The 128,234-nt window shown below is 47.8% G+C and overlaps 1 protein-coding gene across 2 annotated transcripts; it reads left to right on the top strand.

Annotated features, from left to right (window-relative positions):
* Nucleotides 1-26,000: 26,000 nt before the first annotated feature.
* Nucleotides 26,001-101,951, top strand: LOC140909402 (uncharacterized). 2 transcript variants are annotated; one of them, XM_073338592.1, is made up of 5 exons: nucleotides 26,001-26,643; nucleotides 48,188-48,266; nucleotides 52,085-52,575; nucleotides 81,088-81,138; nucleotides 99,507-101,951. In XM_073338592.1, exons 1-5 carry the CDS (start codon nucleotides 26,539-26,541, stop codon nucleotides 99,633-99,635), a joined length of 855 nt encoding a protein of 284 aa, XP_073194693.1. In that variant the 5' UTR covers nucleotides 26,001-26,538; the 3' UTR covers nucleotides 99,636-101,951. The 2 variants fall into 2 exon arrangements, with proteins under 2 accessions (XP_073194693.1, XP_073194692.1); XM_073338591.1 differs by having other exon boundaries at nucleotides 81,085-81,138.
* The last annotated feature ends 26,283 nt before the right edge of the window (nucleotides 101,952-128,234 follow it).

Below are 128,234 nucleotides of genomic sequence, written 5' to 3'. Positions count from 1 at the left end.
ATGGAATAATCCCTCAGAACCGGGAGCCCACAGACACAAGGAAAGGACTGATAGCACTGAATGCTGAGGTCATCTAAGGCCAGGTCTACACGAGAAACATTTGCTGGTATAATAATGTTGGCTAGGTGGGTGATTCTTTACCACATTTTTATACTGGCAAAAAGCCATAGTATAGACACAGTTTTATAGGCAGGAAATTCCTTTTATCAGTATAGCTTATTTTGTTTAGGGAATTGGTATAAACTATGCCAGCAAAAGAATTCTATACAAGAAAGGGTTTGCCTGTATAGTTATATTGGTTAACCCTGCTTGTGGAAACTCAGCTAATACTGCCAAAGTGTTTCTAGTGTAGATTGGGTCTAAGTATCCACAGAACCGATGATGCACAGGCCAACAGTGGTGCAGAACCTCCCTAGATAGCGCCATTGAAGTCAATTAAGCTACAACAATTTACACAATCCAGATGTGGATCTGCTCTAATCCTTCTTTGATGCAGCTGTGAGTTTCAAAGATACTACAGGTCCCAGCAGACATTGCTCCAGTTTGATCTGAGTGGCCTGTGCTTAGCTCAAGACAAAGCATTGCATGCGTTGGCCGCTCCCTGTCAAAAAGCAGGGTGACCTGAAGGTTATATAAATTAGATGTGAGGCTCAGGGCTCCTGGCAAGTTACTACTGCATCTCTGGGTTGGGAGAGTGAGGTGCTCGTGTCAGGCAGTGCTGCACACAATATCCAGACAGCACCAGATGGCTTGTTAAATATTACAGGTATGCCTAGGAAGATGTAACCTAGAAGTGATGCTAGTCGTGCAAGGAGTCGAGGGACAGCCAGAGAAGGGTTAACAAACAGCAAGCTAGGAGCTGAGCTTTTCATTATGCACATGCCTGGGGTAAGCCCGATGACTCTTTATAATACATTCATCCAACCACTTCTTTCACTTAGGTTTTCCCCCCTTTGGTTTCTGATTAATACTGAGAGGTGACAATCGACATGCTACTTTACAACTGCCAGCCGAGCTCTGAGCTGTGACCAGTAAAAGTGAGAATGGCGGAAGGGTTAGAATTACATGTATTGCATCTCATCTAGTTCAAATGCACTAGAGCTGCTTGAGGAATGGGAATTAAATGTTTGCAAAAAAAAAAGAAAGAAGCTTCTATTTATGGCTGACTCTTTCTGCCCCCCGGGGCGAATTTCCTGCCCTTCCCTAATATGGATCCCTGATGTAGAGTCAATGGAGTCACACCAGAATGAAATTTGTTCCGGACCTGTTTGTAAATAGCCATCCATATTTCTATGACTAGTCGCCATAGGAGACCAGAGATGATTTGTGATTTCTGCGATCTCATCCCAGCGAGTGAGTGGAGTGAGTGCTAGGGATGCAGCCCATGACTCATAGACTTGAGTCACAGCAATGGGACACTTCAGCATAGAGCAGCACTTCAGTAGTGACAGAGAAATCGGGATGATGAGAAAGCAGCTGTTACTCATTCTCAGCTGGACACCGTAAGCATGTTTGTACCAGTCAATATGGCTCCAGCTCCTTTTCTGTCTCCTCTTGCAGACCTGCAATTTCCTGGCTAGTGTGGTCACGTAACAGTTGCCTTGGGGTGAGTGATGATCAAGTTCAAGTCTAGTCTCTGGCTCCCAGACAGCCCTGTTTGTCTCTGAATATAGCGGTAATAGCAATTTCCATTTTAATAGCCTCTCTCACCCCAGGATCTCCGGCCACTTTATAAACATTAATGGGTTTATTCTCCCATGAGATAGAAAAGTATTATTATCTCTGTTCTATAGATGGGGAAACTGAGGCACAGAAAGGCTAAATGTCTTGCCCAGGTTCACAAAGGAGGTCCACAGTACAGCCAGGAATAGAACCCAGGAGTCCTGTCTTTTGCTCTAGCTGCTAGACTACACTCTCCATTCCACCTATTTTTCTTGATGGTGGCAGTTTTGGTCAGAGCCAGTTACTCAAAAAGCCACCAGATTTGTTATATTTCGGCCTTTTAATTGTTACCACGAAACCTCTTTCTTTCATGAATTCTTTACGTAACCATCCACTCTGATGCTTGAAAAGCTTCCGGAAGGCAAAGATTTTTTAAGGGGAGGGGAATTAAAAAAAAAGCCCATTTCCAGATGGTTGAGAGGATGCACAGCGCTTTGCTATTGGCAAAAACAACCTCTTTCATTTGCAGGCTGTGAAAGTCACAGAATCGCAGCTGGAAATTAAAAAAATAGAGGGAGTGAAGTAAAAATAAGAATTTGCAATGAAAATTAACCCCATTAATACTTGTAAACCCAAGTGCTTCATGCTTATTTTTAGAGTGGGGAAAAGTGCATCTGTTCAAACTGATCTTTGTAGAACAGGTTAAAATATGTAGCTCCTGATTTCCTTTTTAGCTTGTTTGCTTTCCATTCCTTACTCTAGATTTACAGGAAATTCAATCCCTGGCAAGTATAAGCCCCGGACAGGAAACATACTGAGGAATTTCTTCCATGAAGGTACTATATTTGACTGGAAGGATAACATCAGGACGGATCTATTTACTATGATTGGATTTAATTACCAGAAAGTTACATGTTTCTCCATGTTGACTGAGTTTTCTGGGAACTTTTACTGTTCACAACTTCCTGCATGCCCTGGCTAAACAAATCATTCCGCTCCACCTGTCTCTTTCTGTGGGAATGTGTGTATCACCTCTGAGTCCAGTTCTCCTCTCAGTGACACCAGCATTAACTCCATTGGCTTCGACAATTCTCACGGTGTACATGAGAGGAGAATCAGGCCCATTCTATTAATATAACAATTTTCGTCCCACAACTTTTGACCCAATATTGCCCTATTGGCACACTCCAAAACTGACTTTGGGTTTAAAGACATACCAAGGACGCGTGGCACAGGGGGTCCCAACCACCGGTGCTCACTGCAGATTGGGGCTTTACAAACTATTGTGAAGAGATTGCTTCACCTGCCACTGAAATGGAGCCACTGAAGAGATGGAACTCAGCAGCTGTTTGTCATCTTACAGAAATACCAGCCAACAGCTTAGGGCAGGAAGTGAGAAGAATACTGGGTAACCTACACCTATTCCGCATCACTCTCTGTCGTAGGGCAGTGTTAAAAGTTCGGGATGAGCTTCCTCAGCTAAGGGGCATGTGCGACCCACGCCCACTCAGAGTGGCGCTCTAGCTCCCTTTAGCGGTGGCTCATGAGCCTGCTACAGGCTGGGGTAAAAGAGCCAGTTTTTTTTTTAGCTCACCCAGTAGTGGCTCATGTCTTTAGCGCCAGAGACCAATCTCCTCTGCCAAGCATCCACCCAGGGGTGCGGTATTAAAAAATGTATCCACTGAAACTGCCAGGAGAATTTGTAATGAAGCAAAATGTAATCCCCTCAGCTGGAATGTAGCCAGGAGACCAGAGCTAATGTTCCTAACCTTATGAATATTGCTGTGGGATTTGTCATAGTCACTGGTGGCCAGGGCCTTGGTTTTACCACACAGCTGAGAGAGGGTGCCTCAAGCAATGCATCCTCCCACACCATTCAAAGGTGCGGAGGCCAGTGAGACCTGCTGAAACACCAATTTGCTACAGCACTTTGGGTTTTCTTGGCGGGGTTCCCATCTGTCTTTGGAGGTACTGGCCAGAGCTGCCTTGGCTTAGTGTGTGAGATCAGCAGAGATCACAGCACATGACCATGTGGATGGGCCACAGTTTAGAAAGAGCTAAGACTCCCTAGGGAAGTGCCAGGGACTAAATATACTGTAGGGAACAGCCCTGCACTGGCAGGGAAATGGACTCCCTGACCTGTCTCACATATCAATGATTCATTACGAAATACAAAGAGCGGGCTTGCAGGTATGCTCTGGAGAGCAGGAGCTTTGTGTGGGGAAGAAAGAAAACGCGGCCCAAGGACTGAGGAACTCTGCTCCAGCTGGCCAAGCCATGGCAACCTAACTGCGTGCATGCTGCTGAAGCATAGATTTTTCTGGGGCAGGAAGTACAAGTGCGTGTCCTCCCACTTAATGCTATGGGGGGGAGAAAAGGCTCACAGACTCCCCTGCAGTGTGAACAAAAATACAGCCTTGGCCTTTAGTGGCCTTTGTTACATAAACACAAGAAGTGCAGACATATTAATCAGCCTGCCATTGAGGGCGGAACTGAACAGCAACCTCAAACGCCACCCACTCCCCATTCTCTCTCCCACTTGATGTTGCTATTTTAAGCAACACATTATTTCCTGCTGTGATTTTATTTTTTTACCCAGCTTCTAATTCTGGCTCTGAGGTAAGCCATGACATACGTATTCCTCCTCTCCACCTCCCTGGCCCCCCTCCCCTCTCCTGCACCCACTTCCTCTCTAGCATTGCCTCTTAGAAATTCTCTCCCCAGCCTTCTTGCAACTGGGGCTCAGAGGTTAGTTAGCCAAGGGACCGATCCTCTTCCTGCTGAAGTCAATGGCAAAGCTCCCTTTTTGAGTCCAGTGGGAGCAGCATTGGGCCTGCCGTTTGCAGGGCTGAATGCTCTGACAGGATTTTTTCCGCTCGAGGTGGATGTCAGCGCTGCAGAGAGCGAACCTGACAAGGAATGCGAAGGCTGCAGTTGGGAAACAGCTTCCTCCGGGAGATGTAAAAACAATCAACAGTGGGCCAAGCTCACCCCCAGTGTAACTCATCTGAAGCTAAGGATGTTACACCAGCGTTTGGGCGTCTCATGGTAGAGAAGAGACGCGACTCAGTTGCGATGAGTCGAAAAGGGGAGTCTCTGCTGAGCCTGCTGGATTGCACATTTGCCCTGCGGTTCTCTAGCTCCCAGGCCAACGAGCGCAGCCTGTGCTGCCTTGTTTTACTGCACTCTCCTCCCCGGGCTGGTGCAGGGCTCCCACCCTGCAGCACCACACCCTAGGCTGTACCCTGGCCAGTTCAGCCCCGCGGAAGCCTGTCCCAGGGTCAGGCTGTGAAGCCTGCTGTCCCAGGGAGGGCCCATCCTTGCAGGAAAAGATTGCTATTTCCCACACATGCTCCAGTGCCCACGCTGCTGGGTACTGACGAGAGCACTGTACAAGTCAGTTTGAGCCCCAGCAGGAAACGGGAGGCCTCCTCCCACATCACAGCTGAGACACATTGCAGGTTTGTCCCTTGGCCTGGTCAACAGCCACTATTCCCCTCCCTGCCTGCCAGTCCACCCACTCCAGAAACACCCTCTGCCTCAACTTCCCCCCTAGCAGATAGAGCCCTGCCCGCCCCAGCTAGCATGGCGGAACAGTCTGGGGCTGCTGACTGACTGCTGGGCCTTGCATTTAGAGCACCTAATAGAATAGCTTTGGACTGGCCTAAGCTCATCTGTTTTTTCACACACACAGCCTTACGCCTTCCCCTTCCTGTGGGTTGCTTTTGGAGCTGCTTCACTTGGCCTGGGTCTGCCTGGGACTAGCACTAGCTCTGTGATAGTCTCAGGGAAATCCCAGGCTGGACGGATACATGTTCCCCACCCTCCCTGTCATCAGATAAGGATCCCACTTGTGCCCTTGCTGCGGTTCCCTGGAGAGAGAGCGAGGTGGAGCCCTAACCCTTTGCCAAACAGGCGTGTGTTCATTATAGCTGCTGGAAGCCTTTGCTGTAATCACGCTAAGATCTTTATTCTTATTTTCCCAGCCTGGCTTCCACGTGGGAGGGCTGAGACTCCCTGGCTGCTGCACGCTCACCTTGCATGGGTGCTCAGTTTATTATTGGTGTCATGTTAGCCGCTTGAGACTCTAGCCCCATGGTGCTAGGTACTGCATGAACACACCCCAGGCGTGGCCCCTGGCCAAAGAACTTGCAATCTAATTCCAAAGGGCTCGTCATCTTCATGTCACGAAGGAGGGGGGGTGGGGGGTAGGGAGTCAGTCAGACTTGCCAAGCAGAGTAATTCTCTCAGAAGAAAAGTGATTTTTAACCCAGAATACAATGTCCATATGTGGAGCTATGCCGGAATAGCGATTGTAGAATAGCTTAGTCCACAGTAGCTGTGCTGATCAGTTTCTCCGTGTAGACAAGGCTTCTGAAAAGATTAGAAATGGGTGGCTGCTAGATCTTAATCCCAGAACTTCCCCCCTCTCCAGGCTGTGGTTTCAGATTCAGAATAGTTCAACAGTGGCTGCAAGTCATCTCTATCCTATCTGGGCTCCCTTCCCAATGGGCCAGTGTCCCCATCACCAAAGCCCTTGCTGTCCCAGCTCACCACCTTGTTGGCAGTCTCAGCCAAGAAGGCAAGAACAGAATGGGCCACAGGACCATGTCTAAGAAGTAGAGAGTAGCTCACTCTCCATGGTCTATGTTGACTTTAGCCTCTGTGCTAGGAGTGTCAACAAAGGGGGCCAACACTGACACCAACCATGGTGGTCACTTTTGTGATGTGGGCCCCGGGAAGAAGACTGAGACCCACCCAATGCCATACGAATCACATGACTGACAGACAGTGATGAGTTTGGGTTACTATTGTGTGGGCCATATTTGAAACAGTGTCCAAGGAAGGTCATAAATGACCCACATTAGTATCTGGCCAGGACCATGGGACTAATATAGATGCTCTTGAAAAAAATGCCAAGGAACTTTAATAACCACAGCTGGTCAGGTGATGATACATCTCTGCTGAAAAAGGGCAGTTCCAGCAACACAGCTGACCCCTAGCTGGTGTGTGGGGGAAAGCAGACGGCATTGCCTACTGAGTTATCAAGACAGCTTCATGCAGCCCCCAGGCTATCCCTTGCCTGGACGGTCTCCCTTCCAAGTATACCCCAAATGTTCTTAGTTTGGCCAATCTGTCACAATGGCTAGAGACCAAAGGGAGCTTGGGCAGGAGGGTTGATTCTGTGTGGCGTTCCACTGGGAAAAAGGCAATGAACAGCCTTCTGAAACCATTGCTATTTCCCCTGGCAGCTCGGAAGTGGCTCAGCTGGGACACAAGAGGTGGATCAGGATGACAATTCATGCACACTCCAATTATACAAACTCTTCCTGGGGCCATTCAGCTGGGCTCATGCCTTTTCCCTATTCCACACAGGGTTATAAAGCCTGCGTTTGAAACACCAGTCTGCGTCTCGCTGCGCGCCAGGCCCCGGGCAGGGGCCAAGGAGGGATGCAAGAGACGGCAGATGGGTTTAAGAGGCTGCGGCATCTGCTCGCCGCCTTGGAGCAGACACGCCTTGCAGTTAATAACCATTACAGTGGGAGTCACCTCTGGTCCAGGCAGGTTTGAGCATCCTTTCCTGGCTCCCACGGGGGGGGTGGGTGGGTGGGTGTGTGAGCTCAGCTTTTAATGAAACAGCCTGTTCGCATGCCAAGGTAAATCCCAGAACTCTGAAGCCAGCTCTGCTGGGATCCAGGGAGAGCTCCCTTCTGCTGCCTTCAGTGTAAACATGAGGTCACCCCTGTGTAATGATAAATAAAACAATGGATGAGTGTTCACATCAGGCCTGGTGCTGGTTAAATATTTACTTTATCCCACCCCTCCTTCACCCAGATCCCCTAGGGCAGCATGGTCTTAAACCCTGCCTTGGGCTCTGTTGTCTCCTAGCAATACCCCAGGAGACCCAGACTGCAGCCCAGATGGGGAAATGGAATGCTGTTAGGAAAGGCACCTGGTTCTTAAAAACAAGCAGGCAGGAAAATGGTGGTGGGGCGGGCAAGTGCCTAGGGTGCATGTGGACAGATCCCCCCTCACTGCAATGCATTGTATAATCACCTGCCTTGTCCTTTTGCTGTTCTTTATAATAGGGAAAAGGCTCCAGCTTTGAGGGATATTTGGAGCTGGGTTTTGGGGCCAGGCCCACCGGTCATTTACAACAGATTAGCCTCCATTGTGCATCTCATTGTACAATGCTGTACCCTGGCATGTGGGGGTGGGGAGGAGTGGCCTTCCTGACCCCCCAGCAGTTGATCCCATTATGCCCTGAAGCATAAGGGTTGAAAACTTTAATGACTTCTAGTCCCACCAAGTGTAGCTGCTAGAAAAACTGTGTGGGCCTTATTCTCCACTGCCTTGCATGTTAGGTCACCATTCACCTTTGTGCACAGGGGTGTAAAAGAGTCATTTGGACGTAGTAGCATTTCACACTCACTCAGTGCTCACTTTGCATGTATGTAAATGACAACATAAGGTACATGGCAATGGAGAATCAGACTCTAGCCTGCCTGGAGAAGGAGAGGTAAAGTTGGCTTTAAGGGAAGAAGCCAACAGCTACTGCTGGATTTACTGCTGCTGGGGAATGAATCTCTAGGAGCTGCTTTTTTCTCAGAGTGCCTCAGGGGGGTGGTTACTAAATTTGGTTACCGGGCTTAAATAATGCAGCATGGCAGAGCCCATTGGGGTTGAACATTGTCATATCCAGACAATCTTCTTCTAGGAGGCTGAGATTACTTGTTCTCTCCCTGCACAGGAGTTTGAAGCTGATGTGAAACATCATCTTTAATAATAATAACTGGCAGAGAAGGGCCAAGGCTGCAAAGTGCTATCTATTTCTAATGTGCTCCCTCAATCTATTGAATTTCTAATGTGCCAGTCACCATGGCATCCAAGCACTTTCTGATCTGGGTCCATGCGCCTTCAGTGTTCAAGGATGTTTGAATCCTAGCTCTTCATGTAGGCGCATCTCTCATTAACAGGGATGGGAACAGAGCTGTCTGGTGTGGAAGAATATCCCCGATCATCTCCTGGGCATTTGGCATCACCTGACTGCAGTGACTCTCTGTGCTCTGCCGACTCCTCTACCTGGGGCGTTCCCCCATCTCAAATGCCCCATAGATCTTCTCTCTCCACCATATGGGGGCAGGAGAGAGAACAATCTCTCCCCCCTCTTGGGCCTGGATGGGCTGAAGAGAAAAACCTAGTTGTGGAGCTGGGGGAAGAAGCAAGCATCACAGCCCAGCAGAATATGGGTTTGGATACACCTGGTGGTCAGGATCTACCAAGTGAGGGAAGGAAAAGAGAATGGTCCACCCAGCTGTGCCCTAGGGTGTCAGTGTGAGTGATGGCCTTCTGCCCCGTCTGCTCCCTCGACCACATGGGGAAACTGGGAAGTAGACAAAGGCTTGCAGCGCTGTGAGTCAGTCCAGACATGGCAGCAAAGGGACTCACTGCAACAAAGAAACATACAAGCCTGTCTGGAATGAAATGAGATAAGACCTTCTCTGCATTGGCCAGGGAAACTGAGTTAGCACCTTCTGAGCAGGAACCTGACTGATTTAGACCAGACCCTAATGTTGTAATTTCCACCCTTTAATCAGACTTTATTTATTAGGAGGGTGTCTCTGGACCCCAGCACCCATTATTCCTGATATAAAGTGACACTTGACAGCAGATTGTATGGACAGAGACTTCCTGGTTATTCAGTGGTTTCTCATCAGGGAGCCCTCCAAATTCAGTACCTGAACACTGCGGTTCAGCACTTGCAAGTCACCAGTACCTTGCCTCCTCCCCCATTAATCAGCCTCCTCCATCATTCCCCGCAACTGCTGAAGTATTTTTAGCGACGTTGAATAAGTACATGTTAAATCTCTCCCCGCTAGCGACATGTCAGAAACGACCGAGGCATCAGCTGCAAGGCCTGCAGCAAAACTGGCTTCTTCTAGGGCGTTTGCACACGACTGGAGGGAGCTGTTACCATGAAAGGAGGCTGGGGACAGTGGGATCCATAGTCTCCACACAGACACTTCCATTCTTTCCCTCACAGCCCTGTACATTCTCCACCCAAATTCCCAACAGTCTGCCCCTATGCCTCCCAATCTACGTCCACTATTGTCTTCCTCTAAAGCACTCCACCATCTCCCCTGAGACCTCCATTCACTTCCTACAAGCCATGGGCTTTCTCTCTACAGACAGCCCCATTCTATTACCCCAAATCACCCACCTTCTCCCCCAGACATCCCATTTCCTCCTTCCAAAATTATCCCATTTTCTCCACCAATGAGCACTATTCTCTCCCTCTACCCCACCCCACTTTCTCCCCAGGACACGTTCCATTCCCTCCTCAACTCCCTTTCTCCTTTCAACCCCTCTCCCAAACTACTCCACCTCTCTGTCTTCCTCCTTTCTCTCCAACCACCCCATCTCCTTGGGTTGTGAGTGGACACCTCTAATATTTCTAGTGGTTCTGTCCTGCCGTTTGCATCTCCTTCACACCACATGGGGTGGGATCATTCCTTCCTTTGAAGTTGCCTCTTAATGTACCTGGCATTGATCTGCATTGCAGCTGGAGGTCTGCACTCTGTTGGGCTTAGCAGGAGGAAGTCCGCACCGAAACTCTGCTACAAAGGGGCCTGGATAATGGATGATGTGAAGCTTGAAGTGGAACAATATGGAACATTGCAGCTGTCAGGCAATGCCAAAATATTTATAGTTGTGAGCTACAGCACGACTGATTGTGGAAGATAGTAAAAATATACCACTAAGGGAGAGGGTGAATACAAAATTAACACCCCTCTGGAGATTTCATAAAACACCCAGGCGATTTACATTCCTTAAACCTCTTCTTTGAGAAACCCCAGCAAGATAATGTGTAGCTTTAATTATATAGGTGGCTTCTCCATCCTCAGTCACCTCTTTAGAAATGTTGGATGAGTCATCAGGTCTGAAATACCCAATGGCACATAGGTCAGCTCTGCTGGCTAATACGACGATCACAATTCTGCACTTCAAGGAAAGAGGAAAGTGAGGTGACTAAAGGGTTATTGTTTTGTATTATTTGTATTGCAGGAGCCCCTAGGAGCCCCAGCCACAGACCAGGACCCCATTGTGCTAGGGAATGTACATGCACAGAACCCAAAGAGTTACCACTAGGTAATCTGGTTCATTCCAGGTTAGGTCAACAGTGATGGGCAGTAGTTGCTGTGTGAAAACTTGCTCTGGACTAGGTGGATACTGGCTATTCCTATGTCAAATTCAAATCACTTTCCAAATGTTAATTACCTAACTCCCCTGTCCCCCGCCCTCATTGTTTGATTGGTATTAGCTCTATTTTACCAAAGGAAAAACTGAGGCACATGAAGGAGTGGTGCCTTAGCCAAGATCACACTCAGGTGGGACTAGACCGCATGAATCCTATTCTAACTGCTGGACCACACTGCCTCTGCCATGGCATTGAAACTGAAGCGCACAGACAAGCTTCCCAGGTTTGGAGGCAAAGGAGTTGCTCTCAGGTTGCTGCTGTTGGATTGCTTTTTTGTAACACTGTGCAAAGGAGCCACATTCTCAGAGTTCAGCAGTGGACCTGGCTGCAGATAAGGATTTCAGTCTCTGGTGGCACAGAAAGGCCACAGAAACAGAGCCTGAGGCTGTAGGAAGAGACCAGAGGCAGTGGGCAATGTGAACTGGCGTGGGCTGTGTCTTTCTGTCCCATGTAGGAGTGGGAGCATGGAAACAAGGGATCCAGAGAAGTAGAACTGTCACTTGATAAGTGAGTATTTACGTTAGGGCCTAACGTAAACAGAGGCTATTTATTTGGCATATTTCTTACCATCACAGTAGTAGATTTTGTTTATGCCCTGTACTTAGGTGGTGCATTTTATTTGACAATTTCCAAGTACTTTACCACCATTAATTAATTATTGTCACATTGTTACAGATGGGGAAGCTGAGGCCCTGAGAAGTGAATTGATTTTCTCAAGACCATACAAGATGTCAGTGGTAGAGATAGCACAAGAACCCTGCCTCCTTATTTGTTATCTTCACTAAAAGATCACATTGGCCAAACTGGACAGTCTCTATGTAAAAGAATAAATGGACACAAATCAGACATCAAGAATTATAACATTCAAAAACTAGTCTGAGAACACTTCAATCTCTTTGGTCACTCGATTACAGACCTAAAAGTGGCAATTCTTCAACAAAAAAACTTCAAAAACAGACTCCAACGAGAGACTGCTGAATTGGAATTAATTTGCAAACTGGATACAATTAACTTAGGCTTGAATAAAGACTGGGAGTGGATGTGTCATTACACAAAGTAAAACTATTTCCACCACCCTCTCTCCCCCCCCCCCGTACTGTTCCTCAGACATTCTTGTCAACTGCTGGAAATGGCCCACCTTGATTATCACTACAAAAGGTTCCCCCCTCCCCCCAACCCGCTCTCATGCTGGGAATAACTCATCTTACCTGATCACTCTCCTTACAAGGTGTATGGTAACACCCATTGTTTCATGTTCTCTGTGTATATAAAATCTCCCTGCTGTATTTTCCACTACATGCACCCGATGAAGTGAGCTGTAGCTCATGAAAGCTTATGCTCAAATAAATTTTTCTTTTTGCGGATACAGACTAACACGGCTGCTACTCTGAAACCTTACAGAGAGCTTTTCATCAGAGGGATCAAATACTTGCAGAGGTGGGTATTATCCACATTTGTCACACTGAAAACAGCTAGGCAGGTTCAGGGATTTGTCTGAAGACAGTCAGTAGAAAAATCTGGATATAGGACCCAGGAATCCTGCTCCACTGTGCTACAACAGACCTGAGTTGTCGGCGGGCGGGATTGAGCTCAGAACCTCTGGAGTTTAGTGCATGAGCCTCTACCGCATGAGCGAAAAGTCAACTGGCTGTTAGCTAAGGCTATAGAGCAGACTCATTTAACTCTCTCTCTAAGTGGTCTTGGTGCCACTAGATGGGACAGAACACCACACCCAGGAGGTGTGTGGGTTACACTACCCCTAGACCACACCAGCTACATAACCCTACTGCCTCAGGTTTAATTTTTATCCTCCCTCTCCAGTGTATTTTACGATCATCTCTATGCAGGCTGCACACCTCCTCACCTGTCTCTGGGTGGACTGTGCTGACAAACTAGGTGTGTGGCAGAGGCCCATGACTGGGTTTAGGTTTGCAGCTCCTCTCCCCTTCTTGATTAATTTGTTTTTCAAAGTTAGAGGTGCTTCAGCTGTGGCTCCTTTTGTAGCAGTACCTCCGGAGTTTGGGCAGTGGGATTCAGCTCTGCTTTGGGGGCCTGCTTTAGTAATTAGTGGTGTCAAAACTAAGAATAAAGCCGTTGCCGCGTTCAGAGAGAAAAATGGGGGTGGCAAATGACAAGGTAGGGGCTAGACAAGGCCCTATTGTTGCAATGAGTTGCGAGCGTAAGTCACTTTCCAAGGGGAACTCATGTGTGGTCTGGAGATGCTAATAATATGACTGCAGTAATTCCAGTAACTTAGCAGGATCTGGTGGGTGGGGGAAGGGGAAGGAACTCTGCAAGCCATCACAATGGGAAAATCTTGGCAAGGAGTTGCGACATCATCTAGTGTCCCAACTCACCCAAGACGGGAATCCTAGAGGGGGAGGTGACAATGTCTTTTCTTGCTCTACAGCATCCTGCTTTCACAAAACCTCATCAACTATCTGAGGAGGGAAGCACAGAGGAGGGTGTGTGCAGGAAATAATAAATCCAACCACGCTACGCCATCCCCATGCCTGGAACTGCGTGTCTTACTGAGCTCTCAGATAGTGGGATACACAGGAGAGCAGACCTGACGGCAGGCTGCCTGTTGCAGGCCCCAGTTACACATAGCTAATCCCACTGAGTGACGGTAGTGGTGGGATGTCCTGAGATGCTCCATCAGGGCTAAGGAATCAAGACTGATTTTTTATTTTTTTTTAATGAAAGCAAACTTTAAACAGGCCCCCAGTTCAGTCTGGTTTACTGAAGATCTTCTATATGTCTTTTTGGAGGTGGCATTTTCTAGTGGTCAAGGGAGGCTTTGATGTTAGGAGACCCCCTTGTCTGCCACAGCCATGCTGTGTGACTTTGGGCAAGCCACTTTGCCACTCCATGCCTCAGCTTCTCCACCTGCAATATGGTGATAATATTCCTTACCTTGCATTTTGTTGAGGCTTCATTCAAAGTGCTCCGAGATCCTCAAATATAAGAGAGTATATAATTACCCAGGATTATTAGGTTCCTAGGAAGGGGCAGTTTCTTCTTGGGAACACATTTACTTCTCTAACTGCTAATAAAACAAAGTATAATCAATCAAATTTAGACAAGGTAAAACTTCATCAGCTTCAACAAGAGCTGGTGCTGAATTAATTAGGGCTGAATCTGGCCCATTGCCTTAAAAACTGCTCTAAAGTTTCCCTTTTTAGTGACTCCAGTTAAAGATATAATTATGAATAACTTTGGACTGGGTCTTATGTATAAATGTGACTGGCTCTCACGATCACGTTCTTTTGCTGACCCCTGGTGGCTAATAGTCACATTGCTGTCTGCCTGGGTGAGTTCTGCAGGGCTTGGCAGCCCCCTGCTGTTCAGTACTAGCCATAGTGACAAGCATCCACTTTGTTTTCCCTGCTTGGAGCAACAGGGACTGGAAAATTTGAGTGTCCTTTAATTCCAGCTGTTTCAATGAGTCCCACTGAATAAAAACACACATAGTAAGAGTGGGATTATTTAACGTTGTCCATTAATTGTAGTTAAAAAGGAGCCAGCAGCTCCCAGGAGTAACTTCCTGTTATTTAGAAAACATCACTCTGCTAGACTTATCATTCCTAGGTCAGAGGGTTTTCCTCAAGGAGTGCTCTTTGTTTGGCCAGGAGAGCGTGACATTTCCTCTTGGATACAGGCCTGGCCCTTGTTGCCCATGCCTTTGCTCCCTCCTAAAGAGCACTCAGAAACTTCTGCTAGTGGAAAATGCGGCTGCTCCACGGCGTTCCCCACACAGACCATGGTAGAATGTGCTGGCTTCTCATTCATTTCAATGCACTGTTCCGCAGCCTGCTTACCCAGCGGTCACCTTTCTCAGCTGTACCCAAGGGGCAGCTAGGACTCTCTCTGACAGTCCTCAAAGTTGGGGTGTCAGTGCCGACCCCTTGACGCTGTAATCGTCTTCCCCCTTAGGCTGACAGAGCCTGGCTCTGCTGAACTTCAGGCAATGCCTATATATTTGCTAAGGTTTTTACCTAAGGGGTGATTTGATGGGGGAGGGGGGGGCTGATTCTGCCTAGTATTTACATGGCCACTCTTACAGTAGGACCTAGGCATGTCTGTGAATTTATATTATGTAACCCTTCTGCCCGTCAGAGTTGGCAGCAACAAGGGCCGGGTTCAATACCTAGGGGATCCATTCCAATAACACAATGCAAACTGGCTCGAGCCCCCACCCAGTGACCTGGGACAAATATATACCACCCCCGCTGGGCGCCTCCAAGAGGCAATACTTCCCCTCTCGCAAGCACATAGTCTGAGTGTAGCAAAAGTCTTTTAATAACAGAGAGAAACAATGTGGCATTATGTTGGGGAAACACCACCAACCGGATTCATAACACAACCCATGAGCAAAAACAACCCCACCCCAGGCAAATTGGGGCATGCCCTTTTCCCTTTGGTTCTTGAGTCCAGCAACCCCAAATCACCCAAAGTCCCAAAAGTCCAATGCCCCAAAAGTCTCTGTCCCTGGTCAGGGCAGCCCCAGAGTTCGAAAGTTTATCTGTAGAGCTTTACCTCCCAACCTGGGTGGAAATGGGACAGGGGTAAGAGGCACCTTATGTGATCTGAAGCTGACCGCCCCATAGCTCCATAGTGGCGCTCCACTCCGCCAGCCGCCCCACAAACTCCTTCGCTCAGCTGCGCTCCGCTCCGCCAGCCGCCCCACGAACTCCTTCGCTCAGCTGCGCTCCGCTCCGCTCCGCCAGCCGCCCCACGAACTCCTTCACTCAGCTCCACGGCCCACAAGCAGCTCCTGCCATCCACACACTGCGCCACATCGAACTGCTCCACAATATATCTTCAGGCTCCCCCACTACTTAACACAACACTCAGTGATTTCAGCTCTTAGGTGAATTCAGCTTATAATAGGGGAGCCCCAGTGCTGGTGCACTGTCAGCCCAAAGTGAGCTCAGCAGCCTATAACTAGACTTCTAATGAAATCAAAATTAGCTCTGATATTCCACAGTGGAGAAAGTGCAATTAGCATGTAAGGCCCTCACCAAGGGGCCCATACCACCAAGTATTAATACTTGTCCCCAGCCTCTCTCCATTCACACAGTTTTGGAACCCATGACCCTTGCCTAGCGAGTGCTACTTAGTTGATGGTGAATCCCTCCATCATAACAAAAGGCCACGTGCAGTTCCAAGCACAGTTCCCATAATCAGGGTAATAACAATTTATTCTTCCTGCCCCAATAACAGAGACACTGGGGATCCCACAGCAGCCAAAGTGACCATTTGGGCAGCTATGGTCTCATTCTAGGCGTGGTGGGTGTGCCTATGCAAATGAGATCGGCCCCTGAAGTTCTTTTCCACAACTTGCCACACCTCACCACCAGATGTCAGGGTGGAGCTCATCCTGACACTGCTTACATTAAGTTTGTGTTTTTACTGGGCATCCTCTTTGGGCCCCTTGGCATCAATTTGGCTCTGCATTAATCGATCTGCCTTTAATGGCTATGCACATGTTCCTAGATGATGCAATGGATGTTTTGTATACATTTAAAATTAATAAATAAATTGCCTGTGTTTCTCTTACCCCTTTCAGAACACTGGATCCTTGACTCTTAAGGGATTTGGGCCTGGGCATGCACCTATTAAAGTTAGTGGTAAAACTCTCGTTCCCCTCCTGAAGTTAGAATTAGGGGTAGGCATGAATGATATTTAATTTACCACAGACAACCTTAACTCTGACCCATCCTCCATGTTTTCACCAACAATCCCTTTCCAACTGACCAAACCATGGTCATTTTTCCACGTTCTACTTCTTGCACTGCTAATCCTCACTGCCCACCCTGGTAATCCTGATCTACCACTCCCTTTCTCATCATCACCCACAAGCTCCCGTTCCAAACACTGCTCTGCTTTGACTAAGACTTCCTCACTTATGCATCATACACATCCCTAAGGCCAAGGACTGTACTTGGTGTATTATGGTTTGCAGATTTGAAGACAGAATGTTCTTAGAAATCTGGACTTGACAAAGATACTTGAAATGATGGGATCAGATTCTGCTCTGAGTTACATTGATGTAACCCAGTGTTACACCACTGACATCAATGCTGTTACTCCACATTTACATCAGTGTCACAGGGAGCAGAATCCGGCTACTGGAGTATGATGTTGCTCTAAGTTTATAACTATATGAAATTCAAGTGATCTCTCGATGCATACACTTTTTGGGGACTGCTCAGGTTCTGCATACCCTGGTCTTGGAGAAGGTGGAGAAAAATGGGATGAGAACACCTCTATTTTAAAGACATCATCCTGGAGGTGTGTTACAGGATGGCCTGCCACTTTAAGGGCCAGGAGGCCTGGGCCAGGCAGCCCTGTTAAATTAGCCCCACCCTGAAAAAGAGGAAGAGGGTAGGCTGGCTAGGAAAGTGGGCAGGTTGCTCTGTAGGAGGTAGACCTGACTCAGATGATTCCTGGGTAGAACTGGTGGTTAGACGGTGGAACAAGTCATTGCTGCTTGGAGCCTGCCTGTAGGGAAAGGGGCAGAAGACTCTTGTTTTGATGTTTTTCTGGGCTTGGACTAAGGGACTTTTACCCTGGTACATGCTGAATGCTTTAAAGTGGCGTGGCTGGAGGGCCAAGTCACCTCCTCAGCGGGTGTAGGCTGTAGGGTGTTTGGGGAATCTGTGGTGGGAGAGCTGCAGTACTGAGTCATGCTGTGAGGGGGTGCTGTTGGGTGGTGAGACTTGTAACAGTGTGTAACATTCCTTAAGAACAGACAGTAAAGAAAGCAGGCCCCCCGGTGAGGGCCAAGCAGCTGTCAGACACAGGCACTGTAAGCCCGTGCTTAGAGACCCAACTCCTGGAATGGTGTGGTGAGATCAGCGCCTCAGTTTTCATCTAAAACCCCTGCTTCTAGCCTTTACAGATGCAAAGAAAAGCTTGACAATGTGAACTGAGCGTGCTGGATGTCCACCTGAGTATGCAGGCAGCCTGAAACCCTAGCTCCAAGAGGTTTGAACTGCCTCACTCATCCTAACTCCCAAGGAGGGGTGGGGCCAATCATAGGGGTGGGCTACAGTATGAGGGGCAGCACCAAGGGAAGTGTTCCTTGGCCTTTCAATTGCCTGCACTTGGCCATGCTTGCAGGAAGAGAAATATGCACACTTGGAAGGAGGCAACCAGATGGGAGACTGCCTCTTGGAGAACCCTGTGTGGGGGACATGACAGAACTTGTTTGAGGCTGATGGCCTTTGACAAGAACAAAACAACACCTCTCTCTAATGCTCAGTCACTTCTTGGACCCAGAGACGTTAGCCACATGACCTGGGCTGACAGCTTGGCTCTGAATGGACTCTTGTGCCAGAGTTGACTTGGTGGTCCCCTCGGTACACAGACGGCTTTTTAAACTCTGGCTCAGACTTCTGAGCGATCCCCTAGCTAACATTCCCCACTTGTAACACAGGCTGCCGACTGCTGAGGGACACTTCTGGTGCTGTTGGCCCCTCTTTCACCGATTATCTCTCTAATTTTTTCCTCTTCTAATGAAGGCAGTCTGACATCGGTAACCACTGAGCTGGGTAGCAAACCCCACCTAGCGACAGGAGACCTTGGTTCTATTTCTGGCTCAGCCACATGAGTGTGGACAAGTCATTTCATTTAGCCGGCATCTCGGCTCCATCAGTCAAATCTGCCACTTCCCTAACTAACAGGGGTGGTGTGAGGACAACAATCCAGAAATGATTGTGAGGTGCTCAGATGCTATGTTGAAGGGGGACATAAAAATACCTAGGCAGAAGATACCATAAGAAATGTATCTGAGAGGCTTTACTGAAACTACGCAGGTCTGGAACTGTAGATTATAATCCTACTCAAATCCTTTGATAAATCATTGGTATGGCAAATTAATAACTATTCCCCGGTGGCCAGGAACTTGAGCTCAGAGTGAAAGCTGTTTATGGTGTCTCACCTATGAATTTCCTGACTTCCCAACTTTTGGTGTTTTATTTTAAACTTTGAATTTCCTGCCTTTCAAGTCTCTCTTGTGTGTGTAACTCCAATGCTCCAGATGGTTTGTGTGAGTCACTGCTGTGGATTTACAAACATTTATATCTGGGAATCCCTTGAAGATTCAGGTGCGGTGCATGAGCTCAGAGAGAATGAAACGCCTAAGGAGCCAGAAAGACGTTGTGAGTCCAGGACCCAAATATAGTATTGAAGTGCTACCTTCTATTTTTAATCCAGACATTTGTTCATCTCTGCTTAGCAGTACAGGTTTGAATTGCCACTCAGGCTGCTTTCTACATGGCACAGGTGCAGAGAGCTACTCACCTCATTGCAGGGTAAATAGCAATAAACAGGACAGGATGTTTTAGGGGAACCTGATTTTGCATTAACAAGGATGCTGCATTTTAATGAAACCATTATTGCAACCTTAACTGTGGAGTTTCTACCAAATGTCTCCAAGGGTGGGAAGCAGGGGAGCGCATCCCCAAAGGAAGCAAGAAGTGCACGGGGCGGTGGAGTGGGGTGGGAGTGGGGAGAGCATCCCCAACCAGGTTCTTTCTGATATCTATGGCAAGAGCGGCAGGGATAGTGAGAGGCCATGGCACATTGCATAGGGACAAAGTGGATGTCAGCCTTCCCGCTTTTCTGCAGCTCTGTGTGTATTTGTGGTGGGAAGGCTGCTGGAGAAGGAGATAAAGTGTGTGTGGGGGGGGGGGGGGAGGGGGAGGAGAAGCCACACCCTCCTCCAAGGGTTAAAAGGAAGCAACTTCCTGGAGTTGGGAGAGTCTTCTCCTCTAGTCTGCCTTAGTTTGTGAGGTGCAGGGTTGCCTTGATAGCAATGGGCCTGGTGCCATCTGCTAGCTGGGCTAAGCACCTGTCTGCGGCCTACTACGAGCACTACTGGTATAAGGCACTGTGAGTATAACTGTATTACAAGGCCTCCCTCTATGCCAATCCACAGAGAATGAGTCTGTTACAGTCCCCAACTAGAGGAGTGTTATGACAAGCTGTAGCAGCTGGTGCTTTTATGCTGGAGGTCCCTGGCTCGATCCCTGGTGGCCTGGTGAGACAGTGGCTGCCACACTGGCAGAAGCAGAGGAAGGGATGAGTAGCCAGCTGTAGCCTGAATTATTGTAATAAAGCGGAGGGAACACAACAGTGCTGTTAAGAGACTGGTCCCAGTCACATGGCATGGGTCAGGGTTACAATGGGTGCACTCACACTGAAGGGGTCAGTAGCCACTGAACCCAATGTTACAGTTTCTTTTCTTTTCTTTTCTTTTCTTTTCTTTTCTTTTCTTTTCTTTTCTTTTCAATGCAAATAAAATATATCAGCCCAAACCAGCCATCACAGATAAATAGACACTACTCAAACACACTCTAGAGAGACCTTTGGGATGGGGTGAGCATCTGTCAATAACTGGACATTCTCAGTCTCTAGTCCTAAGTGGCTTTCTAATCACACACCCATTCCTTGTTCTCCAAACAGGATTTTTTTGACAGTGACCTACTCAGTTGATTGGATCTTGAGCCTAAGCTGTTTGCATCCCTTATTTCTAGTAGCCCTAGTGAAGGAATCCTCAGTGACTCATGGTGTGCAAGTTTTTAGGGGAAGCCACTGGGGGCTGCAGCATGAAGAGCACAGTGCTTGCCTCTGAATTCATGCTACCAGACATAAGAGGGGATGTGGATTGCACCCAGGCAGGCCACTTGTCCAGTTTTAAGCCGGACAGCCTTGTTTTTGTGTGGTCTGTCCACTGTCTGGTACTGTGTAAAACCAGACATGGTTTTGTCCAGCATCACACCTGGAGGATGCCATTTTGAAGAGCATGTCGCTCCGTCCCCGCTGGCGTGACTTCGCATGTGCCATGCATGTGAGGTCATGCCAGCAGGGGTGGGGCCATGCAGACAGGGGCGGGCCCACAGTGTTCCCTGAAGTACCAGAATGCCCCATATTCTGGGGATGCAGGGGTGGCCACCCTAACCACAACACTCACAGCAATGCCTTGCAGTGGGGTCACTTATGTCATTATTTTTCATATTACAGTGGTGCATTGAGGCCTCAACCAAGACTGGGACCCCTACTGGGCTAGACTCTGTACAAACACATAGTAAGAGACAATCTCCACCCCAAGGAGCTTATAATCTAAAAGGAATTGAGGATGGGAGGGAAAATAGAAGTGCAGAGTGGTTAAAGAGTTGCTCATGGTAGATTAGAGGCAAAGCCAGGAATAGAGCCCAGTGCCTCTGTACGGTGGTGTGGCCAATGGTCCACACTACCTCTCTCCTTTACCACTTACAATTTCTTGAGAACATTTCTATACATATCAGGGCTTTGTAAACAATCCTCCTCCCCCATTTCTTTTTACAGACACTGAAATCTGACTGACAGTCATGTTCCCCTGGATCTACCTCATTTTGGCCCAGTATCCCTATGCAGCCTTGCTCTAGCTTCAGCTTTCACCCTGCTTTTGCTTTGCTGCCCCTGCTTATCAACTTTTGCAAAACTTTTGGGAACTTTTGCAAACCATTTGGGTCCCTGATTCCATGCTTGGGGCCAAATGCAGCCCTGGGGTCATTCCAATTCTGCAGCTTGTTTTGGTGTAATGACAGGAAATGCCCACAAGATGGCGCTTGAACCATCTGGTCTGCAGTTCATTTCCCCTGCAGCCTGGCCTGTTCAATCCACAGTCTAGGTTGGAGAGCGCGATGCAGTTTGGCTTGGTAGGTGAGGGAGGGAAGGTAGGAGAGACCATCAGTTTACAAAGTGCTGTGGGCCAAAAAAAATCCCCTAGTGATGTCCACAGCAGCTCTTCTCGTAGAAGAATCCTTCGCCTGGGCCTGCCTGCTTGGCTTGCTGCAAGGATGTGGTGCCCCGCTTGTTAGCTTCCTGCTCTTGTGTCTGGAACAAGGGAGTCAGGGGGTCAGATGGGTTGGATGAGCTGCCTCAGGTATCGTGTTGTCCCCTGGGGTGTAATGGACAGGGGAACATAGAGGGAATCCGTGCCCTAAACTAATCCTTGCTTAACCACACATGGTGTCCTATCCCCCCAGTTGCGCTGCTCTGGCATGACTCCCACAAAGCAGCATCTTTGATGAGGAGGGTGCATCACACAGAGAGTTAAGGCATGTTCTCCAGGAGCAGCCTTCCCCAAGGCAATAAGAAATGCAACAGGTGGGTCTCACTGAAGATAGCTGGCTCGGCTCGCAGCATCATCCTTGGCCTGGCTGTGCAATTGCAATGTTGTATGTTGTGTTGTATAGGGAACTAGTCACTTTCCCTTCCTTAGTCTCCGTTCCATCCAGATCCCATCCCAGGGGATGGGGTCTGGTTTTGATGGGCTGTCTCATGTCCTAGGCTGAGGCTCACTGGACATTGAAATTGTCTCTAGGTCTGAGATTGTTTATGATGCTGCACCACAGCATGGGAATATGGGGGTGAAAATGTCACAATGCAGTTAATATGGGGTACAGTGGTAAAGGTGGTAGTGTTCTGGGGTCCCTGCTCTTGCCTTAACTTCACCCCTTTCTCTTGGCATGGACACAGGGAATGTGCTATTTTCACTAACCTTTTGAGGGGTGCTGAAGCCGATCCGTGGGTTCTGTTTTACATCATCATTGTGCATTGTTCACCATTTTTGTTGTGTTTTCATTGTGCAGCCAGATGGAACTAAACCCTTTTGACTGAGTTTCAGTTTGAGATTGAGCTTTGGTGTGAACCCAATATTCAAAGCAAAACTCCAGGGGTGAGAAACCCACAAGAATCAAAACCAAAGCAAATGTTCATATGAAACCTTGGAAGTGAAACCACTGAATTCTGCATAGGTCCAGTACTATGATCCTTCATCGAACAACAAGTTAGGTGGCAATCTGGTATAGTGCTTAGCGCATGCAATTGGGAGCCAGGAGACATAGCTTCTGTTCCTGGATCTGCCACTGATTTCCTATGTGACCTTCAATAAGTCACTTAACCTCTCTGTCCCTCAGTTTTCTCCTTTGGGGTGGATAATACTACTTACCCACCACTGGAAAATATTTTGCAATCCTTGTGTGAAAGTTACTATGTTCAGATTTTGCAACCTGTACGCATGTTGAGGTGTAACATCCCACAAGCCATTGGGACTGCCGGTGGGAGCATGTGCTTGCCAGCATGAGAAAGTGGTGGGACGACTCATGCGAGTACGAGCCACTCAGTGTGAGTAAGTGTAACCCGCACACCTACTGGGTGTGCTGGTCTCTCCCATGTAGTGGCACCAAGACCACTTAGAGAGAGAGATTAATGAGTCTGCTTAACAGCCACATGGCTTTTAGCTCATGCAGTAGAGGTTCATGACTGAAGTCCCAGGTTCAATCCTGCCCGCCACCGATCGGGGTCTCTCGGTATTGCATAAGCACTGCGAGATGTGAGATGTTGAGATGTACTGAGTGAGATGTACTGCTCAATGTAAGTACGAAACGGGCTTGCTTGTTTGAGTTTGTGCTAGTCAGCGTTAGTAAGGGCTGCAGAATCAGGCCTCAATACAAAGTATAATTATTATTGGTCTGCTCATGTTTCTGGCACAATTACAACCCTTCACGGTTGTTTTCTCTTGCATGCTCTGTTAGCAGCACCAATCCAGGAAACGTGTTAGATTCCACTGGTGCTGGACCTGTCACGTCACTTTCATGGTGGCTATTCTGCACTCCGCTGGGTCTATGCGGGTTTACACAGAGGCTGCCAGCTGCAGGCCTGTCAGATGGCAGGTTCTATCACAACCTGCAGGCCCTTTGGAATGGCACTGTGTTCTAGGTAGTTATTTTATCCCCTCTTCTGCCCTGAAGCAAACAAGTGGGCTCTGGAACGCGCCTGTCCTGGTTCCTGGTAGGAAGTGTGAGCAAGCCTGGCATGGTCCCAGGGGTTGCTCAAATACAGGAAAGGAGTCAAACCCTGTAGTTTTAGCTGACTGAGGTTTACGGGTCATATTTTACAGCCCATACTCCTTATTTAGGCAAAGCTCACACGTCTCCAGTGCCTGAATATGGAGTGAATAAAGGCCTCAGGAACTGGCCCTGCGTGAACTTCTGCAGTGACACTCATTAGAACAACAACATTAGAAGGGCTCTGAATCCTCATGCGTCAGGGCATGTGCCTATTTCCAAATGGAGGTTAGGGATAATTCCTTGCCCAACAGGACATAATATCTCACAGGTTTGTGGAGGTTTTATGTTTTCGTCTGGCATTTGGTATTAACCTCTGTTGGAGGCAAGATGCTGGATTAGCTGGACCTATGGTCTGATCTGATATACCAACACCCATGTTCCGGTGTACATGAAACACATAGATAGAGATATCTAGACAGTCTCCTGATGTTTGCTGAGGCATAGTTATAGGGTCTGAGTTTGATTTCACTTTGGTGTAATTTGGGAGTACCTCTTGGAGAGACATAGGGAAAATCCACTGAAAATGAAACAATCAGGCCTGTAGTCTGATAGAGGTGGAGTATGCTCTGAGTACACGATACCAGATGCAAGTGTTGAAGTCCTCCACTCCCAGCACCTTGTAAGGAAGCAGCATTGGAAGATGAAGGGGGTGTCTTCGTGATGTAGGCTCAGGGAGTGTGGTGGCCCTTTAAGAAAAATAGCTTTGCTGACTGGAGCTGAACTCAGTCCCTTTCTTGCGAAGCTAAAACATTCTTTCACTTCTCCACAGCCAGCAGATTATCAGTTCTTGCCTTATCTTGTTACAGGCACTTTGGCTGAGAACAGAGAATTGACGTGTTAACCACACCAGTCTTCCTTGGGATTCCTACGCTAGCTGAGACCTCCTTTTCCCAGGGACAGGGGGGCTGAAAGGCTTGGTTGGCTTGAAGGGCGGGCAATGGGGCCTTTCACCTACAAACTGATGGTTCAAATTCAGTGTAAATTGGGAGTGACTGAAATAACTTTGTCATTACTGATCCCGAAGGCCACATGGTAGCCTATGTGAAACGAGCTGGTGGCCGACCATTAGTTCAGAGTGGCCAAGGACCACTGGTACTGTTGTTGGCAGGGTCGCCAGCAAGGCTGAGAAGCATATGGCTCCTGGAACCTGCACAACCCCGGGTTGCTGCAGACACATTGGCACCGTGGTGTGGGGGAAGTTGGTGCTGTCACTACCCGTACTGCACCTGCGCTGCGGAGAGAAGAGTTGTCTCCAAGGCTGTCATTGCGGTGCCTTTCCCAAAGGGGCCTGGATGGCTGAGGGGTTAGATAGGGAATGTTTCAGTGCTAGGTCATGGGTTTGAATCTGACTTGGATAGACAGATTCCAGGAGGTCAGTTCATGTGGCCCAGTCCCTCCTTCTCCTGTGTGAGCAGATTGCTAACAAGGATGCCCTATAGTGATGGATACACCTGCCCACTGGACAGAGACCACTCAGTGCCCATTAGTTAATGAGGACTTTCTGCCACTATGTGGGTGGATTCAAACCAGTGGTGAAAGACTCCATATCCCATTACTGATTCCTAAAGCCATCCTTACTCTGAACGTCTCAGTCCATGAGCAGATGATACTCTTACCTCCCAGTATTCTGGTACGTGGGCTCACCCCTGCCTGCCCTCACTGCCTTGTAGTTCCCTGCTAGAAAGGGAAAGCCAGACATTGTGTGTGCACTTAGGGGGGTTCAGGGAGCTGATGGGCTTCCTGGATTTCAGCTTCTCCCCCGTTTGTCAGTAGTTGCCATAGGACGACACAGGCAGCCATATGATCCTGTACAGCAGGATCAGATTGTGTATGAGAGAGGAGGGCAGGGGCAAGGCTAGTAGAAACCCACCTTGATTCTTTTTTGTTTTAATAAGAAACACTTCCTTCTGCTACACAGCGAGTGATCTCTCTTGAATCCCCCTTCCAAGGTTTATAGTGTGTGTGTGTGTGTGTGTGTGGGGGGAGACCTGTTATTCTGCCACTCCAGGACCCACAAAGTGGTTTGGGGGAGGGGGTGGCTCTCTGCCCCCTTCCATTTCCCTTTAAATGGAAGCCCTGCCCACTGAAATTGACACAGTCCTCCTTGACTGGCCAATGGGAGCCTTGGCTGGGTGTTCTGTTTGTTACAAGTTTCACATTGCTGGAAGACACAGAGACTGAGAGAGAGAAACAGAGAGTCAGTGTGTGTGTGAGGGAGCGTGGATGAGGGGGGGAAGAGAGCAAAGAGGGGCGCGACAGAGAAAGGCAGAGAGGGAGGATGCCTGTTTGGAGCAGCAGGCATCAGGGAGAGAGAGAGATGGCATATTAGACCATTACCATGAGCAGAGCCCAGGGCCTCTGCTAAACAGCTTTTTCATTTCTTAATAAAAACATATTCCACCAAATGTCTCCTGTCCCTTGCAGAGCCCTGCCAGCTGGTACCTTCACTCCTTCTGCAGCCTGTAGAAAGAAGGGAAGTTTCATTTTTTTTTAAGTGTTGAAAAGGGATTTTTTTTTTAAGTGAGGGCCAAAAGACAGAGCGTGGTGGAGGAGGAAGGGGAGGGGCAGTGCAGAAATCAGGGTAGCTGAAGCTTGGCCGCCTTTAGGAGGTCTGTGTACCTGGGGGGGTGCTTGAATGCAAGCTATTCTGAGTGCCTCCAAGCAAAGCTGCAGCAGCAACAGCTCAGCAGATGTAGATGTGTGCGGGTGTGCATGCTTAACCCTTTCTTCGCTCCCTGGATTTATACCATGCTGAAGATCCTAACCAAAAAGCTCAGGGACCAGAGTTTGAATGAGATCCAGCCTTTCCAGCTAAAGGTAAGAAAAGCTCCCAGCATGTCTTTTTTTTTTTTTGGCATGCTGCAGCTAATTAATAACAGGGATAATAAAGCTATTAACTTTCAGCATTCTGTGCACTGGGTCAGTTGCCTTTCACACTGCTCAGAGTGCCAGGCAGGGTTGGAATTGGCCTGTACTGCATTAACGTTATTAAGACCCATTCCTTTGAAGGCAGGCCTGCCTTTTTGCCAAGGCAGGATATAATATAGAAGGGGTGTGTGGTGGAGAAACATATATATTGGTCTTTTAGCCTAGTAATATTTTTAATAAGGTGCATGTCTGAGTGCTGAGAGAGTTGCCTAGCAGAGGTACGTGTATCTGTATCACACCTCTTTGATGTTGCAGTAGCACCTAGAGAGCTCAGCCAGGTTGGAGCCCCATTGTGGTAGGCACTGTGGAAACGTAACTAGCTCTGAGCTCCATTCGCTTCAGTATGTTTGCAATTCTCTTTCTCCTGGATCTGAAGGCCAGAATCAGACCTGGATTTTGCAGCCTGGCTCACTTCACTGACCTAAGGCTTTCTGAACCTTGCTTATATCCTTGTTTAGTTTGTACAGGAAAGCTAGGGACTGAAAACTCAGGACAATGTATATCCAACCCCCTCTGCAAAAGGCAAGGAGGAATTTATCAACCATATGCTGTGAAATAAAAATGGAGCCATGGTGAGAAGAATACAAAAAGTGCCGGGTTCTGGTTCAGGATACTGGGGGTGAATCTGGAGTAATCCTGCTGAAATCAGTGGAGTTTCACTGGATTTGCATTGGTGTAGGTGAGAGCAGAATCTGGCCGCAAATCAAAGAAAGGACCAGGGAAAAGTAGCAGCCTTTATTGCCTGGTTTGGGGGGGGAGGGCGCTATGCCCCAGTCTCCAGTGGAGTCTTTTGTATGCATTACACAGGGGAAGATTGTAGTATGCATCTGTGCTACTGCATAGTTGCTCTGGCTAGATTGGTGGCAACTTTATGAGAAATGGGGCTGATATTTCCTCCACGTTCTTGTCCCGTTCACTTCTTCCAGTTTGGATTGTGGATTCTGTTGTTTTTGAGGTGTGGGGGGGAGAGGGAGTTGTTAGGAGGCAATAGGGACATTTAGATTGTGGCGGATTGATCCCATGCTGGACACGCTTTGTGCGTGGGCAGTGTGCAGGACTATTTCTTTGGGCCTTGTGTGGCGGTAGCCACCTTTTGTTTTAATTTTCTTTCTCTCTTTCTGAAACTTGAATTCCGAAACCTGCAGGGTTTCTGGGGCTGCAGGTGAGACGTTGAGAACCAAGAGGGCCCCATAGGCTTTCAGGATGCACATATGTGTTCACAGAAACTGGTGCTATAGGGTATCAGCAGCCATTTTATTCACACAAGCGCCAAGGTTCTGCGGCGCAAACAAGCAACTTGCATTTTTGAAGGCCTATTGATACGGCCTTTAAATCTCAGTGTCTCCAAAGCCTGACACTTAGGCCTGTGCAAGTGGCATTGCAACCTGCCGGAGTTGCTAGTACAATGACTGGCACAAATGTGCGTGGGCACGAAGCCAGATTTTCCACACTCTGGACTCAACGTGCCTTAATGGCCACTGGGGACAATGTGGAGCTGAACCACTGTGGGGAGCTCTGGCTGGGATTTTACCTCAGGCCAGCATCCCTTCCCCACTGTTTCATGGAGTACACAATACTATCCTTTGTGTGTCTGGATAGATCTTCTAGCGGCTATTGACTTGGGAAAGGTACCACTGGGGACACGTGGAGTCCCTGTGGTTTGGAGAGTTGTGCCTGGTGTCTGAGGCCTGCCCCAACCCCACACCCGCTCCTGTACACATGCTGGGAGCAGCTGGTCGCAAACGGGCCCTCTGAGCTCCCCATTCTCAGAGCACACGTCAGCATCTCCTCAGCTTCCTGATGTGCACATTTTGCTGCGTGCGTGACGCATGTATTATTGGGTTACAATTACTCACCCAAGGCTGTTTCAAAAGTCTAAGGGGCCAGTCCTGCTGGCAGTGAAGTTAGTGGGAGTTTTGCCATGAATGGCAGTAATATCAGGTCCCTGGTTGTCTGACTAAGGATGAGTGAATCACTTCGGATAAAATAAGATCTGACCTCCAGCCAAAACCCAAACCAAGCAATTTCTGAGCTTTAAAAAAATATCTGGTTAGCTGATTCCACGCACATTGTCCTGCGCTTCTGCACTTCACATGCTTGCTGGAAGTTCCTAATACCATGGAACGGACTGTTCTTACATTTCTAGCACTACTGGAAGCAGGTAGTATTGAAATCTTGCAACTCACACCATTCTTCAGTGGATTTCCAGCCCAATTTTGCAGACTCGAGAAGTTTGGAACGATTTTTAGATTGGCACTCAAACTTTTGGATGTTTCTCAGAGTAGAGCCCCTGAACATTTTGTGGATCTAACTAATGGTACGGAATGTAATAAATGGGCTTAGTGTGTCTGGTCATGTTGCTTTAGTGGCTGGCTTCGTTGAGAATAAGAACCTGCTACCGTAGCAGCTGATGGAATTACTACTCTGGCGCTGCTTGTGCTGTCAGTGCTGGCGGCTCTGGGTTTTATTCCTACTAAAGATGGTGTCTTTATGCAAGTGGCCATTCCTTCCTTACACTGAGCTGTCCCATACAGCTTCACCTGTTGCCTTTGTCATGTGACCATATTTGCTAGCGAGGAGGCCCAACTTGAAACGTGAAATACAAAACCCTCAAAACCTCGATGGAGTGTTAGAAATCTAGAGGCAAAGCCAGATCTGAATTTTACAGTGTGGGACCCATCTTCTGTTACAACTGTCAGCTGTAGAACAGACTCTGTAGGGGCAGGGAGGGTGTCTAGAGGAATGAGAAAGGGAGTTTAAATTTGTGAGCAGCATTCTGTTGAAATTTTCCAAGTGAGGGAGTAAGAGAGAACCATACCTCTCCAAGAGTCCTGCTTTTTAGCTGGACCTCAACGAGGTCTCCAGAATTGAACCCCTGAAGCAGGTAGTTAGATATCCAAATGAGTGCAGTTATTTGTACCCCAACATGACACACTGGCAAATGATCCCCAGTTCTTTGCTAACAAGTGTCGTTTCAGACCTGACAAACTCAGTACATCAAGTACATTGCTTACAGGGTATTTATCCATAAAGAGTAACATGTAAGGTCTCTGTTGAAAGCTTGCAACTTAGTGATATTCATAATCATAGTGTTACATGTGTACATGTGGTATGTAAGGAATAATGTAGTTATATGGAAGTTTATGCCCTTGTAGTCTTAAGGTTAAAAGGATTACCAAGGGAACGATATTACTTGGTGTCAGCCTGTTCATGAAGGAGGAAGTTGCCGCTTCTCCCTAGTTAGCTGGTGAGGTAATTCCAGGCTCAGTTGTCTACCATTGCCCCATCCCAGAACAGTCAATGGAAAAACATCAGACAACTGCAAACAGGCAAAGCCACTTGGAGGTAAAAAAGGACCATTACAACAGAAAAGGGGATTGCTCTGCCTATGAATAGAGACAAATGAATGTTTCAGTATAACACAGAGGGAAGAGAGGCACTCTGGATCCATTCACTGAGGAGACATCTTGTTGAACAGGGGTGTTTTCGTGTACGTTTGGATCCTGGTCCCTGTGAAACCAGCCAGCTCTGCAACAGACTGAACTTTGGGGGGAAAGCCTTGTGTATTAGATAGGAAAGGTAACTATTAATATGTATAGGCCCTAGTTTGTTTTCTGATTTTGTTTTGTGTTCATTTGTTTCCATCACTCTCTCTTGTTTCTAGGGGAATTGCTATTCTTTCTTAAATAAACCTTCCTTTGTTTCGTTACAAGTGCTGTATATTATTACGAGTGGTGGTTTAAGGGAAACCTAGTAAACTGAGGCACAGAGGATCTGGGATTTCTGTGAGTAGCTGGTGTCAGGGGTTGGGAGTCACAGGGAAATGCTTCAAAGGGACATGGCGACTGGGGTGCACTTCTTGGTAATCTGCAGGGCAAAGGCAGGGCTGGCTTAGCCCAGAGGAGAGTGTTCGAATGGTTAATAAGCTGGTGGTATTAGGGAGCTAATACCCAGTGACCACGGGTAAGGGTAAGCCTCCCACTCTCTAGAAGCAGAAGATGATAAGGTGACTCACAGTCCTGGGTATGCAGAGAACCATCACACCCCAGTTTTGGGCTCACTGCATTGGAGATCATTTCTGGAAAAACTAGACCTAACCACAGAAGGCCAGTTTTCAAAAATATGCCATGAAGTTGTACCTAGGTACATGGGATAAATAAGATGCAGGTAACCGAGTGTGCAAAAATACACAGCGATAGGAGCAAAATGGCTAATTGTGTCCAAATGAGTTTGCATGTGCAGCCGTAGCACTCTTTTTATTCACACAAATCACACAGATGCATTTTTTCCATCCACAATTAACTGTTGGCACCACTGCATGCATGTAGTTGGTGCAATTTACGAGTCTAGTTTTTAAGCCTAGATTTCAAGCTCTTTGGGGCAGGGACTGTGTGTTCATTGTGTGTCTATACAATGCCTGTCAAATGAGGGCCTTGAGTGGTGCGCCTACTTGCTACTGCAATGCAAATAATCAGTGACAGGTTGAAATACCTAGCCCAAGGGGCAAAAAATTCATAGCGTTGATGCATCCATCACAGGTTCTAGCCAATCACTTTTTGTTGACACCATGACAACAGTGAATAACTTTATTGACAACACAGTAATTGTTGAATTACTGTAACATCAACACATTTATTATTTTAATCCAGAATATTATTGAAATGACTCTGTATCTGGAATACTAATTCTGTTCTGGTGTGAAGCACTGTTTTCTGGGTAGGGGAACGAGAAGGGTGTCTACTTTTTAGCCCATGAAAGGCAGGCAAATGCTGCTCTCATCTGAGTTTCATTGTAACAGAGAACAGCCTCTCATGACTGCTCAGTGCATAGAGCAATATGGTCTAGTCCAGGGGTGGGCAAACTTTTTGGCCTGAGGGCCGCATCGAATTTCTGAAATTGTATTCAAGGGCTGGTTAGGGGAGGCTGTGCCTCCCCAAACAGCCAGGTGTGGCCCAGCCCCCCGCCCACTATCTGACCCCTCCTGCTTCTAGCCCTCTGATGGCCCCTCGGCGAACTCTGCACCATCCACCCTCCCCTGCTCTCTGTCCCCTGACCACCCCCGGACCTCCTGCACCATCCAACCCCCCTCTTCTTCCTGACTGTGCCCCCCCAGGACCCCTGCCTCATCCAACCACCCCTTCTCCCTGACTGTCCCTGAACACCCCGCCCCTAACTGCCCCCCACTGCCCCATCCAACCCCTCCTCTCATTCCCGACTGTCCCCCCCGGGACCCCTGCTCCCATTCAACCCCCCTGTTCCCCACCCTCTGACCACCCTGGCCCCTATCCACATCCTCGACCCCTGATCATCCACTGAACTCCCCTGCCTTCTATCCAACCTCACCCTCACCCCCCGCACCGCTCCCTGCCCCCTTACCGTGCTGCCTGGAGCACTGGTGGCTGGCAGTGCGGCTGCACCAGGACAGGCAGCCACGCCGTGCAGCACAGAGCACCGGGTCAGGCTGGGCTCTGCAGCTGAGCTGCCCCAGGAGCTTGCAGCCCTGCCGCCCAGAGCATTGTGCCGGCGGAGCAATAAGCTGAGGCTGCGGGGGACGGAGGAACAGCAGGGGAGGGGCCGGGGGTGAGCCTCCTGGGCCAGGAGCTCAGGGGCTTGGCAGGAGGGTCCTGCGGGCCAGATGTGGCCCACAGGCCGTAGTTTGCCCACCTCTGGTCTAATCAATAGAGAAGTCTCCTCATCAGCCCCCTCACTCCTTCAATTATTTCCCCCGGTGTCTGCCTCCAGAATCATCTACGGGATTCTGCCATGACCCTCTGGGCTTTCGATGGGTCCTGACAAGAAGCCATGGACGGATTTTGAGCCCTGGATGAAAAAGGTGAACCACTGGTCGAGTGGGCTAAACATGGGACTGGCAGACAGGGACTTCTGACCCTGCTCTGACTCATTACTCTGTATTGCCATGGGCACGCCACTTAACCGCTCTAGCCATTTACCAGGTCTGAATTTGGCCCCTCTCTCTCTCTGTTTCCCCATTTGTAAGATGAGGAAAATAGTATTTACCATCTAGCTCATTACTAATGCTGAATGGGTTCCCTTACAAAGCACTGCATAAGTGCTCATGATTATTATTCGTCAGGGCAGAGTATTGGCTTTCTGATTTTTCTGCTGCTGCTGCAGTTGTGTGCTCCATCTATCCACTGGCCTCCTACCAGATTGCTCATTCAGCTGATGAAAGTCTTGCTCAATGGAATTTATTTTCATCCCTGTCTCCTTAGGAGGCTATTTCCCCCATCCCTTTCTGCTTGCTGCTCATGCCTGTTTAGTTCTTCCCATCACAAAGAATTCATTCCCTTAAGATCGTCAGGCTCCGTTTAAAAATCTGAACTGAAGACATTTTCCTTTCCTCATCACTGTTCGCGGCTTTATGCTATTTTGGTTAGTTTCAATCTTATGTAGCATTTTTGGGGAGTCGAGCAATAACTAAGGACCCAATTTAGCAAGGTACTTTTAAGCAATGTGCCTAATTTTAAGCATGTAAGTACACCTACTGATTTAAAATGAACTGTTAATGTGCTTAAAGTTAAACATATACTTAAATACCTAGTGGAACTGGGGCCTAAAATTACACCAGCAGGTTAAAATGAGATCCTTAGTTGATCCATATTACAGTATTGCCAACCCACAGCCATTCAAAATCATGACTCAGGAGGTTGCCAAAAGACATGAAATTGGCTTAAAAATCATGAGACCTTGAACAAATTTGGGGGTGCTTATGGGTTTTGAACTTTTAGGACTCACATTTGCCAGCTTTTCTCCTCAGTCACGAGGGCTAGAAACTTAAATAAACAAAAAACCTGAAAGCTGAGATTTTCATATAATCTCTTGACTTCAGAAACTGGGGATTTAAGAAAAATATCACACAGTGTGAGCCTTGTGTAACTAGAAGTGAGAAGCCAGTGAAATGACACTGATTTATATCTGATAAAGATCTAACCTGTAGTTTTAAAAAAGAAATGTCCTTAGCTGTGGGTCAAGAAGGGACCTCAGGGTTTGTCCCTATATTTACTAATCCTTGAGTTTATTGAATCTAAAAATTAAAAAAATCCTAATATACTTTACCTTCATTGTAACACTATTCATTTACTTTTTGAATTTCAGTGAAAATAGTTTGGTCCACTTGCTCTGGTTTATGGTCCATTTTGAGCTGGGTTCCCTTCCCGGATCCCAGGCAGCAGCAAACATGCACAGAAGTGTGTCTAAAATGCACCACAAGCGTTCAAGGTGCTACCCAAAGCCCTCTATCTGGGTGTGGCTTTGCACATTTGGCCCTTGTCGCTGGTCCAAGCGACCTTCCTAGTTCCTCCTTATTTTTTTCCCCCCATCCTTAAAAGTCCCAGAGCAAGTTTGGCATCTCTGTCCTTTTCAGGCTGGAGTGGGTTCGTCTGAGTGATGATTTCTCTTATCTGTGTTGGAGGTCATAGCTTGCAGTTGCGTACATGGGCATGAGGTAGAAGAGGAGACCTTTGAATGGGGAATTTCCTCTCTCGATATGGGAGTGCCAGCCTGCCAGCCAGATACAGCAATTTGGTGGGAAAGGGTCTGCAGTTGAGCTGGGGGGAAAAGAAATCCTCCTTTGCCCTTTCACCTATTACATATGAAACAACGTGTTTGTTCCAGACGTTTGTCTAAAGTCAGATTTGTTATTTGGAGGAGATAAACAAGACAGTGAGGCAACTAAGAATTAATATTGCTGTTGGCACCATGGCCAGTGGCTTTTAGGGAGCTGTGCTGCTGCCAGATGTGTGCGTGCGAGGGTGAGCCCAGCTGACAGACCGAGAGATCAACACCTTCTGTGTATATATTTTTGGGTAACAGAGGCCACTTCAGCTGGTTCGGATTGGACAGTTCTCTCTTGGGAAACCTGTCGGTGACATTCCTCCATCAGCCTGCAGGGGTCACTGTAGAGCAATGCAGCTCCCTCCCACTCTTTTTGCCTCCTCTCATCCAGAGACTGAGCAATTTTTTTTCCGGTGCCACAGCTTTCCCTGCCCTCTGCTAGCCTGAGTGAGCGAGAAGACGAGCACAGGGCTCCGGCTCAATGCACAGTGTATTGCATTGGCCACCAGGTTGGCTAGCTGGGTTGCTACTCATCTTGAATTGCATGAGTCTAACCTGCAAGGGTAAAAGCAATCCCAGTTTCTGTTTGGGGCATCACTGGATTGCCGTGTAACACAATCATGCAGAGGCTCAGGTGTGCTGGCCTGTTACCACTGGACCGGATCATGTGTGTGATGGGGAGGAAGCCCTGCCGCCTGGTTCTTGTGCTGCAAGATCAAATTCTCCAAAACGGGAGGACCTGGGGAAAATCTGCTGCCTGGTTCGAAAGGATCCAAAGCACTCAGGGTCACGCCACATTTCTGGGTGGTCCTGATTTCTGCCAGCAGCATCTCCCGTGATCTGAGATTGTGGGCACCAGAACTGCTAACAAGCTCTGAGATTTACTGAGGAGACATTTGAGCAGGTGAAGCCAAGGTCTGACCCTGAGCGGCAAGGTCCTTCGCTCTTGGCTCCCTTGGCGGTGAAACGCATGCAATGTGCATGACGTACATCCCGAGGGGATGGGGCACTTAGATCCACTGGCCCCGAAAGGGTTAAACTGGGATTTATCTGGGTTGCCTGAAACATCTGTGCTGCCCCTTACAACGCATTTCCATTGGGAGGCATGTGCATTTAAAGTCCTACGGCTTCCTCAGCTTCCTCTCTGACCTTGGATGGATCTGGGGATGGGACCGCTGTAGGCAGCACCCATCCCCCCACCCCACCCGTAGCTGCACGAGCTGCGGACACTATTGTGAATAGGTATCACTCCCTCCCAATCTTCACTTCCCTTTCCCTTCTCCCTAACTTATTCCCTCTGCTAAGTGCGTGCGGCAACTTTCTGCAAGTTCCTTCCTCCACTAACCCCCTCCCCGCCCGGCCCTGTGCCCTCCTGTGCTGCTCCCAGAAATCTTTTGACCACATCAGCAAAGCCATGAGCTTTGAGACCCAAAAGTGGAGAGAGACTTACTGTGCGGCAGTGTCATGTGTGGTTAACTGCTGACCAAGGTGAGGCTGTGGCAGGGGTGTTTGCTCCAGGCTGGATTCGGGGTGTGTGTGTCTTCTTATGGAAGAAGCTTGTTGGAGGCCAGATACTTGTCTTGGAGGGTGAGATGTGGGATGGGATGTTTGACTGAAAAAGGCAAGACTAGAATCAGGGAATCACACAATTTTCCTCCTCCTCACAATAAATTGCTAGACTCTACCGGCCCTTTAGGCTAACAACGTATGATTGGTTTGAGGAGACAACGCCCCTGCCCCTCACCGCCTGCAAATTCACTAGTTACCTCTGCGGTTGGGCGTTCCAAGGCATAGGAACCCTACAGTACTGGACCCATACCTTTCTGCTGTCTGGCAGGAAGGGCAGGCCTTGTCTTTGCCGGCAGGACCTCGGTGGTATTCAGCGGCATTCACCCTGCACAGCAGAAAATGCCCAGCAGGCCAGGAGGAATTTGAAGGCTTTATGGCTCCAGGGTGGCTGTACTTTTCACCCCGTGCTCCGTCTCGCCGTGGGCCCCCTTCTAAGTGCCCGACCCAGCGCCTGCCCATCTCTTAAGGCGGAATGCAGCTCTTGTGGACACTTCTCCTCCTCTTCGCGATCATGCTGACTGCCTCCTCCCATTCATGAGCCTGTAACATCTCAGTGGAAACTACAGCCACCGCTTACCTGTAAAAAGAATACTGGGAACATATTTAGCAAATTGTAACAGTCTCTCAATTCAGCCTCGCAGTGGGGAAGGAAGCGAGCCAGCACCAGGGGCCCAGTCTGTCTGTGGGGTTTGTAGGATGCCTATCACTGTAAAGTCTGCTGGAGACACCGCAGTATGGTTGGGCAAACCATTTTGAATGAAGTGAGAGCTGATCCGAGCCCCTTGTCTGAAATCCAAGGGGGGAGGGGGCAGGAATGAGTTCTCCCCAGCTATGTAATCAGCAACAGGGCTGGGGCTTTTGTCTCTCTCCGACAGGTTTGTCTTTGCCCACTGCAACCACTGAGACTAGCTCAGTTAAGTCTCTCTACAGGGCACGCATGATCTGGGCCTTCATTTAGTAGTAGATGAGGTGCTCTCTGGAGAGTCAGGGCTGAGCTAAGCCCGTGCAGCAAGGAGCTCTGTATTCTGAAGCACAGCGGTAACTATCCTAGGAAGCCAGCGTTTGAGAAGTGGCCTGCTTTCCTAGGTGTGTCCGGGGTGAGACCAGCTGCCTCAGACACTTAATGTCACCAGTTTGGATGGAACAAGCTGCTGCTTGAGGAAAGGCAGGAGTTTTCCAGCTTGAAGGGGGAGAGTGAATGAGCGAGATTGAGGATGATTTGCAGTTAATCCCCTGCCCTTCCAGCCACGATGATGGTTTGTTTCATAAATGTATTTACACAGCTCCAGCTTCCCCCTGAGATGATATGTGCGTCATGGGGAGTCCTGGAAACAGCAGGAGCAGATCTCTGATTCAGCACACGTGTGCGTCGTGCAGTCGCATACGTTCCCAGCCTCTCTGTCCTGAACGCAGTCATGCATGCTCAGCAATGTTGTCACACGCACGTTTGCGCGCAGAGATGAATGTTGCTAGCACCGAGAGGCGAACACAACCACTCGTTCAAACACTTGCATGGATGCACCAAAGCACATACCTTTGCTCTCACTCCCTGGTGCTCCCGTGCACAGACAACAGCCACACATCTATACTTGCACCCAGACATGCTTCCAGATATACTGGCTTGCATTGTCTCACATGTGCGCCGATGAACTGCCATTCACATGTAAGCAGAGTCAGGATGAGCTCTACCCTGACATCTGGTGGCGAGTCATGGTGGGTTGTGGAAAAGAACTTCAGGGGCTGGTCTCATTTGCATAGGCACACCCACCCCGCCTAGATTGTCACTTTGGCTGCTGTAGGAGCCCCAGTTTCTCTGTTATTGGGGCAGGAATAAACTGTTATTATCCTGATTATGTGAATCAAGGACAGTGGAACTGTACTTGGCCTTTTGTTATGATGGAGGGACTCACCATCAACTAAGCAGCACTCACTAGACAAGGGTCATGGGTTCCAAAACCCAGTGAATGGAGAGAGGTTGGGGATAGGTATTAATACTGGGTGGTATGGGCCCTATGGGGAGGGTATTACATGCTAATTGCACTTCCTCCTCTCTCTACTGTGGAATATCAGAGCTAATTTTGATTCTATGAGGAATCTAGTTATAGGCTGTTGAGCTGAATTCACTTTGGGCCAATGGTGCACCAGCACTGAGGCTCTACTATTACAAGCTGAAATCACTGAGTGTTGTGTTAAGTAGTGGGGTAGCCTGAAGATGTATTGCGGAGCAGTTTGCGTAGCAAACCCTTTTAATAACAGAGAAACAATGTGGCATTATGTTGGGGAAACACCACCAACAGGATTCATAACACAACCCATGAACAAACAACCCACCCCAAGCAAATTAGGGTGTGTCCTTTCCCTTTGGTTCTTGAGTCCAGCAACCCAAAATCACCCAAAGTCCCAAAAGTCCAACACCCCAAAAGTCTGTCCCTGGTCAGTGCAGTCCCAGAGTTCAAAAGTTTATCTGCAGAGTTTTACCTCCCAACCTGGGTGGAGATGGGAGGGGTTTAGGGGGCACCTTACGTGGTCCAAAGCCGATTGCCCCACCTCTCCATAGGACTCCGCTCCCCCAGCCGTCCCACGAATTGCTCTGCTCTGCCAGCCGCCCCATGAGCTACTCCAGACATCCCACAAACTGCTCCACTCCACCAGCCGCTCTGTTCTGCCAGCCGTCCCATGAGCCGTTCCAGCCGTTAACCGTTTTACTGGTCTTATTACCCTATCTCGTCTATTGAGAATTTCTGTTGCAGGGGTAGGCAGGACATCTTCTTGAGCAACGGTTGGAGAGGTTTCCTTTGAGGATCCCTCGGCTACTGGTATAGGTCCCTGCATTTCCAGTTCTGACCATGGAAGGTCCAACGTGACTAGGGCCCCCTCCCCCTGGATGTCTCCACTGTCCAATAATCTGTGTGCATCATCACAGGCGGGTCCCATCGGTGCCACAGGGGTGCCAGTAACAGGCCTAAATACCTCTCCTATGGGGTTTAGGGCGGAGGAGGGGGAGATCTCTCTTGGTTCAGCTGATCGAGACTGAAATCTTGTCTCCATTCCAGGATACACCATGGTTGTGTCTTCCTCCTCAGACTCACTCTCAGATGTGCTGAATAGGGGTAGGTTAGCTGCAGGGGGCCCGCTGTCCGTGTTGGATGGTGGCTTTGGTCTAGCACCTTTATCCTGCCCGGTTGCCCTGTTGTGGTCCATCTCATAAGGGGTGCCTACCAATTCCCCCACAGGGAGCAAAAGGTTTCTATGCACTGTCTTTATTTGCCCTGGACCCTCTTCAGGTTTGATCTTGTAGACCGGCAGGTCTCCCAGTTTTTCCATCACCAGGTAAGGTATTGCCTTCCATCTGTCAGCTATCTTGTGTTTGCCAGCAATACCCAAATTCCGCAGCAGGACTCTGTCCCCTGCTGGAGCTCCTGCAAACGTACCCTAGCATCATATCGATGTTTGTTGCGGTCTATGTTCTTCCGAGCCGCAGATGAAGCTAAGTGATAGGCATCCCGCAGCTTTTCCCTTAGTTGGGATACATATTGCTGATGAGTTTCATAACTATCTCCATCCTCTGATGCACCAAAGCACAAGTCTATGGGTAATCTTGGTTCTCGCCCAAACATCAAGAGATATGGGGTGATTCCTGTAGCATCGTTCTTTGTGGCGTTGTAGGCATGCACCAGAAATGCGACATGTTGGCTCCAGGTTGTTTTCTGCTCTGATTCTGATTGCAAAGTCCCCAACATATCTAACAGGGTTCTATTGAACCTCTCTGGCTGAGGAACACCTTGTGGGTGATAAGATGTTGTCCTAGACTTTTTAATTCCCGCTATCCTCAGCACCTCCTTCAGAAGGTGACTCTGAAAGTCCCGCCCCTGATCCGAGTGTATCTGGGCTGGGAATCCATAGACTGAGAAATATTTGTCCCTGAATACTCAAGCGACGGCGGTGGCCCTCTGATCACCTGTGGGATATGCCTGCGCATACCGTGTAAAATGGTCAGTCACTACTAGAATGTTCCCAACATTCCTCCTGTCTACCTCTAAAGACAAGAAATCAATGCATACCAGTTCCAAAGGTTTGTTGCTGGTGATGTTCTTGAGATATGCAGCCCTCGTGGGCAGAGTTTTCCTTTGAACACATCGAGCGCAAGTCTCACATTTCTTGTGAACATCTTCAGCCATCTGGGGCCAATAGAACCTACTACGAATAAGTTCCAGGGTCCTCTCCATCCCTAAATGCCCAAAGTCATCATGCAGGGCCCTCATGGCCAGGGCTCTGTACTCTTTTGGCAGCACTAGTTGTGCTTGTTACTTTTGTAAAAGGTCGGTGGTCATTCGGTGTAGCACTCCCTGGATCAGTTTTAGTTTGGTCCATTCTCTCAATAGTAGTTTACCCTCCGGGTTAGATGGGACAACCGCAGCTGGGCTTCGCCCCTCCCTTTTGGCCAGTAGTGTATCATGAATGTCAATATCTTGCAGCTGGGCTTCTTGCCAGTCAGCTGCATTGAGCATGGGCAAGGGAGATTGGTCCAATGCAATATAGTTCACTGAAGCAGAAGGCACGCATTCAGGGGGCAGGCCCAAAGCTTCTGCAACACATCCATGAAGGCTCTCACGGGCCTCTGGCTCTCGGCAACTCACACTGCAAATAGCTCTCACTCCATCTGTGGATATCACAGCAACTTCTGGTGCCTGCGGACGCCTGGACAATGCATCTGCATCTACATTGCTTCTCCCTGATCGGTATTGAATGCTGAACTCATAGCTAGCCAAGGCAGCCACCCATCTCTGCCCTGTAGCATCCAGCTTAGCACTTGTGGATTAGCACTTGTGGATAAGTCAGCGGATTGTTGTCTGTCCACACCTGGAACTGAGCACCATACAAGTAGTCTTGAAATTTCTCAGTGATGGCCCATTTCAAGGCCAAGAATTCCAGCTTGTGGGTGGGATAGCGAGTTTCACTATCAGACAATCCTCGACTGGCAAAGGCTACGGGTTTATGTTTGCCTTCCACTTCCTGGTACAGGACTGCTCCCAGACCCTCCAAACTGGCATTAGTATGCAGGATAAACGGTTTGCTTGGGTCAGCAAAGACTAGGACTGGAGCATGAGTTAGGCAAGTAATGATTTCTTGAAAAGCCCTTTCACATCTCTCATCCCACCGTGGCCCAAATGGTTCGAAGGGGCCATAGTGTTGCTGCACAGGAGGCTATGGGGACCTCCCCTTATTCTTGTTCTTAGATTTGTTCTTGCTGGACTGGTATCCCCTGGTAAGATCATTCAGAGGCTTTACAATCGTAGCATGGTTTTTCACAAATCTGCGGTAGTAGCCACTAAATCCAAGAAAGGTCTTGAGTTCTCTGTAGTTACTTGGACATGGCCATGTAGTGAGTGCTTCTATTTTATCGGGTTCAGTACTCGCACCTTCTTGGGACACGATGTGACCCACAGACTTTACTGAGGTTCTGCAGAAATGGCATTTGTCAGTTGAAAGCTTCAGATCATAATCCTCCAACCTATCAAGCACTTTAAGAAGTCTTTCTTCATGCTCCTCTAAGGTTCTTCCAAACACAATCAAGTCATCCAAATAAACCAACACTTGCAGTAAATTCATGTCTCCCACAACTTTCTCCATGAGACGTTGAAATGTGGCAGGTGCTCCAGAAATCCCTTGGGGCATGCGTTTGAACTGATAAAACCCTAATGGGCAGATGAAGGCTGTCTTCTCCTTATCTTCTTCTTCCAGAGGGATCTGGTATCCACTTCAAAGATCCGACACAGAGAACCACTGGCTTCCCAGCAAACAGTCTAAAGCATCTTGGACTCGAGGCATAATGTACTGATCAACCACAGTATGGCTGTTTAGGGTGCAGTAGTCAATACACATCCGGATTTTCCCATTCTTTTTACGGACCACCACAATGGGTGAGGCGTATGGGCTGCGGGACTCTGTAATGATGCCATTTGCAGCCAGCTCCTGAAGATGATGTCGCACATCTTCCATCTCAGAGAGAGCAATCTTCCTAGATCTCTCCCTGAAAGGTCAAGAGTCATGTAGTCTGATGTTGTGCTCTATACCTTTTGCACATCCCACATCCCACTCATGCAGTGAGAATACTTTGGATCTTTCACAAAGTTTCTTCCTCAGGTGATCTTTCCACTCTCCAGACACTGGTGAATCTCCAAAGTCAAACTTTGCTGGGTCTATTGCCGGAACTTGAGTTTCACACTGGGGTTTTACAATCGACTCAGGCTCAAAGAGGTCTGCTATCTTTTGTCCTTGCTTCACAACAACAGCACGACTCGTTTCATTAGCTATCAGTATAGTCACCTTGTCTTGGGCTTCAGCAGGCAGGGTTATGACTCCACTGGGGACCAGCACTCCTTCCAGGAGCTTTCCTCCCACTGGCTGCTCTATCGTTGCTAACGTCCCTTTACTGCCTTTCAGCCAGGTACTCATGACAAGCACTTCTTGCTCCGTCCTTGCAGGCACTACGAAGGGGGTTGTGCCCGCGTACTTCAGTGCCCTAATCAGTAGCTCAGATGTCTCCCTTTTAGTGCTCTCAATTTTGCTATAGGCTTCAGCACAAAGCATATGGATCATCAAGGTATTCAGGTACTGGTCCCCAGCCCGTCTTCTGCAGTAATCCGCGAGTACCTTGAAGAGGCTGAAGTTGGTCCCTATCAGCATAGACACAGACACAGGTCCCTTTAGGATCAGGGCATATTAAGGCAGCTGTGTCTACCTCTTCTCTTACCCCAGCCACCTCCTCTGGGAATTCCAGGTGCACTATGACATACCCTTGGTAGGGGTATTCATCCATGCTGAGGCCACATAGGCCAAGGCTAGTCAGTGGCTGTATAGGCAGGTGCCTAAGCATCTGTTGGTAGAATGACTGAAATATAATAGTCACTTGAGATCCAGTGTCAAGCACTGCTTTACACTCCACCCCTTCAATGCTCACCGTGACCTCTGCTTGAGGCCCTATCAGTCCTGTGGGAATCCCGCCTGGACAGTCTTTTCTGGGGGAATCTTCAAATCCTGCAGGTGGTCCCCGTCCCCAGACCCTCTGGCAGCTACCGGATCTTTCCCAACTGATCCTCAGCTTTCCATACACTAAGGAGGGATTTTCTTCATTACGGCACTTGGTAACACTGTGTCCATCCTGACCACATTGGTAGCAGAAGAATTGTCCTTTCCCCCTTCGCCTGGGTGGGACGGTGGCTCTATTTGCTTGGGGTGGGTTTTTTGCTCATGGGTTGTGTTACGAATCCTGTTGGTGGTGTTTCCCCAACATAATGCCACATTGTTTCTCTCTGTTATTAAAAGGCTTTGCTACACTCAGACTCTGTGCTTGCGAAAGGGGGAAGTATTGCCTCTTGGAGACGCCCAGCGAGGGTGGTATATATTTGTCCCAGGTTACACACATGCATGCAGACATTATATACACATTTGGCCCTCGTGCTCCACCCCATGACCTGTGGCTTGGGAACATTCAGATGTATGTGTGTGTGTGAACTGGAGACCCCCATTCCTGCTAGTTTCACACACAGGTTTAGCGTGGTTAAGTAACAACTATGGAGATGCATGATAGTTGTCTGCAGATAGTTGTAAGGTGGAAAGACCAAAAAGGGAGAGTAACTCTTAAGTGTGGTCTCTAGGGGTCTAACTATAATAAGAGTATTGGGATGTAATTGAACAAAGGAAAAGTCTGGACTGAGTATCAGGTGACATATTCTACTGGTAAGATCTGTTGGATGGTGCAATGGCTTCCCCAGGGAAGTGCTGGGGGAGAGATAGGATGACTTAGTAGGTGCCAGGGTTCCCTCCCCACTCTGAACTCTAGGGTACAGATGTGGGGACCTGCATGAAAGACCCCCTAAGCTTATTTCTACCAGCTTAGGTTAAAACTTCCCCAAGGCACAAATTCTTTGCCCTTGGAGTGTGCGCTGCCACCACCAAGTGATTTAACTAAGAATCAGGGAACGGACCACTTGGAGTTCCTACTCCCCCCCTCTAATATCCCCCCAAGCCTCTACACCCCCTTTCCTGGGGTGGCTTGAGAATAAACAGGATGAGCACAGACCAACCTTGAGGTTTTTTAGGACACTAAAAAAAATCCCAATCAGATTCTAAAAGAAACAAGGTAAAAGAAGCACCTCTGTAAAATTAGAATGGAAGATAATCTTACAGGGCAATCAGATTCAAAACCACAGAGGATTTCCCTCTGGGCCAAACTTTAAAGTTACAGAAAGAAAACCAGGAATACACTTTCCTCTCAGCACAGAGAAAATCACAAGCCAAAACAAAAATAAGCTAACACATTCCCTTGCTAGTACTTACTAATTCGAATGGAGTTGGATTACTTGCTTCCTTGATCTGTGTCCGGCAAGCACACAGAACAGACAGACCAAAACCTTAAACCCCCCAACCCCAGATTTGAAAGTATCTTGTCCACTTATTGGTCCTTTTGGTCAGGTGCCAGCCAGGTTACCTGAGCTTCTTCCTTCTTAACCCTTCACAGGTGAAAGGATTTTGTGCCTCTGGCCAGGAGGGATTTTATAGTACTGTATACAGGAAGGTTGTTACCCTTCCCTTTATATTTATGACAGTAGGTATTTTCCATCTCTAATTGCTGTGATTCTGGAATTAGACCTCACTTGGTGGTTTTGTGAATGCCATGTGAGGTAGAACGGAGCATAGCTTATTGTCGCGTGGCTAGTGCTAAAAACCTATTTGTCTCAGTATGATAAATAGTTATACGGATGCTAGAAGCCACATCTATCCATGTGGGCATTTATATCACTCTGCTCTCTGTACCAGAGTATGGGAACACTTATGGGCACTCCCGTGGTATTACTGCCACGGGCTCAGTTTTTCCATTCTAATCATCGTTAAAAGCACAGAGTACGCTCTTTGGGGTAGGGACCATCTCTTGCTGGGCATGCCTTCACTGAAGTGTTAACTCGTTATCTCCACTGGAGTTACTCAGCTTGAGCGAGAGCAGTCATAACGTGAAATGACACTCCAGCTGCCACGGTGAGTGGCATGCTGAGACTTCTGAGGGCATGTCCCTAGGGTTGCCAGCCCTCAAGGATTGTCCTGGAGTCTCCAGGAAATAAAGACCAATCTTTAATTAAAGATAATGTCATATGATGAAATCTCCAGGAATTCAACCAACCAAAGTTGGCAACCCGACATATCCCATGCTTCTTAGCACTACAGTAAGCTGAGCCGCTCTGTGTATTCTTTCCCAGGGCATTGTGGGAGAACTTGTCTGCCCTTTCTGGGCACATGGGGCATTGTGGGAAGGCACTGGAGGAGTAGCGATGCTCGAGGAGGTAACCTGCTTCCATATTGCAGAGTGGACATGTTAGCAGCTGACAAGTTTTAGCCTATCCCCCTTGCTAAGCCAGCCAGCTTGAGTTAACAGCAACCACAACTGAGTTCAGTGTGTGTGGACAGAACTCAAGTTAGGGCCAGCAATCGAGTTGCAAGTTGTTAACTCTGCATTGAAGAGAAGCCCACTGTGTGTTTGTATAGCGTGTCCCACAGTGGGGCTTCAGTCTCAGTTGGAGCCTCTGGGCCCTGCTGTAATACAAATAATAGCAACATATTGTATCAGCTCTGTGGACAATTGGAGGACTTCATACTCCATGGCATGCACGCGCACAATATAATCTTAGCTGCTGTGGAGAAACAAGCAACCGCATTAACTTCAGCAGCATGCCAAGCTCACGAAAATCCAGCTCCTGCAGTTTTATGGTTTGACAAGTAGTAGTGGGAAATTATCAAACCGCCCAGGAAGGAAAATAACTTCCAGTTTCTAGCAGGGCATTGCAAATACAGGAGGGTGAGAAGCAAATGTGAAGGGATGTAGGGAATACTTGCCAATGTCCACTTACATCAGACTGCAGGATGGTGGTTGGGTTGATACAGCTGCCGTGCCTGTGTTGGGTGCCAGCTGTAGACCTTCTCCACTCCTCTTATTTGTTTTTTCCACATATGGCCCCAGTGAAGTGAATTTTCTTCTTCACTGCTAGTCCTGCGTGAACCTGTTGGGCTGTGTCACTCCTGTGATATTTCCTGGGGACCAGTGGAGTATGAGAAGATGGATGTGTATCAACATCATGTGTGCATTCTAACTGGATCACCATGCAATTTAAAAGGCAGCCTATTAAAAACTTTTAAAGGAAGGATCTTTTCTCCCCCTCCCCCATACACAACTCATAATTAACCTGTGAGACTCATTGCCACAGGATACTGTTGAGGGCCAAGAGTCTAGCAGGATTCAGAAAAAGATGTTGATAATTAGATGAATAATAGGAACATGCAGTTATTTTAGGCATGATTAAAAATGTATGGGAGATAGAAAATTGTATGCTTTGGGCAACCACTAATTGCCTGGGATTACAAAGAAAATTCTACAGGCAGTTTATTCCAAAATTGTCCATTACGTGGGCTTTCTTGGGATTCTTGCATCTTCTTCTGAAACATCTGGTGCTGGCCACTAGCAGAGATGGGATACGGGCTAGCTGGATATCAGGTCTGAGCACTATGGTAATACCGATGTGTGCCACATTCAGCAGTGTTGCAGGCACAGCCTCCATAGGCGTATCAGCACATTTGGCAACACAATAGGTGTGTTTTCCCCAGCTATATGTGGAATGTTCAGCAGAATGTCAGATGTGTTCTATCTAGAATGGGACGCAAGCTGCGGCAATTTGATCCGGGGCTCTGCTTCAGTCCATCTCAGGCACAGGGGCCAGCCACCAAATTTAGATTAAAAAATTCCAAACAAACCCATACCCCTCATGTTAGTAGGTGCTTGGATATGGGGTTTTGGTTCAGGCTCATTGGTTGTCCAAATCCAGGTATATCTGGAATTGTCAGCAGCTTGAAATGTCTATTCCAAATATACCTAGAACATTTAGCACCAGTCAGAGTGGCTGCTAAATCAAGTCACTGCTAGTGGGGAAAGCCTAATGGTGGGGTGTTTGTGTGGGTTGAGTGGTGGCAGGTCATGTGCATTTGTGGGCGTGTGGTGGCATGGCACGTGTGCCTGTAGGAAAGGGGCATTGTGGGTGTTTTGGCTTTGGAGAAAAAGGTGTATATGCTGCATGGCCAAGTGTAAGGTCCTTTATGGAAGAGTCTATAGACCAGTGGTTCTCAAAGCCAGTCCACTGCTTGTTCAGGGAAAGCCCCTGGCGGGCCGGACTGGTTTGTTTACCTGCCGCGTCCGCAGGTTCGGCCGATCACGGCTCCCACTGCCCGCAGTTCGCCGCTCCAGGCCAATGGGGGCTGCGGGAAGTGGTGCGGGCCAAGGGACGTGCTGGCCACCCTTCCCGCAGCCCCCATTGGGTTGGAGTGGTGAACTGCGGCCAGTGGGAGCCGCAATCGGCCGAACCTGCGGACGCGGCAGGTAGACAAACCAGCCCAGCCTGCCAGGGGCTTTCCCTGAACAGACAGCGGACTGGCTTTGAGAACCACTGTTATAGAGCATAATAGCAAATGAGAACCTTTCTAAAGATCTTTTTCATCTGTCCTATAGGATTTAATTTGTTATAAAATTTTGGGAGGTGGTTCTAAAAGGCCTATAGAAAGAATCTTTCTGTCATATTCCATAGGCTTTTGAGAGTAAATTTTAGACAGCCCTACGACATTTCTATAGGATCTAATTTATATCATCCCTGGTAAATTTCACTGGACTCTTCCAGAAAGTGTGGCATGGCATGTATGTTCTTAGGTGGTTCATGTGTTCCTAGAAGGAGAGGGTGGGTGCGTACGTTGGGTGATTGGTGTAGGGCCATGTGTGTGGTTTGTAAGATGGTGTGGTTGTTGACAGGATGTGTGTGTGTTTGGGGGGGGAGTTGGTAGCAGCATGGTGTCTGTGTTGGTGGGGAGGAGTTGGGGAAGTGGGCGTACATGTGGGGTGGATGTGGAGACAGGTTGTGGTGGTTACAGGGTGTGTGTGTTTGGGGGGATTGGGAGGAGGAGATGTGTTTGTGTTACGGGAACATGGGGAGGTGAGGTGGAAGCAGGTGGTGTGCATTTGTACTGGGTTTCGGTAGCTGGGTACTTGTGGGTGGGGGTGGAGTTGAGGTTGGGAAGAAAGGAGGATGTTTACGCAGAGTGTCTGTATGGTGGCAGCGTGATTGTGGTTCATGGGGGTGAGTGGGTGTAGGGTATGAGTGGGAGAAGTTGGGGAAGTGGGTGTGGGCAGCAGCGGTGCAGGGGGCATCAGATGTTTAATACCAACAATGAAACCTTCCCTTTCTGACTTGTTGCCTAGATCTCCTATCCCCCAAGTGATGAGGAGGACAGTGACGACTCTGAGGGAGAGAACCAGGAGCTTGCTCAGATCGACAGAGGTAAAGGGACAAGGGAATCAAGAAGATAAATCAGGGCTGCCATGGTGGAAGTGCATTTTGCCTTGACCCTCTGCCCTGAAGGAGACCTGCCTTCCAGTTCATATTATCCCTCCTGCACCACAGCCAGTTCTACTGTCCTGCCCGCATCTCCCTAGTGGATGCTTTGCGTATGCTCCCATCTCCATGCACATCCTCCTTAGCTTGACAACCTTTGCTCAGGAAGCCCTATGGGACTGCTGGAATCAGCAGGGGTTGTAAACAGCAGCTCACAAGGGTATCAATAGAAAGGATTCTTTTTAAGCTCCCTGTACATGAACAGGTCCCAGCCAGTGTACAAGTACACAATTGGACTAATTTCAGTTGTTCTGTTCGAGTGGCTTTAAGCCAGTCTTGCACCCACAGATTCTGAGACCATGCATAGACCTTCTCAGTCCCTGGAGTAAGACAAAGCAGCCTTAAAGTCAATGGGACTACTCACATCAATGAAATTGTGCAAGTGTTTGCAGGACCAAGGCCGCAGTTCTGTAAGCTGTTCTCTAAGGGTTTGTCTGCACAGGGACCTACCTACTGCCTCTCGGGGAGGTGGAATAATGACAGCAATGGGAAAACCTCTCCCGTCGGCATTGGTAGTGTCTACACTGAAGTGCACAGTGGCGCAGTTGCAGTGGTGTGGCTGTGTACTGTAGGATTTCAAGTGTAGACAAAGCTCTTAATCCTCCTTTAAAAGGAGTGAAGAAAAAGTGAACTAATTCCTCTTTACTTCTGAATGAGGCTATCCACGTGGCAGGGTGGGGTTCATGCACTTTAACTTTACACCTTTAGTTAATTCAATTGAGAGTCCTTGTGGAGACAAGCCCTAAGTATCATTAACCTCCTGTTAAGGGCAGGGAAACAGTAGCTCAGGGAGGAGAAGGTCTCAGGGCAGGTCAATGGCAGAGCTTAGAACCCAGTCTTCTGTCTTCCAATCCAGAGCCCTATCTACTGGACAATGCTTTCTCTTCATAAGTTTCAGATAACAGACCTAGTTTTTATATAATATCATGTTACTCACAAAAAAGTACGTTAAAAGAACATGATTAATGTTGCCAAGTCTAGCTCTCAGAAGATAGGAAGTGCTAGAAGTAAGATTGCATGTGCTACATTAAATCAGTCCCCTTGGGGGTATGCATTATGAGACAGTTTTTAACTACATGAGCACATACTGTTTTCTTTCCACAGGACCCATTGCTCACTGAGTGCCCAGAATGTACAATGCTCACTGAAGGAGAGCTCTTCAATATTTTGGTTTCTCATCATTGTTGAGTGTTCATTATTTACTGCACACTCTTCAAACCTTGCTGTGAAGACACATGATTCATTTCCTCCTTGGTTTTTCTATGGTGCTCATCACAACAGTATCAGAGTGCTTCACAAAGAGTAATGAATTTATTTTCCCAACACACCTGTGCCCCATTTGAGATACATAATACTTGATTTTTCAGCGAACTTATCATTGGATAGCACTTTCTATGTCCAAAGCACAGCTCCCATTAACTTCAATTGCAGCTGTGATGATCACTCACTTCTGCAGATGAGATCCCAGGTTTTCAGGTCAGGCACCCAGAAGATGAGGAACACACAATTCATGGCCACCTGTGAAAAGTTTGGTTGAAGTGTTTTGCCCAGCACCACGTAAGAACTCTATGGCAAAAGCAGGGATAGAATCCAATTCTCTAGAATGGCATTCAACTGCCTACATCATGAGTTCACTCCTTCTCTTTGCATAATCCCCTGCCTCGGTCACTGCACACCTGATTCTGTTGAAGTGACTGGACCTGCACTCCACATATGAGGCAGGAGTTGTATAGGCCACAGTCTTCCTCTCCTTCGCTACGCAATCATGATTCATCTCCAGAGCATGGTCGATCCTGTGCACTGAATGAGGCAGGGTCCTGTGGAAAAAATAGTGTATGCTCATGTCATTGAGACCATCTCATAAGGCACACACCAAGGGGGCCGACTTAAAGAAACACAGGCAACCTTACTTCTGGTGCTGCTTGACTTTTGCGAGCTTGGCTTTGCAACCCTTCATATGGTTCTTTTAACTTAAGTTGTTTTGGGGGTGCCATTTCATAGGTTTTCTAAAAAGAAACGGAGAAAACAGAAATTCCATCATGTGGCATCAGATTAACACCCACGTGGGTCAGCAGCCGGGCGGAACCTTGAGATCCACCAGTGAGACCACTGCCACATGGGCTAACAAAGTAACGGGTAGCAGCTGTAGCAAGTTGCCGTCCCCTCTGTGGACCAGCGTGAGAGGGGGATGAGACATGTGGCCAGTGGGTTTCATAGATATTTGCTGACAGAAGAGGAATGTGAGACTCAGGAATCTTGGGTTCCATTCCAGGCTCTAGAAAGGATTCCAGACTCTTCTGCCCATTTCCTCCCAAACTTGACCCCTTCTACCCCATACAGTCCTGTCTCTTCCCCGCTCTGGCTCCTTGTCCCACCCCATTCTCCTCACCTAGCCAATCCCTCTCTCCAGTCCCCTGGCTTCTCATCCCCTCCAAGTCTGGCTGTCCAGCAAGTCTTAGTGTCATCCCTCCAGACTGCTTGTCCCGCTCCCTGCACCCCATCTCCTTCCCCACGCTTTTCCTTCTGCCGGCTCCATGTATCAATCTTCTTGCCCAACCATTCCCAGTTTCTTCTCCCAGAAACTCCCAGTCTTCTTGCCCAAATAGTACCAGTCTCCACTTCTCCCAGACTCCTTGTCCTCACTCCTTTCTGCTCCCCAACTCTGAGGTCTGGCTCTTGGCCGCTCTGCATTTGAACAAGCAACATCCATCTCCACACTGTCTGGACCCAGCAGGGGAGTCATTGAGAGCTCTCAGCTCCAGGGCATGGTCCACAGCAGCTGGAAGTGCAGGGGAAGTCTTGCTCAGCCTTCAACTGGAGCAGGCCCAGTGCAATGAAATCTCTGGAGAATTTAGCTGCAAAACTCTAGCAAGCCTCTGCTGAGCTTCTGTGAATTCATTTTTTTGGGGGAGGGAGTGTGCAAATCTGGGTGGATTTTTATGGGGAGGGCAAAAGGCACATGCCTGACATAAAGGGCTCCCCATGCCAAATTTTAACTCCCTGCTGTGCGAGGGCACTAGAGCTTCTCAAAGAAAAGGTCAGCAGAATTTTTTTAACACTGGCAAAACAAATGTGTTTTTCCCTAGCCTTGTTCTTGGAAACCAGTTGACCATTGTGGCTGAAGTTTTCTGGAAACATTCAGCCTGAGGTCGACGCCTGGCATAGAAAATTTTAGCACAAATGGTTAATGTTTGGCAAAGTTATAAGCCACTGAAAACAGGATCTAATAATGAAGTGTTCCGCAACTTTAATAATTGGAGGGGGGTTGGTAGTACATACGTAGCTCAAAAACACCACTTCAGCTGTTAGAATCTCAGGAAAATTCCTTTAAATAACACTACTTTTAAGTCCCATATCATCTCACAGAGTCAGCCACTGGAAGGCAACGTCATCCACTTGTTCACACACACAAAACCAGCACATTATATAGGGACCCAGCTTTTTAATAGATTCAGGTGCTGAAATAACTGGTGTGTCAATACGCTTGCTGTACAGTCTGTGTCCAACTGGTGGTTCTCCGGCTGGGGTCCAGTGAGCCAGCTTAAAGTTGAGCTGATCTGTGGACTTCCAGCCATATGCTAACGAGCAATTGAGGCGATTATTTGGAGGAGCAAGGAGGGGTGATCAGAAGCTAATGGGCCTGATTGTATAGCAGGTGTGATTCAGACCTGTTCTACCACTCACATTTCTCCTCCCTCCCTCAGAGAGAAGACGGAATTGCGCACTGACCCCTCTTGCGACCAATCAGCTCCAGAACCAGGAGAATCAATGCTGTAAGGTCCGGGCCCTTTTCCATGCTAGCCTGGATCGCCACAGCTCAGAAGAGGAATTGGAGCGCATCAACCGAGAGTTTGCCACCGAGAAGCGGAAGTGGTCTCAGGTCAGCAGGCTTTCTTGCTGCGGTGACAGCAACAACACGTCCTCCAGTGACGAGGAAGTGAAGAACTTGTGTGGCATGTCCTTCCGGCCCGTAGTGGAACAAGCCGATGGTCTGCATGCTAGCCCCAGCCCCGTGCTGTTCAGTGCCTCCCCTCCTAAGAGACTCCAGCCCCTGGTGCGGAACCCAGCCTCCAGGCCTCTGATATTCACAAGTGTTGGGGCCGGCTTTGAGCAAGTCATGCCTTGTAAGAGACACCGGCAAGGCTACGGGGACAAAGTCAGCAGACCCAGCCTTGACCTGGAAAAAATGCAGCAGGTAAGTCAGCTTCACACAGGAAAAGTCAGCAATTCACAGGGGAGAGGCAATGCTTGATTTAGTCCTCAATGGAGCACAGGGATCTGGTCTAACAGGCGATTATAACTGAACCCCGCTTGGTAATAGCGACCATAATATAATTACATTTAACATCCTTGTGGGGGCAGGAGGGAAACACCAAAGAACACCACCACAGCAGCATCTAACTTCAGAAAGGGGAACTGCAAAAAAATGAAAAGGCTAGTTACATGGAAATTAAAAGGAACAGTCACAAGAGTGAAATGCCTGCTAGCTTCATGGAAACTTTTAAAAAAACACCATAATAGAAGCTCAAATGAATTGTATACCCCAAATTAAAAAGAGGACCAAAAATGACACCATGGCTAAACAACAGAGTAAAAGAAGCGGTTAGAGGCGAAAAGGCATCCTTTAAAAATTGGAAGTCAAATCCTACTGAGGAAAATAGAAAGGAGCATAAACTTTGGCAAGTCAAGTGTAAACATATAATTAGGCAGGCCAAAAAAGAATTTGAGGCGCAACTAGCAAAAGACTCAAAAACTAAGCAAAAAATTTGTTAAGTACTTCCAGAAGCAGGAAGCTTAACAAACAACCAGTGGGGCCACTGGATGATTAAGATGCAAAAGGAGCACTTAAGGAAGACAAGGCCATTGCGGAGAAGCTAAATAAATTCTTTGCATTGGTCTTCACTGCAGAGGGTGTGAGGGAGATCTCCACACCAGAGCCATCTTTTTAAGTGACAGATCTGAGGAACTGTCCCTGATTAAGGTGTCAGTGGAGAAGATTTTGGAACAAATTGATAAATTAAACAGTAACGTCACCAGGACAAGATGGTGTTCACCCAAGAGTTCCGAAGGAACTCAAATATGAAATTGAAGAAATACTAACTGTGGTATGTAATCTATCACTTAAATCACCTTCTGTACCAGATGACTGGAGGATAGCTAATGTGATGCCAATTTTTAAAAATGGCTCCAGGGGCGATCCTGGCAATTACAGGCTGATAAATCTAACTTCACATGAAGTCAAGCAATGTACAGAGTTACTACCCCTACCTCAGCGGCAACCAGGCCAGTTGCATCATCAGTCCATCCCTCTTCTCCTCTCTAGAATTTTAGATCCGTGGCCAGCTAGGACTTCTTGTTTGAGGTAAAGGCTCCATTAGCTGTATTGACTCTGTGTGACACAGTTGAGCAGTCCTGATTTCCATCCATTAAGAGGGCGGAGGGGACAAAGCCACGCTAGCCAGTTCATTGTGCTATAGAGAGCCAGATTCAAGTCGGTTGACTTCAGTGGAGTTATAGCTACTATTTCCAGGTCTTAGGTTCACCCACAACGCTCAGTTATTCAGAGGCAGGGATTGTTGGTAGCCCAGTCTTGTTTTTAAGTCTCATTGTATGAATAAATGTAGTTCTGTAAATCAGACAATGTTGGATCCCTTTCTAAATGTTTTGGACTCTTGAGCCTACTTTTTCACTGACTCGTATGGGTTTTACTCAGGTGTAACTATTGACTTAAATGGCATTGCTCCTGATTTCACAATGTAGCAGGATCAAGACATATAAATCACTGGATCTTGCACTGACTCTTATTGAGTATAAATAAACTTGGTATTTATGGGCTGGATAGATGTCCTGCTTCTGGAAGGACTGGCTGTTCTGTTTCATGCCTGTTTGATCTGTCTCTTTCACTAGAATATTATTCCAGTGTTGAGTATCTGAACTCTCACTTTATTATTTGCTTTTCTTCCTACACTGATGTAGTGTCAAGTTTTTAAAATCCCACCAGGTGGAAAATGGGTGTCATATGCCTCTGGACATCTGGTGACCCTAGTGGAGTGCAGTAGGTTAAGGACAGAGCCTCTTATTTTAATTCTGAATTTCCTGCCTTCAGGCCTCTAACTCAGACTTTTCCTGCTCTGTTTTTTGCCTTGGTGTACTGAATTTAGCCTTGTTAACAAGGCCCCTTTTCAACTTGTGTGAGGGTCCCTCTAAAAGAAAGATCAAATTTGTTCTGTATCTTTAAAAAAAATACAGAACAAAGGGCCCCTTTTTCCATTGTCTCCAAGACATCATCACCCCTATCACAATAGCTGTCCCTCTCTATCATGGCTGGCATCATGTGCTCCATGAATGCATAATGCCCAGCCTCGTGATTTCAGCACATTACCCCCATCCGCCCACCTCTCTGCCCTGCTCAATGAGCAGTTAATGACAGAACATTCAGAGGGCCCAATTCTGTACTCCTGGTGCACCCAAAACTTCCACTGATGCCTACAGAAGTGTTAGCTGGGCAAGGAGCACAGATAAGGGCCCTGCATAGTTAGAGAAGAAAAAACAGAAGAGCCAGTGCTCAGCTGAGCAAAATGCGTCCGTTTCGGGAGGGGTGTGTGTGTATGGTTGGAGGGACTGGGACCCTTTCTTGGGACCTGACACATGTCTCTAATCTCAGAGTCAGGGGCATGAATTGGTTCTTCCCATGGTCACTGCGCAGCACCATGATTACGAGTGTGCGCTGGCAAAGGGTGAACTTCAAAAGGGTTGGAGGCTCCTTTGATTCAGCTTCCCAAACTGCTGAGGCTTTTCAGAACCCGTGAAGTGGAGCTGGGGAATCTTGCAGAAACAAGCTTCTTCCTGCTGCCAGTGAGGATGGAAGTTCCACTGGACAGGCCTTTTCCACAGTAGTTCCTCTCCGCTCGGATCACAGCATGAGAACTGGAGGAGGAGAGTAGGCCGGAATTATTTTGAACGTGATGTTTTTGTTTTTTTAATGAAATATTTTGCAAGTTGCCGTTTTAGAATTTTTTTGTGACTCTCTTCAAAGAAAATTTGATTGAGAACATTATTGACGCTTTTCATTTTCAGAAACCCCAGGTTTTGGTAAATGAAAAACTTCAATAATGGTTTTGATTTAAAAAAAAAGGGGTGGGGAGGAATAAAATGGGTCAGTCCATCTTGACACCTGCGAAATGGAAACAATTTTGAATTTTTTCACAAATTTATTTTTAAAAATATTGAACATAAGCTAACCAAACACTTGCAGACTTAGAGCTTCATGATCACAGCTCAGAAGGGCTGTCTGGCCTCTAATTTATGCCCTCGTTGGTTGCTACTTATGCCCAGTTCTGCAGGACAGACCCAGGTCCAGGGGAACTCCCTTGTGTTCTGAGGATTGGTCTAAAAGCACCAATGAAGGGTGGCTACTGCCAGAAAAATCCGTATAGAAGTAACATGATTGAGTGGACTGTTGAGGCCATGTCTACACTACAGCGACTCAGTTACGGCACCATACACTTCCTACAGCAATGGAAAGGGATTTTCCATCACTGTAGGAATTCCACCTCCATGAGCGGCAGTACCTACATTGACAGAAGCATTCTTCTATAAGCCTAACAGTGTATACAATGGAGTTTAGGTTGACATAGCTATGGTGCTCAAGGGTATTTATTTTTCATGTGCCTGAGTGCTGTAACTGTCAACCTGACTTTTAAATGTAGACCAGGCCTTAGTTTCCCCCACTCATTTCAGATTCACTTTGCTTCAGCTAAATCAATGATCTTGTGGATTAAGACACTTGGCTGGGACTTTGGAGATCGGATTTCTGTTCCTGCTCTGCCACAGACTTCCTGTTTGACCTTGGGCAAATCATGTAATTTTCCAGTGCCTCAATTCCCCATCCATAAAATGGGAATAACCTAATAACCCTTTCTTTGTCTGACTTGACTCTTTAGATCGCATGCTCTTCAGGGCAGAGACTGTCTCTTTTGATATGATATGCTTGTATAGCACTTGGTGCAATGAAGCCCTGGTCTCTGGATACTGGTGTAGTAATAATGAGTAGTAATAAAAATGGCCAGGAGTTGCAGATGCCACCTGAGCTTTGAACATCAAGCTGTTCCTTCTGCCTTGTTCATTATCTTTACTAATACACATTCAGCCAGCAGAATGTAGCTGATGCTTTTGTTTGATGCAAGGAGGAAAATAAGCTGGCTTGCTTTCCCCTGGCTGTACTGGGTCTGCACGGCCAGCAGTGGGTGCTGGAAGTTGGCAGGTAGGACTCAGACAGGCAGGGAGCAAAGATGTGGGGCTGAGCAAGAAGGAGCCTGTTTGTTTTGGTGGAGTGGGGACTGCATGGTTTAGAGGCAGAGGTGGGATGTTGAGTCCTTCGCTTCTATGTCAAACCCAGTCTAGGTTGAATAGTGACACAAAGTGGATCCAGACAGTTGCTTGGGTCTCTGTGAAATGAGATGGTGAGTCTCAGTCCTGTTCCCAGTGTCCAAAGAAATTGACACAATTGGCCACTCCCTGGCAGTCTCTGAAGAGAGGCCAAGGACTGGCTAGTTAAGCTATCTGGGGCAGGGACTATCTGTTTATTCTGTGTTTATACTATGTGATGGGGCAAGGCCAGATGACTAAAGTAAAGTAACGGGAGACAGATATATTAGCCACAGGCTAAACAAATCCCTGTTACCAGAATAAGCAAATGGCAGCTGCTCCAGGTCAATTAAGGCACCTGGGGGCAATTAAGATCTTTCCAGAAGGCAGGGAGGACAGCTAGGTTGATTGGGACACCTGAAGCCAATCGGGCTGGCTGAAACTAGTTAAAAACTGCTCAGTTAGTCAGGTGGGCACGCGTGTCAGGAGCTGTAGGCGGAAGTTGCACTGTTGGAGAAACTGAGTGGTACAAACCATATCAGGCACAAGGAAGAAGCTTGAGGAAGTAGAGCCTGCTGTGGGGAAGCAGCCCAGGGAATTGTACGCGTCCTGTTTCTAAAAAGTCAGCTACCATAGCTGATACTATTAGGGTCTCTGGGCTGAAGCCCAGAGTGGAGGGTGGGCCCGGGCTCCCCCCTTTGTCCCCCTGATTTACCACTGAGACTGGGAGACAACAGAGACTGTGCAAGGGAGGGTAGCTTCTCCTCACCTCCTTTTCTGGCTTATGATGAAAATGGCTCAGTAGGCTGTGACCCTTGCCTCTAGAGAGACAAGGGCTACGTGGAGGGTCACAGTGAGCCTCTGAGGCCAGCGAAATCTGCCAGGAAACACAGTACCCACGGAGACAAGGACAGAGCTTTGTCACAACAATGTCTAGCACAACAGGGTCCTGGGCCCTGATGGGGGGAGCTCCGAGATGCTACAAGAATACAAATAATGGACTTTGAGTCTGAATTCCCCTCTCTCCTCTGGAGGTATGGTGCCCCTGGTTCAGGACTGATACACATTTATGAAGTATAGTGTATGGGGGAAGCTTGCCCTGCTGCTTCTCACACCTTACCGGTCCTGTAGATAACCAGAGGACTCTGGCCTGGCCTCTCAGTCTAACCTAAACAGGTGGAGTTTTAAAAGAAAATCATTATGGGCAGGTGTCTGGCTATCACTTCCCAGCATTACATCACAGCGTGATGGTGCCGCATAGTGCCATAGCAACGAGCTTGGACAAGTGGCAGCCCCATTCCCTGCCATGCCTGGCTGCCACACAGTCTCTGCCTTTTGGAGCTGGCATGATGCGGTCAATAAACTTTCTTTGCTACTGCAAAGGATTAAAAAAATTTAGCCCAGAAGATCTTTTTCCATTCTTTCTTTTAATGGGGCTGAAATGCCCCGGCATACGCAGGCACACACAGCTCCAGTGAATAGCTGGTCCAGCTGCCATTTGATCATTGTCTTTGGGCAGCGTCCATGCCAGCTGCATGCATTTCAATGAGGGTTGTACATGTCCCTGAAAGGCTGGGGCTGCTGTTGGCCTGTGGGGTTGGGTGCGGTGTTTATTTGGAACTCCCAAACTCTGGGCAAGTCAGTGCACCTCAGTGCCTCAGTTTCTTCATATATCAAAGGGGATAATATCTAACTCCCAGAGGGTGATTTGGGGTGTAATTCATTCCTATTTGTAAAGTGCATTCCAATCCTCAGATGCAAGGGGCTATAGAAGAGGAAAACTTATCCGGTGTTTTCATTTGGAGCGTATCCTAAGGGAGAAATGGAGCTCCCCCTGTTGACTTTGTATCCTCTCTGGCGGGCGGACAAACCTTCAGTGTGTGAGCAAACCAAGCTGGGAGGAGGGCCTAGTGATATCATACCAAATGTGAAGGATCTGAGAAACTTCTGCTCCACTGACTACTCAAGGCAATCCTCTCCTCTGGACTTATCCACAAAATCCACCCTTTAGCTCCTTTGCTCCAGCTTCTGTATGGCTGCAGGTCACATTGCCATTCCTTTCTCCTGCTGACGAATACTGGCATTTCAGGTGGAATGAACCTGCCATGTGGGGCAGCATTGAAAGCTCACTTGGCCCTCATAACGGTCATATGAAGGAGCAGAGAAAGAGTGGGAAGCGTGTGCGTATGTATGCATGTGTCTGCCCCAGTGTGATGGGAATTCAGCACCCATTTAGCTCTGGTTGCTGAGCTGTAAACATGCAGCTGACTTCACTGCATTAAGTAAAAGGGGACTGCGGGATGGTGGTGATTTACAAATCCCCATGGCGGCTGGGGCTTGCCCTTGTCTGGTAAATGGAGACCGGAAAAGCAGCCTCTGGACAGAGAAGGCTCTAGAGGTCACCAGTCTGAATCAAGCCCAGGTTGTTAATGACTGAAAATTATTACCGTCTGCTGCAGAGGCCCTGCGAGCCCATTGGGGGCCCTAAGCAGGAGTATTTTTGTGCCTCTCCAACACATACTAAATAGTGAATGGGGGCCCCTTTGAGCTGCTCGGGATCCGGCCTAGACTATTGCTTAGAATGCTTATCTGCTGGCTCTTTTGAGCCCTTCGTCGCCTGCTTGATGGATCCTGCAAAACAGCTGCCACAGTTGGTGCTAACTTGCCACTACCTATTTTGCTCTTCTTTTGTGGTTAAGTGGCGGACTTCAGTCTCCAGGGCCATACATCATGAAATTTCCTGGCCTGAGTTTTGCAGGTGCTCAGACCAGATGAGCCCAGTGGTCCCTTCTGGGCTTAAAAATCTATGAATCTAGCCCCAACAGCTTCTATTGGTTTCAGTGGAAGTTGTGATCATTCAGCAGCTCTGAAAATCAAGCTGTTGACTGGGTGGCGTAATGATAGGCACTGAAGTTTGAAAATGTGGGCCTTAGCTGCTGTTGTGTCTAAGTGCTGCTCTGCTTCCTAGTTGGAGCCATATCATGAAAAACCACGACAGCAGCAGCCTGATCCCCAGGGCACCATCAGTGTCCTGATTCCTGCTTTTCATAACCCTCTGGCCTCTGCAATTATGGAATCCTGGATTCCCCGCCAAATTGCATCTTGCAATTCCGCCTTATCACAATGGGGGAGTCTCCTGCCGCTCTGTGCTCCTTCCCCCAGCCAACATTCTGGGATGATATGCCAGGCACAATGAGGGGTTCAGAGCATTATGGGGGGGTGGGCGGGGGGCTTGACTGCTGTGAGGCAATCCTAGGACTGTAGCAGTTTCGGACTGAAAAGATTTTATTAGCTCATCTGATCCGTCAAGCCCACAAAGATCTATAGCCCTGCAGCAGAGAAGGGATCAGACATTACCACACTCGCTGCCCATGAGGAATGGCAGATCATTCCCATTCTCTCTCCCGCCCCCTGTCTCTGTTTCCCTGGAGGAGGCAGGGAGATAGCGGCTGTTCTGTCCTCTTGGTCCAGTGTTTACTGGAGAGAATCTCTGGCTCTGTGCCGTCGGAGCTAACGTCTGGTTTGCTGATTAAGACATTTATAGAGTCCGTGTAGGCAGAGAGCAGGGGAGGGAGGGAGGGGTGCCATCTGAGAACACCCAGGTGCTGGGAAATAGAGAGAGGCTCAAGGGGGAGGGTGTGGGCACCCCCACCCTGCCTCTGAGGAGGTGATTATAATTCTGCCAGCCAGCAGCTATCTCTCTCTCTTCCATTGTGCCCTGTGAGTGCGCTGTGGATGGTTATCATCATGGAATGCCTGGCAGATGTTTTCTGTGCAAACACACATGACAGTGGAAGCTCTTGTACGCTGGCACGGCTGGTTGAATTGAAGTAGGAGGAGAGCTGCTTCTCAGCTAGAGATCAGCCACTGTTCTGCAGGAGCTGCAGCTCGCTTTGATCAGCAAAGCTGCCTCTGAGCATGGGTCACCACGAATCCTTTGGTGCGTCTCCACCTCAGTGACTCACCGTTCATAACTTCTCCTGCAGCTCTGATTGGCAGTTGCCTCCTGCTGTTCCAGTCGTGGGCTCCCTGCACGCAGCTCTCTGGGTGCACATCAATAATCCTGATTTGTGAGCACCCCTCTGCTCTTCCAGTTCCTGCCCCCCGGTCTGCTCTGCTATTGCCCCTCAGTGCTGACTTGGAGCAGCTGCTGCTGCTCCATTTCTAGGTCTCCTTATAGCTGTGCTGCTAATGAACCCAGTTCCCACCTTCTAGCATCTCCTGTTATTCCAGCCACAACTCTACCAGGGCACTTCAGTCCTGATGTGGAATACATTTGCTATTCCATTCCTAGGCCCACACATCTCTGCTACTGTCCCTCAGTGCCTTCCTTCTGGTTTAGGTCTTGGCCTATCCTGAGCCAGTTAAGAGTTGCCTTTGTCATACACGCAATGGAAGCAGGCTGAAAGAGGATGGATGGGTGAGTCTCTGCATGGGTGCCTCTGTCAGGAAAAGACAGCTGTGCCTCCATCTTGTTCTCCCTAAGGGACCAGCAACACAGCATCGCCTCCTCTGTGCTCTCTGTCCCTGTGAGCTTGTGCAACTGAGAAACCTGCACGGTGGATATAGCTGATCTGAGCGTCATGCTATCATACCACCACGCTTGCTGTTATCAGCTAGCAGCAGCAAACTCACGTCTGTTCCTTCTGGGAGCATCTGGAGCCTGTTGCCCTGATGAGCTCCTGCTTTGGTTCCTGACTGAAGGCAGGATTGGGCGTCTCCTGAGGGAGCAGGAGTCAGTCTCCTGAGATCTAGTGGTCACCTACCAAGCGGGAGGTTACACTTGGATTAATAGTCCCAGTCGCTCCTTCCCCAAGACAGCAGAGAATGGGAAACAGTAATGCATTCAGCCCTCATGGAGAAAGGCAGTGACCCAACAGCAACCCCTTCCGGCTACGTAATGGCGGCATCAGCAAGTCCCCAAGAGAGTCTTGTTCAGTCCTCACGATGCTTGTGGCTGCATTGCAGGGCATTGAGAAGGGAAGGAAATCGGATGTGCATGGGCTGGGGGAGAATGAGTTGAAGGGTATAGAGACCCAGAGGAGCCCACTGAGGAGCAAGAGAGGAAGCCATCTGGGGTGTATCGGGATCTTCAAAGAGACAGTAATAGCACCTGGCATCAGGGACACTAAACTGTAAGCCTGAAGTTGAAGTTACTGGCTTTTAATTGGGGTTGGCAGGCTGGCTGGAAACCTTTTCAGCCCTGCTGTCTGGTGCTCTGGCTGCAGGCCAGAGGGAAAGGAGGTCAGATGGGCACATTGGCATGGATACTTCAGAGATGATCCAGCACAGGGCAATGTCTGGAGTGTTTCCAGTATCTATGATTGGGCTGGAGCTGAAATATATATGTGCCTCTAAGGACCAAATCCATGAGATGGGGTGGTCTAGCCCAAGTTACTGGTGAGAGGTGGCCTGGCCTGGCTGGTGAATGGCATGTGACTTTGCCCCCGAGCAAAAAGACAGGCCGCTCACTAAGAGGCTGTTGGGGAATCTGCATGGGGGAGGAGCGTGCTGGGGTCTGAACCTTAAGTGTCTTTGTCACTCAGTCATATCGTTGCATATGGCAGGGCTTGGCAAAGCCTGACTCATCCTCCTCATCCTCCGCTGGGTGCTTGTCTGCCAGTGTCTGGAATTGTCCGTGTTGGACTGGCAGGCCGTGTACAGGCCAGACAGGTTCTTGAGGGTGGGGTTGTAAGTCGAGGGCTGTCCTAACACAAAAGTGACTTGATGAGGAACGAGCAACTTTCACTGCGTGGACGCAAGGCTGGATCCTTAGGAGCAGCGGTCCACTGGGATTTCCCTCCTACTTCTCTTTCAGATAGCTGGGTGCTTCCTTTCTGCAGAGGGTTTCCCAAAGGCGTTCTTTCAACCCAGCCCAGGAGGACAATGCCAGCTTTCTTCCTGGCTTTGGACTTGCCCCAACTGGCTCTGAGGGCTCTGGCGGATTAAAAAGTTTTGCTGGAACCTGTTTGTACTTTCCTGCAGGACAAGTTAGTAGATGCTGCTTGGGAATGTACAGATGGGGTCTGACCTGTGCACTATAGGTCTTGGATAGAGAGAGGGGAGGGTTGGGTTATCCCACCGACATTCTCCTTGGCATATCAAGGCTAGGAAGACAGCTAGGATTCTGAATGGACTGTTTGTCTCCTGGGCCAAACCCACCCTGGTGTGGGTGCTTCATTGTGATTCAAATACCGCACGTTTTCTGCACACTCCTTACTGCACTGTGAGAGTGGGAGAGGGCAGGCAGCTCCTCCATATGCTGTTGCTACCCATGTTGTTTTTGTTCTGTGGGTGAATCAATTTCAGTTTCCAGGCCTGGAAAGCCACACCTTTTGCTAGCATTGAAAGCCCGAGCCCCAAATGGAATCCCCAGGGGAAAGCATTTGATGGCTGAGGACCAGGAGGTGTTTGGGCAATGGAAGGCACGTGGCTGTTGGAATATGCTCAGCTATTCTCCACATAGTTCGGCTAATCCAATATTAGTGTCAGTGATATGTTGCACTTTGGCTTGCATCTGAGGGTTTCAAAGCACTTTACGCTCATTAATTAAACCTCACAACACCCCTGTGTGTTAGTGTGTATCTCCATTATATAGATGGGAAAATTGAAGCAGAGAGGTTACGGGCCAGATTTTCAAGAGACCAGGTCCTGTTTAGGCACCTAATTCAGTGGCCAGACTTTTGAGAGGGGAGTAGTGGGAGCTGGCCGCTGAGCGCTCTTGGCTGTAAGTGACTTGCCCAAAGTTATACAGAGTTGGTGGCAGATGTGGGAGCAGAACCCCAAAAGACGTATCTTTGCTCTAGTCATTATACCCCCTCCCTCCAATAGCATCCTCCTGCACTTAACTGACAGCACCAAGCATTGCTGCAATGAGACATGACAGAGATGTGTCTGGATCATGTAATCTCCCCATGGAGAGATCCTGGGTGCAAGAAGAGCAGGGAAGCGAGGAAGAGACTGCGGCTTGGATATGGAAGCGGTAGAAACAGGATGGTCTCATGATGATATGGGATTAGCAAGTAATGCCAGGCTTTTGCACTCCCCTTGTGCCACAACAGAATTAGAGAGACTTATTACAGAGCTTTCCTGTGCCAAGTTTGAGAGTCTCTGTTGTTCCAGTTCGATGGGCAGGACTGGGTGTGCCATCGGTCCTGTAACTAGTGTTAATACTCTAGGAAATAATCTTTTGGAAAAGCTTTGGCTTGGGAGTCTGTGCAGCCCAGCTGTTACTAGCACAGCTGTCCTAGCGTGGGCTGAGTTCCTAACTTATTTTCCGCCTTAACTCTGAGTAGTCCATCTCTTGTTGGTTCAAAGGAGACTTTTAAAGTTACAAAACTGCACCTTTGTGGGCCTATCTTGCCTTTCTGGCACCCATTGAAATCAGTGGGTGTTTTGCATTCAGGACTGGGACCTTTGTGTTTGAACCCCTAGGCTGAGATTTTTAAAGCCTTCAATGTTGGTCTAACTCTGCTCCCCCTGGAGTTAGGCTAATGCTGAGTGCCTTTGAAAAATCTCACCCGGCTCTATTCCCATACACATAGCTTTTTGGTGAGCTGCAGTTAATGTGGAGAAAGGTCAAGGGTTTAAAGGAAAACCCCTGGAAAGCAAAGTGTAGTTTTAAAGTCACGCATCGAGAAAATGTAGAATTTCTGCTGGCTAAAGGGAAGTGAAAAAATAAAAATTGGAGAGTAGAGCTGGGAGATCTCCCCTCCATACCCTTCATGCCTATTTCTTATACAAGTGGTCTCACATAGGAATGAGCTTGCTAAGCTTGGAGTTCTCCTAAGGGTTGTAGGAATCCTGTAGCCTGTGTTGTAAAATCTATGGCCATGCCTACGCCAGGAAAAAAGGTGTGTTTTTTACAACGAGATAGTTAACATTGTAAAATCCTAGTGTAGCCAGGTCAACCTGTAGTTTTACCTCTGTGTAGCTGGTTAAGGTGAACCCTAGTTGCCCAGGTACATCAAGGTAACACTACAGCTTGCCCTGCCTATATTAGGATTTTATAACACGTTAGCTATTTTGTTGTAAAAACACACACTTTTCTTAGTGCAGATATCACTTTGGCTACTCCTGCAGAGTTTGCAAGCTCTGTAGGGTAGAAATCCCCTTGTACGTTCGCCAGATGCTCTTGCAGGCTTTGGCTTAACGGTGCATGGGGCAAATGTAGTATTCAGGAAGCATCTGGCAGGTTGGTAGATAATTTCTGAAGCTCATATAACTGGGCCTGCACTGTGGAAATGTGGAAATGTCTACAAAGTGAGAACACCTCTGATTTTGCCTCCTCCCCGCCCCGTTTCATTTCAAATACCTTGTCCAATTTTCCTGGATGGATAAATTCTGTGCTGCTGTAAGTTCACGCTTGTGACATTGCAGGCAGGGTGGTGTGGTGAAGCTGTTGGAGATCAGAGAGTATAATGAGGTTTATAATGGAAGGCTTGTTTCAGCCTTTACCTCTGAGGAGTCTAGTGTCACTCTGTACCGGAGAAAGAGAAGAGACGCATGCACACCGATACAGAGAGAAAGAACACACTCTGCCTAGCTAGGTGAGAAGACTATAAGTTCAGCGTATCTTAATGCAAACCTCCAAAGCAAAGCTGGAGTGCTTTGGTCAGTACTCACTGCCTGACATGTCGCTGTGATATCATGATGGGTGCTATTTGGTTGTCGTTTATTTATAACACAAAGACACCATGTGCAAAGTGTTTTTAAAACATTCTTTCAGTTTAATCAGGGTTCTCATCATTCCCTAAATCACACCTTTACCCCTCTTGTCTCTTTTTGAAATGCTTTTTGGAGTGAGTCTAATTGTCAAGGATGGAATTGGTGCCACGTGGAAAATGCTTTCAGGGCTTTTGAAAAATACATTGTGCACTGATCAAGATAGTGATAGTACAGGATCCTCTTAAATATGCCTGTGTCTTCTCTGCAATTTTGATCATCACCATAATGTTTTTTCTGTAATATCTAACTGAGTCATCCTGCATGGTGTGCTTGAAAGGCATTTTATGTTGCCATAATCCTTCTCTTCTGCTCGCTACATTTTGCAAGCTCTCCAACTACAGGCAGATGCTCTGAATATTCTACAGGGAGACCTCAGAGATGGGTGAAACCATAAACCACAAGAGGTTGAAAAATATCAGGTTATTTTCCTCTCAGTGCGGCTGCTGGGTATGTGGTGGGGCTGTTGGGTGAGATAGAAAGCGGCTGGAGTTAGCAATTTTGAAACTTGCATACATTGCTCGTTCTGCAGTACAGAACTCTCCACTAAATTCAGCCACTGGTTTCTTTTGCCCTCCAAACTTCTGGATCCAAATCATGTGTATTAAAAGACATAGGCATGTGTGGCACGAGTTTATATATATATATACATAAGCTCATGCCTTTTTTTATCCTAATGTCGTTAGGCATAAGGGCCAAACACAACTTGTGAAGTTCAGATTTGCATCTGTACTCTGACTGTTGCTATTATGGACTGAATCAAAATCTTGGCTCCAAATGCATCACTAAGGCAGCAGCTTGTTTCAGTCAAGGTGCTAGGAATGAATTTGCTTGAAAGAAGGCACGGACATACACTAAGATCACGAATGCAGAGGAGGCAGAAGTAGTTTCAAGAGAGGTCTGATGAAGTCCAAATGGATCTCTCTTGCCATAAGAAATTTAAAATGGTGTGACGTGTGGCGGCTGATGTGTGCTAACAGCCAGGGGCAAGGATAATTGCTGAAGCTCAGTCCTGTATGGGTTGAAGTGTGTATGTGGGTACGGGGAACAGTGCTGCCTATTGAATTGCCCACTCCACTTCCTGCAGTATCTAGCTCCTGTTGGCCTGATTCTCCGCCACCGTGCACCACCTGCAGTGATTTAGAACGGAGCAAAGTGGATGTAAAATGCTACCCGATCCAAACAGTGCTTGGAGACTACAGTGATGAGGGCCATATACATGCAATGCATTGAAAGACAGACAAAGCGCTAAGGCGGTGGAATAGCAAGTCCGACGTGTTCCGTAGTGATTACTCAGCCAGGTGCATGGTCTAGCCCTTTAGCACGTGAGATCAAACTCCATCACAGCCCAACGTGCTATTGCCACAGATGGGCCCTAAGCCTTGCCAGCTAGTGAAACTATCTTGATATGAAGCAGGTGCAGACAGGGTTCCGTTGCATTCAGGCCTCATGCAAGTCTTAGGAAGCCGAGCAACTGCTGGGGAGACTGTTCTGCAAGCACAGCGGTTAATTACGTGTCGTATAAATGGATTAGCTCACTGGAGAGTGAGATCCTTTTATCCTATTAGCCAGCCAGCAACTCCAGTGTGTTCCCCTGTGTCGTTATTATGTACATGGTGTTCAGAAGGGAACACGGGGGCAAGTGAATGGTGGAGAGCAAATGGGTTAGTCCAGCATTTCCCTCTGTCATTTATTATTTTATTTATTATTCTAGTCGTCGTCTTGTATTATTCTCATCCCCTGGTAGCTCATAATGCTATGAGAAGTAGTCCCTTCAGTCTGTTAATCATCCTGGCCTGTAATTTCCAATATTGTACTTATTTATGCAAAACTGTGCTCATTTGCATACACAAATGAAGTTAATCCTTCATAAAAAAGCCCAGGCATGTGAAGGTGAAAGGCTTTCTAAGACATTGATGGGCTGTCGTGACGTGGGTGCGTGTATATTGGGAGGGAGGGATGGCGCTTAGAGAGATCAAGCAAACCCCAGGGTCTCAGCAGCGACCTGTGTGTCTGTTTTATGCAGCCTTGTTTTGGCTTTGCAGAGCCCTTGATGCAGTCAAAATAATGAGCTTTTGCCTCTTCAAAGCTGCTCCACCACGCAGGCATTTAAATCTTAGGTGAAGATCAGATTTTGTGGGGGGGTTTGTTGACCCCCCCCATAAATGGCTGTCTCCCATCAAGGAATTCCCTCTTGACATGATTGCCAGGATGTCTCAGTGTCTTCCCATTAACATCATTTTTTGTCCTGGGCTGGACATTGGATGGTTATTTGAAGCCAGTTCCGTGTACACATCTGACTTTGGAAGCGCCACTCCTCGCTTAACTGCTCACCACCCTGCCATGAGATGGAGTTGGAGTTTGTGGAGTTTTCTATATACACAAATACATAAATTCATAACCATGGTCTGTATACATGTCTTGTGATGACCATTGAGTTCAGAATATTATAAGCTTTCATAAAATACCCTACTTGATATATATTATAATACAGTATGCAATCAGATGGTTTAACGACTTATTTTGGGGGTTTAAACCTTCTGTTTTCCCCGGGGGTTCCTTCAATTTTGATTTTTCATGAGTGCCTCACAATTTTTAATGTATTTCTCCTTCCAGCACTCCTGTGATGTAGGAAAGTGCTATTATCCCCAAGTTTCAGATGGAGTATTGCGGCACAGAGAGAGTAAATGACTTGCCCAAGGTCACACAGGAAGTCTGCAGTGGAGCAGGGAATTGCACATGGGTTTCTGGAGTCCTAGGTTAGCACCCTAAGGCCCAGTACTAGTCTGATTTATAATCACTAGGGTCCTCCAGCCACTAGAGGGCTACATATACAGAAAGGCATCAGCAGGTCTGACTTTCCATTCAGCAGAGGGCAGTGTTACATATATACATGAAGAAGTGCATTGCAAAGGCTCCTCAAGTTCTGGAGGGGAATGTTTGATTTGAAGCAATTGAAGGGATTTTATTTTGGGCACCAAAAGATTACGTTTAGCAGCGCTGTTGAGGCTGAGGGAATCAGCTTTCCCGTCATAATACTCAGGGCCACAGATCTCCTTGATCAGCAGGCATTTACTGGGGAAGAGAGCAGCAAACTACTAACAATACGAGTTGGTTTCCACCTTTTGTTGATTCCCCAAGGACCACTCCCTTTTTAGAAACATTTATGCAGTATAGGGACATCTAATGCCTGAATAGCATAACTGCAAAGACATAGCATTACATCCCTGAGCCTCTTGTGCTCCACATAATGCAGTCACCGAACCTGCATTGCCTAAAAGCTGATTGCTTTTCTGGCAAGGGCTTAGTCTCAAGTGCAGATGATAGTGTCCCCTCCTAGTGGCCCCAGCCTGTATTGGTTCTAAGTCCCCGTGTTATTTGCAGGTTGGCACTCATATCGTAAAAGAATAAATGGACATAAATCAGATGTCAAGAATTATAACATTCATAAACCAGTCGGAGAACACTTCAATCTCTCTGGTCACGCAATTACGGACATGAAGGTCGCTATCTTAAAACAAAAAAACTTCAAATCCAGACTCCAGCGAGAAACTGCTGAATTGGAATTCATTTGCAAATTGGATACTATTAATTTAGGCTTAAATAGAGACTGGGAGTGGCTAAGTCATTATGCAAGGTAGCGTATTTCCCCTTGTTTTTTCCTAAACCCCCCTTCCCCCCCAGACGTTCTGGTTAAACTTGGATTTATGCTGGAAATGGCCCACCTTGATTATCATACACATTGTAAGGAGAGTGGTCAGTTTGGATGAGCTATTACCAGCAGGAGAGTGAGTTTGTGTGTGTGGGGGGGTGAGAAAACCTGGATTTGTGCTGGAAATGGCCCACCTTGATTATCATGCACATTGTAGGGAGAGTGGTCACTTTGGATGAACTATTACCAGCAGGAGAGTGAGTTTGTGTGTGTATGGGGGTGGGGGGTCAGAAAACCTGGATTTGTGCTGGAAATGGCCCACCTTGATTATCATACACATTGTAAAGAGAGTGGTCACTTTGGATGGGCTATTACCAGCAGGAGAGTGAGTTTGTGGGGGCGGGACGGGGGACGGAGGGTGAGAAAACCTGGATTTGTGCTGGAAATGGCCCAACTTGATTATCATACACATTGTAAGGAGAGTGATCACTTTAGATAAGCTATTACCAGCAGGAGAGTGGGGTGGGAGGAGGTATTGTTTCATGGTCTCTGTGTATCTAATGTCTTCTGCAGTTTCCACAGTATGCATCCGATGAAGTGAGCTGTAGCTCACGAAAGCTTATGCTCAAATAAATTGGTTAGTCTCTAAGGTGCCACAAGTACTCCTTTTCTTTTTGCGAATACAGACTAACACGGCTGTTACTCTGAAACCACTCATATCTGATTAACTTAGAAATCCCAGTATTCCCAGTACAACTGCTAGGCATTTGTGTAGAGTGGTGTGTGCGTCTTTGCTTCCTTCTCCTGGAGAAAACCTGCTCAGCTGTATGTAATTATGTTGCCCATGAAGCCTAAATAAGCCCCTCCTTTAGCTTAAGTTGTAAGTGACCTTTATTTTGGGAGCAGAAGTTTCTGAATCCTGTCCCTCCTGATGTCCAGCTAAAAGATAACTGTTGACAAGGAAGTCTGCGTCTTGCAGTGATTTCTTTCCCGTCCAGGGACTACAGCGGAGGTTCCCCAGCTTGAGAAGTCCCCGTTGCTGTTGAAGGAACAATCCTGCATATACACCTTAATTTACTCTACTGTCTGATTTGTGTTAACAATTTAACCCCTTCACAGCGCTCAGGGCCATCATTCAAACAACTAACAAGAAAACCTTGGATGGGCACATGTTGGGCCTTGTGGATGAGAGGTACCCAAGAATTTCCTCTTCTCTTTGGTGGTGCTACAGCACTTGAAAGGGAGCAAGAAAGTGGTGCAGGAGATGTCTCCATTTGTGTAACAGCTCTGCCAATGGCAAACATTGCTGGCAGGATTGCAGCTCACATCTAAGCCAGGACTTATTTGTTAATATTTCCAAGGCTCTCTGGCGGTGACTGCAAAAGTGAGATGAACCATGTAGACATCAGATAATACGTTAGGCGAGACTGGACATTCCCTATGGATTGCGAGGAAGCCGGCACCAGGAACCTGGGGAGGAAATGTCACATTGGCAACAATGAATCAAAAGCCTCTGAGCTGCTTCTGAGGAGTCCCCTTCCAGGCTTGACAGCTGTGAAACTAGAGCCCCAGACATTTCAGCAGGGTCTTGCAAACAGGAGAGTTAACTTGTTGTCTAAGCAGTGGCTAATCTTGGCACATACTGTACAGACGAGCTGGACTGAAAGGGATTTAATGAATGCTGCCTCCGTGTTTATTTTTCACCTTCCAGGTGTCTGTATTTTCAAACAGGGCTATTTCCATGTGCAAATGGAGTTTTGCTTGCCTAAGGCCTGAGAGAAAACTGAGAAAGGACTTAAATATTTGGCTGTTTGTGAATAGATGGACCTGATGACATGCTCTGCAGATCAACAGGCATGGGCCAAATTGTCAGGTCAAATTGGGAAGTGAATGCAGAGCTGAGGACTCTCCTCTGAGGATATCCAGCTCCCTGGCCTCAGAAATCAAATCTTAGGGCTGTTAGCAAAGATGCCTTTGCTGATCTTGCCAGTTTGAGCAGTGCATAAGGAGATGAGCTGTCTATAAAGATACCTGGAGCCCATACGTCATAGAGACAACCCAGAAACAATAGAGAGTCAGTCACTTACGTATATTCAGACAACCAATTCCCTAGAGAGCTCATAGCTCTGTGCAAGTGGGTAACTGCACTTTGTACTGCCTGTAGCTTCCAAGTGCTATTCAAGGGTGGTCCCAAAAAACGTCTGTGGGCTTGTCTTTATCTTGGACTTTAAGAACAGGTGGGATCCAGAAGCACTGTCATTGCAGACCCCACCGAGCTGTGATGCAGAAATTAGGGTTCAATTCTATTTTGTTCTGTTCTAGATTGGTTCTTACTGTGTCCTCCTCACTATAGGATCTGAGCGCCTTCCAGCAGTGCATTAAGTGAGGTGACTAACATCTGTCACCTGTGGTTTGTTTAGTCTCTCATCCTCTCGCGGGGCAGGGGAGAATTTTGTGTGTAGTGAAGTAGTTGCTTCCTCACACTTAAGCTCCAATTTTCATATGTGCCCCCTGATTTTGACTCTCTAACCTCAGATGACACATAGGATCTGATCTTCAGAGGTGCTGAAGATCTACAACTGTAACTGAAATCAAGGGGAACTCTAGGTGCTCCATAGCTCCGAAATTCAGGCCCTATATTCACCCAAAAATAAAGGCTCCTACATTTAATGGACACTTTGGAAAACGTACTCCTTAAACTTCGTAGGTCTCAGCTGCTGCCCCATCTGTAAAATGGGGTGGTAATACTTCCCTCTTTCCCTCCAGTGGGTGTTAGTGATGCTATGTCCATCAATGGTTTTGAGGAACTAAGATACTATCTTTGGAGATAAGCATAATGGGAGACCGATGATTAATAATACATACACAAGAAAGAGATACTCCCTCATATGTATGCAGTGCTGTAGCCGTGTTGGTCCCAGGCTATTAGAGAGACATGGTGAGTGAGATAATGTTTTTCATTGGACCAACTTCTGGCACCTGAAAAAGAGCTGTGTGTAACTTGAAAGCTTGTCCTTCTCACCAACAGAAGTTGGTCCAATAAAAGATATTACCTCATCCATCTTGTCTCTCTAATACTCCCTTAAAGAAATTCAACGATATTCCATGGTAAAGGTCAAAATCACTGCAGCTTACTCTAGTATTACCCCCCTCACCACCTCTCCCCAGGGTTATGGACTGATAGTGTATTATTTTTCGTTAGGGCTACCGGGGCAGTGACTGTGTAGGTGAATCCAGCAGCCATTTAACATGCTGCAATAACTCAGATGCAGCCAGGGATGTTAGAATCTATTTTATTGCAAGACAGAAAGAGGGGGGATGGGCCAGGATACCTGAATTATCCCATACTCCTTTTCCAAAAGTCCCAGGATGTCTGTAAGTTCCAGTTGAGCAGCTCCCAGAGCTGCGTAGAAGAGATTTTGGTGTAATATTTTATGTGAAAGACAGCCCCCTGCAGTTTTAGCCCTGGGCAGGGACTCAAGTCCAAGCGTGGGACATGAGCTCACAGGGCTTGATTCATTGTGCTAGCCATAAAGCCAGTGGATCCAGCCACTGGGGAATTCCCTTCATAGAGAGGAATTGGTTTAGAGCAAGGGATCAATTCTCCCTCCCCCACTTGTAACCTTCTCCTGCTGTAGGGGGCGTAGCTGAGGGAAAGAGTACATAAACACAGTGACACTGGCCTCTGGTTATTCCCAGCTGCCTCAACAGCCCCTTGGGGCCACAGATAGCCTGGGATAAATTAAGGCAGCCCTGAGAACAGGGGAGGTGTAAAAGTGTTGTAAAGCCACCTTAGCCTTCCTTCCTTACCCCACCTTGATGCCTGTGTTGAGTGGAGCAGAAAAAAGATAGACTGCCTATCTGTCTAATCTAATCTAGTTAATTAATAATCTGTCTAATCTGCATCTGTCGATTTGCCTCTCTGATTCCCCCCACCATCCAGTCTGAGCCTGATTCTGATCCCACTACCTGGTGTAAATCTGGAGCCAGTGGAGTTACTCTAGATTTACTCCAGTGAAATAGAGATCAGAATCTGACCCTTCCCCCCCATGCTTTTTTGCATTGTAGGCTCCTCACCAGACCGAAGCATTTGTGCCCAAGGTCTAGCAACAGTGCTTAGTGCTAAGGAATTCAAAAACCAAATACCCAACCCAAGCCTTGACAATAGGGAAATCGCTCTTTGTTCTCTCCAGACTCACAAGAAGGTGAAACCTGTCTTCTGCTTTGGGGAAACCTCTTGCCAAGGAAATGAAATGAAGGGACAAGTGAGGCCTGGTTCTCTGTTGCCCTGCACCCTACGCAGTGATTCACACCAGTGCAAAGCACAACTATTGTGATCAGAGGTGCTGGAACTGTGGGTGCTGCGGCACCCCCGTGCTTGAAATAGTTTCCATCATAGACATGGTTTACAGTTTAGTTCAATAGCTCTCAGTGCCCCCACTGTACAAATTGTTCGAGTGCTTCTGATTGTGATCTGGCAGCATGGCACTGCTCCGCTGCGGTGTACATGACTGCACAAGGTGTGGGGAGTTAGGCTTTGAGATGGTTTTATGGCGAAACTGTGAGGTGGCAGGGGAAGGAGAACCTGAAGGAGCTGGGTCTGATGCTGAGCTCTGATTGTGTCCTGTAGGCATTTTAGAGGAGGCTCCTGGCGGGGAGGGCAATGTATGGGAGGGCAGCCCTTGGCCAGTTATTGGAGATGGCCTATCTCCATGTCCTCAATCATTCTTTCTGGCCTTGTTTTGAATAGAATCCAGCTGAAATCCCATTTGGGCTGATGGGGTGAGGGATGGGGCGAGGCTGCAGCGTGTTAGATGGCACGGGTATCCCATCCCCCCACCCCAACCCTGCCTGCGCCCTGCCACGCGGTGAGACTTAGGTGGAACTCGGTCAAGCAGAAGCCTGCAGCGGCGGCAGCAGCGTGCCTCACAATAGCCACTTTGTGCTGGGGCCTGACCTCATCTGTCCACCAAGCTGCAGCTGCTCCCTCCCCTGCATGGGTGTTAACCCTCAGCGCGCCGGGCCAGACGCAATAATTGCTGGGGAGGTGGGAGGAAGTCGCTTTGTTCCTTTGCTGGTGCTGTTGGCTGGGGTGTGGTAGGTTGCTGTTCCCACTCTAATGACAGGCCGGTCTCCACTGGGGCAGTGGGGGGAGACTGAGCTAGCCCCTGGTCTCCTGGAGCTCCTGCAGAGGAGGGATACTGTGTGGTTGCCCTAGAGGAACCTTCACCTGGTCACATGCTGCACTTTACTTTTTGGCAGCGGCAGTTCTTGTCTGTAAAGCGGATTAGTGCCCCTGAAAAGCGACAGCCCTGGAGGCTGAACCCTGGACAAGGAGAATTTCTCCCACCCTAGCCATCTGTCTCATCCCACCTCTATGGGCAAGAGGGGAGTCTTTCGGTGGCCCCATTGAGTCTTTAGCTTCTCTGGTGGCTCTGCCAACAAGGGGGCTAATGAGTTATGTTGGTTTTGGTGATGTGGACTCCTACCCAGTGGGAACTGGACAGGGAACCCCCCACTCCTTTCACCTCAGCCACCAAGGAGCCATTGGAGGGCCATGGCTTTCCACCGCAAGTGCCCTTGGTCTCATTTGGCCTGTTGATCTAGAGGTGAAAGGGTTGCCCATTGCCAGTCCCCTGAGCAAACAAACTAGTCCTCAACTCTTCGACGGGTCCATCCAGTTCTTTATATATGTTTCTCCTCCCCCTTGCTTGCCCAGTATTCTCCCTTCTCTCTCACCCCAAAATCATCCTGATCCCCACTCTCTGCAAGTTTGAAAGCTTCTGCTGTGCTTAAAAAATGATGTCTCCAAGTGCCATATGTTCCCTTTGTGTCACAAGTTAATGTGGATGTCTTAGAAGGCAGAATGCACAGGGCAAGACCCTGGAGGCAAGGTGATTCTTTAAAGGTGTCCCGCAAAGGGGGGAAAATGTTCTCTGCCTTTTTTACTTCTTTATGATAGATTAAAAAAACCCTGAAAAGTTCTTTTTCAAGCAATTGTTTCCCTGCATGTTATTTTTACTTTAGAAAACCAGATCTTGCCTGCTCTGTTTTTCCTAGAAGACTCTTTGGACTACTGGAGAACTAGTAAGGGTATGATATCCTCTCTAGAATGGAAAGTAAACCTGGCTGAGGACCAGTGACTTTTATTCAGGCTATTTACATTTTTTTTCTTCTTTGTGAACACCTATTTAACTCCAACCCCTGACAAAAAACCCACACACCTTCAATAAAGGCTGAGACCACTCCCAGTCCTCCACAAAACCAGGGAAGAGCAGATTCGACATTCCTTGTGTTATAACGAAGGCGTTATCTGCACATATAGTTACAGCAGTTAAACTAAAAGGTGTGTTTTAAAATTATTTTCATTAAACTGGTGCAAAACCTCTAGATGGACATTCTTCATTCACTTTCAACTTGATTTATTTCAGTTTATCTTAAGCTGATCTCTTGTTCATTTAAATTAAATTGATGGAAATCAATATTAAACTGAATTAAGATTCTTCACACAGGAGTTTGCACCAATTTGTCTAAATTGATGTAAAACCCAATTTTTCTTCTACTGAGTTCAACTTTGGAGTGGAAAGAAGCCCAGCCATTAAAAAAAGAACAAAACAATCTTTTTTGGTTTGTTTTAAGTTGTGGAGACAGTAAAAATGAAACCGAGATTTCTAAAAATTGTTTCATGTATACATATTTGAGGCTGAATAGGCATATGGGCGGAGAGTTAAGGCTGGTTTTCAGCTTGTAGTGTGATATTTTACACTTGTACATTGAAAAGATTGTCTCAGCTGCAAGTGAATTTGCATATTATTAACCCACAGCTCTTTCCTTTAACTGTTCATTTCCATAGTTTTAAATGCTCATTTTCTAAAAACTGTAACATGATTTAGAATTTGTATCTTTTAACATTCATGTTAATTAGTGAAGCAACCTTAACTTAAGGGATAATTATGTTTTTGTCTGTTAATATAGATTGCAAAGAACTTGGTAGCATGGTAGCTTATGTGTGGTTGTATAAACATAAACGTGCAGTGACTTCTACTGGACAGAAACAGAACTGCTCCAAAGCATATCATAGGCTCTATACTGCTAATGCCTACATGGAGATTTTCGCTGTAGCACAAGTGTTAGGAGGGTGGTGCTTTAAGAGCAGCAGGCTCAGTATTTTGTCTCTGCTGTTTACATGCCACTCTGAATGGCTGCGATATACAGCCAAGTCCTAGGGGATCATGGGTTAGTTGCAATATTTTATTCAGTGGCTATGTAACTCTCTAAATGATTGTATTGAATCACTGGAATTTTCTTTTAAATCCCAGTCTGGGATAAAGGGGATCTCTGTGGAGCTCTTGTGTGCAGGAGGTGGAGTGGGTGGGAGGATTTCATAGGCGGAACTGATTCTGCTGTGCTCAGAAATTTAACCCTCAGTCAGCTCACTCAGCCTTCACTTCAGAGCTGCTCAGCATGTGGTCCTGGAAGAAACTTTTCTTTTCTTCAGTCAATTTGTTTTTGCCTTCACTTTGGGAGCCACCGGCCTGTTACAATATGCTTTCCATTGCTCTGGTAACTGTAGTTCAGCTTGTAAAGCCTACAGCCAATTTGTGGTCGACAAGGAGGACATTTTAGTTTAAATGAGGGGGTTGGGAGTAGGAAAGGTGCCTCTTTCATCCCGTTCCCTTTATTGTAGAGGGAAGAAGGATAGTCTTGTGATTAAAAGGCCTCAGAATCAGCATCCAATTTTATTCACAACTCTGCCACTCATTTGCTAGTTTGTGACTGCAGGCAAATCATGTAACCCCTCCTTGCCTCAGTTTCCCCATTTGCAAAATGGGAAATGAAGGGTTACTAGCAAGGTAGCACATGCCACCTTTCATCTAGGCCTTTCCCCCTGGCTTTAAGCTGCTCCAAGTCATGCAGCCAAGTTAATGTTACTTCAGCCATGTCTGTACCTATGTGTCTATGAATTAATGAGTCTCTGCTTCTTAGAGCCGGACCGAAAGCTCCAGAGAGCCAGGATGAGAAGGGGCTGCCTTGGAAAGCCCCCACGTTGTTGCTAGGCAGCAGCATGCTTTAGCTTTCTAATCTGAAAGGCAGCGCTCGGGCTTGGCAGTGAACTGGCTCTGGAACAGGGAACCAGAGGGACGTAAAACCATACAAAGAGGCTTGATTTTATTTTGTAATTGTACCATTGCTGGGGTGCTGCAGCCCAACCTGGAGAGGGGTGATGGCAAGCATGGTTAGGAGCAAAGCAGCAAGAAATTTCACTGGATAAAATAACAGCTGGACCCAGCCTTATTTTGAGGGGCAAAAACATTTAATTCCCCGCCACTTCATGCCCCTCTGCACCTCCTGGATCCTCATGGCAAAGCTGAAACGCTGCAACACAGTTGCTCTCCCCTTATTTCCCAGCTAAGCAGAAGCCGGACATCTCTGCAGCCTCAGAGGAGAGAGCCTTTTCAGCAGAGATTTATGGCCCAACTTTGCAGACCCAAGAGCCTGGGTGGGGGCACGCATAGAGGCATGGAGTTTAAGGCCAGAAGGGACCACCAGCTCCATCTAGTCTGACCTTCTGTACATCACAGGCCACCAGCACCCCTCAACAGCCACACATTAGATCCGACAACTAAACTGAGACCAAAGTATTACAGCCCACAGGAGACGAGACCATTATGTGCGACAGGCAGAGAATCAAAGGGGCTGAGTTGTACCAGTTCTTATCCAAACCTCAGAACCTCTTGGAATTCCCTCATCCCTAGATTTTACTTCTGAACCCAGGGAAAGTCCAGCAGGGGGCATACCAGAGAGGTCATTACCAAATAACATGTCCATGGCTGCCTAGGGCTTCATAGCTAACCAACATGCTGTCTACCACAGCTACCTGGAACTTCATGGCAGAAGCAGGGATGGAACTAAGATCATCTCACTCTTAAAGCTTAGCCCTGCTACTTTAGGTAAAAGAGAATCTCCATTTATCTGTTAGCAGTATAGGGCTTATGATACAGATGAGCAATACTAGTTCCATTCAGAGGGCTCTGTCCATCCATCTATCCGTTCACTCCCCCCCCCCCAAGCCAGTTCATTAAAATATGTAGTATTTATTCAAGTAATTTTTGGCTTCTTCTTTAACAGCATTAGGCACTTACTTAAGTGCAGCTGCAGTCACAGTGAATTGTCCCCACGTTTAGTCAGAGGCTGGGTTGAGTAAACACCAGGGCCTTGGTGTCCAGGCTAATTTGAAGCTGGCTATTTGGAACGGTGTGAATACATGGTGCCTTGCCGGAGTAAAGGGATCTATGAGTGGGAACCCTTGAATCAGTGGACGCTGTGCAGGGGAGACTGGGAGGTACCATGTTTGCCTCCTGTAAGCAGGGGCTGGGCTAAGCAGGCTGCTTGACAATGCTTTGCTCTTTTCAGCTGTGGAAGATGCTTTACAAGTATTGTTGAATTAAGTGTTGAAACTCCCTCCCCCCAGGGGATTGCTGAGTAGTATAAATTCAGTTTTACAGTAGTATAAATTCAGTAGTATAAATTCAGTTTAACTTTTGTTTCGGGACAAAAAATGTTTGTTTGTTTTTTTTAACCTCAAGTCAAGTGACTTGCCTAAGGTCACACAGTTTATAACAGAGCTGGGATTGGAACCCAGGAGTCCTGGCTGCCCAGTTCCCTGCTTTAGCAACATTCCCCTCTCAGAGGTGGGATTAAAACCTAGGCTCTCACCACTAGACCATGCTGCTCCCCTTTGTATGCAGTTCCTCCCCTCAGAGCCAAACAGCATGTAAACTTGCTGTCTTGGGAGGACTCACCTTACCCACCCAGCCAGTGGGTAGATATGGTGAGAGTGAGACATCACACAGTGGCTTTGAAAGAGAAGCTTGTGGTGAGGACCAAACCCTGTAACACCCCACGACTCTTTCCTTCCGCATGCCCTGTACCATGCAGTCGGTCTCTTTGTAAAAGGACATTTAGCCCCACTAAGTTCCCCTCCCTACACTCCCCTCATCTCACTCAACAGTTGTTGGGGGGGGTCTTAAAAACAGGCAGTCACCTCTCAGTAAATACCAAGTTTAGAATAACTCCCCCATAGCAGTGCTGGGAATGGAGCCCTGCATTGTTTTATAGGAATTCCCAAAAAAATACTTGCTGATCCAGATGGCACAGACCTGGGTTAGTTCCGCCGTTCTCTTTGTCTGCTTGCACCTACTTTGTGCTAATCGCTGCTGGGGTCCCTTCAGGGTGAGAGACCTTGGGGCTGCACTGACATCACAGGCTGTGGCTACAGGGCAGAATTCTGGGGTGGGAACTAGTACGTGTGGCTGCGACAAAGCCCTTTGATGGCCAGTGAAAATGGTAGATTCAGGCAAGTAACTAATTATATTTGTCAGCTATTAACAGTCCTCAGCGCACCTATACTTTGAAATGTACTTAGTCTAAACAAACCCAAATCTGTTAGCTTTCAAGATGTACTGCAAGACCCATCTCTTTCCCCAGGTATCTGGGGAGGGATGGTTTGTGGAGGGCTGGGTGCCCTGCCCTGGTATTTGTGCTGGTGGTGGGTGGCTTTTTCTTCCCTTTCTAAGTTTTGGGAGGTTGCTGTGTTTTCTTTGTTTGCACTAGTACTGTAACGGTGTGTTTACTTGTAGTAGATTACTTAGAGCTGGTGAAAAAATGGAATTATTTTTTCCACAGTGGATCAAAATTTTTTGGTTTTCATGGGAATTTGTTGTTTTGTGTCAGGACAAAAAATGTTTGGGTTTTTTTTTACCTTAAATGTTTACTTTTGTTTCAGTTTTTTTAACCGAGTATTTGTGTTTTTTTGTTTTTTATTTTAGTTTTCAGATGCTTTGTTCTCCCTTTATGTATTTTGCCTGTTTTTTCACTGGAAAAATGAAGAGAAAGGTTTTAAAAAAGTGTGAAAAACTGGGGAGTACCCCAGTCGTCTCACTTTGTTACTATTTTCCAATTGGCAAAAGTTGGAAATCAGACAGAAAGTGGGGGAAAGTTTCTCAAGTAGCAGTAGCAAAGTGTAGGAAAGCGAGGAAGAAAACGCTTTGTAGCTTTTGTAGCTAACAGTAGCTATACTTTGTTACTGTTTTCCAGCTAGTAAAAAGTGGAAAACAGAAAGGGCGGAAAATCCACTATTTGTATAAAAAAATAAATAAAATAACTGGTTTTTCCTCCAAATTTTTCATTTTGAAAAATTGAAATATTTCACTGAAATATTTTTCCATAAAATATTTAGTTTTCAATAAAGCTCTTATTTTCCAACTACAAAAGTTTTTATCAGATTTTTTTGGACTAACTCTGATGTTATTCAGCCCCTACTTGTCTGGGTGCTGTATAAAACTTTCTGATGAACAAAGGAGACAGAGCTGGGACTCAAGTTGTGTGGAAGCCTGGTTGTCTCTGTAGCTGTTTTCTGTAAGAAACTCCTCCTGTTCAAGGTGTATGGTTCCATATGACAAGTGTGATGGCTTTTACACTTTTATGTAAAAGTGTGACGACAAGTGTGATGGCTTTTTGAATACCTGCTAGAGGAACCTAGAGCCATGAGTCGGTGCTTTTAAAATCTATTATATAACTCTAAATAAATAAATACAGATAACAGGAACATCCACACGTACATTAAATAGGATAATTTTTTCTTTCAAAAGGAATATAAACTCTCCTGCTTCAGGGCCTGAACCAGTCACTAATTGATGAAAACTAGGAAAAAAAACTTCCCCGTGGGCAAGTTCTTCAATAATTGTTCTCTATAGGGTTTCTTTCACTGTCCTCTGAAGTACTTGGTATTGGCCACCATAAAAGACAGTATGCTAGATGGACCACTGGTCTGATCTGGTATTCCTGTCTTATCTTAGTCCTCTGAACCTTCCATCCTGTTTGACGTAAAGTGACTCCATGCAAGCTTTGTGTTCCCACCACACCACTGCTACTAATCCCTGCATTCTGTTTCTCTTCCAGAAGATGCTGCTCAAGAAGAACTGTGGAGCAAAGACAAGAGTTATTAAAATTCGCGTAAGTTGCCTATTTCCGGTGTGTTTCCAGATGTGTATGAATGAGGTGGCACTCTTTGAATCTCTACAAATGAGAGTTGGTCTGTAGAGGTTTCCTGTGGGGAGGGTTACCTCTGAGTTGTCGGTCTGGAGGGTTTTTCCAAGCCTGAACTACAATCAACATTATTGAGGCGTGGTGCTAAAGAGGATCATATATTGGCCTTTCCGCTCTGGAGACCTTGGGGTCAAATCTTGCTTGAAGTGAAAGTCTACGGCATCCTGTAAATGCATGTAATTACACAAAGCCACTCTTTGATAGAGCACTTCTGATCCTCCTCGATCAGGAGGGGACCAGGTCTGCAATAACAGGGTTATAGCAGTGTGGGAGTGAGATGCATCGGCAGGGCTGTGCGGGAGTCCCAGATACAGAGTAGCAGGGAGCGTGGCTACAGGTTACAACTGAAGAGAATTGTGTGGGACTCAGGACTGGAATAACCAGGGATGGGAGCTGCAGGTCAGGACTATCTTAAGTATTTATGTGGCCCCCATTACTAGAGTACCTGAGCGCCTCACGTTCTTTATGAAGGTATCCTGACAGCACCCTAGTAAGCAGGGCAGTGCTATTAGCCCCACTTTAAAGATGAGGAGTTGAGGCACAGAGAGGCTAAGTGACTTGTACAAGGTGGAGTGGAGCAGGGAATTGAACCCAGGTTGCCAGTGCCCTAACCACTGAACCACGCTGCCCTTCTCTAAGGGGACATTGGCATCGAGGTCCACTGGTAGAGCTTCATGGAAGGGTTTGCACAATACTCTCCTAATACACTGACTTTGTTCTCGCTGACACTTTGACTAACCACCATCTCATTCAGAGGTATCTTAGCTCCATATTGGTGAACAGTAGCTAGCAATTCTATCTATAGGGCATTGTGGGAGATTTGTGTGTGATATCCCACACTCTAGCATTCCTGAGACTAAACCAAATGCCTCAGTCAACTAACAGCTGAGTCCCAAATGATCCTCAGATGATCTGCAGTGTAACTGTAATGTACAGGCGAAAACAACATCATCAGCTAACCAGAGAGAAGAAAGCAAATGTCTCTTGTGTAAAAACAGCCACTATCATTGCAGTAATTGCATTCAACAATTAGGCAGCTGTAGGTGATGAATGGCAAATGCAAACCAACATGCATGATAGTGTCTTCCTGGTTTACGCTGTATCCTCATGACATCTCACCCCAAAAGCAAACTGAACTGAGAACTGGAGCATCGAGGCCCTCTGTGTACCCAAATCTGCTGCACTATCTTTCCATGCCATCATTCCCCGCCCATCCCCATACTAATCCCCTCTGCCAAGGCACTCCAGTTGCGTCCTGCAGGAACCCCAGCTGTGACCCAGCACAGCTCGTATCAAGTCTCTCCATCCTGACTTGAAGTGCACCCCCTCTTTTTCCAGCCTGACCCTCTGGAGCGCTCTGTCAGTGCAGCTCACGCCTTCCCAGCAACCATCTCTTGCTGTTGCAGTACTGGGCTTCCCCAGGGCGGTATCTGTCCTGCACACACACGCTGCTAGTCTAGTCGTGGCCCCCGTATTTTGGTGCAAGCTGTTTATCAGCTTCCTTCTTTTCCATACACCTGTGCACACGCACTTTCCGTCCCCTTGTCTTTTCTGTCCCTGGGCTGGTGGCTACTCCTGTGCTGCTTGGGTAACCGGTCCCCACGAGTTTCAGTGGCACCTATTAAAAGGGAGGTGAGAGACTCAAGGGAGGTTTCCCCGAGTGCTGTGAGCTCATTACTCCAGCTCACTTCATATGCCCTGGAGAAGCCGAGACAGAATTATTCCTTCCCTCCCTATTGAGACCGTGTCAGGCCTCACTAAAATAAACAACCTTTCTGACAGGTGAGGTGAGATTCATGCTTCTGAAGTCACCCCAGGAAAACAGAGATAAGGGCATCTCTCAATCTGAGATACTTATGTGAGCCCCATTACCATAGGATTTGAGCACCTGATTGTCTTTGATGGATTTATTCTCACCCCCCCCCCATGAGGTGCTGTTATCCCCATTTGACAGCTGGGAAACTGAGGCACCACACAACTAAGTGACTTGCCTGAAGGTACCCAGATAGTCTGTGATAGAGCAGGGAATTGAATTCAGGTCACCTAAGGCCCAGGGGTACCCTAACCACTGGACCATTCTTGTTGTCTAGCCACATAACCAGCTTCTTACATGGAAGACTTCTAGTGCCATATGCTCAGCGTTGAGTTGGGTGGTTGCCTTGATTTTGTGTGACATTGGTTCGGTAGCGGCTCGGGCTGGGTCATTCCTGTTGCAGCATTGCTGATAAATAACAGTGCGGTGCAGTCCTAATTGGTGATGGGCTAAAAGAAAGCCATTTGGAGGTTTAATTCAGAAAAGAGCCAAATGTTAGAAAGGTAGAGTTGTGGTTAGTGGTTAGAGCTGGGTCAGAAACCACTGCCTCACTGTGTGACCTCAGGCAAATCTCTTAACCTTTCTGGGCCTCGTTTTCTTCATCTATAAAATGGAGATAATATTCAAAACATGTTGAGATCCTTAGGTGCGAGGCCCTATTGGAGTGCAAAGTATTACTACACTTGTATTGGTCCAACTCCTGAAGCATTTACTCAGTCCTTGCTCTGGCGGAACTCACAGGGACTTCACAGAAGTGGAAATTTGTCTATCTGGGTTCTTATGACACCATCCAGGGATGTAAAATATCAGCACCTTTCTCTCTTGCTGCTCTGCGGGAAGGAGCAAGTCTTGTGATTAGACTGTTGGGGTTTTGTGAAAATGAGAGGATCGTATTGAGGGGAAGCCATGTCAGTGATAGTTTTGCATTTGTTTCTGAATGAGGTGACATTCCTGGTCATCCTTACCTCTTGTGAGGGGTGAGTTCCATAGTGTAGGCCCAGATCCTGTCAAAGTTCTGTACCCCATGCTCATTTCTTCCCCCCTCCCCAATAGTTTCATTTTTCCAGTGGAATATAGTTGTTGTGGGAGAGCTGACCCCTCATGTAGCTAGGCCCAGTGCCATTAAGAGCTTTGAATATCAGGAGACACCTTGAACTGGGCTAGCACTTCTGCCCTTGTGGTTGCACTGTTTCCCGTAACTGCATCATGTACATGTTGAGGAATAGGGGAGAGAAGACTGAAGCGTGCGTGACTCAGAGGGAGGGCTCTGAAAGATGCCCATAATGACCTTCTGGGTTTGGTATGAGAAGAAGAATGAGTCATTTCTGTTCCCCCTTCAGCTGGTGGGATAGGAGTACTTGGTGATGAACAGTATAAAAGGGGCTGAGAGACCTAGCAGGATGCGTACGGAGCTCAACTGTCTGAGCAGCAAGGCTTCCCTCTGTACCATGGCCCGACCTGAAACTTGACTTTGAGCGATCCCAGATTATGGCGGCTGACAAGTGGCCCTGGAAACTTTTTTGCTAGGTGCTCGACTCAGCTTGCCTGGAGACAGCTGCTGAGACACTGAATGGTCATTTCCATAGGTCTCGATCACCAAGTGAAAGTTTCTTTTGTAGTGGTCAGACTCTTAAATAGTTGAAGGTGAGTGGTAGACTTGCCTCAGCAAAGGAGGTGTTGACAATCTATGCACGTAGGGCCCCAAACATTTTCTACTCTATTTACCATCCAGGAAGGTCAGAAGCACAGGCGAAGTCTCTATTTACCATCAGTGCTTCCATGATTACTGTTTGCGGGTGGGTGCTGGGCTGCTGGAAGGAAGCCGGTTGCATTTCCGCTCCTGTGCGTGGCTTGCTGTTCTTGGTGGCTCATGAATCCACCGTGGAAGTCAGTGATCTTTGCAGTGAACTGAGACGATTGCTCCTCCCACTGAGAGTGCTGGGTCCTGAGTGGAGATGGAAGCATTTCCAAGTAAGGATGGTTTGACATTAGAAGCAGGCAAAAATTTCACATTCCAAATACATGTACATCGTTGATGCAAAAATGGCAAGCTTTTCAAGGTCTTAGGTGTGTAAAGGTGCGAGTGTGCACCTGGTGGGATTTTAAAAAGTGGCTAAGCAGGTTAGATGCATAAGTACCTACGTGAGATCAGTTTGCATTGCAGTAACGACAAGAAACCCCACTCAAGGACCAGGACCCCATCATGCTAGGTGCTGTACAAACACAGAACAAAACAATGGTCCCTGCTGCAAAGAATTTACAATCTCTTTAAATTCAGATTGCTAGCAACTGCCTAGATTCTGTCGCAGCATAAGGAGAGATTGCAACAGAGTCAGCCTGAAGTGTAGGCAGGGGGAGAGGCAGTGTGGTCTAATTGTTTGTACAGGGGCAGGGCTGGCTCTAGGTTTTTTGCCGCCCCAAGCAAAAAATTTTTTGGCCGCTCCCCCTTTTTGGCCGGAATGCCGCCCCTGGAAATGTGCCCGTAGGTGCTGACTCCGTGGGTGCTCTGGGGCTGGAGCACCCCCGGGGAAAAATTGGTGGGTGCTCTGCTTCCACCGGCAGCTCCCCGCCCCGCCCCCCTACCCCAGCTCACCTCTGCTCCGCCTCCGCCTCCTCCCCTGAGTGCGCCGCCGCTTCTCTTCCCTCCCTCCCTGGCTTGCCATGAAACAGCTGTTTTGCGCGGCAAGCCTGGGAGGGATGGGGGAGAAGCGAAGTGGCAGCGTGCTCGGGGGAGGAGGTGGAACAGAGGTGAGCTGGGGTGGGGAGCGGTTCCTCTGCCCCCCACCAAGTGTTACTTCCTGCGGCCCTCCCCTTCCCCCCCCCACCGCCCACTCCAGCTCACCTCCACTCCACCTCCTCCCCTGAGCGTGCTGCCGCTCCGCTTCTCTCCCCTCCCTCCCAGGCTTGCCTCAGCAAAGGAGGCAAGCCTGGGAGGGACAGGGGAGGAGCAGAAATGCAGCGCGCCCCGGGGGAGGAGTGGGGCAGGAGATTTGGGGAAAGGGTTGGAATGGGGATGGGGAAGGGGCGGAGTTGGGGCGGGGCCGGGGGAGCACAAGCACCCACCGGTGCTGGGTAAAGTCGGCGCCTATGAATGGGCCGCCCCTGGAAACGTGCTTGCCTTGTGGGTGCCTAGAGCCGGCCCTGTACAGGGGCCTGCAATCAAGGGCCTCCTGGGTTCTGTTCCTAGCCCTGCCACTGACTTGCTGAATAGTCTTAGGCAAATCACTTCACTGCTCCATGCCTCAGTTTCCCCATCTGTGAGATTGGGAGATGGATACTGATCTACCTCCCAGGGGTGTTTTGATGCTTAGCACTGTAATGTCAGGGGAGCACTTTGAGATCTCAGATGTAAGGCTCTACAGGAGGGCAGCGTACATCTCCGTGAGAGAGTTGCCATTTCAAAAATATTGTTCTTGTAAATAGTTGTTGTGACATGACATCTTCGGGGCTCCATTGCCAGCGTTATCGTGTCTCAGTGAGACATTGTGAGGATGTTGCCCACATCCCTGGAATATCTGGGACTTGAGAGCATTGTGTGAAAAGTAGCACCGCTGAGCAGAGGTCAGGATGAGCGATAGCGGTTTTGGCCCTTCTGCTCTGGAGCACACACGCTGCATTAGCATTTAGAAACATTTGTGCTCCCGGGAGTGGGCTGCTGACCTAGCCTGGGTTTTACCTTTGCATGGACTTTGTCTCACCCAGCCAGTTGCATTAAGACGCTGCTTTCCTTATGCCAGCTCAGGGCGTGTGAGGCAGCAGCCCTTCCATCCCGCTCAGCAGTTCTTTTTCTTAAGCAAGGTGATGGGCTATCAAGAACCTAGGCAGATTAATAGAGTGATTGATAAAACCCCAAACATTGCAGCGACTTGGCCTTGTAGGAAACACTTGCAGGAGCACCCGCAGAGCAACTCTGAGGCACCAGGTGCTGTGGTGGAAGACAAGATCCCCAGAGAGGGTTCAAGGCATAATGGAGTAGGAGGATCACCACCCACAGGCAGGAGCGAAGAAATAAATAGGAGGTAACAAACTGTGTATGAAATACTGATGTGTGCGTAATGGATATGTGGAGTATGTGTCCAGGCAATACCTTCATGTGTAATGCAGGTGCATGTGCACAAGGTGTGGTAAAGTGTGCATTGGGTTTCTCTGTGTGCAACGTTTGTAATGGCTATATGCAGCTGTGATGTAGTGCGGGGATGTGTGTGTGTAATGTGTGTGTTGGGGATTTGCGTGAGTGCATGTGAGTAGTGCATTTTTGTGCAGTGTACATACGCATGCGGAATAGCGTGTGTGTGTGTCTGTGGGTATAATGTACGTGAGTGGGGTCGGGTGTGGGCGTGTGAAGGGAGGCATCCAATTGGCCGAGGAAGGTGGCTGCGTGATAATATTGGAGAATCTTTTGTCCCCTGCCTCTTGGGGATCACCCTGTATTATTTTCTTGTTCTTCGCTCACATACCGTGCGTGCAGGAGCCCTGAATGGGAGCCTGACAGAGCTGTTCTTATCTCAGCAGCAACAGGCATGGAGAGGACACAGCCTCTAAGAGGCCATGTGTCTCAAGAGCTCTGCGGGGGCAGGCAGAGAAGGAGTGTGGATTTTGGGCCAATCTGATAATCTGCCCACTCAGGGAGATGTTTTCTGCAATATGAAAATAAAACAGGGATTAAAAATCAGAACATAAACTCCCTTGTGTTCTTGCCTCAGTCTTATCAGTGCCTGAGAATGTCCCCTGCTTGGACAGGGGCCAGGTCCCAGGAATGGCTTCCCCGCCTCTTATCTTTGGCGTCTGTATCCTAAATGGCTACTGGAGAACCGCACCATGTTCTCTTCCCTTAAAACAAGGGAACCTTTCATCTTGGAGCCAAAAGGAAGATGTGCTGGCCTTAGCCCCGTTGCCAAAGGCCCGCGCTGTTTGTCAGTGAGAAGTATGCCAGGTGGCAGAGCATCACTGATGCACATCTTCGCTCTGCAGTAAGGCGCAAAGAATGTGCCTTCCCAAGGAGCTAGAGGGCGATGGCATTTTGCACATCTATCAGCGCTTTGCAAGTGTTAATGAATTTAGCCTCACAGACCAGTAAATCTCATGATCTTCATTTCACAGAGAGGCAAACTGAGGCACAGGCAGGCGAAGTGACTTTGCCAAAGCCTCGCTGGGTGACCTTGGGCGAGACAGGAAGAGAACCTAGAAGTCTTTAATGAGGTGAACTCAATCCTGGGCTTTAGTCCCAAGACCCTCTGTTCTAATCATGTGGATGTGGGAGGAATGGCTCTAGTGAGGTGGCATCATTGTTCAGCCCATACCATGTAGTGTTACACCGCTTCCTTCCCTTCTAGGGAGCTCGGGCTGACAGCACTATCGTGTACCGTAAGGAGCTCCAGTGGCTCATGGAGAAAGGAGTGGGATATTAAAGTTGCCCAAACTCTCCTTGAGATTTTCAGTACATTGTTGAATCTGAATCCAGAGAAGTATCCGGATATTCAGCTGCTCCTCCAAACTGAAACCTTGCCCCTTCTGAGGCTGGCCCAGCACCAACGGAGGCGCCATCCTTGATGTTTGCTGCTGTGCTCCTACGTGAGGGACTTGCGAAGAAGATGAGTTGGAAAGCGCCGTTCACATGGAGAGCTGCAGCAAAGGAGCAAAAAGCCCAGGACTGTGACAGTTGTGGGGGGAAGGAAACAGGCCTGCGGGATCACAAGTGAGGTGGCGGAAGAGACCTATAGGGTTGCACAGAGGAATTGAGACGGGGGCATGGGGTCACACAACTAGGAAAGGGGCCTGTGAGGTCACCTGGTGGGTTCTGGGAATGAGTGGTCCATGAGGTGGCACAGCATGAGTGTTTTGGGGTGGGGGGGAGTTGAGGGTTGCACCGTGGCTAGTGGTGCTGCATCAGAACTCTTCTGTTTGCCGGCAGGAAGTAAAGTCAGAGGTGGCGGGGCACTTTCCTTGTTCACTGCATCTAGTGCTGCTGCAGTTGTTTCCAGGCTCCCCTTTGTTTGCGAGGCTTGTGAGAAGCTGGCTCCCATTCACGCTCACACAATCCACAGCAGAGTAATCCTCTTTCCGTCTGCGCCTCGTGTCATCCTACCCCCAGTTACTGTACTTGGCTTCCCTGACTGAGGCTGTTTGTCCAGAGGCAAGTGCACTGTGCCAGCGGCCTAGTTATGCCAGGATGATTAATATTCACTTTGCGTTGTTAATTTTGATTCTTTCTAAATTGGAAGGATAATCTCCTCCATGCCAAACTACCTAGTTCTGTGGAATTGCACTGCCCTGGGCTAACACAGAGTGGAGGATGGAGGTCACACATAAGCACACAACATGTGCAAAACAATTGGTCCCATTGCTCTGCAGGTTCCAGGGCCAGCCTCTGAATGGAACTAAAAGTGAGTGTAAGTTTCAGACCCAGGCCATGTTGCCTTTTGTAAGGGGGTGGATGTCCTTGTCATAGGAAGAGGACAGGGGGGCACTGCACTTCAGCAGAGTACAGACAAGTGATCAGGGAAGACTCGGTGGAGTTGTAATTGAGAGAATAAGGACCAGGTTGTCTCTTGTCCATGCATGGGTGTGCTAGGTCAGGAGATCCCGCCTTGTGTCCTCGGCACAGGGGCCAGGCATAAATGCAGTCCCTGCACTATACAGGCTACAGCTTGGGGCACTAGCTATTCCAAAGCAGCGAGGGACAAAGCAGATGAGCTGTGACCCTGCTGTGCTTTGCAGTGGCCGGTGCATGGGAGCATAGCGAGAACAGTGTCTAGAATGCAGGTCTTCATTTAGTCTCCGTGGCAAGTGAGCCACGCAGCTTGAGCCATATTGCATTCAGAAGCATACCTTGCTAAATATATTGCTGTTTTCATTTCATCACATGCCCTCTGGGCCTCAGCTTATTAGGCAGGCTAAATCAGGGCCTGTGATCTGCTTTCTCAAAGGCACAGTAACATGCCAGAAAGAGGGGAGGAAAAGGCTTATCTTGTAGGATGGCGTCAGCAAGAACCCAGATCTGGCACATTTCCTGCTCTCCTGGGTTATGGGTAACTGACCATAAAGCATGTGTTACGCCTCTTCGAAGGTCTTCCCAAAGAAGTTCACATATTATTGTCTGGTGGCACCTTTATAGCACTGCCAGTTGCCACCTGACAACCCTGCAAACACATTTGCAAACACTTGGCGGTTTTGTTTTTTCCCCTCCCTTCTGTGAGGACACCGGTGTGTTTATGTGACCTTCACAAGCTGAACTGGCCCTAGCAACATTGCTGTACAATGTGAAGTGGGTGCTGGGTAGCTCTTAGCTGATGGAGGAAAAGACCTGGAGAGTTCCATGATTGTACAGAAGGATGTGGGGAGATGGAAAAGCCAGCAAGATGTCCGTAAACATTAGGGACAGGCCACAGCTGCAGACTTCAGCTCTGGCTCTGAACTCCCTCAAGCGAGGGAGTGTTTGGATCTGGGATTTCATGCCTAACTCCAATAGAGAGACCTGTGTTTACATATAACCCTGGTCCCAAAGTTAAGTTCTTTCAGGAGATGTATTTTGGATATTATCCCAGACTAAGCTCCAAAGCCTCAGCTGGTGCAAACCATTGGACCCCCATGGAAGTTAATGGAGCTACAGCAGTTTACCCTGCCTGAGGATCTATATTTTGCAAAGTACCTGAAGCAAGAGAGTAAATTATAGGAAACTGCCTTTCTGTGGATCTCAGCACATGGACATTAATTGATTAGTCCTGAGCACATCCCTGTGGGGTGGGGATTATCCCCCTATTTTGCAGATAGGAAACTGAGGCACAGGAGAGGTGATGTGACTTGCTTGGTGCCACACACCGAGTCCATGACAGGGCTGGGACTAGATCCCTGATTCCTCCCCCACAGTTTGAGTTTATACATCGAAGTTGAAAGGTCTCTGGTGCTTTGTGACAATGTTGCAGGGGTGACAGGAAGGAGAGAAGGAACTGGCATTAAAAACACTGTGCCCACCAATGCTGCCACGTGAACTCAGGCAGCATTAATTCTCCCCGACTTTCCTGTAGGCGCCTCTACAAGCGGAGGTTGGGAAACATCCTTCTGTACACTTCTGGTCCTGCCCACTCAGGAAGGCAGAGCACCACGCACAGTCATGGTTTTCCTTTACAGGGCCCCACTGTGGACTTTTTCCTTTCCATACATGGTGGGGGGATCGTATGAGCCTTTACATGGTGCCTTTCATTTCAAAGGACTTCACAAATGGACCTACAAATTTCACCCACCACCAAGAGGCAGCCACCTCTGGTGTGCAATGCAGCAGCTATTTAACAGAGCACAGCAACACTTTGCAAGAACGTCGATCAAGGAGAAAAGAAGACTCCTGTGTCCAGTTGAAACTGCAAAGGAAATTTAGGCTGGCAGAGTGTGCGAATTAACCTGAGTTTGAATTTGGCCAGGAAACCAGTGCTAAGTTCCTCGGTCTAAAGACAAGGACCAGGATTTTGTTAGGCTGTCAGGCCCCTGGTTTTCTATCAGCTCCAAAAGATGGCATCGCCAACACAGCACCCTACAGCAGTGTGCTACAGCATTGGTTCAGCACTGGCTTCATCCTCTTCGGTCCTTGGGTTTTCCTGGGTAGTGTTAGGTTTTAACTCTTATATGGGGCTAAGCTCTGCAGCCCTAAACCCACCATCTCTTCCCCATTTAGCTTTTTCCATGGTTCTTTATTCATGCCTAAGGTACAGTTCAGGCAGAAAGCCAATTTGTGGGGTAGCTGCAAACTCCTCTGCTTTCACAGAGAGGCCAATCAGATGGGCTCTGGAATTCTGGATTTCTTCTGTCATCTTGAATCTGTGTGGTGTCCCTGTCTGCCTTTGGGGCCCCTGGGTCCAGTCGTCATCCAGACTTTCTCTAGTTGATCTTTAGTTAATGTGTTTCAAGATGGGTTTCTTATTTATTGCATTTGTACAACGCTGATAATAGGCTGTTGTTATGGTCGAGATTTGCAAGAGTGTGCAAGTGGGCGAACAGGAGTCCGCATGAGCAAGTGTGTCGAGTGAGTATATACAAACAAGGGCAAGTGTGTGAGTTTGTGTGTGTGTGTGTGTGTGTGCGCACGTGCATTAGAGCAGTGGTTCTCAACCAGGGGTTTGGGGCCCCCTGGGGGGGGGCTGCGAGCAGGTTTCAGGGGAGCCGCCAAGCAGGGCCAACATTAGACTAGCTGGGGCCCAGGGCAGAAAGCGGAAGATCCACTGCCTGGGGCTGAAGCCCTGAGCCCTACCACCCGGAGCTGAAGCCAAAGCCTGAGCAATGTAGCTTCGCGGGGGCTCCTGTGGCGGGGTGCCCCGGGCAGTTGCCTGGCTTGCTACCCCCTAATGCCGGGCCTGGCTTTTATATGCAGAAAACCAGTTAGTGTGGCACAGGTGGGCTGTGAAGTTTTTATAGCATGTTGCGGGGGAGGGGGGCTCAGAAAGGAAAAGATTGAGAACCCCGGCATTAGGGAGTGCATGTGATTGAGGCTCAGGGTACATCTACATTGTAGATGGGAGGGTATGAATGGCAGATGCTGCTAATTGGACTCGAACTAGCTTGCTAACCATAGCTGCCATGCAGCCACAGCAGGGACTTCAGCGCCAGCTGCATAAGCCCGCCTGATCCCCCCGGTCACCTACGCTCGTGCACCGCCCACGCAAAGTCCAGGCTGCAGCGTCCTCCCTGCTGTTGTGAGTGAGTGGCAGCTCCGGTAGCTGGACCTGCTCTAGCCACTTCACACTGCTCCGGTTCTGCCTAGTGTTCACCTAGCTGCAGGGTGGAGTGGCACTCCAGCTGCACAAAGGGACTGGATTGCTGCACGGGGCAATGGGGTCAGCAGCTGGCGATGGTGCAAACTGTAGCCGGATACCTCCTGCCAGGCCCAGGCAACATGAGTTAAAAGCACCGCCCCACCCGCGTGAAGGCTTCTGGGTGGGGCTGGGACTCAAGTTAGGGCAACGGTGCACACGGAAGCCAAGCCCTGTGAGTGCCTGCATGTCACAGTCTGTGGGGGGCAGGGTGAGCGATCCGTGCAAGTGTGCTCATGCAGGTGATTGTGTGGGAACGAGTGTGCACGTGTGAAGGGGCAAGTGAGCCTGTGCAAGCAACTGTGCCAGTCGTTGCCAGCTGTGTGTGTTTGAGCAGGTGTGGGTCCACGCAAGTATGCGCCCTTCTGTCAGCAGCTGAGTTGTGGCCTGTCAGCCTGCTCTCCAGCTGTGTAAATACATTGCTTAATCCATTAAGGCCTCCCCCCCCCAGTTAATGATTGCAGTGAATGTGCAGCCATCCTAGACTGCGGCCTGTCTGAGTCTCCCAGCTGCCCAGAATGCCATTACAGTGGAGGCCGTGCCTTGGAGCCTCACCCGCCGCAGCGTTGCCTTCCAAGGCGCTGCCCCAAGAATCGGGCTGTGGCCGCACAGCAGCAGCTGCTGAGCAGGTTTATGGCAAGCTCTGCGAAGACCTGCCAACAGGGGAGTGACTTGGATCTCCTGTGTCAGCAAGAGTCAGCTCTCCTCACCTTGGCCACAGTGCACAGTTAGATGCCGGAGGGAAGGACAGGGCTGGTAGGAAAGCTCCCCTGACTAAGTGAAGGCACTAGGCAGAACCAGAGGGTGACTCTGTTCTCCCACCTGGCAGTCCTCCTTTCTGGGAGGAGATCAGTAGGGCTTCACATCATCCTGAGTATTAGAGCGAGATGACCACACGCTGCACCCCCAAATGGTCTCGGAGGGTCAGGTCTGGTCACCTGGAGGATGGGAGGCTGACCTCCAAAGAAAACACCAGCTCTGCAGGAAGTGATAATGGCAATTCAGTCAAGGGTGCTCTTCCCTCTGAACCACTACTGAATCCATGGTGCTCAGGGGTGCTGTGCTGCGGGAGAGCCCATCTTTTGGATCAGACAGCAAACAGATCCTGACCACTTGAGATTTTAAAAGATCCAGTGGCAATTTCTGCAAGTCTACGGGTGTCCTAAGTAAGTTTCAATTCGAGTAATTCCATTCATACAAAATGAAAACCGATTGCGTAGGGAAGGAGTTCTGCAGAAAGGGATCAGGGGGTCATAGTGTAACACTGTTGCAGAAAAAGCAAACTCATTCTGGGATGTATTAGCAGGAGTGTTGTAAGCAAGACATGACAAATAATTCTTCTGCTCTACCCCACGCTGATTAGTCCTCAGCTGGAGAATTGTGTCCAGTTCTGGGTGCCACATTTCAGGCAAGATGTGGACAAATTGGAGAAAGTCCAGAGAACAGCAGCAAAAATGATTAAAGGTCTAGAAGACATGAGCTATGAGGGAAGATTGAAAAAATTGGGTTTTTTTAATCTGTAGAAGAGAAAACTGAGAGGGGACATGATAACAGTTTTCAAGTACATAAAAGGTTGTTACAAGGAGGAGAGAGAAAAAGTATTCTTCGTAACCTCTGAGAAGCATTGGGCTTAAATTGCAGCAAGGACGGTTTAGGTAGGGCATTAGGAAAAACTTCCTGTCAAGGTGGTGAAGCACTGGAATAAATTGCCTAGGGAGGTGGTGGAATCTCCATCGTTAGAGATTTTTAAGAGCAGGTTAGACACACACATGTCAGGGATGGTCCAGAGAATATTTTGTCCTGCTATGAGTGCAGGAGACTGGACTAGAAGACGTCTCGAGGTCCCTTCCAGTCCTACGATTCTATGCTTCTGTCTCCCCTGTGGCTTCAATTGGATACAATACACTTCCTGTCCGCAGCTGCTGTGTGGGGCTGTTGTGCACTGTGAGCCAACTTCTACCTCAGAGGTGGCTGCATTCCAATGATTCTTACAGTACTGTCTCTACAGTGCCTTTGTCTTAAAGGAGTGACACAAACGTAACATTATTTATTATTCTTTTATTATGTCATTATTACCCAGACCAAGAAGCCAGAATCAGGGATGGGGGTCCCATTGTAGAAGGTGCTGTACATAGATATAGTAAACAGACAGCCCTGCCCCAAATCCCTTTCAACTGCGTGTGATGTGAAACAACAGCTGGATACAACTGTAACCCTTCTGCCCGTCAGAGTTGGCAGCAACAAGGGCCGGGTTCAATACCTAGGGGATCCATTCCAATAACACAATGCAAACCGGCTCGAGCCCCCACCCCGTGACCTGGGACAAATATATACCACCCCCGCTGGGCGCCTCCAAGAGGCGATACTTCCCCTCTCGCAAGCACATAGTCTGAGTGTAGCAAAAGTCTTTTAATAACAGAGAAACGATGTGGCATTATGTTGGGGAAACACCACCAACAGGATTCATAACACAACCCATGAGCAAAAAACCCACCCCAGGCAAATTGGGGCATGCCCTTTTCCCTTTGGTTCTTGAGTCCAGCAACCCCAAATCACCCAAAGTCCCAAAAGTCCAATGCCCCAAAAGTCTCTGTCCCTGGTCAGGGCAGCCCCAGAGTTCGAAAGTTTATCTGTAGAGCTTTACCTCCCAACCTGGGTGGAAATGGGACGGGGGTAAGAGGCACCTTACATGATCTGAAGCTGACCGCCCCACAGATCCATAGGCCTTCGCTCCGCCAGCCGCCCCACGAACTCCTTCGCTCAGCTCCGCTCCGCGGCCCACAAGCAGCTCCTGCCGTCCTACGAACTGCTCCACGTCCCACCAGCAGCTCCCGCTGTCCTATGAATTGCTCCACCAGCCTGTCCACAAGGCACTCCAGCCGTCCCGCAAACTGCTCCACAATATATCTTCAGGCTCCCCCACTACTTGGCACAACGCTCAGTGATTTCAGCTTTTAGTCAGTTCAGCTCTTTGGTGAATTCAGCTTGTAGTAGGGGAGCCTCAGTGCTGGTGCACTGTCAGCCCAAAGTGAGCTCAGCAGCCTGTAACTAGACTTCTAATGAAATCAGAATTAGCTCTGATATTTCACAGTGGAGAGAGAAGAAAGTGCAACCAGCACATAAGGCCCTCACCAAGGGGCCCATGCTACTAAGCATTAATACTTGTCCCCAGCCTCTCTCAATTCACAGAGTTTTGGAACCCATGAACCTTGCCTAGCGAGTGCTACTTAGTTGATGGTGAGTCCCTTCATCATAACAAAAGGCCACGTACAGTTCCAAGCACAGTTCCCATAATCAGGGTAATAACAATTTATTCTTCCTGCCCCAATAACAGAGACACTGGGGATCCCACAGCAGCCAAAGTGACCATTTGGGCAGCTATGGCCTCATTCTAGGCACGGTGGGTGTGCCTATGCAAATGAGATCGGCCCCTGAAGTTCTTTTCCACAACTTGCCACACCTCACCACCAGATGTCAGGGTGGAGCCCATCCTGACTCTGCTTACACAACAAACAGGCTGGACTCGAGACAGGGCAACAATGGATCAGTTAGAAGCAGCTCTTGGAGCAGACCAGCCTCCTGGGAACTCTTCCTTTCCCACCATGTCTTTCTCGGCTCCACCTCTGCTCTCGCTCTGTGCCATGCTCCTCACGTTGGGTTCTTCAGGGGCCAGTGTGAAGGCCGCTTCATCCACACGTGGATCCTGGAGGACGAAAGAGCTCCTTTCTGCCCAAGACGTGATGAATTTTGTGGGTGGCTTTTCTTAGGTCCTCTGGGTCCCTCTCTCCCCAGATCTTTCTCTTGCTGCCTGGATCTTTGCTCCCCCCCGCAGAAATCATCTCATTTAGACATCTCCCCTCATCACAGCTGGCATTTCAAAATGGAGGGCACTGCCAGCTCTTTGTTCCCTTCCCCTCTTCGCATTGACAGGCAGCTTCTTTGCTCAGGAGAGGGACAAATCTGCTGATTTATTCTGCCCCCTTAGCTCTGAATAGGGGTTGCTACGTTACTCTCCAGCTCCAAGCCCTGCCAGAGCACGCACCATATATAACCCCACAGCAGGTGTCTATTGAGCAGAGGCTCTTAAATATGCCTCTCTTGTTTCTCATTGAGCCGGCCAGGGTGTCAGGGGAGGTAGCAGGGCACGATTTGTTGGCTGGAGCTGTGGGCCGACCTGATGCCACGCCCAACCTTGGCATCTTCCATGCTGATGGACCACCTCGATTTGGGGATGAGGGGGCCGCCGTGCTTGCAAGGCAGGGCGCACGCATGCTTTTGTGCTGGTCTCCTTTTAAAATAAATGCTGTCACTTGGGGACACAGCGGGTTCATGGCAAAGCTGGGAATAGAACCTAGAAACATTGATTCCCCCCGCACTTCCTGCGTCGCACGCCAATCTCTGCTCTCATCGCTACACTAGAGTAAATGCTGCAGGGACTGGATGATCTAACAGATTTTTTCCATCTCTAAGGTGTAACAACCCCATTGACTACCTCAGCTGGCCAGAAAGCCTGCAGGGAAAGGCTGACCCCTCCCTCCTCCCCCCTCCCCCCGCTGATCACAAATTAAAATTCATCAGGGAGTGAGAAGAGGGGATCAAAGGTTGAGGCCTCTGGTTCTGGTGACCGCCACATGTTAGACATGACCTTGAGGTGTCAGAAGTCATGGCTCTGTACCATGGGACAAAAGAGCTGCGAATAGTTTCTAAAAGCTCTGCTCCTTCCACAAAAGGGCCGTCCACCCAGGCTGGGCGAGTAACACTAGCATTCAGGAAAACGGTGAGTCCTTGTTAGGGAATGCAGAGGAGAGACTGTGCGGAGGCTGGAGTCGGGTCCTGGTGCATCCAACCAGCAGCCTTTGAGCCAAATGTAGCCCATGGTGGCCTAAGGTGTAGCCCACAGCTGCCCTCTCTTCTGGCGACACACTGCTCTCAGTGATGACCACAGCCAAACTCCCAATGACTTCAGTGGAAGCAGGATGGGACTGGAAGGAGAGGACTGGGGAATGCTAACCATAAATTGACAGTATCCCAATTCCAGGGCATAAACTCTCTGTGGGGCTACACAGGATTTCCACCTGAATGCTCTGCTGCCCCCTGGTGGTGCTAACGGATACCCACTCCTGGCCAAGGGGGAGATGGTGTCATGCTCTAGGGGTAGATTCGTTGTTAAAGGAGTCTATGGGGGCTGTGGTACAAACCAGGCTGTGAGGCCCTGACTGCGATGATCTGTAGGGCCCTGAGTGAGCTCCGGCCAACTCCTGGGCATTCTTCGAAGGCAGTGTGGTTTATTTTGGGACTGCATTGTCTGCTGCGCAGGACAGGCTCTCTCCCAGCTCTGCAGATAAAGATCGACTCCATTGGTCACCACCTACCCGCTTTCCATCCTGGGCTGTCTTTGCAACCTTGTGGGTTGTTATATTTCCTGTTTATTCAACCTGATTCACGCATGTGGAATTGTTCCCACGAAGGAAGCCTGGACAGTGACGCTGGTCTGAGGCGTGGGGCTCAGTTTAGCCCAGAATGGATGGCAGGCTGGATGTCTCAAGACCACATGTAAAATCCAGAGAGGGCATGATTATTAGATATGCTGAGCGCACGCTGCTCCAGCTGATTTCCGTGGGAGCTGCAGATGCTCAGAGCTTCTGAAAATAAGGCACATACAGAGGAACCTGCCTATATTGAACTGAGATAGGGTAACTCCTTTGGGAGGGAGGGAGGGAGACTGCAAATCCAAGAGGTTCATGGGCAAATTATAATCCCAGTTAGACTCAAACCTCCCCAGAGAAAGGGTGACGTGGTTCTAGGTAAGAAGCAACGTACGTGTGTGTGTGTGTGTGTGTGTGAGAGAGAGAGAGAGAGATGGATATGATAAGCAATGGGATAGATTGGAGAGATAGACAACAGAAAGCAAGAGGTGGGTGGACTAGAGAAGGGAAAGTTTAAAGAGACATTAGAGATCAATGGGGTAGAATAGAAAGAGATTAGCGAGATCAAACAGATTAGAGAGAGAGAGACAGAATAGAGAGAGATGAGAGAGAATAGATGGGAGACTTGAGAGGGACATGGTAGAGATGGGCCCAGGGTGCAGAGTCTGGATCCAGATGCTCAGTGTTTCAGGGTGCATGAGCCCAGGGTTTTGGGTCTGGGCCACCTCTAACAGATACTGACTGACATACCAGAAGCTGCTTATTTTGTGATGATAATCTGGAACGTAGCTTGGAATTGACAGGCCTGGGAGTGATGATTCTTAAATTGACATCCTAACCCAGCACCCACTTGAGGAGCTAAATTCAAGTTCACTGGCCATAACTGGGATGCTTTGTGGTTGCTTGACTGTTCTGGCCCCCCTGACTCTGGTTGCACCCTGTACATCCTTTCCGCTATTTCTCACTTCTGCATTACTGAACTACTGGCAAAGGCCAGGGGTCCTAATCACACAGGTACCCAGGTGCCTCCAGTCTGACATGGTTTTGGGATGAAGAAAAAGAGGAAATAACTTTACCGTTTGTGCTGTTGCTATTAGCTGTTGGTGTAGGGCCTGTGACACACATTGGGGCAGATATGATTGCATCCAGGAGAGGATAGTCATGTACGTACCTACAAACCAGTTTGCTGCTTGCATGAGCACTGACAAATTCCTTTTGCCTTTATTTTTTTCCATTCAGAGTGTGAACGGGAACCGCCCACCATCCCACTTGGTGTACGACCCATCAACCTTTGCCTTCCGTTCCCTCAGCACCTTGAAGTCCCTGAGCCCAATAGCTCCAGTTGAAGAACCGTCATGTGCCTACTGAAGGAGTTTCTCCAAAACCTCAGGAATTGTCGTACCACCAATCCCCCTGGCAGGGATGGGATGGAATGTGGGTGGGATGGGGACATCTTTGCAATAGCAATCTCCGTGGCAGTGGAGAAACAGGTGGATTTGCACCAGGGCCCAGTTTCACATCATTCGGAGTGAAATGAGCAAGTCTGCTTCATAAACTACTGTGAAGCCATGAAGATGGCGTCAGCCCCACGGACATGCCAGGTGTATTTAGCCCTCCAGGGCTAGCAGGCAGTCACTGCGTAGAGGGCAGTGGTGGAGACCAGGCAGGTTGCTACCGCATGCCCACCAGAACTGAGCAGATTTCTCCCCAGATGCTCTGCCTTCTAATGGTTTGCTGGAGGGCCAGCCGCTTCCCCCAAACTGAAGAGTTCTCAGGGCTGGAGACAGAGGTTGCCTAGGGTGCCCTACAAAGAGAATGGGCCCCTTCTGCGAGGTTGCTCATTTGAAGCCCTGCTGCAGTTGACGGGCCCTGGGAATTGGGGGCAGGGGGATGTAGAGCCTGCAGGTGCCTACCCTGATTATTCTGCTGTTGGGGCATTGATCCGATCTAAAGATGCTTAAAATGGGCAGGCAGAGAGCACCGGCGTTAAGGGAATCCCCATGTCCTCTGCTGGGCTTTGCGGTGGGAAATGGAAGGTCTGTCCTCAGCAGTCCATGGATACAGTGAGACATCCACTTTCAGTCCTCATGCTACAGGACTAGAGTGAAAAACCGAGTGGGGTGGGGCGTCCTTGGGGCCCCTCTCCACTGGGGCTGTGTCCACCCTAGAGGTGTGGTGGGGTTCGGCGTCGGGTGTCTCCCTGTGACTGGCCCCAGACAGGGTTGAGTTTGGTGACACCACCCGACGTTCAGCAGAGTCCAACACGCTCTCTGGGAAGCCTGCTGAACCCTCATTCTGCTGGTGCCTTGTAGACTGTGCTGGGGTGAATGTTGAGCTCACCTGAGTCTGGTCACACCAGCAGAGCAAATGATTTTGACACAGGCATGGCGGGTGGTGCGTGTTGGAGGGAGCTCTTGTTGTCAGACCACAGCAGTTTCCAGAGGGTAGGCATGTCACAGGCATGTCACAAGGCCTCGTCACCAGTGAGACTTGAACCAGTTTTGAGGTCTCACTGGACAGCCGGGGAGGTGGGGGGGGGGTTGTGCCATGAAAGGTGCAGTTAACGTTGGGCTGCCCTTGTTTCATTTGGCTGAGCTGAGGAGGCCCCGTGCTTGGTGCACTCAGATCCTGTGTCCCTGTCTGGTGCAGAAGCCCCTGTTCCCTGGCTGCTCCCCCGCTCTGAGCAAGTGTTCTGAGCCTTGGGCAGATACGAGAGGACATAAGCTGCATCCTTTGCACGGCTGCAGTAACTTCCTCTCCTTCTCTGGCGTACGAGGGGTCCAGTGGAGGAATTGTGAGTTTCTGAAAAATTTCCATGAGCTCTCTTATGGAGAGCTCTTTGGTGCCGCATATAAAATGAGCTGGTGGGCTCCCAATCCCACTCTCCTAGGACAGCTCACATGGCAAACCAATACTAACTGGCCTCTTTGCTGCGAACCTTAGCAGAGAAGCCAGCTGGGCCAAGGAGACTGAACACCCCTTCTTTCCTTGCACTTCCGAGTTGAGGCACATTGGCAGGAGAGGGCAGTGGGGGGGAATTGTGTCCTGACACTGCCCTTGCTGTGACTAGAGGATTTCAGGGCCGCAGATAAAGCCCCTTTCACCAGCATTAAATAAAGGGCATTGGCTTGATTTATTCCCTGGGTGCTTCTGTTGGGAATGAAAGCTCTAGTGGCTTCCGGCAGGGTGTGCTCATTTCAAAACAGATGTCGCTCCCAGTTGATCTTTCTCCCTGCGGGGGTGAGGGGTTTCTGTTTATACCCTCTACATGATCTTTAACTGGCTCCGGCTCAAGCTGGAGCATTGCACGGTGAGAACTGTCATCCCCTGGGGCCGCACCCCTCCCTATTAAAGACGAGGGCAGCCATATCATGGCTCCCTTTTCTGCATATTCAGTATGGGCCTCAAACTGCCAGTGTAGCCCTCAGTGTGGCAAAGTTTGGGTGCCCCCAACTCTAAGGCTTCAGTCGGTGCTGCTGGAATCGAACCCTGATCGCCCAGCAAGGTGAGGTGTTTTTATTGGCCCGAGGAGATACCGTGTGCTGCCGTCTCTTACGATATTCCACGAGGTGGGACTGGACAACAGAAAGTTCCTGTCAATATCGTTGCCTTTCTTTAGTACTTTTGTAACTTTTCTCTCTCTTTTCTTTTTCAATCAGAAGAAAAATAAAGTTAAACGTTAACAGCTGCTATATTCACGCCTGTTGTTGAGCTCGTCTCTTTGGCTTTTAAGGCTTGGGTGTGTTTACAGAGGGAATGGAGAATGAGACAAGCTCTGAGGCAGTACGGCCATCTCCAAGTCTTCAAAAATTATGAGTCACGCACCCCCTCCCACCCAAATCAGGAGATTGACTTAAAAACCCTGCATAAATATGTCGTGGGGGGGGGATCATTTGCTTTTTGGTTTCTGAGCCTTTAGGGTGCATTTGGGTCATGTTTTCAAGCTTTTCTTACAGCCATGAGGGCTAGAAGGTTACTTCAAAAAAAAAATCCAAAGCTGAGTCTCCGCCCATGTCATTTGGCTTTAGGAGCTAGGGCTTTAAGTTAAAGATCAAATATCACAATTCTTGCACTAAGATCCCGCGAGCTGGCAAAAGGGAATTTCTCAATCAACTACAATAGCAGTAATCGAATAAATAGCTTGGATGTGTGCAGCTCCTTTCAGCCCTGTGGATTCCCAAGTACCTTGTGCAAACTATATCCAGGAATCATGTCACCCACTATAAAAATGCGATATGTGAACAAAGCACGTTCTAGCTCAGCATAGCTTCTTTTTGCTCCTCCTGATTCCTGGGATCTCAGCATCAGAGTGAGCCCTTCCCCTGCTACACACAACTGGGGGGGAAGAGGGCGGGGGGTTGCTTGTGGTTGAGTAATAGGGCAGAGCCTGTAACTTCTCTTCCCAGCCCTCACCCCTGCTACTAGTGTCTCTGGCTGGAGACATGCAGGTGTTTCCCCTCAGAGCAGAAAACAGACTGTTGGGCTCTGCGTGGGAAACACTGTCGTGCCTCAGTGTGGCCCAGAAGCTCCCATTCTGCTGCCTTCACCATCCCTGGGGAGGTGGCTGGGGAGAGGGGAGCCGGATTCTCCATCGATCTTGGAGGCCTTCCTCATGAATTTCAGGGACATGAGAGGAGAGTGTGGCCCAGGGCATTACCAACTGGGCTGCTGTATGTGCCACCTGACCAGAAATCCTATTAACTTTATCCGGCCCCATTCCCAGGGCAAAGAGCTTGAAATGAGCACCTGACCTTTTGGCTGCTTATCCAAACTGCCAGTCCTTTTGAGTTTCATCCATCCCCATAGAAATCTATTTACTATCCACTTGACCATCCAAAGTCCCCCCTGAATACGCCCAGACCATCCTATGCATTGCTTTACTATGACTGGTTTGTGTCACACCTGCAGCAGGCATGTCTTTTTTATCATCCACACACTAGGAAAGGTAAGGCATTTAAAAACCTGCTCTAACCGCTAGCTGGTGTTCCAGCACAAAGCTCTCACTAATAACCCACCATTAGGCAAATTTGAGGGTAAAACAGAAGTCATGGCACCGAAGCAAGGGGACTTATTCCAGTCAGTGAAATCATAACCAGGCCCAAGATAACTAATTGAAAAACAAACACACCATCATAACCCCTTCTTAGCCAGGAGGAAGGAGATATACAGTGGGGAGGGGGCTGATGGGCGTTGAGGTCCCCTACAGTATGTGTGTGGAGGGGGTGGGGGGTGGGCAGGACATGTGTGTTGGGGGGGGGGTTGTAGGTGGAGGTGTATGCATGCAGGGTATGTGTACACATATTGGGTCAATTTTTGGAGCAGGGGAGACAGCAACATTTCTGAAATGGGATTTCAGCATTTCGGCAATTTGCACTACGAACTGGCAGACTTTTTGGCACCCCTTGCCCAGCTTGTCACACTGATAAAGTCTCCTCAAATTGTGTTGACTGAAAAGTCAAGAATTTTGAGAGCCTCATTCTGCACCTTTGACGTCAGTGTGTGTTTTTGCTGTTCACATTAACAGACACATGATCTGGGCCTTAAATGGACAACTATAATTAAAAACAAAGATGCTCCATCACAAATTGCACTTTGTCACTGGACAAAAGTAGTTTTAATTCTGTTTCATAGGAGGTCACAGTCTGCTACCAAATGTTCTGATTCTACTTGCCTTGAAGCCGGGGCCAAATTCCTGCTCCCTTAAATGGGAGCAGAATCAGGCCTCTATTTTGTAAAAGTCTTAGCAAAGCAAGACCTCACTAGTGACTCTGCCCTTGAATCTCTGCTGAGAAATAGCGAGAAGCCACCGTGCTTTTGTGTGAATTCCACATGGGCATAGTGCAGGTGAGCAAGGATCTATTGTCTGGGATTTGGGACAAGCAAGGGCAGGCTTCCCTCGATGATTCGCTGCCCCATGATGCAACGGGCAAGTGGACTCACTAAGGGAGAGAGGAACTCTTCAAAGGCCAATGGCATCCTCAAAAGGAAAATCAGGCAGTATTTGTGAAGAGAACAAATGCATTTAAACAATAGGCATCTTGGCAGAGAGTCAGTTAGATTTTAATTGCCTTATTCAAGGAACAAGCAGTGAGCTAAGGAAAGAAAAGACGTTGAGATTTCAGGAGCTAGCAAATGGCGTAGCTGTAAGCCAGGCTGACAGTGCTTGACCACATGTTTTCAGTTAGCCCGGGACAGGATATGCAGATAGCTCCGGACATACAAGGAGCCCAACAATCTGTTTTCCTCTTTGTGGCTACAGCACATCACGGCCCACTATAATAATAGCTCTGCCTGTTAGCGGGTTGGCCAGCTTGGTGTCGATTGCCTGTCCCAATGCCACTCATTCACAGCCTACTAGCTGCGAGGCCAAATGAGTGCAAGCACTGAAACTGCTGGGGGCGGGGGGAGGGGGTCAAAGCGCTGAGCCGAGAAACGCAGAGAGGGATGTGCTTAAAAAGCATCTTATGACAAATGTAAAGAGTAACCACTTCTACTTGCAAAACATTCATCATCTTCAATAGCAGGAAATTTGCTTTCTACAGAGTGGCCCTCTGGGAATTTCACTATAATCACAACGGTACACACCACAGCCACCTTTGAACTAACATAGTAACTGATGGCAGTAGTACACTGTCGTCCTCTATCAGCGGTGCTGGACCAGTTTTCAGAGTGGGGGTGCTGAGCTGCGCCCCCCTTTCTCCTGTCTGCACCCCTCACCGCCCCCTAGAGCTGGGGCCGGGAGCAGGGCTGTGGCTCCGGGAGCGGGGGACGTGGACAGGGGTAAGGCGGCCAAGGCTGGGGCTATGGCTGGGGGCAGGTGTGGAGCCCCAGGCCAGGGCTGGCAGCAGAACACCTGGGCACAGGGCCAGCAGCCGGGACCTGGGGCCAGCAGTAGAGTCCCTGGGTGTGGGGCTGGTGGCCGAGACCCTGCACAAAGCCTGGGGTGCCCCTAGTTCCTGTGAGCATATGCTCTATGTGGGGATGAGAAGGGGATGAGACACACTTTGCCAATGGATTTCAGAGGAATTTGCTGACAGCAGAGGACTGGTAAGACTCAGGAATATTGGGTTTCATTTCAGGCTGTGAGGGGGCGTGTTCTCTAATGGTCATACAACCTTCTGTCCCTCTTCCCTGCAAGACTAACCTCTTTGCTCTGTGCCCTCCAACCTGTCGCAGCCCTATATCTTTTACCCCTCACTCCAGTCCACCCCCACCCCTGGCTCCTTATCCCAGTCTCCTTGCATAGGCAGCCCCAGTGTCCCCCCCACTCAGACCTCTGAGTCCCAGTCTCCTTCCCCAGGCTCTTTGTCTAGCCAGTCCCAGTCTCCCCCACAGAGCACCTCATCTGATCCTAGTGTCTCTCCCACACGCTCTCGCTCCAGTCTCCCTCCCTGGGCTCCTTGTCCCAGTCTCAGTTGTAAGAAAGTTTTGATATGGGCAACTGTAGTTTTCCTTAACCCCATTCCTTAATGGCTGAGCCATTTTTGCTGAAACTTTCCAAAACCAATTCTGCCTCAGGCAGGCACTTGGCCTGGAATATTTCAGCCTGGACGGTTAAAGTTTGGCAAATGAATACAGGTTCTTATGGTGAGAAGTGTTGGGCAACCCGAGCACTAGGCAGTGCTACCAATCCGTCTATAATAGAGCAAAGCCCTGAGTGTATAAATCTCCTTTGAATCTGAAGTGCCTTTGTAAATTTTCCAGCTTGTGAGTGGGTTATTGGTCCCTCTCCTGAAGGGATGCTTTGCCCTTTTCTAACTTTAAACTAATCCCCCCAAATAAATCCACCACTATTTATGGGCATTGTTCAGTGCTGACAAATAATCAGGCCAATTATGTTATATTCATGTCAGCTCTGGTGGAAAATAATTAGAACAATTACTACCCAATCAAAGTGCGGCTGTTTCTCCTGGTGTCATTAGCATGTCCCAGACATTTTGTTCTCGTGCTTTAAAGTGCAATAATAACACAGTCTCATACAACACCCTTTTCAGTGTAACTCCCCAGCACTGCAAGCTTCCCAGCGCATCGCCTCTGCCTCCTCTGAGAGGCTGTTAATTTTCAATCATGGCCTCAGCTCCACTCCTACCTCAGGGAGAGTGCCTGTTAAGCCTGTGATTTACCTAATTTACTTGGGTAATAATTGAGCTGGTTGTGTGGCCATCTGTCTGCTATACATGGTTCTCTTCCCACCTCCCCCAGGCATACAGAGCAGGAGCAGTGTCCTCGTGGCAGGAAAGAAAGCAGAGACAACTTTACCTCAGTTATGAAATGGTCCTTGGTGCACTGGCTGCAAAGGGTGCTGCTCCTCCATGCAGCACCCAGGAATGGTAGCGGTGAATGCAGCAGGCCTGTTTCTCATTGGCTTTGTGAGATTGTGCCTGGCACTAAGGGTGTCAAGTGCTGGTGCTGTTCAGCTTCAAGGAACCACCAAGTCATTTCAACATCAGTCACCAAACGGGCTGTTGGACAATGGACAGTGATCGCTTTAAGCCTCTCCTGACCTACACCTGGATTGGCCCCAGTGATATACAGGTGAAAAGCTCTCTATTCCCATGAATAAGCCCCCAAGATATCCAGTCCTGTTAACTTTGTTTTGTGATGGCATGTCAGAACAGCTATACTCAGGCTGTACAGGGTTCTTGCACTTGGGGAAAGTCTTGTTAAAGTCCCTCAGTCTTTGAGTCTGATACTTGCTTGAGGCAAGCCGTAACCAGCCAGGTCAGAAACCCAGTTTTGGCTTATTGCTACAGTATTAATAATACCTGGAACTTCCATAACACCTGCTATCCAAGAACAGTGAAGGACTTCAGAGATCTTAATGAACTGAGCCTTACAGCATCTTGGAAGGCAAGGAAATGTTATTCCCATTTTACTGATGGGATCACTGAGGCACAGAGAGGTTAAAGATTTGCCCAGGATCATATAGGAAATATGTGGCAGAGACAGGGCTAGAACCCAGAACTGCTGAGTCTCTTTCTTCACGAGTGAGCACAGTAACATGTGATTATGACAGTCAGACTAAATGAGTCAATCTGGCTTGACTACATGGATCCACCACCCATTCCTCCCCCTGAAGAGGAGGAGGAGGAGGGTTTTCACAGTAGCATCAGGAGCCACTGCATCCTTGAGATGGTAGCAGTGGCCATGGATTAGCTCCCCTGCCACTCCATGGCCTGGCAGGAAGTTTGTAAACTACCAGGATGTTTGGGTGCTCTGCTATGTACTGGTCCAGCATTTGGGCCTAACCATACTGAACCCTCAGTTGGATGGGGATAACTCTGAAAGGCTCCAAGGGCCGAATTGAGGGCTCAGGGCCTGCTCCAAAGCCCATTTAAGTAAATGGAAAAATACACACTGATTTCAGAGGGCTTTGCATTAGGCCCATAAACATAAAACCCATGGTGGTACCACATGCTGCTGTCTATGATGATAAATACTGCATTGACTAGATCATTATAAAACATTTAACAAAAAACCCCAGTCATTTGTGGCCTCTGTAATATTATTCAAACATACCCACCCACCTCTGTTTCAAAGCAGATATTAAACAAGAGAGGGGAAAGCAGAGGAGCCAGGTCAATGGTAATTCAATAGCACAATTACCTTAGACCGCTGAGAAAAATCCAATACAAATAGAAGCAGAAAAGGAATTCAAAGCCATCACAATTGTACTGGAGGAGCATCTTCATCCTTTATAAATCCAAGAATAAGGGGTGAAAGTGCAGCATATATGTATATGTAACCAACACATTCTTTACAAAAAGAGCTGATTGCTTACAAGAGTGGAAGGACTAGAAGCCAGATTGATGATTGGCTTGGTTCCTGGTGGAAAATAAAAGATATAAGACCTCAAGGAGATTGCAGAAGGGAGTCTTACTAGTCAATATAGACCGCTCATCTTATATATGTCTCTTAGAATGAAGATACAGAGGAAATCAAATAGTATAACACCAAAGATAAGGTGGCAAAAACTGCAGGGTAAGGCTGAGAAGGACTTTAGGGAGCTGGTTATGGAGAAGAAGAGGTCCGTACCACATGGAAGGAATGGATAAGTTTTGGGATTTGATGGCCACAAATGTACTGGAGAGTGCTAAGGAAGTTATGGATGAATCGAAAGGGAAAAACCTTTCTTCAAAAAGAAACTTGGTGGTGGAGTGAAGAAGTACAAGCAGTGATAAAAGATAAGAGAAAAAAGTTTAGGTTCTGGCAAAGGAGTAGGAGCAAACAAGATCTGGAGGAATACAAAGATGTAAAGAGATTGGCCAGGAATGTCGCTGCAAAAGTGAAAGCATTGGTGTTTGAGGAACTTTAAGTAGGACTAGGAACAAAGGAAGTGGGAAAAGATGCACACGGACTAGTGAACACATGGAACAGAAGTAACAAAGCTCTAAAGGAAGTGAGGTTCATCAAAGATGGTATGGTGCTGATTAATAATAGGCAAATAAAGCACCGAGGGAGAAGGTATTTTGAACAGCTTTTAAGTGCAGAAAACCCAAGGGCACAATGTGACTTCAAAATAATGAACTTTGGTGTAGTGGAGCCTATCACACCAGATGAAATAAATGAAAAATAATAAGACCCTAGACCCACACAGAATTCATTCTGAAGCATGGGAAAAGCTTGAACTAGAAGGCATCCATCTGCTGACATTCCTGTTCAAGTCAATCATGAGATAGTAAAGGATCCCTAACCCATGGAGGTAAAGTCTCTTGGTGCTGAGATACACGAGAAAAGGTGCTGCTGGCAACTGCACAAATTATAGCAGTATAAAGCTGATGAGTCATACAATTAAACGATGAGAGAGAGTCATCAATAAGAGACCAAGAAAGGCAGTAGCTATTAGTGCAAATCCATATGGCTTTGTGCCAGGAAGGTAGACGATAGATATCCACATGGTGCTCATTGATCTGGAAAAGGCCTTTGACCAAGTTCCAAGAGTCATCTGGCGGGGAATAAGCGAGTAAAGGATACCAGCACTTTATGTGCGGCTTGGTCCAGTCACGTAGGGTAAGTGCTCAGAATTTCTAGTGGAGAAACAGATGAACTGTCGGTAAAATGGGAGTGCATCTGTGTCCTTTCTTGTTTATTCTTGTCCTGGATACTCTCACAAGGAGCATACAAAAGGAGGCACCTTGGTGCATGCAGTTTGTAGATGATATCATTCTATGTAGTGAGGAGAAAGACTGTCTAGAAGAAGATCTTGATAAATTGATGTGTTGGAGAGACATGGACTCAAAATAAGCAAAGGAGAAACAGAGCGTATGGTATATCATTTCAATAATCTAAATTCTGAAGAATTATCCTTGAAACTAGATGGGCACACAGTACCAATAACACAAATTTTTCAGGATCTGGGTTCCACAAGCCAGGAAAATGGAGGATGAAATTGGAGCTAGGATAATAAATACCTGGCTCAAATGAGAAAGACATAAGTAGTATAGTATGCGACAGGAAAATATCAGTCTATAAAATGGTAGTTTGTCTGGTTTTAATATATGGTGCTGAATGCTGGGCAAGAAAAAAGAAACATGAACAAATGATCTGTTCCACAGAAATGCGAAGGTTAACATGGATGAGTGGTGTAAGCAAGAAGACCCATGGGAGGAATGCGTATGTTAGAGACATGTTCAAAGTAACACCCATAAATGAAAGAATGAGGGTGTGCAGGCCTAGACTATTTGGTCAGGTAAAGCGCAGTCCAGACAACTATGTGGGTAAGAGAGTCCAACAGATCAAGACTGAAGGAAACAGATAGAGGCCGACCCAAGAAGAAGTGGTGGCATGTCATAGAGGAAGACATAGAGGATATGGCATTGAACAGAGCACTTTGAAGGGAGAAGAAGCCTCATAGAGGGGACTCCACTTGTTGGGATTAACACAAGGAAGAAGAAGAAGATTGCAGCAACCATTGTAATGCAGTGGTTCAGGCTGAGTCCAGTGCAAGGGGCCACTCAGGATGCTGAGTTCACCAGTAAATATTCCTTGGGTAGTATACACAGTTCATATTATGCCACAGAACCTCTCTCTACAGTGGTATTTATACAGTTCTCATCATCATTACGAGATTTCAGCCTCACAATACCCCCGTGAGGTATCAGCCCCACCTTACAGAAAACTGAAACACTTGCCTAAGGTCATATGCAAAGTCACGGTAGAAGCAGGAATTGAACCAATGGCTTCAGAATCTCAGTCTACTGCCCTGTGCAGGGGACCATCCACCTGTGCCCCAGAGGCAGCCTGTGCTGTTTGCTCAGCTGATTGATGTTTCCTACTCCCAGGATGTATCGTTTGCTCACAAATCCCCCCAACCCCTCCCCAATTGGGTGGGCCTGATTTTCATGGGTGCTGATCAACCACAATTCCAGTTATAATAAAGGGGCATGTAAATGCTCAGCAGCAGCTCCCGAAAATCAGGCCCTACATACCCTGGAGCCCAGAACTTGGAAGCGGTTGCTCCCATTAAAAGTGAAGGAACTAGAGGCCTGGCGTGGTGTGTGTACCCCCTGCTGGTGGAGTGGGTGTTACACTGATTTCTTACCGGCCCTGCCATCTCACCCACTGATGAGAAAATTCATCCTGCCAAAAATAAGAAGGCTTCAGCACTCACCCTGAAAGCTGACCTTCCTGGGCAGTAAAAGCTTCTGTACATTGAGGCAGCTCAGTCAGTGGTTCAGCCCTAATACTCCATCCGTACAGCCCTGCTTAACACTGGATAGCCACAGGGAGCACATCCTGCTGGTGCACCATATGCTGCACTGGTTGTCTACTTCTGGGAGCAATTCAAGGTGCTGATACTGGTCCGTACAGGACCGATCCTGTAAGGCGCTGAGTGCATTCAACTTCCACAGGGATGTTGTGAGTCTTATTTAGTATTTGCCAAGTGGGATGTTCACAGATCCCATCCACCAGTGGCTGTGTTTTAATAACTGTACTTTGTCCTGGTGCAGAGCTTTCCATCCAAGGACTGCAAAGCATTAGTAATCAAAGCCTCCAAACAACTCGGGGAGGCAGCAAAATAGCTCAAGCTCCATTTCACAGACTGGGAAGCCAAAGAGATGTGATGCAAGCTGCCTGTCATCACAAAATATCTGAAGCAGAGGCAGGACTAAAATCCCAAAATACTACCCCCCCCCACACACACATTAACCTCACCACCACCCTTCCTTTATAGTGCACAGTGTGCCTAACACAGCTGAGCAATGGTTGGATCGTGCGGCCATTCAGAGACTAGTAATTTAGGTGCCCCGCCTCCCATGCGCACACAGCCAGGTGCTATAGTACTGCTGAAGATCTGTTTTCTATTTTCACGTGTGCTGCGTTCTGAAGGTGAATATGCCAAAGCTTCAGTTGTGCTGGGAAAAGATGAACTGTCCCCTTCAGCTGCCTGCTGGTTGAGTCAGTGGTGGATGGCTGGTAAATTTGGTAAAGCGGTGATGGGTTCTCTATCTCCTCCTAATGGTGATGTCATCAAAAAAAGACTCCCCCCGCACCTCCAAAAAGCCTGCACCATCCCTTTGCCCCTCAGATACTCCGATGGAGCTGTGCAAATCCTGGTGGTTTAGTTAGCAGAAAGTTGTGTAAACCTTTTTCCTTTGGTTCACGTGGCTTTGAAGCCCTTGAATTAGAAGTTCAAATGCCCCAGAAACTCAAAGCTAAGCTGAGCCAAATAAATAAATAAATAAATAAATAAAAGTTTTATGATGAGGCAAAACCATACCATAAGGGCTTAGCCATTTCTTCTTCCAAGGCTCAAAGAAAAGTTCGCCAACCTGGATTCATCATCATAACCTTGCCCAAAGCCAGGCGAGTCCTCTAAAAACAGTGAGGGACACAAATCAGGACGTTTGGAGCTGGAATTTGGGGTGCTCTGGGTTTATAGTTCAGCCCAGCATGGTAAGGGGCTATTTGCAAAATTCAACCAATCCCCCTCCCAAATTCCAGGGTTTTGGTTCAGGCCCATCCGTACTGAAAACTCCATTAACACTGGAAAAATGAGCCAGTAGGATACCAGCTTGACAGAGGGTGACGATTCAGCCAGTAAAGCCCAGATCCTCCAAGACATTGAATTGAAGTGGCAGTACGGAGCCTAAATACCTGTGAGGGTCTGGGCCTAAGAGTGCTCTGCCTGTGCACCTCTCTGCACAGCCCAAGAGCAGGACACTCGCCATATGCAGCCCTGCTTTCTTATGTACAGCCCCGGCTACGGGGCATTAACTAATGGTGTTAAGAATAAAACTTGGCACCTTGCAGTGAAGATCTCAAAGTACTTTGCAAAGGTGGAGGAACATTATTTTGCCCATATGGCCAGTAAGAGCATCAGAGCATTTAAATGACTGGCTCAAGGTTACACAACAAGGTAGTGGCAGGATCAGAAAAAGAACCCAGGTGTCTGCTGCCAAGACCCCTGTTCTAACTGCTATACCACATTGCCTTCCTTCTTTTCATGACTTTTCCTCTTGAGGACCAGCTATGGAAGGTATCTTGAACCAAGACCTGGACTTCAGCTGATCAAACTTCAGGAGCACGCTTTTTAACTTTGATCTACTGCTGTTTCAAATGGGATTAGGTCAGCATGCTCTAGGGAACTGATAGTGTGGCAGTAGGGTCCACACAGACAGTTAGTGGGCTGCAAACTCGTGCTCCACAGCTTGACACCCCTAACTTGTCGCACACAACCGCTCCAGCTAGACAAACCCTCAGAGCGTCCCAAGTAGCCCGCAGACGGCTGAAGAATCACTCAAATTTTTCCTGACACGTAAAAGGAATGTACAGGAAGTGAGTCAGTACTGGCCACATGCTGGGCACGACTGGCCAAAACTGAGAGATCCAAGCATCTTGTTATGCTGAATTCTCTCCAGTGGCTGACTTGGAATTTATGACTGTGGCAGAAATGGAATTGGGTGGTTAAAGTGTCTGTTCTATCCAGGAAGCTTTAGCTAGATCTTGCAGGATGAGTAACCATCCAAATTACTACCAGATAACTGGCAGTAGCCCCGGCTGGAGTTATGTTAAACGAAAAATGTGTATTACCGTTCGTGGGTCATGGGAACCCTACCTCCTTTGTCCATATATTTTTGGCTCAGGGCAATGCTGTCTAGGTATATTAATACTAACATAATAATAGTCAGACTTCACACTTACTCACTGGGAGCACTGGTCCTCTCAGAGCATGGGGCAAAAGGTGACCTTATTACCCAAGATCACACAGTGAGCTAGTAGCGGGTTGGAAATAGAACCCAGGTCATCTCACACAGCTGTACTAGTCACTGCTGTCTCCTTGCATGGGCCTGTTAGACTAGAGATTTCTAGCACTTGCCTGGCAAAACTGAGCTCCTTCCTTGCAATAACCCTGTAGTGCTTCAGGTCTTCCTCAGGGTAAATTCAGGGCGAAATTCATTCTTGGTGTAATCCCATTGGCTTGAACAGAGTTACCCAAGAGATACATTTGGTCCATTGTACCCAATTCTGCCCTCACTGTCGGAGGCAGGGCACAATTTCTGGTGAAGTCAGTCCTACACCTGAGGTCACTGCTGCTGCACTATGTCAATGAGGGTAGGAATGGATCCCTTGCCCTAAGCCCTGTCGGATTTGACCCTTTGTGTTAGATCCTTAGCTGGTGCAAATTGAGGTGGACTTCAGTGGAGTTATGCTGATTTACACCAGCCCTTTGGGTGAAATCCTTGCCCTATTGAAGTCAATGGCTTTGCCATTGATGACGGCCCCAGGATTTCACCCTTTATTTTGCGTGTGTGTTGCTTGACTCTACTGAGTCTGCCCATGAGGGCTGGCTCCACTGTGGCATCTTGCTTTATAGAGATTGTTACAATGAACCTTTCTCTCCAGCTATGGCCACTTTAGCCTGAGGTGGAACAGTCTCCGGACAAGTGCCATGTCTTTTAAAGCCAGCCCCTGGGCCTGGATGCTTCTTGGTGAGATTTAACAGAAGGGAGTGACAGATTTCCTTTCTTTGCTGCCTGGGTGGGATAGCGATATAATACAACAGAGTGGGCAATATTTCTTCCTCCTTAAAATCAAAGGTTTCTTGATCACAAAGTCATTCCCCATCCCCTCCCTCAGTGTCTGGTTAGCAATCTGGATTGGGATTGGGCCAAAAGAGCAGAGATGAAAACACACAGGATGTAGCTCAGATTGTCCTTTCATGTTATGAACTCGGCCTAACTGAGCTGCTTGGTATACATGACAGCAACAGAAAAAAAAAAATCAATGGGGCAAAACTGGATTGCTTTTTCCAACAGCCCTCTCTGGGTGACTCTGCACACTTGGAGGCGTGAGATCAAAATGAGAGCTCTGGTTTCACAAACCAACTGACAGGGTCATGCAAAATGAAAAGTGCCCCTGATCTGAAATAGCGATAGCCCCAAACAACAAAGAACCAGTTAAAAAAACGTTGCATGTGGAATTTGTTTCCTTCCCAGCAAATGCAGAGCCTAGAAACCCTAATGTGGGCTCAGTTAATACCAAGCCCCAACAAAGGTAGAGATAAAAGGAGTTGTTTCTACGCTGAGGTTTTATTAAGGTTACAACTGTTGGTTCAGTAAAGCAGGAGGACAAAGTGCATCACCGAAAGGGCATCTTGCTCAGAGTCTGGGCTAGAAACTCGAGAGCAAAGGCCAAGCAGCCCTTCAGCCTCCCCACACACTGACAGGCAGCCAGCAGCGATAGTCTGAGCTGGCACCTCACCCAGTGAGCTGAAAGAAAGGTGAAGGGATCGTGGGATAACAAGACTCAGGCTGGCGGCTGGCAGAGCGGCAGCACTTTCAGTATTGCAGTGAAATAATAAACCCTCCGCCCCGCCGCAGTCTGCCTCGGCTTGGAGATCGCTGTGGTAACGGTCAGCCCTGAAAGACATGAGAATGATAGAGGAGCCAGCTACCTCGTGCTCCGGCCTGCCAGACGTCAGGCCTGTTACAAAACAGATGATTAGAAGTACAGCTGAGGGAGCCGGGCACAGCTTTAACCCATTGAGGGTGCAAGCAGGAGCCATTCCTACTGGGCAGACAGAACACCCAGTTGCTCATAGACCTGCCCCTTAAATAAGGGGGTCTGCTGTCATGATAGCTGCTGGAGTCAGTCCATGCTGAGCCTTGCCATGTGACAACGGAACAACCTATTGTAACCCTGGCTCATGTCATGTGACTGGCATCAGGCAATAACATCGGTCTTGTCCTAGCATTCCTTTGTGTATCCTCTTGCATTCTAGGGTGGCAGGAGTAAGCTTAATCCAGAGGATGCGGTTGCAATGCTTCCAAATGCTCCTGAGGGCAAGTTGGTCTGAAGAGAAGTCAGAGAGAGTGAAATCTTCCACACTGCACGTGGCTGGTCCAGTGGCGCTGGAAATCTGCCGTACAGCCCATAAGGTACATCCACAAATGTCAAGAGTCCATTGATCCAGGCCAGTATGTCAGTTTGGAAAGGCACACACATTACGAGATGCTAGTACCAGTTGAGAGCATCGCGTGCGGTACTGTTGTAGCCGCGTTGATCCCAGGGTATTAGAGAGACAAGGTGGGTGAGGTAATATTGTTTATTGGACTGACTGACCATTGACCATCATGCTCCAGACACAGGTAATGAAGTGAACAGTTGTGTCCATTTGAACAGGTAACAGATGTAGTATTGTTAACCTCAGGTCTTCAAAAATCATGAGTTGGGCCCCAAAATCATGAAATTGGTTTAAAAGTTATGAGATTTAAAAAAAAAACATTTTGGGTTCTTCTTCTTCTACCTTTAGGATGCACTTGAGTCTCATTTTCAAGATTTTTCTTGTAATCTCAAGAGCTAGAAACTTACTTTTTGAAAAATGCAAGCTGATGTTTTCATATAATGACCTGGCTCCAGGGGCTGGGGCTTTAAGAAATACACCAAATTTCACAAGACCGGTGATAAAATTGCAAGCATAGGCAATGCTGCAGACACATTAATTAGAGACTAAATTATTGGCTCGCTCAATACATTTACAAAAGGGAGCTGTACAGCAGATTGGTTTGTGACGCTGGAAGTAAAGGACCAAAGTTAATTCAGCCTGCTGCCTCTCTAGCAGGCAAGTAGCAAAGGCTTGGTTAACTCAGTACATACAGGGCCAGATCCAAAACCATGGAAAGGCTCCCATTGAATTGAATGGGCTTTGGATCAGGCTACTGTGGGGGCGGAAACAAACCTTGGTCTAACTTATGCCACCATGTGTGGGAGGAGAGGGGGACTGCTCTAATTTACTGCCAACTTCCCAGGGTGGCCTATGGCTTGCAGCACAAGCCACAGTGGCCAAAGCCTGGTATGCGGTGGCCCTGCCCCCACTCCGTATGACATGCCTCCTCCGACCCCCAACACAGCCCCTGTGTCCAAGCTGAGGGTGGGCCTGCATAGGATCCTCCATGGTGGTCCAACATAGTTTCAGCTCTGGAGAAATTCCTCATTTGCACCTTGCTGGCTATCTATGACCCCTGCAGGCCACCACAGCAACATAGAGGGGCCAGAGCAGGAGAGAGACTCCCTCACTCTGTTTTAATGAGCACTTTTAATGATGGCGAAAGAGAGACAAAGTGGGAGGGGATGTGACTGGGGTAAGAGGGATGGGTGAAAGGTAAAAAGGAGGGGTGGTTAAGACAGAAGAAAATAGGACTAGTCTGTGCAGGGTAGAGCACTAGATAAAAACAGCCCCTCCCTGCCCTGCGCCTAAACACCCCAGTGCAGCAATGTGTTGCCAACATTTTATCCAGGGGCTCCCATAGAAATAGCACCCCCATCCCCAGTGATGAATCCTGTGCCACATGGGGGTAGTCGGGGGTGGAGCTGAATTTGCAGAGGCATTCTGTGAGGGACATGGGAAGCTCGTTTGTTTGTTTTCCCATTTAAAGAGAAACACTTTCTCCTAACCATGGCCAAAGAAGGAGGCAGCGCCACTTGGCAAACCAAGCTCTATGAAGTGTACTTGCTGCTGGAATTGTTTAGATTTTGTTCCAGAAAAAGATCCTGAGCATGCTGAGATATAGCACGGTGCTCAGCTAGGGCTGCTGGTGGTGCAGGTGGGGGTGAAGAACTTGTGTGTGTGATGGGGGGGAGAGAATCCTCCTCTGGGACATTTCAATCTCTGCAATGGTCTATTCCAAAGGCACAAATAATTGCACTTCAGAAATATTTTTGGAGCCCCTGGGATGGTTTTACAGCATTCACAGAGGAGGTGACTCCATCAAAAGCTAGGACATCCTCTCAATATGGTGGCAGAGTTTTAAGAACGGTCTTCCCAAGGACCTCACTCCTCTCACGTACACCACTGACCCCCATCAAATGCTGACAGGTATTTTTATCCCTGAGCCAGGGGTTCTGTGCCATCCTTCACTTTCATTTATTTCTCTACTTACACAGCCCCTGCCTACTCATTATCATACTGTCAGAGCACCTCATGATCTTCAATGCACTCACTCTCAACCTCCCTGTGAAGTAGGGCAGTGCTTTTAGCTCCACTTGACAGACAGGGAACTGAAGCACAGGGAATTGAATCCAGGTCTCTGATGTTCCAGGCCAATGCAACAACCACAGACCCAGCCTTCCACGATACACATAAGATGCAAAAAAACAAAGAGGTCCTGCCCACTTTTGGAGCTAACGCACCCACACAAGATCAAGGCTATTAACACCACTCTCCTGGCCAAATTCTAACTCAGTTACGACATTCTATTTCCCTAAAATCCCCTTTGCACTCTCAGTTGGATAGAGTGACCTACACTGTCCAGTGACTAGTGATTTTGGGTGCCCAAAGGGGACACATTACCATAGCCCGATTGTCAGGCAGTAAGGGAGCAGAACTTTCTGAAAAACAAGAGTTGCAAGTGGGATACCACCAAATTGAGGCGCACACAATTGCTGGTCACGGGTGTTCTTCTGCACGTGTACGAAATTGCTGCACAGCATTGCCATAGGCTACAGAACCGGTAGCAAGTGCCACCTGCCAACGGTGAGCAAAGTGACTCCCCTCTCTGCCGAGTTTGTAATGCACTTTGGGATGAACTATAGAAATGTAAGATCAGTACAATGAGTGTGCTGCTTCTGGGAAAGATTTACAAATGCTTAACTAACCCCATCTGACTTCACATTTCCTCTGACTTTCACCATTTCTATTCCAAACCAGTGCCAGCTTGTTAACTGCAGGATGGCAGGGCTCACGTGCATCCCCACACTTGGGTTTTTATTGTTTTTTAAACAAAATAACATTTGTGATGTTATGCAACTCTCTACAAAGAATTCATTCGACTGCATATGAACCCACAGCACCATTGGCTAACACAACGCTGGTGGAAAATGCAGTCCTCTGAATTCAGAGCTCTGGAGGGCAGCCATGTTGAAATTATGATTATTTTGGTCCATGTCTTTCATTAGAGCCTGCCAGATAAATATTTACAGCTGACAATGGATGGGGGTGGAAAGGAGGGACAGCTGCAAATTCTTTGGAATCTCACTGCTTTTTTTTTTTTTTTGGCCTTCCCATCCACACATTATCAGTGTCTCCTTTCTTAAACACTAGAGCAACTACAAGAAGCTTTTTCTGGACATGTGAGAAACAGAGATATTGGTGAAAGGCTAAGGGGCCGGATTCTGATCTCGGTTACAATGGTGTAAAATCCAGAGTAACTCTGTTGAAATGAATGGTATAACTGAAAGCAGAATTTAACCCTGGCTTACTAATGGGTGTAAATCTGGTGTAACACTATTGATGTCAGTGGTGTTACTCTGGGTCTTATTCTCCACTGCCTTTCACCCAGGGCACTCATTTACACTCAGGTAAACTCAGTGTAGAGTAAATGTAAAATGCTCACAAATCAGCATGATAGTGTTTTCACACCCATTTCACACTGGTGTGTCTGACTCCCACCCATTGGCCTATATTTTCAAGTGACTCGCCTGATTTTGGGTTTCAGAGTAACAGCCGTGTTAGTCTGTATTCGCAAAAAGAAAAGGAGTACTTGTGGCACCTTAGAGACTAACCAATTTATTTGAGCATAAGCTTACCTCAGCTTTTTTTTTTAAGGGGCCTTATTTGACACAATTTAGGCCTGATTTTCAAAAGTGCGGAGCACCTGCCTTGTGAAACTCCATGCCCTTTAAGGTGTCTCAAGCTGGGATGTTGGCCCTTATCTCCGGAGGCTCTCTGTGCATATGTATGCCTAGCTCTGAAACACATGCAGGAATCTACAGCTATAAAAGTAACTGCACCACCATATAATCCAGCCCATATGGAGCTCTCCTTTCATGGTGCACTCAAGAGATTGCTGTGAATTAAAGCAGGCTGTGTTTGAAAGCATTGCTAGAGTTTACTAAACCAAATTAAAAGGGACCCTCAGCAAGCAACTAGCAGAGCTCCAGAGCTCCTCCTCTCCTCCATAAAGCTGGTAGCAAGAATTGACTTCAATGTTGGGGTCAGAACACAAAGCATCTGCGCTTTGGCTGAGCTGTCAAAAAGCATCCTGAGGTAAGCAACAGAGCCCTGTCCCCATCACGAGCTCTATGAGGAAATAAAACAGGCCTCAGATTCCTGCTTGAGCTTCATAAGCTTGTTAACCAAGATCCAAATAGATACGTTAACCTCTGGAGAACCATTGGCGGGGGTTACAAGCTTCATCAGGATTCCAGCAAGAAAAATAGAACCTGGCTAATGACACTTTGAATGACCTTGCAAATGTGCACTACTACTGCCCTCTATAGGAGAAAATGAGAATGGCTCTACTGTGTGTCATAGGCCCTAGTTTGCAAGCAGATAAGTGGGATCCTCCTTCTGCTCGACTGAGAGCAGCCAATGCTTTTTAGAACAGAGAGGTCTGAGAGAGGCATTTAGCCCCATTGTTTGTAGCGAAGTTTCAAGTGACAGGTGTGAAGTACTGCAACAGTTGTGAAATCCCAGGTTATTACAGTTTTGTTACAATGTAATCTGGGATGTTAGTATTTATATAAGCATCATAAAAATCCATGATACTTAATGGAAGACTAGAAGACAAAGTCCCTATCTTGGGACTTTACAATCTAAATCTGAAGGGGTTAGTTATAAACAAAGTTTGAGACTCCAGGAAGTAAGTTTATGTCTGGGAAGATAGACTATAAGCCAAGATCCACATTAGTTGTAATGTCAGAGTTTATTAATATATTCAGAGATTTTTAGGCCAGAAGGGACCATTGTGATCATCTGGTCTGACCTCCTGTATTACACAGGCCATAGAACTTCCCCATAGTAATTCCTAGAACAGAGCATTAGACAAACATCCAGCCTTGATTTAAAAATGGTCAGTGATGGAGAAGCCACCACAACCCTTGGTAAATGGTTCCAATGATTAATTACTCTTCCCATTAAAAATGAATGCCTTATTCAACTGCCTTATTCCTGATTTACACAAATGTAACTCCATTGGAATCACTGGATTTACACCAGGATAAATGTAGAGCACTGCAGTGGAGAGTCAGGCCCTCGTCATTTATGAAACTCACAGACATAAAAGCATCTCATTGTCTGAAGACCTTGGCAGGGTTAGGCTGTTTCCATAGGATGGAACAATGCCACACAGTTAGTGACCTGTTTTCCCATCAGAACCTTACATTCAGTGTCGTCAGATTTCTGACGGTGATTTGAGTTTTATAGCCAAGTTCACACGTGTTACTTCCCTAAGACTCCCAGTGGTGATATTACCTCAGAGCTGTGACCTTCATTGGTAGCCCATCTGGAAGACTCTTGAGGTTCCAAATGTGAAGAGAGAAGGATGGAACCGTGTGAAGCTCATGGAGATTTGAAGGAAGCAAGGAAAAACATCTACAGCTCTCCCCTTCCTCCCCTCAGCTTCCCCATGTTTCTGTCTCTTTGTTCTTGACTGGAATCTGTCTTCACACTCCCTCCTGTGTGAAAAGTAAAGGCATCCCACCACTTTGTCCTGACTTTATCTGTCAGTCCAACATCTGCCTGAGATTTGTTAAGGCATTCCCAAGCCAGCCCTACTATTTTTACTAGTCCTTCATACTGCAGGCAAGGCACTGAAAAGCTCCTGAAACATCTTCAGTGACAACACAATATCTGACATCTGCTTTGTGATCTTTGGCATTGTAATGTTGCAATGTGGCATTAAACCACCCACGTGCAAATGTCTCTGTGCATTCATGTGAGACTGGAGGAGCAAAATGTAAGCAGGGAAATGTCTTTTGACAGCTCCTGGGATAGTCCATTGAAGCAAGTCAAGATCCGAGGGTGGCTACCTCTCACTGGAGTCTCTGCTGCTCAGCGGAGATAGGCACCACACTGGTGTTTACTCCCATGCAGAAGTATTGCTGTTCATCTCAATGGCTACAGCATAAGAACAGAAGAATCAGTTTGGGAAGACTCCCGACCACCAATAGCACCCAAACTGGGACCTTTTACAGAAGTTCTGAAAGGTTCGGTAACTTTGAGGGCCAGATCCCTAGCTAATGTAAATCGACATAGTTCTTTGGGTGCCAGCTGAGCTACACTGATTCACACCACCCGAGGATCTGGCCCCATGTCTCTAAACTGGGCTACCAGACACAAACATACCCATTGGTGCCAAGGCTCCTGATGTTATCTCATGTCTCACAAAAGCCCCAGCTCCTGGAGTCATGTGATTATGTGAGAATTTCAACTTTCATTTACAAATAAAGCACAGTTCTAGACCTCGTGGTTGTAAAGAAAAGCTTGAAGACATGACCCCTAAAGACTCAGACACCAGAAGGCAAAGAAAAATAACCCCACATTTATTATTATTTTTTAAATTTCATGGTTTTTGGGGGGGAGAGAGCAGGGGTTCAAAATCCATAGCTGAACCTGAACTTCCTCCAGGTTTTGGATGGTCAGATTTGGCTTATTATAGAGACAGGTTCAAGGTGAAAACTCAGATGTTTGGTTTGGGCCCATGTCTCTGTTATTCCTGTGCACTGCCTAATTTTGATAGGAAGTGAGAGTGGAAATACTTCAGTTAAAAATGTATTTCTTGAAAACTTTTGCCCTTATGTAGCTCCTACCATGTAAGGATCTCAAAGCACCGCACCAACATGCACAAGCTAAGCCTCACAACCCTCCCACTCCCATCTTCTGTGAGGCGTAAGTGCTATTATCTTTTTACACATGGGGAAACTAAGGCACAGAGTGTTGCAATGACTTAGCCATCCAGCAAATCAGTGGCCACAGTAGGAACAAAACTCATTTCTCCAACTCCATCCCCAGGCTTGCACTGTAACCACTAGTGCTAGTGTTCATTCAAATGTCCTGAGAAGGGCTGTTATCACTGCATTTCTAACTTGACCTAAGAGAGGTATTATGAGAAATCTTATGAGAAAACCAGTTTTCTCAGGGTTTTCAGAGCTAAGAGTCTTGACTAAGGTTCAGATGAGAATCCAGGGCTTGATTTTCCTCTCACTGACACTGATATAAATCAGGAGTAACTCAAGCGACATCAGTAGCGTCAGACCAGTGTCAATCTAGTTTAAGTCAGAGGAGAATCAGGCCCCCAGACTTCTGGATGCTCACCTGAATGGAACCCCTGGGATCTGGTGATGTTTGTCCATCTCTAACAGAGTGCCCATGAATTCCTTCCAGTCTCTGTTCAGATATGGGTCCGGAAGGTTAGTTCCTGTGTCCTAACCTGCTGTATGGAAGTAGGACAGCATGGGCTCTTCTCTCCCATAACAAGTGTCAATCACACTGAAGTCAGCCCTCCTTGCTGTAGGCTTCAGTGAATCCTGAGGCAGGAAACGGCAAGACTCCGGAGACAGAAGCAAAAAACTAAATGATTAAGCATCTCAAAAGAGAAAGGAGAGAGTGGTTAGAGCATTAGCCTGGGACTCATGAGTTCTAGTCACAGTTCTGCAACTTGGGGCCAGTCACAACTTCTTTGCGTCTCCATTTCTCCTGCAGCCATCACTCACAATAGACTATCCCTCACTGATCTCTGCCTGACAGAAAATGCATAGTCCACTCCTCAGCAGAGAGCATCTCATCCACAAACCTCAATCAAAGCAGCCTTCAACGGCTTGGAGTGATAGGCTGAGAAGCAGCTGGAGTGAAAGCTCTTTTGAGATCGTTAAAACCGTAATGGAAAAAAAAATCCATAACAGATTATTGGGAACTCTGCATTCTGCTCAGCTCTTCTGCCTGTGATATACAACCTACATCTGTCTAAACACCAGCCCCTTCCTCCGCTTCCCTGAGATGAATCAACAACAGCTCGGCATGGTTTGCTTCCAGCTCACACTGAGGCCTATAGAGCTCACCGGATCCCCCTTGTCAAGTTGTCTCACCAGGACTTGAACTGTGTCGGATGTCAGGGGTTGGTTAAACTCGCTCAGCAGTATTTACAGGAAATTAATTTGCGTCAGATGATTTCTTCAGTCCTTCCTTTGCTTTGCTGTTTTTGGGGGAGCAGAGGAAGGGAATATGAAGAAGAAACTGATTCAATAAGCCACTGATATTCCAACTTACCCTGTCCCTGCTGCAGTGCATGCTGATTCTGGGAACGTATCTCCACTGGATCGACTGCTAAAAGCCAGAGGGGTTGCCTCAAAGCACGACGTGAACCCCCTAACTCCTATACACTTTGGGGGATGGCCAGGCCTCTACAACCTGGGGCAAATGGGAGTGGGAGGTTATGGAACTGGAAGGCTTGGGCCTAATACTTGTTATGATCCACCCCTTTATGCCTTGGGTGGGTAACTGGCAGAGATGGCCCCATGGAATGTCCCCAGTGCAGGGGGCCTCCCCAGTCAGTCTGGAGTGGTGTCCAGATACTCCCCATGCAACCCCCAGCTGTTGCCACATTTTCATTTTTTGATATGCCAAAGATTTCTCTGTTGACAACAAGCATCTGCATTGAAAATGCTGTCAGGGGAGAAGCTGGAGGTTTTGGCAGGTGAGCAAGGGGCACTTGGGGCTTTCGGTACCAGAGGAGGTGAGAGAGGCTGGTTAGGATTGTGGCACTGAAACCTCAGCTGCATGTTTCTGACAAAATGCCCAATAGTGAAACAGTTAAACAAAACTGACATCTGAATCATCTTTAGGTTTCAGAGTTAACAAGCTTTTTGAGATGGAAAAAGTGCATCACTCTCAGACCTATTGTTTCAGACTCTCTGCAGACTCAGGAAGACAACATTGTATCAATTACACTCAAGTCATATCTTCAAGGTGGTTTTTTTCATGACCATAAGGGCTAGAAACATTTTTTCAAATGGAATCTTGGATTCTAGAAGCCCAATTCTGTGGCCAACATACTGCAGAATACACGGGGGCTTGACGATTACAAATATTAATGAGAAGCAGTGACTTTCCCTTACACAGCGCTTCACAGAATCTCGCCTCCCTTAACTTCATACTCCCAGCTTCAGGCCGCCCTGCAGACAGAGTGGAATCAGCTTGCAGCTCAGACAATAAGCTTACAGTTCTCCTACCTCCTGCTGAGAGCCTGTCAGTTCATATCAATTAACCAGGGTCAGTCCAGGTCAGTACATGGATGTGAATCCTTAAAGGGAAAGCCTGGCTATTGCATGATGTGATGTCAGATCAGCAAGTGGCACTCTTGTCTCTGAGCCACGACTGACCCTTAGCCCGGCATAGGACTAGGAGGTACTGTGTTACCACTGCTGCCATTTTGTTTTTGAGTGCTTGACTTTGCAACCTTAATAATGTTCTTTTAACCTAGTATTTTTTGTGTGTGTGTTATACATTTCTGTCATGCTTAGAACTCTGCTATGTCCATTAACACAGTCTCAGTGTGTTAGCAGAAAGTAATGTGTTAATCACAGTGGTGTGTGGGATGGGGGTTGCATGCCACACATCAAAGGGAGAATTCATCCCTACAATGTTTATTTCAGAAAGTGTATCTGTTGCTGTACTGCTGCTCAACGTCTTCAAAGAGCCTCTGATTTATTATCTCAGCAGAACTGGGAGATATTTGTAGAAGATTAATAATGGATGAATTAAGGAAGGGAGCCAGGGATGTAAATTGCTAAGTAAAAATAGGAACGGTTGCATTAGCTGGCTGTGTGACTTTGTGATTTGTTGGGTTTTTTGTTTTTTTTTTTTGCTGTGATTATAACCCCCGCCCCTCCTTCATTCATCCTTCTGGGCCAAGGAATCCTGTCTGTGTTTCCATGTGTGGCCACATGGACTGTATCCTGACAGCTCTGCTATCTCCTAGGTAAACATTGACATTAGCCAGGCATGGCTCTGAGGCAGAGAAACTCAGCCCAGGCCATTCGGCTTGGTTTTTAATATTGAGAAGAGAAGGTACCGTTTAATCTCAGCCCCTTTATTCCCACAGCAACTTTCCTTGCAGGAAAGTCCTCAACACACTATATGGCAAAGAAATTAACCCTAAGCAGTGATCATGGATTTTAAGACAAGAAGGGACCATTAGTGTCATCTAGTCTGACCTCCTGCATAGCACAGGCCAGAGAAGCTCACCCAGTACTTTCTGCATCAAGCTCATCACTTCTGGCTGAGCTAGAGCACCTCTTTTAGAAAGATACCCAGCCTTGATTTAAGGCTTCCGAGGAATGGAGCATTAATAGGCCTTATCTTCCGAAATCTCACTCACCTTCACATGAAGACAACAAGTCCTGTTGTTTTTCATTATTTATATTACTTTAGCACTCGCAGGCCCCCAGCTGAGATTGAAACCCCACTGTGCCAAGGCATAGGCACTGACTTACTCAGATCCCAGGGGATGCTTGGCCCCCGCTCCACCCCTTCTTCCAAGCCAGTGCCCCGCTTCTTCCCACCCTTTTTTTCCATGGGAGCACCCACAGAGTTGGTGCCTATGGTGCCAAGCACTGTACAAACACATAGTAAGAGACAGTCTCTGCCCCGAAAAGCCTACCCTCTAAATACACAAGACAGATACAGGGTGGGTGGGGAAACTGAGGCACAGAGAGGCAAAGTGATTTCCTGAAGGTTGCTCTCACTGGGAGAGTCAGAAAGAGAACCCAAGCCTCCTGAATCCTAGTTCAGTGCCTTAATCACTAGCTCACACTGCTTCTGGGAGCCCTTTAAAATTCCTCCTGTCTTACAGAGGATTTCCTACCTCAGGGTGAATTCCACTGAGTTACACTGAGCTTCTTCCTCCAGGACTGGAGCAATTTTAAAGGGCTAGATGTATGATTCCACACTCTGTAACCCCAGGGATCAGGGAAGTGCGTTTTCATAACAGATGAAGCTCAGGGCTTTCAGAGACTTGTTTTACATGAGCACCCAAAGAACAGATGCCTGCACCCCAACTGTGGGTCCGGTCCTGAAAGGTGCTGAGCACCAGCAACTCCCATGAAGTAGAATGGAGATTGTGCTCAGAACCAGTTTGGAAATTCTTTGGTCTTCAGAAATGGGGCTGGACATCTCCTGAAAAGGGCTGTCTGTTGAGATTTCCAGGATTGCCTGCTTCCAGCCAAAATGGAAACAGTGCTCTTTCTGCTTCCTCTCTAGCCCAGAGCCAGGATGTGCAGAGAGATCCCCAAAATGAAAAATGACAAGAGGGAGTGAGGCAAAATTGACGGAACTTTTACCAGGCTTTTAAAGTCACTGTGGCCAACAGCGACTAGTGAGAGACATGGTCTAGCATCTACCATAGTGCATGTGATCATGTCTCCCTCTAGTGGCTAGTCACAATGATTTCAACAGCTTTTTACTAGCCTACACTACTTTAGTTCAGATTCAAGTGCTGAGCTTTGGGTGAGGAACATTCTGGGTTCAATCTCCACTCATGACCATTGTGCCCTTGTATTTATGGAGGTTAGTTATACTTGTGTGATCCTCCCACTTTTACCAGCCTGAGCATCTCCAAAGCAGTTCTCACATCTTACCCATGGATCCTGCTTCCAGCTGCAAAGGCCACCACGCTTTAAAAATAGGCATCTCCAATATGGTTTTCATTTAGAGTTAATATCACACTCACGGCATGTAAACTAAATACCACTCAATTATTAAACCCATATTCCAGGAGACTAAACTCCCATGCAAGAGATGCATGTGCATTTAATTGCTGTTAAACTTCTGCAAATGTGCTTTCAATAAGGCACTGGTATTGTTTAGCATACGGATAATAACAACTACTGAAATCTAGAGCCGATACTGGAGTTTACTAAGATTGGGTTTCGAACGCTGCACTGGACAACAGATTATTGCGAGCCAGTTTTCTGAAGTTGTGCAGCGAGAGGCATGCCGTGTGTCAGTGCTCACCATCTCTGGCCTCAAACAACTCCACTGGCTCCCCTCCCTGCTCGTGTCAAGGTCCAGATCCAAATTGCCCTCCTTGCTTTTAAAAATCTTCCAGGACAGAGCTAATTCCACCTCTCTCAAGATCCCGGAGCCTGATTCCCCTCTCACTGACATAGTGAAAATCCAGAGCAACCCCACAGAAGTCAATGGAGTTACAGGGATGTAATATCCCGGAGAAAGGGGAATTAGGGTCCTGACATCTTTTTACAGCCCTCTCACCCTCTCTACTCAGATATGCCCTTTGTAGCCCTTCACTCCCTCCTCACCATCTTGGCATTATTGATGCAAGAGTCTTCTCCTTTGCAGCTCCAACAGTCTGGAGCAGACTTCCTGTATCTCTTGGCTTCTCTGCTTCTCCATCTCTTCACTTATTCTCTAACTCTCTTTTGAAAAGTTGCTGTCTAATTCCATACCAGTGCTTCTTAACACGCTCCCCTCCTCCTCCTGCTATTGAATACGGTAACTGTGTTGTCTAGCTCTGGCGATGTGTTTTGGGATAAAAGTATCTATGAAAAACACAAGATTTGGTTCTCTCTAGCACCTTCCAGGCCCTATACACCCCAGAGATCTTTGCTAAGTGATGCCTTGGATCCTGAAGAGAGAAGAGGTTCTAGCTTGAACCATTTGATTAGGGACTGGGGGAAATGGTATTTTTTAGGGTGAATACATCCTAAGAAATATGGGTCTTGTTCAGGTTC

The sequence above is a fragment of the Lepidochelys kempii genome, chromosome 3, assembly GCF_965140285.1.
Source record: "Lepidochelys kempii isolate rLepKem1 chromosome 3, rLepKem1.hap1, whole genome shotgun sequence".
NCBI classification, from domain to species: Eukaryota; Metazoa; Chordata; order Testudines; family Cheloniidae; genus Lepidochelys; species Lepidochelys kempii.
Note: the sequence above shows the minus strand (reverse complement) of the source record. Positions and strands in the feature narration are given on the sequence as shown.

Bases quoted from the DNA above. Each gene is read 5' to 3' on its own strand.
- LOC140909402 (XM_073338591.1), top strand. From the start codon at position 26,539: ATGCTTAACCCTTTCTTCGCTCCCTGGATTTATACCATGCTGAAGATC. The intron at 48,267-52,084 runs GTAAAGGGACAA...TCCCTCCCTCAG, and splicing joins GCTTGCTCAGATCGACAGAG to AGAGAAGACGGAATTGCGCA. The intron at 81,139-99,506 runs GTAAGTTGCCTA...TTTTCCATTCAG, and splicing joins CAAGAGTTATTAAAATTCGC to AGTGTGAACGGGAACCGCCC.